This window comes from Neopsephotus bourkii, unplaced genomic scaffold (assembly GCF_033783945.1).
Source record: "Neopsephotus bourkii isolate Nb327-2 ecotype Australia unplaced genomic scaffold, CSIRO-AGI_Nbou_v1 NB_846, whole genome shotgun sequence".
NCBI classification, from domain to species: Eukaryota; Metazoa; Chordata; class Aves; order Psittaciformes; family Psittacidae; genus Neopsephotus; species Neopsephotus bourkii.
The window spans coordinates 1,916,308-2,060,486 of record NW_026901342.1 but is presented as its reverse complement, the minus strand read 5'-3'; positions in this window follow the sequence as shown (position 1 = coordinate 2,060,486).

Sequence of the window (144,179 nt, the reverse complement as noted above, 5' to 3'; positions counted from 1 at the left end):
CTTCTTTCCCTAATGAACATGCCCAGTCTGTGGCACAGAGGGAAATCTCAGCTGGTTTCATCGAGAGGGGTTTAGAGGGCTTCTAGGTGGTCCCTTTGAGGAAGAGGTAGCCTGTGTGTCAGCTCCCTGTGGTCAGCCTGTGCCTGTGCCCTTCTTCTGCTACATGTACATGAAAACATATGGAGTCTGATTAAGATGCACCATCCACAATAAGGCAGCAAGTATTTATTTTTGCTTTTCAGTCTTCTAATTGTAAAACAAACAACAAGAAGATTAAATCTTGCAGGTATTTGGAAGGTGTGAGAGAAAGGGGACTCTACCCCTTGAGCCAAGCAGGAGCACAGGTGATTTGTGCCTTACATACTATGCCAGTGCATCTTCAAATATGGGAACACATAGTCTTTCCTGGTTAATGACAGAGACTAAACCCAGGAATATCACAGAGCTCGTTGCTTTTTAGTGGAGCTGAAGCAGCTTCCTACAGGGACTGAAGTGTGCTAATCCTCATGATGTTTTCTGTGCCAGCACGAAAACAATTTCACCAGCAGCCCCAATGACTTTTGTCTTGCCCTGAAAGTAGACTCAGTGGTTACTATAGATTTTGAAAAGTGATGCAGACAAAGAGTTCATCATAAATGTCAGATACTGGGGCACCATGCCAGCAATTGGCAATTTGCTATTGCAAAGGTGCATACAGGTGCCTTCACATTGTGGAAGCTGATATTCTGTGGGATAAAGAGGGTGCTACTTATGCTGGGAGGTATGTGCCAGAGCTTCAAGTTAAGTATACTCTTCTAGTGTGGCGGAGTGTTGTGCATTAGCTGCCCTCAGGATTTGTGAGGCCATTGAAGAGGCTTCCCTTAGAATTGTAATGATCCCATATCCTCTGCAGTGTATGAGTGTGTATGCCAACTCTGGGAATGGATGTCCTGCACAGGATGTCCTGTGACACACACACACACACACACACACGAAATGCTCTGGACATTGTGGATGCTCATCAGGGTAAATCAGCTGGATAAATCAGCTCACAGACATTCACAACAAATGTATTTATTGGTGGATTTGATGTGACAACTGTCCACATAAGATTACCATGGCCAGCTTCCAGGAACTGATGAATGCTTATTCTTGAGCTATTGTAAAGACCTGGAAGTGGGAGCCTGACTAAAATAATTGCCTGTCAAAAATGTTTCACTTACAGAAATACAGCATCAGCCACATGTTAGGAGAAAACAGGAATCCTCAGTGCCCTGCTCTCCACAGGGAGTACCCAATTTGAGAGGAGTCAAAACAGCTTCTTCAAGGTGCAAGGAGGGGGTCAACAAGTATGGAAGGGAAGTGATCTAGTTGATACATCTGGATTTCCAAGATGTTTCTTAAAAAACTCTTTCATCAAAGACAAAGAAATTAAGCATGCATAGAAAATTAAATGAAATACAAAATTCAAAACGAAAGACAGGAGTAATGGTAATTTCTTGGTGCAGTCACTAGTCAAATTCTGCATAGATTTGTGCTGGAACTTACGCTGTTTAAGATACTCAAATTTTATCACCTTGAGAAGAGGATAAGCAAGGCGATGCCAAATTTGCAGATGATACAGAGCTATCCAAGGCACTAAGAGTAAGAACTACCATGGTTACTTCTTTTTTTTTACCTTAAGAGGCCAAATGACTGGACAATAAATTGGTAGATGAAATTCAGTGTAGATAACTGTAAAATGATGCACATCAGGAAAACCAATCTTAGCTTCACACAAAAAGATATGAGCTCTGTACTCACCCTTACCACTTAGGAGCAAGACCTTCATGTTATGATATATAGGTCTGTAAAAAATACCAGGTTAATGTTCTATAGTGGTTGAAAGAGCAAAACAAATGTTAGAGATTATCAAGAAGAGAATAGAGAACAAAGCTGAAAATATCATACTGCAGTATAATTACTTGATTTGCCCATGCCTTGAATACTGTGTTCATTCTGCTGTCCTTGTCAGCAAAAGAACAATATAAGGTCCGTAGAAGACTAACAAGGACAATCAAGAGCAGTAAGAGCTTCAGCTAGAGAAATAACTGAGTTGACTGGGGCTCTTCATTCTGGAAAAGTGGCATTTTAGGGGCATATAGTATATGTACTTAGCAATATAAAGAAAGTAGGCAGGAACCAATTGCTTACTGCCTCTTCAAGTACGAGAACTAAGAACAAACAAGCAAGATCTGCATTCAAACATGGCACAAGGAGACGGCTCTTTATGCAAGTAGGTAGCACACGTGGAATTCCTTGCTATTGTGGCTGTGGAAGAATGTACATGAGTTTAAAAAGAAACCCAGCGAACACTGCATAGGTAGGCAAACACCAGACAAATCCTACACAACACCACGACAAACTACAAAAAACCTCAGAAAATAACCTGTAGTGATCTGAGCAGCCACAGCTAGAAGAAGAGGTATCCTGTGCATGGTGTGAACAATATAGCCCCTCTTTTGTTCTTACCTTTGCTTAGGTCTCACAGAGAACCATCTGTGGCCACCATTCCATCTTTAATGAGTGCCCTGTTGTTGATTATTCTGCCCTATAGGAGAGAAGAAAGTGGTACTAATAATGCGTGCTCAGCTCAGGTGCCTGAGGCTTCATCTGACACAATCCATAACACAGGGCTCCTGAGCTGATTAGGTACTTAGCACTGCAGTGTAAGCAGTATTATCTCTATGTTTTGGCCTTCTCAAAACATTTTCTAGTCCATCTTCTCTGCCTATACAAGTGCAGGTTTGAATATTGGTTCATTAACAGGTTAAAGATAGCACCACTGAAAAGTCAACCTGTGCCCATACAAGTGCTGTGAGGTAAGGTGGTTATTGTTTGCTCTCAGCAAAAAGGAAGACTGAAGTGCTTCAGGAAAGCGATAACGCTTGTATTTTCATGCAGTCACTATATTTTTTTCCTAGACTGCTTCTTCTGTTCTTTCTTTTAAGCTCTTTGCTAGTGGATAGATCCCTAATGACGCATGAATTAGGCATGAACTTCCTTCTGTGATCTTCATATTCTGTTGATTGTTTTGGATACTTCACCTCTGCTTTCTGTATGCTAGATTTAATTGACATTGGACTAGAGCCAGAGAGGCATTGGTTCGGTGTAGCAGATGATGGCAACCCTGCGTATGTTTCTGCTAGAGTTGGGCACCATGTTGTATCCAACAAAGCTTTTCTTAGTAAAGATAAGGTATATCTCATCTCACTTTTAATGCATTAAATCTTGGCACTAAGCCCAGAGGAAGTTTGGGGTGTCATCTATATCTATTATCACTCCATGAGTGTAATAAAAGAACATCTGTGGAGCAGCACAGCAAGGGGTGATTCACTTTATCCTAAAGAGATCTAGCACCTTTCCCTACTCCAGCAAGCTGAATTAATGTATGTGAAAAATCTTTGTTAAGAAACTTGTAAAGATGATGCTAGTTCACTTTTCTCTCTTCCAAGAACATATTTGTCTCCATGGTTTGTTCAGTGTAATCTGAATATGTCTGTTGTGTGCAAATACTCCTGTCTGAGTCTCAGTCTTCAGTGTATTTAGAGGTGTCAGACTTTCCATCTGATTTTCAGGTTGGGCAGTTCTTGTGTGTAGCAGAAATGACAACTGGGACAAAGAAAGAGGAGAATTAAGAAACCAGGGGAATATATGCTCTATTTATGACATATATATATAAAAATAAAGCTCTTACATTTTTTAACCACAAGCAAATCTCACTTCAATTATTTTCAAAGCACTGAAGTATCTTGTCTTTTACAGTGTATAAGTGAAAACTCCTCAGAGTCCAGATGTAAAAATATCTGATTATTGCTCTGTTTTGCTAGTGAAAGCTTTTAGACCATATTTATGAATACTACTTTTACCATTCAACAGCTGAGGTTTTTCTCACAAACATACTAAATGATTCTCTGGTAAATCTACTATAACTTTTCACAATGAGCATCAAAGCTTACAAATGTTGATCAAACAAAAGCAGTTACGTTTGCGTGCCTCAGTTGTTTTTGAATCATGGTCACCAGGATCTCTTAAAAGTAAAAAAATTTTGCTTAGTTAATATAGGTGACCCAACTTGAAGGATAAAATCTGGTATATTCGTCAGGTTCAGATGATTACCAAAATGTGTACACAATGTACACATGCAAATATTCAGGTCTTGAATGCCTGATGCTGTTGTATATAAAACTAACTTAAGGGATTTTTTTAGTGCTGGATCAGTTTGAACATGTCTTGTTTCACGATCCCATAGAACCTGTGTGCTGAGCCGTAGCTATTCCTAGCTCATATGTACCTTATATTACAAAGTTAATTCTGAAAGATTTCAGCTGGAATTAATTTCATAAATGTAGGTAATTTGAGTAATAAATACACCAATGTGTCTATTCTCCCAATACAAATCTTGTAATATAGACAATCTAATTTCAGAGTTCTTCCAGTACAAATATGGTAATATACACAATCTGATTACTGCTGCTGAGCTGTAAATATTGCATTTAAAGCTGAACACATTTTACTTGCTATGGAAGCATAGACACCTAATTTAGTTAACAGCTGTATTTATATGACTAGTCTCTGACTGAATGTTCCTCTTAATATTTTCTATTATTCTGTCTTCCACACCTAATTGTCAACTCAGACCCTTTTTATTTCCTTTTTTCCTTGATTTTGAGATTTAATGAGAAGTTGTCTTTAGGTATACTTTTTCTGAATATAGTACTGGGTGATCTGAAACATGTTTCCTGCAGCAGTCTGGAGATCAGGTACACATCTACTTTTATTTATTCATTAAAAAAAAAACCCTACAAACTCTTTCCGTTCCATTGTGATCTTTTAAAAACTTTATTAATAAATACTTCTGAGCAGGTTTTCTTCCTACTTTTTTTTGTGTTTGTGTTTCTTCATTACCCAATAGGGTGTTCCTGCATGCTGCTCTACATATATCTTTATTTTCTGGTGATGGCCAAATCCCTAGCTAAAGCAGTTTAGTAATTGCTGTGCTTGCTTGACTCTGTTATCACAGAGTTTATATACTACTAGTGAGGTTTTCTATATAAACAAACTGTGAAGATATTTTAATCTCTTCCATCCACCATATTTTTCATTGTTTAGCCTGTGACAATTCAAAAAATCCAAGGTAAAAGAAGGCAGTCTTACTCCTGCTGTGATCCTTAAATCAGTTTGAATATTTGTTAACAAAACATTCTTCGTTTGTAATATGTGGTAATGATATGAATATACTTCCTGGGGAGATTTCACTTCTACTGAGTGCATTTATCTCCTTTTTCCTTGTGCATTGTCTGTGTAGCGAATCAAATATCTTTAATACATATTAATAAATATTTTACTATATATTTAAATTAGCAGGGAGGATATTTTGCCATTGACCTACTATGAGATTATATTAAATGGATGGTAGTGATTTACAATAAAGGACTATTTTTCATAAATTTCTGTGTTCGGTTGTGCATGTAGCAATACTCTTGGCAGAAAAACAGCACATAACCTTTCAGCTGATATACAATGTTACAAAAGCTATATTATAAAGAACAAGCATGCATCAGTCACTTTTTAGAAACTGGTCAGATAATTCAAAGCAGTGTACAAGAGATGAATTTTGTGGATAAAAGAGCTTCAAATTAAAACAAATTTCATGTAATGTTGGGCTGGTTCATATTGAACTATTAAGATGAAGTGGATTATAAACACGCGTTAGCTGCAGTTTCTTGGGTAATATATAGTTTAGTTAAGCTAGGTCTTGCTATAGGGGATTGTGGGTAATAAATACCTTTCCAGTTCTCTTCTGGATAGTTCCAATATATCTGTGTCTATACAAATAACTGCTGGCAGCTTTGTGTATTTAGCATTTAAGGGTATTTATTCTTACGAAGTGGAATATAAATAAAAGGCAGTCAAAATGAAATGTCAACAAACATTTTCCCAAGTACTACTCCAGGGCATGATATTGAAGAAAACCCCATGTACTTTACTGTATGGCAAACTCTCATGTCTAGTGTCTCACTTCTTTCTCTCCCACTGCTTCTTGACTTCTGAAATTCTTGCTTGACATTGACATAGGATTAAAGGAAGGCTTCTCCAAAAACCCTCAGGCGTTATCGTATCTATGTGTTCCTTGATTCTTGCCATGACTTCAAAGAAAGTGATTCTGGCTTTTTAAAGTAGAGTTTTTCTCACTTTGTCTGAATTTTATTTTTCTATAACATTCCATTAACAGCTTCCTGTGGTGTGACAATGTGTAATGGCACATAGGACAGTGAAACACAAGTCTGTATAGAACAGACACCAGAGTGTTGTGCTATGAGAAGATGCCATTGCCAGTATGACTAGTTAGGATGAGGTCCTGCCTCACATAAGAGCTCAATTGTGATATGCAGTTGACTTGGTTTGATATAGGTTTGGCTGTATTTTCAGCCTTTCTGCATGTCACTTTATGTATATCTCTGCCAAATGCCAGGCTCTCTTCAACTACTCTTGTCTTACATACCTTTGTCTCTGACCTGCATCCCCTGCTGAATCCATCCTGTAACTCTTACTGCTAATTCTTCCCATGCTTGCACTTTGCTTGATTGGTTTACTGGTGTGGTTGTAGACATGTGGCTGAGATGCCTAAACTCCTTAGCTGGCTATTTGCCATGTGTTTTCCACTGGCTATAATGAAAACTGAATGTCATTGATTCCTCGTGCACAATGATTAGGGAGCAATAGCTACTGAACAGTTTAGCTACCATGCTAAACCTTGCCAGGGGTTTGAACACTCTCTGAAGCAAAAGGAAGGATCTCTAAACATAGGATCAACAAACTACACTTTGCTATCAACTATTCAGTGAAATCAGTCCTCTTAGGAGTTCCTCTGGAAAACTTTAGACCTGGTGAATTCTGTTCTATAATTGGAGGTATACTGTTCAGGCTGGGAATAGGGTCGTGGGAACAGCTATATGAATCTTATAATAAGAGCAGGTTGACCCCCTGTGAAATAAAGGCTACTCATCGTGAGTAGAGCACGTAAGTTAACAAAGAAGTACACAGATTGATGGAGAAATCCCCTGTGCATGAGGGACCCCACTTCCCAGAGTCTCTAAGCCGATTTCCCTTCCCTATTGGCAGTTCATATGGTAAGTAAAGCATTCAAGCACTGCCCTAGCCTCACATGTTAAGCAATTGCATATATATTTATTCAGAGAAGAAAAGCTTAGAACCTAAAATACAGTCTGTGTCTGTGTTTGTAACAGATGAACTAGAACTAATCTTTAGGAAACAGGTTGTTCTGACCTCTTTGCTTTTCAAAGCAGAAAGTTGTGGAGATTTGTTTATATGCAGAAGGGAAAAATGTCTAGGATTTGATCTTTAAAAATACATCTACATAGAGGTATATGCAGTAATGCATTTGTGTCCTGGGTTCAGCAGTAGCAGTCATTTTTCTCCTCCTTAGTAGCTGGTGCAGTGCTGTGGTTTTGACTTTCAGCCTGGGAACAGCGCTGATAACACCGATGTTTTTAGGTGCTGCTCAGTAATGTTTACTCTTGACCAAGGACTTTCTGACCAAGGACTTTTCTGCCAGGGAGGAGGGGAAGTCAGGAGGAAGCAGACACAGGACACCTGACCCAAACTGACCAAAGAAGTATTCCATACCACAGCACATCATGCCCAGTATATAAACTGGGGCAGTTACCCGGAAGTTACCCACTGCTCAGTCGGGCTGGGTATCGGTCGGCGGGTGGTGAGTGGTTGTATTCTCTTCCCTTGTTATTTCCTTTATCATTATTATTATTGGTGGTAGCAGTAGTGGTTTGTGTTATACCTTAGTTACTGGACTGTTCTTATCTCAACCTGTGGGAGTTACATTCTTTCGATTCTCCTCCCCATCCCTCCTGGAGCGGGGTGGAGGAAGAGGGAGGAGTGAGTGGGCGGCTGCATGGCTGACTGAGCTTAAACCACAACAATTTGTTATTCCATTTGAAGACTTTTGGTATTGATACAGAAATGTCTTGTTTCTCATAGAAAGAGAGGATTTTCTACCTATGAAAAAGAACAGATACTTAGACCAGAGCAGGGCAGCTAAAACATGTCACTCACAGAAACTTGTTTCCTTGGAAATATTGCAACTATTTCTTTAATTAACTACTTCAGAAATCAGTTCCGTTGGAAAATAAAAATGTGATATAATGAGTAATGTAGCTAGAGAATGGAAAAAAAGTAAAGAAATTCCCTGCCTTAGATTATCCATTCATTAATTTCTATTTCCAGATATCGTAAGGACAACATAAAATTAAATTTGTTACTTGGATGAAATATTTCTTATTCCAACTGTTGTATTTGTAAACAATGTAAAAACAATCACAGTAGGTATTTATAAAATTGTAATACTACCATTAGGTCACCTTTCTAGGGCTACCTAAAATAAGAAAATCATGTGTTGCTTTTTCTTATTTTACTTCTACCTGCCAAGGTCATAGGGTGCAATTCAATCCACCAAAGGCAATGGAAAAGCTCCTGTACATATATACCCTTTGATAAATTTTATTTTGTTAAATCTACGGCAGATTTATCTTTGCAATTAAAACTGAAAAAAAACCCCTGTAAATTTAAGACTCGCATTTGTAAAAAAGAGAATATTAATTGTTGTTATATAACGAAAATGCTGAATTATAAACACTTTCAATCATGGTGGATGTAAACACACAGGCAGAATTGATGTTTCAAGTGTCTTTCTCCTACTGTGAAACTGCTTTAATAACTTTTAAAATGACATTAATTTTAATATATTTGAATAAGTTCAGTCAACTTGTAAGTATGATGAAGAGATAACAATCAAGCTTCTTAATTTTGAGTATTAATATTGAAAATGGCATGAAGACTATAAGAGTGTAATCAGTTAAAATGTCACTTTGGGGAGAATTTATTGACTGGTCATAACACTGAAAAATTGATGCATTTTGCTCAAAGTAAAAAATAGTATTTGAATCTCAGACACAAATTACCCTTTTCAACAGCACATTGGACTTCCATCCCAAATCTTTGACTTCATTTGGTGAAGAAATGAGCCATCAGGGAAGGCAATAAATACCTTGTAAGAAATTATCATATTTGGCAGTGATAATTCAATAAACTTGAAAGAAGAAGGAGAAATGGAAGTTGAAAGTTGACATACCATGTAAATACATCCCCTAACATTTTAAGATTGGATACTAAGTTAGCTGCTTTCAATGAGTTTGCTGCTCTTAATGTTTTTGTGACACAAAGATTTTTCTGCCTCAAAGGGATGTGAGGGGAAAAGACAAAATCAACAACTCCATTCCTTAATGACATTATATAGCTAAAGACTACTGTGATGCTATTGTATCACTGGTTTTCTAAGGATGCAATGTTACTCGAGGCGCATAAGGACATATCTCTTTGTTTATGTGGGCCTTTGTGAAACTTTACACAACTCCTTTTATGAATATATCTCTGTGTAAGAATACATGTTTCCCTTTATAGTCTTCAGAGCTCATGTTTATAGACTTCAAATTTGTTATTCTGGAATTATTTTCCTTATAAATATTAACATGAGATCATAGTCCATTAATTATGTAACAAAGCATACCCACCAAACCACGCCAAACCTGATGTTTATATTCCTAGTGGATAGGCAGTCTAAAGAGTGCTAAAGCACTGTAAATACATTTTTATTCTGGATCAGTATATTTGCTAGGGTACATTCTTCCCGAATTTCATCAGAGAAACACAGTGCTGCAGGAGTGCTCTTGGTCAAGCCTAAGAGCTTATGTAATAAAACTGATTAGTGGATATTTGCAGGTGAAACACTTTTGTGTCTGAATATGCTGTATTCCCCCTTCTGCCAGCAATTATAGGATGCTTCACATGGGATGCCAGGTTTTATGCAGTGTTCTTTATTTGTTGCAAATTAGGGCAATGTTCTGAAGCATTGAGGCTCCTGAATCTATTTACTAAATGCCAGGTGACTGCAGTTATCATTTTACAGGTGAAAACAAGAACTATCCAATTGTGCTTTGGGCATATACATCCACAGAAGTTCACATTACACCAGCAGTAGTGCTGCTATTTATACAGGTGGTAATAACACTACAGAAAATACCACCCACCTGGGAATAAAAGACTGTAGTAAAAGTTCTCATCTGTCTGCATATCAAAATACCCGAAGGCTGAATTCACAAAAAGAGAGTGAAAAGGATATTGTTTATATTATCAGTGGAGAAAATACCCGTTTTCTTTTATGCATGAAAAATTGCCTATTAGGTTTTCTTCAGCTGTGCAAAGGAAAATCACTGCATTATGAATATTTGGCTATGACAAAAGTTACTGAATGGGTATAGACTTAAATGCATGAGGAGAAGATTTTAGAAGATCAAGGGAAAAACTTACTTATGTTTATAAGGACATCTTCTCCAAGGTTGTTCTTAACCTGTCATGAATTCATACTCTGGCCTGTAATAGAGTTATAGCACATTTTAGCACATAGCTACAAGTGGATTACTGTACTGTTAAAGGACATACTAAAGACCTGTGTAGACAATATATGACCTTGCCGACAGTAAAAGCATCTATCTTGTTACGTGGAGTCCTGCCAAGACACCTAACCAATTAGTCCCTGCTCCCAAACATCTCCATGTGCAGTGTTTCCCAAGGGGTTGAGGAGGCTGAATGAGCTGTAGGTGTGCAGGCTGTAGTAGCTTGAATGAGTTGCCATACAATCCCCACTCTATGCTATTGAGACCCAGGGGAAGCATTGATTTCTGTAGAGCACTCCTGCAAGCTCTAGGAAACAGGGTGAGTGCAAGCAGGAGCCCTCAGAGACCTCTCCACTTTCTACAGGGTAAACGTACCCATATCAATAGGGCATTCCCATTGTATTCCCATAATCAGAGGTTGTTTAGCTGGCTGAAGTTGCGAAATGGTGTAGTGATAATAATCTGATCATACCTTTTCACATTGAGTTCTATGGAACAGAGAGACAAGGCCATCTGTTAGGGCTGAAAAAAGTAATCAAGCTTACAGGCAAGTAAGCCATATACATTCAGGTATATAAGTCTATTTTGGTGAATGCTGGAATTTAAAGAATCTCTTCAGGATTGGCTAGTAGAACTGATCTTTTAGGAAATTCTTAATTTCCTCAAAAATTATTGCATTAACTATTTGTTGGTATAATTGTATGACTTAATAAGACTTTCTAGACAGTTCACTTCAGTTCACCTCAGTTCACCACTGGATGAACTATTCTATGATAGTATTTGCAGTAAGTTAGTGTTGTCATCACCATTTCAACTCACACAACTCTCTTGTCAGTCCTCAAGAGCCTTCAAGAGTGAATTTCACAATAACATCTCCATAATTGCAAAAGCTGAGGGGGATCAAGGAGACTAATCCATCAAAGTATGTAGGGTACATTTCTCCTAATAACTATTATGTTTTCTAAGTGGGCTATTATGGATTTTATACCTTCACTGATAAAATTTATTTTCTCATAATTGGTTTGGAATTAAGATGGTAATAAGACTTTAAATGGCAAATGTGTTACATTCATACTAAATACACATCATTGTTTTGGCCTGGAGCCCAAGAGCTAAGTTTTCTCTTTAGCATTAATACTTTTCAGACTTCTAAAGCATTTTCCAAAAAGCTTAAGATGCCTGTTCTCTCTCTATATGTTTTGAGTTCTATAGCTTTTTGATGCACATTCCTATGTGTTCCAGTGACTCTAAGTAGCTTAATTCTGAAAGTGTGATTCACTGAAATATGCACAGATGGCTAAAGCAGAGGCTTGGTCAGGCTGTTTGTCACTAAAACCAGCTGTGTTTTGTCTTGACTATTGAAATCACCGGATCAAAACCTTGCTTATAGAAAATTAAGGGTACTAGAAAGCCTGCCTGACTAGATTGTTATAGGCATGTGAGTGTAGTTGATTTCTGAATATAAATGCAATTCTGAGCACCTAATTTATGTTCCCATTGTTGTCAGCCAACTTCAGACCTTCAGCCCCTGCTAACTTTTCACATTTGTCACACTCTGTGTGACTTACACAGGTGTCTGTGGAAACCTTAGGAGGAAGAAGGTCTGACTGAAGTAAAAGGTATATTCCTCAAGGTAAGTGTTAAGAGACAGAAGTCAATTCTTGGCATTTTAAGTTGGATTAAATTTGAACTTTTAATTTATTTAGGGCCAAGTGCTTGTTTAATGTTTACAATTTAGAAATGGCTAGTTCATGGTAGGGTTGATAAAGCATTTTAGCTTATCTCATTTAGAAATGGGATGAGCCAGTTGTAGCTGGGAGAGGAATCGAACATGGAAAAGGAACATGTGTGGAAGGATCTTGGAGACAGGATAAAAAGCAGTATGTGGCACTGTTCCTGATGTCTTTTCAGGACAACTGTCTGGAGGATATGCTAAGAGGAACAGTTTACATGCCAGTCCTGCACTTAACCAAATGTGAGCTATGTTCCCAGGTGTCTCTGCTCCTCTGCAGTATCAGGAGACTTGGCTTGCCTGTGGCAGATGTAGGCAATCTGAACAAGTATCAGTGTAAGCACAGTGAAGGCTTGTTGCAGGACAAACTAGTGATTAACACCTCCCTTGTTGAAGGTAGTGATGGAGTTTGTGATGATCTTCATAACATCTCAGCCTTGGTTGAGGCCGTGACAAGCCATGATGTTCAAGCTGTGATGTTCAAGGCATAATGTTCAAGTCATAATTGAGACGATTCAAATGCTTGACATTGTAAAAGCTTGTATGAATCAAGGAGAAACTGCTGTACACCATCCATCACAGAACTTACCTTGTGAATATGGCAGTGATTTGCAGTAGGTTTCCTTGAGTCAACACAGTTTATGCTAAATACCCTGGTTCCTGTGACAATGCATATCTGTGAGCTGGACCAGGTTTCAGCAACAGATTTTGATTGTCAGCATATGGTTCCTTAATGAGTTTCTTGTAAAAAGACCTTGCTGAATGCCTTTTTTCATACTTAAGTTCTGATTAGATTACATGCTCAGGACAGAATTAGCACTTGCTTCCGTCACTGACATGGTTTTATGTGTTTTATATTTCTCCTCCCCAGTTTGCTTTTGCAGAGAACCATACTTACTTCAGTCTGTTTTATCCCCAATACTTAATCCTAGTGTGTACTGGAAGGGCATCATCACAAAATACACAAATGAGCGAGTTGCATTTGGAGCAGTGTTGGTGTTTGCATCATTTCAAGTGTACCTTCTGTACACTGAACTGCATTAAATAAGTATAATATTTACAGCATGTTGTACATTGCATGATAGAGGCAGAGATCACGATATTTCTTTTCTATCAAGGACAAGATCCCAGGAAGTGATTTCATTAGTCCTTTATGGACCAGTCAAAAAATTCAAGAATAACTTGTATAGCTTATGTTGCTTGGTCCAAATTGTGATAAAGCAAGAAAGTAACACTGATGGAAGTCAAGAAGGGGAAGTTCAAGAGAAATCAGGGAAATCGCTATCTCTCCTTTTTCCTGGTTCTCAGAGTGTGATGATTTTCCTTATCTAAAAGTCTGTGACAGGTTTTTAGGCACTCAGTGTTCATGCAGATACAGACCTTCTATGAACTGGTAATATAGGAACACATGGCACTGGCCTAATAGCATTCAGGAATTGAGACACTTCAGAACAGTGAAAATGAGTCATTTGAGATGACCATGATCCATTGTAAAACTAATTGTGGGAGTGGCTGTCAGATCAGGCAGCCCTGACTGTGCTGCAATTAGCTGTACTTGTAATTGATATTACAAGTTTGAAGTCTGTTGTGATTCATGGTTGCTGAAGTTCACAGCAGTGGTGGCTTTTCCATTTTAAGGAAAAGACCAAGAATTGCTTTAAAATACTCATGACTGTGATTAACAGAACGGAGAGGTGACTGAAAACCTACTATTTTAGTAGACTGGTTGAGATTGGGTATTAAAAAGGCAGGGGCCTTAGCATGTTGAACCTATAAGTTACTTAGTATATTCTTGGTTGGCTGAGTGTTGTGTTTTGGCCTCTGAGAATATCCCTGACAGTTTTAACCAGGTTGCATAGTGCCCTGTGGGTTCCTGCTATAGCAAAAGAGATGTGCATCATAGGCTCTTTTGTATTGTTTAGAAATATGTCTCTTTTGACAGAGATTAAAATACTGACACTTCATTTTAGCTTCTGCAGTACACAGGGTGTTAGTGATATCTTAGGCTCTCAGACTTTAAACCCCGCTGGTTGCAACTGATACTTCTTTAAGTCCACATATACTGGTGCAGTCACTATAGAAGACAGCCAAAAATCTGTGCTGTGCTCTCCATGAAGGGCACGTATAGCACCAAAGCACAGCAGAGCCAGAACGCGTAAGAGGACCATGGCCCTTTTACTGTGCCGTAACACTCTGATTAAGCCTTCTGAGGCAGCCCTTCAACTCCTGAACTGCTTGTACATACTGAGAGATGTGTAGGGGGATGGCTGTTATTCAGGGTTGTATGATTATCCCAGAAACACGGGTCCTTGTACCCAATTTTTCACCCTCTTGTCAACAGCAGGAGAGACAATCTCACCACTGAGCACAGAACATTTCACTTTTACTCCCTCCTTGTTATGTCTGAAGAACCCTGCACACAGGGCTGTTCTTGGGGTGGCAAAATCAATGCTGCTAATGCTCTTAAGAAACTTTAAGATGAGATGGCTACCTCAAACAAGCTAGTTTAAAGGCAACTTGATTGTCATAAAGGTTATGTCTGCACAATTTCAAGTGGCTGAAGTGTAGATGTATCTTTTCAGGTATGCCCATTCTCAGCTAAAGCAACACTGGAATGTAATACTTGCTATATTATAATACAACTACAGTGTGTAGAGCTATACTGGCACCGAAACAGCATAAAAAAAAGATTAGAATACTTTTAGTTTTATGTCTGAATAACAGCATCAGCCTGAAATCCTGCTGTGGAGTTTACATTAGGGGCAGAGGTATATAAAAGGGACTTTGAATATTCTTCTGCTTTATGCTCTGTAACTTCTTGCATTCTGGCAGATCTTACTGAATGACTCTTAAATTGTCCAGTGATATTTGCTTTTGTATAACTAGCAGCTTTCCATTAAATACTCCCTGGAGAAAGCAGCATACAAAAAGCAGCTTTTCCTAACCCCTCTTGGTTTCTTCTACCTCCAGGCCTCCCTGCTTCACCTTCAGTTTCTCTCCCACCTGGAAAAAGATTCTTATGTTTCTTTCTAATGATTACTAACTTTGCAGTTAAAAACTATTGGCTTCCTGCAATGCCCAGAGGATCGTACTGTAAAAAAGGGTGGTAGCTCAAGTAGCCTAAGGGTGAACAGATCCATTTCCCTCATTTGGTATTGCCTCCTACTCGTGAGCCGATCCATTTCCCTCATTTGGTATTGCCTCCTACTCATTCAATTTTGCTCTCTTTCAATGAGAAGAAAGAATATAGTAGACCCCTCTGGACTTCTGAAGTTTCCTTTAGCAAAGTAACTTCTCAGTAAGAGAGAGATCAAAAAATATCTTTGGTACTGAAGTGCAGACTGGGGAAAAAAAGGTCTTAAGACTGTATGACTGATGGTTTCACAAAGCCTAAAGTGCCCAGCTCCAGGAAAAGAGTTCACAGGACCACTCATCATCAAAACTTGTGTCAAGAGCTGGAATCCACGGCAGGCACCAAACCTACCTGAGAGATCCCATCGCTAGTGAACTGTTTTGTGAGGCTTTCAACCTCATGGTTTGGGTGCCTTTGAGAGACTTGGACTCAGGTGTTAGCCCTCTACTTTAGGATTAGTTGCTCTTGGACAACTGCTTTCTTTTGAATTGTGTGTCCAGACACTGTGGGGTCTGTCAGGTCAGGGTCTTGCAGCCAGTGCCTGTCCCACTGCCCCAGCCAGGAGCAGGGCATCTGAGGGACACTGGGACACATCCAGTCCTAGCTGTTGGACACATACCTGGGGACAGAGATGGGCTGAGACTGGCTTAAGACATGGGCCTGCAGGTGGACCAAGCTTGGTGGGGTCCATGGCCAGGCATGGAGACTGGCCCTGTGTGGTGTTGCTGGGGCATGGACTGATGGCCCTGTGGGACTGAAATGGGGTCCTGAGTCCTGGGCAGGATGGGGGTACCCACGGGAGGGGTGGGAAGGGTCAGGCAGGGTTGATGGTGCCCTGGGGCCATAGTGGTATGCTAATTTACACCCATCTTTTGCACTGTAGCCAGCCAATAAGAGCATTCATTGAAGGAGGAGGAAGGATGATCCAGAAGTGTCTCCATTCACCTCTCCCATACTACCAGAAAGTGTCCGTGTGTTTCAGCACTTATACCCTTTTTGTCCTCCATGTTGCAAAATCCTCTAAGGTGGCAAACTCTTCATATGTACTGCAGAGGGAACCACTCTATCCAAGACAGGCTCGTGAAGCCTATAGTAATGTCAAATTTAGGAGACCATTTGTCAGTATGGGGCCCTGCAACTTACGTACTGCCATTTCAGCACCAGTTACTGTAAATGTGTGCATGTATCACTGTCCTTTCTTGGAAAAGATGGAATTTACGTTGTTATACTTTATTACTTTAGAGTAAATTGCATTGTTAAGTTTACATTTTATTGAATTTCTGTTTTCATGTTCATAAATGTCTGTTTTAGTGTGAATACGAGTGTGTTAAGGTATGGATGACATTGAAAATCATCATCTCTCCAGTATGATAAAGGAAGAGGATGTAAATTAGAGTTTGCTCAAAATCATTGCTCAAAACCTCCTTATAGAGAACTATATGAACCAGCAATATCATAAAAACTCCCCTACTTTCTAGTTTGAAGGAACTGTGAAAGAAATACTGATTTAACTGCTCATGAGCTTTGGAACAAGCCTAGCACTGAAAATAATAGAAGCTCTCAAACCACTGAAACTTTTAAGTTCACTCTGACCCTTCATTATGAATGTAAACTAAAGGAGGACTTCAAATGGCAGAACACGTAATTAATTTAATTAAAAACTCTTCAATTGCATGTGAAAATGAAAAACATATATTGTGTAAGTAAAATGCATATTTATGTACATGCACCAAGTGATTTATCATCTTTTTAGAGGTGCAGAGTGAAAGCATGAGGGGCAAAGGACACAACACAGAAAAGGAAAATTTCTGGTTAGGTATTAGGATAATTTTTTACTGGTACATTGGTAAGACATTGTAACAGATTTCTCAGAGACTTGTAATATCTCTGTACAGGGAGATATTTTGGACTGTGATGAACAATTCCCTGAATCCTCTCAATTGGCTCAGGTTTGAGCACAGTTTGGAGCAGTTGATACTCAGAGGACAATTTTAATGAGTGAATAAGATTCAGGGTACTGTAAATGCAAACAAGTGAAAATCAGGGTTAGTGGAAGAAATTCTCTAGTAAGCTTCGGACCTTGGATTTTATTGCACAGTGTACATTATTTGAATGAAAAACAAAGACTGATGTTACTACAATAATTCCAATTTAAATTAACCCAGTAGAATGTAATAGATTACTATCAAAAAACATACTCTAGGGCCTGAATATATTATTTTTATACAGGCTATAAAGCATTAGAAAACTGAGAAACTACATATTCTGCAAACAAAACCCCCTGAGACCAGTATCTCTGTGTGAATTGTTTCATACTGTTATCATTTCTGGGAAAGGTGATTTACTGGGCAGAATTAAAAGGACAAAAGATAACATTAAAAAATGTTTACTACAGTGCTGGGCTTTATTTCTCACACTTGAGATGCTGAGTGAATGAGAACTGAAGATGTGCACTAGTGGAAGTGCAGCAGGCACATTACAACATCAGGCCTTTGGTGATGACGGGTTATATGCTTTCATAAACCTCCAGCTGTGTATCATTAGGATCTTTAACAGGTATCTTTAATCATTCCACTTGATGAAACAAGGTGGTGTCCTCTTCAGCTTGTCCTTGAACTTGCCCAATTCTGCAAGCATGTCTGATTTGGATGTCGCAAAAGTGAAAGGAACACAGAGAGTGCGAGAAGGAAAAATGTATCAGTAAATTTCCTGGCTCATTTGAAATGCTGCTGCCCTCCTCCCTCAGATTAAGTTTTAAAGTTATTGACATTACCTAATGTCTGGAAAGGTTGATGCCTATGTTATTGTGGTTTGAGGTATGAGGGTACTGAGACACTGGCACAGGTTGCCAGAGAAGCTGTGGCTGCCCCATACCTGGCAGTGTCAAGGCCAGGTTGGACAGTGCTTTGAGCAGCCTGGTCTAGGGGAAGGTGTCCTTGCCTGTGGCAGGGGGTTTGGAACTAGGCAATCTTTAAGGTTTAACCCAAACCGTTCCATGATTCTATGATGATTATTAATATATTTGGTAATCATGCCACAGAGAAGTGCATGAGAGCAAAAAAAAAATCCATTCAAGGATAGAAAAAATTAATTTAAAACATTATAACGAAGACTTTTGTGTTAAATTTTGTATAGCCTCAAACAATGCAGACTTGTCCAATATAATTATGTTGCTGTTGCTACAGTATTTATGTTTTTATGTTTTTTATATTTATGTGGTTCTCTTCCCCACTACTACTGAAGGTAAACAATAAAATATTTTCTTCCCTTGGCTGAGTCCTACACAAACATAAAAGTGGTTTACCATGCTCTCTGAAGATGAGTGGAAAGTCTGAGGAAGAGCGATGCTCTGTCAGGGCTGGCAGGGAGGCAGATGGCTGAAGTGGTGGATGTACTCTCTCAGGAAGGAAATTCTGGAAAAGAAAATGGGCCTGGAGAAGGCATTTCACTTCCACAGAGGATTCCTTTTCCTGGAAATGTCTTGCCCTTTCCAAGCCCTGCTATGAGGTCCCTCTCTGCAAAAGATAGCTAACAAGTTGGTATTTTCGCCAAAGTATGGATTTATTTATATACTTTTTTAATATCAGTACTAGTGTGCTACATATGAATCTATCTGAAATTAACTGGCAACTATTGTAATCTGTGAAAAAAAAAGCAGAATTTTGAAATATAAGAAATCAGAACAGAAAAAAGCAAAATACTTGATGCAATAATAAGTATTTACATTTGGGATTAATGAGAGCGGACAAAAAAAATTACAGGAGAGACAGACCATGGAATAATCAGAGAAGGAAAACAGAGAGGAAATAACAAAACTCCGGTAATTATTTTTTAAGCAGTTTTAAGTGATGTGAGATGTACAGAAGCTGTGTGATAAGAGGATACAGTAAGAACTGAAGAATTTCCATGAAAATAGCAGTAGTATTTTGGATTTCGAGCCCCAACCTTTGTGTCCTTTAACACAGCTGACTGAACAGCCCATGATATACCAGAAGTATGTTGGAGGCATGTCAGCCTTGCAGAGTTTGTAACTTCAGTTGAGAGAAACAATATGGTTGCATTTATACTTTAATTATCAGGGGAAAATCACATCAAGTCCAGGGAATTATGTAAATTTGCACTAGCAGAGAAGTTAGTCCTTAATATTCTGGGATAATCACACTTCAATGCAAATTTATAAATATTTTTAGCAGTCTGTATTTTAGCTGCATTATTGCATATAGTAAATTAAATAAACTAGTAATGTAATTCAAAGCCTATTATAAGGGCTTGTATACTGTTAACTGGGTCTGAAAGTAAGAGGCAGCTGTTATGCAAATGTCACATCCTTGAATTGATTACACATTTTAGATGATGAGTCTGACCCATCTTTACATAAGTGCCTATTAGTAATCAGAAAGGTTTACAATATGAGCATGCTTACCAGTCACCTGATTTATTCTAAAACACTGCAGTATATCTCTAAATAGATGTCCCAGGCATGTGTACATGAAGGTATAAGGGCAAGGATAATTGCTGGATTCTTTCAGTATTACGCTTCACTTGAATGCAATGATAATGCACCCTTAGTACTGATTTGTTCAACATTGACCTTTTTAGTATGTAAATAAATCATCTCCCTGCACACTGCAATCAACAGGATATAGGTTGATTGATTCAGAAGAAACTGCCTTGAAAACTTCAGGTAAATACTTTCATGAAGAAGTCTACATGGTCAAATAGGGTTAGGGTTAGGGTTAGGGTTTGTCTCTGTCTACTCTGCCGGAGGCAGTCCTGAAGAGCCCTGTACCGCTGAGACCTCGGATGAAGATAGGTCAATGGAGCGGTCTGCCTTAGTCGATGAGGAATGGGTTAAAGACCAGTTGAGCAATCGGGACATCCATAAATCCATGGGTCCAGATGGGATGCACCCGTGGGTGCTGAGGGAACTGGCTGAGGTCATTGCTAGACCGCTCTCCATCATCTTTACTAAGTCTTGGGAAACGGGAGAGGTGCCTGAGGACTGGAGGAAAGCAAATGTCACTCCTGTCTTCAAAAAGGGCAAGAAGGAGGACCCGGGTAACTATAGACCGGTTAGCCTCACCTCCATTCCTGGGAAAGTGATGGAACACCTTATCCTTGGTGCCATCTTAAGGCATATCAAGGATAAGAGGGTTATGAGGGGCAGTCAACATGGCTTCACCAAGGGGAAGTCATGCTTGACCAATCTCGTAGCCTTTTATGAGGAAATAACACGGTGGATGGATGATGGCAGAGCAGTGGATGTGGTCTACCTTGACTTCAGCAAAGCGTTTGACACGGTCTCCCACAGCATCCTTGCGGCTAAATTGAGGAAGTGTGGTCTGGATGATCGGGTAGTGAGGTGGACTGTGAACTGGCTGAAGGAGAGAAGCCAGAGAGTTGTAGTCTATGGGGCGGAGTCTAGTTGGAGGCCTGTATCTAGTGGAGTGCCTCAAGGGTCGGTACTGGGACCAGTATTATTTAATATATTCATCAACGATTTAGATGAGGGAATTGAGTGTACTATCAGCAAGTTTGCTGATGACACTAAGCTGGGAGGAGTGGCTGACACGCCAGAAGGCTGTGCTGCCATCCAGAGAGACCTGGACAGGCTGGAGGGTTGGGCGGGGAATAACTTGATGAAATATAACAAGGGAAAGTGTAGAGTCCTGCATCTGGGCAGGAACAACCCCAGGTTCCAGTATAGATTGGGGAACGACCTGTTAGAGAGCAGTGTAGGGGAGAGGGACCTGGGGGTCCTGGTGGACGACAGGGTGACCACGAGCCGACACTGTGCCCTTGTGGCCAAGAAGGCCAATGGCATCCTGGGTTGTATTAGAAGGGGGGTGGTTAGTAGGTCGAGAGAGGTTCTCCTTCCCCTCTACTCAGCCCTGGTGAGACCTCATCTGGAATATTGTGTCCAGTTCTGGGCCCCTCAGTTTAAGAAGGACAGGGACCTGCTGGAGAGAGTCCAGCGCAGGGCAACTAAGATGATTAAGGGAGTGGAGCATCTCTCTTATGAGGAAAGACTGAGGGAGCTGGGTCTCTATAGTTTGGAGAAGAGGAGATTGAGGGGTGACCTTATTAGTGCATATAAATATATAAAGGGGGAGTGTCACGAGGATGGAGCCAGGCTCTTCTCAGTGGCAAACAATGAAAGGACAAGGGGAAATGGGTACAAATTGGAACACAAGAGGTTCCACTTAAACCTGAGAAGAAACTTCTTCTCAGTGAGGGTGACGGAACACTGGAACAGGCTGCCCAGGGAGGTTGTGGAATCTCCTTCTTTGGAGACATTCAAGACCCGCCTGGACACGTTCCTGTGTAACCTTATCTAGGTGTTCCTGCTCCGGCAGGGGGATTGGACTAGATGATCTTTTGAGGTCCCTTCCAATCTCTAACATACTGTGATACTGTGATACTGTGATACTGTGAAATACAATGTGTGTTCATGGAGTACAGCCTCAGTACTGTAGTCTCTGACTGCAGAGAATGTCTGTAGTAAAATGGCAATTTGCTCTTTCTGTGATTGTTCAGAACACTTTTATTTGAAAAGAAAAGCAGTAAAGGCAGATGACTAATAGTACAAACTAGTAGATGATAAATAAATGCATCTATGTTGTACACATTTATAGATTGACATTGTCAGAATTGATGACGTGTGATCCTTTCAGAAACAAAAGTTTTCCATGATGAAAGACAGAAATAAGCCAAACATAGGAATTCTTTTCCATAATTCACTGCAAAAAAATGTCCCGTAGCATGCAGATTCCTGCAGTCATGAAGCCCTTATTTCTTCCTGTGAAGGAAGTCTTAAAACTTTTATAAATGTGGTTTGCATATCAAGGAGCCAGGTTCAACTTCTGCAGGCTTGTTAGTGTGGGGAAAATATCACTGACATTTTGGTGGGGTCTGAGTTTTCTTTCCTCTATGAATTCCTGCCTCTGAGTGTTTGGCAACAGCTGAGGTCAGTGGGCTCTACTGCTGGAGAATATCTCTGATACTCTTTTATACTTGTGAAGGTAAAATACTATGTGCTGAGAGCAGGTCTTACCTGTGTTTTAGGGGAATAAGAAGAAAATGTAACAGAAACCTACAATTTCTTGGTATTTGCTGATCACAAAGAAGAAAAACATTGGCCAGCAAAAGCATATCAGATTTTAAAATAGCTATTGCTCCAAACTGTGGAGGTAACTGCTCCAACATAGCAGGTGTTAATGCTGCTGGTGTCAATCAGTTCTCCTGTTGGAGCCTGTGTTTCTGTCAGAAGCATCACTGACACAAAGGTCAGTCCTCTCTGCTGGCAAAGTGGAGCCATTTGCTAGACATGCCAGTAAAAAAAATGGCATTCGTTCTTCCTGGTAAAGTGAAGGAAAATCACTGTGACACTGAGGAAACACTAAGTTCTCCATCAGTTAAGACATTTTGGTGTTGGTCTCTGACCCTGCACATAATGGGGCCTGCATTTCTGGCAGCTGTGATACATTGGAGGTGATATGCGCACCACCTTTTGCTGCTGACACTTTATGCTACTGTTGCATAACTTTATGCCTCTTGTCTGTTTTGTCAGGAATAAAACCGGAAAGGTTGAATTTCATCATGTGGTACTAAAAAAAATGAAGAACTATTCATAAAAGTGCAGCCACAAATGGAATTGACTGCAAAAGCTTTTAAAATATTTTATTTTAGTTTGTTAATACTTGTATGGTGAGTACTTCTCTGAAATTAGAAAGATGATATATAGTATGCTGCCTTGCATTTAATTAGAACATTTTATAACACACTTGTGTGAATAGCTTTGGACAAAATGTGGTTGAGTTGTTCTTAATTTGGTCACTGGAGGACTGCCATTTTTTTTCACTTGCAACAATAGAAAGAGTGAAAAAAAAAAGAAAAGATTACAAAAGCTGCTGGCTCAGAATCTCAGCTATCGCTAAACAGCCCACAGAACAGCTTGGGAATGACAGTGAGTAGGCATATAAATATAGACTTTTCACTCCAGTGGATGTGCACGCCAGGATGGTCTCCATATTTTCCGATATCTATTTTCTTGTAGCAGTTACTAGATGTTTAAGTTCAACAAAATACGGGAAAAAATGAAGAAGACAAGAAATTGAAGTTCAACTAAAAGCAATCACCTTTGGGTTTTTTTCTTTAAAGTGTGGGCAAATGGGCTGTAAAACTTCTATGCCTATCTATGATAATGGTTACCTGTATGAGATCAGCTGCATATTTTGTATAACTTAAAAAGCAACACTGTTCTAGGCTGGAAGCAGCAAAACAAAAATATCCAGAAAACCAGCATTGTATGGGATGTGAGACAAAGCCTTCTTACTATAGACAGGTACATGGTGAAGTCAGAAAAAAATTATCCTACATGTGTTGTCTAAAAGGGATAGCAAAGCAATACAATAAAATTTCCTAAAAAATAATTCTCTAAGTTAGTTGTGTTGGAATGCATTAAATTAGGATTTATAACGAAAGATTCACCTACCTCCTGCAATAGAATTCTTCTATGCAGAATGAACAATCCTTTCCCTGGATGGACCAGTTCTGCTTTTTCAGTATCAAATGACAGCATGCTCATCTAAGGACAGACCTTGGCAACTTTCGTAACCATGAAGGACAGCACAGCTTTGGGAGATGGTATGTTACAGTGCTAATCTTGGCAATATAGCCAATAAAGTGCTGGGTTTCAGCATTTTATATCATTATTGTGCTCCATGAGAGCTGCAGATGTGTTCCTTTAATTTTTTTAATAGCTCAGTTAATCCCCTGTCTGATCTTACATACACAGAAGCAGCAAAGTGACTGAAAAAGAAATTGCATAATGCTGCAGTCTTTGCTAGAGATAAGCACTCTAATTCTCCTTTCTGTTACACTGACTTGATGCCAGTGTTACTTCACTAACTGTGGTATTCACTCTACCCTCAGTACATAACTGGTTTGCCAGAGTATGGAAGCAAGTCCAAAGAAGGATGTTTGCAGGAACTTTGTGCATTTGCTGTATTACTCATATATTAGTGTATGGTCCACTTCAGATATGTCCCGTCCCCCCCCCAGGAACTAGATACACTGGAAATGCTTCTGCTGAGCAGCAAACAGCACATTTACCATGGCACACAGGTAGTGCTGTCACCTCAAGTAACTGCAGGCAAATAATTAGTATAACTTTCTAAAACAGTGTTTCTTTTACTGGGAATTCTACTTCAAAGGCTTTATTCATCAGAAAGCTTTCCTTAATGAACAAAGTTGACATTACATTGAGGTATTACCTGGAAGAATGTGCTGAGCTTGCAAGGCACAAGTGACTTGAAGTTCCTATAAAGCTCTGATTAGAAGTCTTTGCAAAAATTCAGTTCTCTGCGTCTTCTTAAAGTTAGAGCCTGGGCTTTGCAATGAAAACCGAAAACAGACTGTAACCCTTTTCCCTCCTGTTTTGAAAAAATACTTGGTGGACCATTAAACAAAATATTTCATTCCTTTACCTTTGAGAAACTGGCTGGTTTTAAGAAGCCAAGATTAGAATATATGGCATATCTAAGCATCTTTATGATACCTTGTGGGTTTTGTGGGTTTTATGGGTTTTAGTGTCATTCCAAGATTGCCAGAAAAAAAATAACTACAAGAGTGATCTTTTAAAAATAAATACAAGAGTGATCTTTTAAAAAGTAGAAGAAAAATATTCCTCAGACATACATAAATGTTCTAGAGATGTCTGACTTCACTGAGGGAACAGTTTTTCTTGGAGCAAGTCACAATAAGTTCTGCCATTAATTAACCTTCCTGCTGGCACACTGCTGGGCTGCCAGCAACATGATCTTCATCCTTTTGTCTCATACTCACCAAGCATAAAACAAAACTTTTCCCAAATTTTACAAGCAAAGAGAAAAAATTGGATGAGACTTCACTGTTTGTGGATACCTTAACATGAAGAAGGTACAATATGAAAAATATTGTAATCTTTGCTTAGATATCTTCTGGCCATTGAATACACAGAATGCTGCCCACAGCAAGAGAAGTCACTTCAAATGTTAATGTTCCTTATTGAATAAACAACTAGAAGACTGCTAATGGCTTTTGAGAAAGCATGTGAACAGCCAGTGTTCGAAGATAAAGGAAGGACAGTCCCAGGTCCTGGAAAAAACAACCCATTAATCAGTGACAGTAAATGGGAGGTTTAAATGAAGACGAATTTGGCAGACTCAGATGCTAATATGTTCAGACTCCACAAGGCACCCTGTCTAATAGAGCAGCACAAATAAAAAGGTATTAAAATCCCTGTATTCAGGCATGCATGTCAGCACTATAATATAATTTTAACTGATGACCGTATTATTGGCCATGTTAGATTACAACAAATGTTCATCTAGTTCAGTGCTTGGCTCCTGGAGGTGACTAGACCCTAGATGGTTGGCCAAAATGCTCCTCGTCCCCCTTCTGGTTTTGGCCTTAAAGGTATGTTGATAACTGCCTGGTAAAAAATCTAGAATAAAATGTCAGTAAGAAATATAAAAAAGTGCGTCTGATATAAAATGAAAATGCTTCTTTTTTGGTGGAACCAGAATTTTTAAAAATGGTGGCAGTCAAGTGAAGTTCCTGACAACTGGAAAAAGGAAAATATAACCCCCATTTTCAAGAAGTAGAATATGGATGACCCAGGGAATTACAGACCAGTCAGTCTCACCCCTGTGCCTGGCAAAATCTTGGAGCAGATTATCCTGGAAGGTATGCTAAGGCACATGAAAAACAAGGTGCTTGGTGACAGCCAGCATGGCTTCACTAAGGGGAAATCCTGCCTGACCAACTTGGTGGCCTTTTATGATGGGGCTACAGAACTGATGGACAGGGGTAGAGCAGTTGATGTCATCTACCTAGACTTGTGCAAAGCGTTAGACAGTGTCCCAAACGACATCCTTGTCTCTAAATTGGAGAGACATCAATTTGATGAATGGACCACTCAGTGGATAAAGAAGTGGCTTGATGGCCACATGCAAAGTATTGTGGTCAATGGCTCAGTGTCCAGCTGGAGACCAGTAACGAGTGGTGTCCCTCAGGGGTAGGTGTTGCGCCCGGTCTTGTTCAACATTTTTGTCGGTGACATGGACAGTGGGATTGAGTGCACCCTCAGCAAGTTTGCCGATGACACCAAGCTGTGTGGTTCGGTTGATACGCTGGAGGGAAGGAATGCCATCCAGAGGGACCTTGACACGCTTGTGAGGTGGGCTGATGCCAACCTCATGAAGTTTAACCATGCCAAGTGCAAGGTCCCACACCTGGGTCGGAGCAATCCCAGGCACAGCTACAGGCTGGGCAGAGAAGAGATTCAGAGCAGCCCTGCGGAGAAGGACTTTGGGATGTTGGTTGATGTGAAAATGAACATTTTTTTAAATTCTTGAAAATACAATTAAATTAGGCCAGTACGTATGGCAACATGCAGATTTTTAATGACATCAGTGAGTGAATCAGAAGTGCCATATTCTGAAATTTGGAACTAGCAAGCCATTTTGTGTGGCAACTGAGGCATGGACTCCAGTTGTGGTGCAACTGAAATCATTTGTTGAACAAGCTCACAGGCTTTTTATAGATGCCTTCCTAGCGGTTAGTAATTGTTAGTATTGGTTAGTTTCTTTTCAGTACTTTTTGCAACATCATATGCTTTTCCCAGCCAATGACATTACTGACCACGCACCTTTTCAACCAATAACATGATTGTCCATGCACCTTTGTTTGAACAACTTATTTATACCCAGGTGTATAAACACATTTTTCCGTTATCACTTGCTGCTACACTATTACTTTCCATTTTCCTTGAACACACATTCTTTTGTCCCCTCAGTTCACATTGGAGACTTTCATTAGCTCCTGGGAAAGTCCTGGGTACAACATCATATCTTTGTCTTCAATAACTTCTTTCTTTCATTATCTACAGTTCTCGGAGATTATCTCAGTGTTCTAACTTTGATTCCTCTTGACTGCCATGGTTTGCAGCTGATGAGGGTCAGCATGTTCGTGCTGTCATTCAGGTCTGCTCACGCAGCTTCTTGTGCAACATTCCCCCCAGTTTTGCACACATGGGTTTTGGCTGTACCATAAAATCCTGAAAACTGGCCTCTTGTTTGACATCAACTTAAGGATTGCCTTGGAAGCCTTGTCCTCTTTTGATTCTTATTGTGTTCTCCTTTGGACTTGTGTAGACTTCATCGACATCTTCAGATCACCCTGAGCCTTGTCATGCATCGCTCTCTTTATATGCCATAACACAAAACAGTGTTCTGAGTTTCCAAGGTGGGTTGACACAGACTTTTTAAACTTTCAGTTCTGAAGGATCATGAGTCTTTGTTTCAAAGCATGTTTCTTCTTAGGTATGTGAACAGTGAACTGAAGACAAACTTAATATATAATTTTCTCTTATAAGATAAACATATCCTATTTCTGACTCTGCTGGAACTGCTGGTACCTGTATTTAGCTGTTTTGTTGGCATTGAGGCCAAAATTAAAACAAAACGAAACAACAAAAACTCTGCTTGTTTCCTGTTGAGCAGAAAGAAGCAACATAATTTGAATTTTCCATCACCAGAGCAAATAGCAAAATTGACAGTGCTATAGTGTCTCGAAGCCTTGAAGCATTAGCCAAGAATAGCTGTATTTGTGTTAACATCTCGTAGTGAATAAACATGTTTTTACACTGAGTTTTGCAGTTAAGCCTGGCTACTAGTGGTCTAGACTAGAAGTCAAGAGCTCTGGATTTCATTGTCTTATTCTGCATCTTTGGGTTTCTCCAGGGTAAATCACTTTCTTTGTGTGCTTTGGCTTCCAGTCTGTAAAATGACCTTTGTGAAATGCTATGAAGTCAGTGGTTTCCCAGTCCAATGCAGTGCTGCGTGCTCTTGAACATCAGTTGCTGGATTCCTGTAAATGGGATTTGAGGGACGAAAACATCAACAGCTGGTGAATACCACACAGAACTCTTCCCATCCTGCTGTGGCATTCTATGGAAGCCAGTTGTTACAAGTTTATATCAAGTCTTTTTTTTTGGTGTTTGCTCCTGTCAACACTTACAAATCAAGACTTGCAGTACCAACATTTTCATGTTAAAAAAAAAAAAAGAAAAAAAAAAGAAGTAAGTATTTGCTCACAGATTTTCTCTTTAAGTAAATGTCAGACAAGTCAACATGTCAGACATGTCTCTGAGGTATTCCCAATTGCACTGGGCCAGACAAGCTTATTTAAATCTGAGAACTGAAAACTTGACTGTGGAGGGCCTTTTTAATATTTGCTGTAGCTGGTGCTCAACAGGAAGTGCTGAAGGTTGTCTTGACATGAACTTGGTTGTGCTGGTGTATTTTTAGACCATAATACTCGTGTTGGGTAATGTTAGAAGAGAGACTGTTCAGAGGTATGACATCAAGTTAGGATGTGGGAGGGCTGGATGCAGTTTTGAATTTTTCACTACTTTGCTGGTTATTTTGGTTACATCATCTTATCACTTACACCTCAGCTTATGAAATGAAACTTGTGCTCCTGATTTGCTTGTGGCGGTGAGATCCAGAGGTTAAAAATAAAGAGACCAGGTCTGTATATTATTGTTACTTTATAAACACTAAGGAGTAATAATGAAAGATATTTCAAGTACATTCTTTCCCCTGTACTATCCAAAAATAAGACTTGGCTTTGAAATCAGAAAAAAAAATCCTGCTCACTTCGAAAACAGAGACTTTTGTTTTCATTGATTTGTGAAGCTTGAACTCTGGGCTACCCCTGAGGCTGCAATTACAGCCTTAAAACGTGGCTGTCCCATGCTTAAAAAGTTAAAATCTCATAAGTATTGTCAATAATTGGTAGAATAATATGGTAGACATCTCTCATACGGAAGTCACGTACCTTTTTCTTTTGCAACAGTAGATGAATGTGCCTCCAAATACAAGCTGAGGGGGAAATTGTTGACCTTATTTCACTAAGGGGTACTCTTCCTCTTGGAATCAGGACGACCCTTCAGCTTCTTTGAAGAAATGAACTCAGAGGGGATTATAGATAGGGCAAGGAAGGATGTAGCCTGAACTGAGAGATCTTATTCCCAAATGAAGAAGCACTGAGGAAGCAAGAGTAATTCTGGGAGGATATATGGAGGATGTATTGTACAGAATTTTATGATAAGCAAGGTTTTGATCATTAGCAATGCTCCCTATGGACTCAGCTCTTCCTAGATTTACCACAGATAGATGGTAGCTTAAATCTGATTGCTTAGTTTTCCAGTTTAAAGCTGCTTATTCTGGACAGAAAGTAAAGCCGTGACAGTGCCTGAACTAGAAACAAAATTGGCATTCATCCTGACAGTAAGTAAAGGCATCTGCAATCCGTAAAGGTAGCTGTGCCAACACTGGCATCTGTCTCGTTTCTGGTCTTGCAGCTCTGCTGTTGAGAGCAGTGCATATTACAGCCGTGATCTCTGACACAAAAATTGCTTCATTCCCTGGAATGTGCTTTTGTGGTGCCAGTTTTTACAATAATGTAGGCTACTGGAGTTGGACGGGACATAAAATGAACAACTACTATGGATTCCTCAGGAAACCCTATGGAAATGTATGTGGCTTGTGGGCTTTGTTAGCTGTGCCACATCAGAGGCACTATTACGTTTTCAGCTATACCTGTGTATATCTGCAGATGTATCACAGCACCCCTTCTAACAACTTCTGTTGTTATTCAGCTGTAGCAAGGTGGAAGGTGTGAACAGTTCTGTTTCCTAATTCTGTATATTTTTATTTTCAACTTAAATGCAGAAAAGCAATACTAAAAAATGAAACATCTGAGTCTACTATAACTAAAGTTGAAGTCAAATTTTTAAACAGTATGATTTTTGTCCTTGACACTTCACTTCTAATCATCATCCTTTTTCAGTTCATAAGGCTCTTGCACTGTGATGTTTGACACAATAGCCAAGCCCAATATGATTTTAAAAGCTCTGGACTGAGATTGATATGTTTTGAACTAATGTATACAACCAACCTGGTATCCTGGTATCCTGGTGGGTACAGCCAACCTTGTATCCCGCCTGTCAGTGGCTGCATGCACTCTATAGAGACGTAAGTCCTGGGGACAGACAAGAACTCTCCTATGAATGAATATTGTCCATCATCCATGTGACAGCTTGAGCACCTTCAGAGACTTGAGATGGCTAAAGATCTTCTTTGCCCTTGCAGCAAAATCAGAGTCTCTATAGGATGATTAATTTGTGTCTTCTCACATATAGTCAGACCATATCACCAAAAGGGTAGTAAAAAACTGTGGAGGTGGTTGCAAGAGGTGACTGCAAGGCAACTGCAACCTAAGCATGACTTAATGCTTAAGGTCCTTCCAAGATTTGTTCCTTTACCTGCCCTCCAATCAACAATATAGTAGGAACCATTCCATCAATTTAGAAATGGGAATGGTCAGGTAATTCAGTATCTGCCCAGCCTTGAATCCTTGCTTCAGTACAATAAAGTTCTGCTACCTTGCTACAACCAAAGATTGTTGCATGAGAGATTAAGACAAACAGTAAGAGGGAATTTTTGAGGAGGGTGATTCATCTTCTTACGTGTTAGGTTTGTCTTTCAATGAAGCCTGCTGCAGAAGTAAACAGATATTTTCAAGGCTTTCTGTTTAAATTAACTAGATATTACAAAAATAACTACTGGACATCTTTTTCTCTATGATTTTGGTATTGTAAGTAATTTCATGGTACACTGTAAGCTATTGTATTCAGTAATCAATTTTGTCAGCTAAAAACCATACATTTTTAATTTCTTCAGAGAAAAAACAATTGTATCTATTTAATCCAGAGCTGCTTTAGAAATCAAACCACCCCTGATTTTTTTTTTTATAATGCAATAATAAATCTCCATGTTGTGCTACTGCTTTGCAGAGAACAGTTTTTCTTGAGAATCTTTAATATTACCTACACATATTTGGTATCTGAAATAAAAGTTTTTCCAGGGAAATAAGGAAAACAAATGCTGCAAATTTAGTTCTGTAATTTTTTCATAAACTTTGGGTACTATAAATATTTGCAAGGTCTCAGCAAGTAAAAAAAAAAAACAAAAACACAAAGAGATTCTCTTCTGTTAAAGGCTAGTGAAATGCCTTTTTTTTTGTATACTGTACAGAATATGCCTCTTTGTCTATCTGATGTCCTTCTGACAAGCTCCTTGATGCCAGCCCTCTAGCTACACAGTCTTCCCACTAAGATTTGCCTGTTACATTTATACAATGCAAGAATTACTTTTAAGAAATCTGCTAGACAACCAGCATGGGTATAGGGTATTCTAGATTCAGCTTTGTACCTTTGCCGAGGGTGAGAACATTGTCTAAGCCACAAGAGTATATAGTGGTTACTGATCTCATCATCATTCAGTTTTCATTAGCAGTAGCAGTGTAGAGTGGAAGAAGTATAACCTGAATTTTTTTTTTCTCAGAGAGCTAGCACTAATATATAAGTACAAGTACCCTAAATCATTGTTTAGATAATAAATCCTTCTGTGCTCTGAAAGGGTACTAAACGATCCTTCCAGATTATCTGCCTATATTCTGTTGTCTCTGGTTGTGCTTACAAACCCCTTAAAGACATTCTTGTGTGCACAGTACCCTGCACAGTAAGAGTCAGGCTCAACTGCCATACAAATAGTGATGTAGACTAAAAATATATTGGGGTCTGACATAAAATAGTTCCTGTAGTCTGAGATAAAAAAGACATTGGATATATGGTAGATGAACAGAGGGATTAAACATGCAAACTGGCTGCTTCAGGATCTTTGCTTCAAAGCATTCAAATTTCATGATAGTCCAAGTCAGATGTAGCTTGGTCTTGACTGAGATCTTTTCCTTTTTGAAATTGTCTTGGTAGTCTACATAAAACTCCTAAGCACACTTAATGTCATAAAAGAGATGACATTTGCTGACTATATCAGGAGTAGTTATAAAAGACTGGGCATTGCCAGATTTGGCTGACGCTTGAATGTGACCTCTGAGGACAGCTCATCTTCCAGCCTGTGTGGCAGAAACATGAGCTCACCTGGCAGTAGATCTGAACGTAAGTAAATACTGACTCAGACTCAGTGCTTACTTCACTGAAGGCATGCCATAAGGTACATTGGCAAGGCAGTACAAAATGTCTTGAGTGCATGTAGTCATTCTGCTCACAATTAGGATAATACTGTGGGCAGCGGCTGACAATGCTAAACCACTCAGAGCTTACAAACATATAAAGCAAGGTTAGAACACTCGACTAACAATTGTAAAAGAGTGCTAAAAATACTCCATACAGAAAGCTGTGTTCACCTTTGAACATTCTTTCTTCAAAGGAGAAAATGATAGTGTTATCTTGTATATGTTTTAAATCTGTTTTAATAACTCTAAAGTTCTTTACACATTCTCTTCATGTTTTCTCTATAAAACAGTTACTGAAAGCATAAAACCCTCCTGATGGAGATATTGCAATAATTCACCTTCAGTTTTGTTGAGCATCTTGTTCTTGGGTAGTGAGGCAGATAAAAAGAGAGGAAATTTCAGACCTATATTTTCCATAGTTTTCAATTTTAGCAAATATATTTCTCCTTTTTTACATTACATTATATTAGTTAACAACAAAAAAAAAAAATCCTGGGAAAACACTGTGAGTTTTTAGAGCATATCTGCATTTAATTTGAGATAATTAGAGATTAAATTTTTTGATGGTACCAGGTTGTTTTATGTGGGGTTAGGTAAGACCACTTATTATTGTAGCTTTTGTAATGAGTCTTTATTTCAAAGTCAATTTTCTTCAACTGCTCTTTCCAGATGCAGTGGTGCTATGTGGAGGTACAAGTGGAGCCCAATGTAATTCCATGGGCTGTTGTGTGTTCCCTGTGGTGTGAAGTGCTGGACATCCTGAGAAATGCTCATCTGATAGCACTCTGTTGTCAGCCCTCTGCACCCATCCTGAATGAACACCTTAATTTTTTGCCCTGGCCAGCAGTGATATCTTTCTCCTGTCTTAGCTGCTCTGCAAACAACCAGGAATCCTCTTCATTTTGATGTCAGATCTCATTGTAACAGTAAATGATGATGTCCAGTTGCAGTTCAACCTTGTCCTTGCTGCAGTGACTTGGGACTTAGCACCTGTTTCTGCCCCTTGCCATTGGTGAAGCCATGAGGAAAAGAGCTGTTACTCGTGGAATTGTATAATACCAAAAAGTCTGTCTTTCTGAAAATGGGAAGGATCAGCCTGGTTGAATGATCATGGTCAATGGAAGAAATAATTATTTTTTTTTTAATTCACTGAACTTCAATGACGCTGCTGTGAAATTTTCCTCAACCACATCAAACATGTATAATTGAAAGCAAAGGAAAGACTAGCACTTAATGCAAACTCTATGAAGAATCTATGAAGGACTTGGAACACTGTACATCAGTACATAGAATCATAGAATCATAGAATCATAGAATGGTTAGGGTTGGAAAGGACCTTAAGATCATCAAGTTCCAATCCCCCTGCCATGGGCAGGGACACCTTGCTCTAAACCATATCACCCAAGGCCTCGTCCAACCTGGCCTTGAACACTGCCAGGGATGGAGCATTCATAACCTCCTTGGGCAACCTATTCCAGTGCCTCACCACCCTAACAGGAAAGAATTTCCTCCTTAAATCCAATCTAAACTTCCCTCGTCATGGATATTTTTGAAAAGGAAACCTTTTACTTGTTTCAGTTAGTAATTCATTTTCTGTGTCTCTTCTTCAATGGGACAGCTGGCACGGTAAGGTGAAACTCAAAGTCAGTAAATATGGCAGACTGGCTTCTTTTTATATCTCTAAGATTCGTCTGCATTTCTTCACTAAGTCATGTGCTTCAGGACCATTTGTTCTTGAAGTGAACTTTGCAGTATCGGTGTTTTTTCCAAACATTACATATTATAGCAGCTTTTGACTGTTGTGATTTAGAGTTCTTTTTCTGGAGAGAATTTCAAAGCTATAAAACCTGAATAAAGAACTCTTAACATCTTAATAAGAAGATATTCATCGCACTCTTAAACAAGTTTCATAGGAGTCCTTTAGAAAAAGATGTGTGCCTTAGATAACTGAAAAACACCCAACCCAACGCAACAACCCAACCCTTTCCCCCTGCCCCCCCCCCCCCAAAAAAAACCACTTAAGGAAGAACCACTGCATTTCTTTTACAAAGAAGTTTCAAGATGAGCACTTAATAAAAACTAAATTGCTTCCAAACATTGGCCTCTCCAGGAGACTGCACCCAAAAAAATATCCTTTTTGTCTCCGATTTGTTATTGTGTATGAACCTACAATAGTTTTAAAACACAACGGGGTCAGGGAGCCGATAGATGCAGTTATTTTATCTTGGTTACTGGGACACCGATCTATGTACTTGGCTATCCCTGTTTCAGATTGTCTCTGGAAATACAAGCTCAACTGTGATTCCTTAAGGAACATGGCCAAGCAAGACTCTAAAAATGTTCCCTTGTCTCTTTGACTTTGTATCACATTCAGATTTTAAGAGAGTACTTTCTTTTAGGGACCAGGGGCACAGGACGTCACATTCCCCTTCCCATATCCTTGAGACAGGACCTAGCATATGTCACCACTTCCTCTGTGTATCTCTTTTTCTACCTTTGCCCTTGTCAGCATGATGGGAATGGAAGTAAAGTCTTTTCCTGCTCCTGTCTCATCTTCCTGCAACTTCCTCTGCTCATCACAATCTCACAACATTTGTGTGCCATGACAGAGCAGAGTGACCACCTGTGTGCTTTCCAGACTGTTTATATCCATAGGCCCTGCTTAGAGCTTGTAAATGTAATAGGTGAGTGGAGGAGAAGCCAGACCAGTCTAGGCTGCTTGACATTGGGGTTTTTGCATGTATTATGAGCATGGCAATCCTGTGGAAGTAAAGAAACCTGTAATGGTGTCTGCAGCAAGATGGAGAAAGACAGTAAAGCCATCAAAATGCAAAGACATGGGACAGGAAGCGGTTCAGGTCCCTTCCAAACCTAACCATTCTGTTATTTTATGATTCTATGTCAGGACTGACTCCTGTGTTACAGGAGTCAGGTGTGGGGGAGGAAAAGTGTGGCTCAGGTTAATGCTGTCTCTCAGAAGTCCTATTTCCAGAGTTGTGACCTGCTGAAATGGTGGGGTCATAGAAAAGGACGATCTTTATTAGCAGTCCACTGAGTTACCACACATATGGATTTTTGTATGAAAAATATTGTATAGCCACATAGCGCAGGACTGCTTCAGTGACCTTTTTTTCCTGCAGCTGCCCTGGCCATGATGCTGTAATTGTGTGTCTTTCAGATGAGGCCTGACTCATCTTCAGCAAGCTCAGAGCATGGGCAGAATAGCACAAGATGGTTTGTACCACAGTGTGCCACGGTGCCCACACTCATACCCCCTTTAGTTGCTTTGTGGTAACAGCCTGTGAAACCTGCTGTCAGAAGACCTATTTTGAGATGATTGTGTTTATTTCACATTTTGAATGGAAGGATGGAGGTGGCTTTTGAGTCCTGAAGCTCATGATCGTATTTCAACAGCCTGGTGATGTTCGTTAATTTCAAAGTTTTCCATATTTAAGGGAGCTTTTCCCAATACAGTTAGATGCAGTATTGGAAATCTGCTGAGAATTAGTTCAATCTACAATAAAGGAAGAGGGTGAAGGTCATAGAGTAGACACTTGTACAAAGAAAATAACAAAATTAGATTCATGCTAATTTTGAGCATTCAGGTTTAGCTTTTCAGCTGATTGATTTACAGCACTACATAGAACTTTTTTTTTTTCAAGAACAATAAATGTCATAAACCAGAGATCTATAATAAATGTGTAAGCCATTCAGAAGGAGGCTTGCCCATGTAAAAGATTGCTAAACTGCTCCTTTACATATATGAACCAGTTGCGCAATAGTCTGTCAAAAATATTTTCTTTTCCTCTGTTTTACTCAAATCAGCCCATTTAGGAAAAAAACCCCAAAATTCTAGAAAGACACCACATGTCAAAATCAAAGAATTTGTCCAGACAGAGAAAGAAAGAGCAATAATTTAAGAAAAAATGCTTTTTAGGCAATGAAAGCTTTGATTTTGTGAAGCACATGTAAAGGAAGTTTGGGTTTGAGGTGGGATTTTGGGTTTTTCTTTTTTTTTCAGAAGTTGAGTATAAAAAATATGTAAGAAAGATTTTGAAGAAAAAATAGTATTTCTATAGTTACAGCTAGAGTTAATATCACAATATATCATCATGCCACTGTCATTAAAATAGCATTCTAGATCTTTTCCTGGCTCAGATCCTAGCAATTATAATGATACAAGATGCAATAGACAGACAATGTGCCAAAATTCTATTTGGGTTTAAAAGAAGGAAGAATTATATCCTTTGGTAAATGCCAGTGATTGTAGTCTTGTGAAGAGACAGAAATCAGCTAGCTTCTGACGTAGCTGAGACAATCTGAACACTGAGAAAATATTTAAAGGCAAATTAAAGAACCACATCCAGGTCTAAGCCATTCAGATCTAAGCAAAGCCTTGCTATCCTGGGCTTACAGAGGAGGAAAGCTTTCCAACATTATTAAGTATAACATTTTGTAGGACAAGGAAATTTGGAGAAAACTCTACATACTTCTGCACTCATTCTGGATGGTTTTACACTTCTGAAAAGTAGTGAAGAAATAAGACATGAACCAAATAAGTAGTAAGAGTATTTTAAGTGAGAACACACTGATGTTTTTCCCAGGACTATATAAGATGCACATTTTATACACTCATGATCATCTTGAAATAAAGGTAACCTGCAACAAAAATGTTTTTTATGTAAAATGCAACAACCCCCCTAAAATTAGACATTTTTTTCAATTTTAACAAGCCCTAAAGACCAATTTAGCAGCAAAAAGGTCAATCAAAACCTAGCCAGGGTATAACACAACTATCCATTTGCTGGTTTAGTTGGATCAGTTTAGGAACACCCAGCAACCAGAATCAAGCTATTGTTCTCACAATGTAGTTTCCTCATGAGAGGGTATCTTTTGAGATAAGTACCTGACAGGTAAATTACCTAGTATATCACCATAAATCTTCCCTGGTTTTTTAATGCTCTAACCATCAATTATGAAGTGATGAATGCTTGCATAAGGCACAGTACAGTCACTTTATTTTCCAGGACTAAATTTAAGTCTCTTGGCTTGTAATATTTCACAAAGTTTGACACTTTCTTTTTTATGAGTAGGTTAATAATCATACAATAATCTTTTATTATAAAGGTATGGTAATATATTGTTTTACCATGAAAATTACAAGTAGCTATAGCAACTTGTTATTGACAGTCATAAAATGATACTGGCCACATGTTGATTGATTAATTTCAGATTAAATCAGATTTATGTCATTTAGGTTAGATGAAAAAAGAACAGATGCAGATTCAGTTTAATTTGAAAAGTGTTTTTATTGTTATTTGTATCATAGTGATTAAATTAATGGTTTTAAGGCAGTGATGAGAAAATTGTTTGTTTCATCGTAATGCTTAAGTGCTAATACTTTCTTGAGACTATTGCAGCTCTTCTCTAAAATCTTGTCCAAATGCATGAAATGTTAGCATCCATGAATCTGATGTTTTCTTATCAGAAAAAGCATAAATAAACCAAAGAACTTCCTCACGAATATTGTGGCCCACTGTAGAGACCAGAAGGTCCCCAGGGAGACATCACTGGGAGGAAAAAAAGTCATTTCAGGAAGTTCATGCTATAGGAGACATGGTTAAGAAAAAAGAAATCTGAAGTCTCACTTGAAATTACATGGTGCCTTCTTCACTCAAACTAGTTTCCCCTAAAGCAGACACCCCTCTCCTTAGAGATGATTTGCCATAGACAACGTGTCAAGGATATTTTTGTCTTTAATCTTGTTGTCCAATGAGATTGTTTTTCTAATAACTAATTTTCACCGCAGGAAATCTCATCTTGTTGGATTCTCCAAACTATTAAAATGATTTGATAAAAGCAAGAGGCCACACACACACACACACACAAATAAAAACTCTGCTCTCTGGGAGATTTTTGTGCTTCTTAAAATAACCGTTTGCTTTATTTGCGCCTCTACACAGAGCCCTGTTTTGCTTAATTGTCATTTGCTTTGCCCTCAGATTATGGAAATAAAATGGCTCTACCCCATCTGTTGTCAGTTGCTGTTTCTGGATCTTTGGGTGCACCAGTATAACAAGAGTGTATATCTATCTCACTTGGTGCAGACTGAGAATTTTAATGTTATATCAGTGCCTTTAAAAATGGTAGTACATGGAATTGTTTATATTCTAGTCTTAAGTGTTTTGCCTCTGTAAAACAGTAGCTGCCTCATGATACATTTGTATGGATATAGGCATGGGTACTATCATGTAATTAGCAAGAAGATCATGGATATTCTGAAAAGCAGGATGTTATATAAATAGCTTGATAGCTGCAGAAGACTTCACTACCTCAGTTGCTCAATCAGTCCCTTTTACAGCAATTGCACAACAGAAATATAATCTGTGAGCCCTAACCTGTAATCATTTCATCTGTTCCTACTGAGAGGACAGACTTTGAGAAAACCCTGTGATGGGACCTAACCGGGGAATGGTGATACATAATCATGAAGTAAGTTTTTACTCAACAGTAAGATGTTCTTGAAATCCCATAGGAAGGGAAGGGGTATGTTACCGCTGTTAAAAGTGAAGAACTCCCTGAAAATCTATTACATAGAAATTTATTATTACACACAGTAAATATGTGCTTTATGTTTAACAGTTATACAATTGTGCCCAAGAGTACTAGAATGCTTATGCAATGCTTCCAAAGGTTTATAGAAGAATTCCAAGCAAGAAAATGAAAAAAATCAAATGTCTGCTATCTGCAGATCTGAAATTCATATAAGGCAGAATACCATGCTTCAAAAAAAAATCAATGAATTACCTATTCCTTTGTATACAGTCTCGTATTTGAGTAAAGATGTATTGTAGAGAATACTAGGAAGATCCCTATCTGATATAAATCACTACAACTCCACTGATTTTCGGCATATGTATGTTTTTGTGAGCTGAAGTACCAGACCAACCTTTTCTTCTGCTCCTGTTGTGAAGAGCTGTAGAGCCATGCTATTATTTTTGTTTGAATTGTCTGTGCTGAAGCTTCCTAGTTTACCCCCAGGCAAGTCAGTATCTAGTAGCAAAAGACTGAGTCACTCTTTTTGTTATTTCCATAGGAACTGAAGCCACCAGGTTCTGATTTGGCCAGAATAGTAAGCTAAGTAACAACAAAATGTAACTAAAAACCTGTGCAAGTTGGCACATTCAATTTATATTTCAAGAGGAATATAGTGTTGCTTTTGATAGTGCAATCAAAAGTGTGTGCTTAACTTAGAAATTAATCGGACCCGAGAATTTGGCAGAGTTTATATACATGCTCATGTGCCTTGCTAAATCAGAAACCTCACCCTTATATTACAGTTTGTCAAGTGTTGTGATACCTGACAGCAGCTTTTTTGTGCACAAATCACATAAAACCACATCGAGATTTATGTAACTGTATTTATTACTCATAGGCATTTATTGAATAGATTATATAGCAGTATGAAGTCTAGGTTGGAGTTTCCTTTGGATATATATTTGTCACAACTGTCACGGCAGCTATTTTGAGTAGTGGAAAATTTTGTCATTGAAATAATGCATAGCTGAAGACTAACCATTTTACATTTGAATGATACAGATTTTATATACATATATATATATATGTATGCCTTTGCCTTCCTTATCTCTCTTCTGCTGTTGTGGTGCTCATGCTAATCACCAATACACCGCGGTAAGGATTCAGCTGAGTGGCAAGCAAGATGATGCAGACTCAATCTGTAATCAAACCCACACTACCCACTGCTGTTTTATTCTTAAGTGTTATTTCCTACTTCATTTTCATGCATAATGTAGCTAGAAGACTAGAATGTTTTATTTACTTTTAATACAAGATGACAGTTCAGTAAAAGTTTAAAATTATCTGCACAAAAGAGTACTTGGAATTACTGAACTTCAGCAGAAATTGAGGGACTTGATATGCTTTCACCAAATAAGTCCTATGTTCCTTTTGGTGAAAATAATGAATCACAAATGTACCGGAATTAATTTAGCTATTCTAGAAAGTCTGCTTCTTCCTTATCTGGGAATACATTCTGCCATCCTTTTCACTCTGTCCTGAGTTCAGCAGTAGCAGTCATTTTTCCTCTTTCTTAGTTGCTGGTGCAGTGCTGTGTTTTTGACTTTTTGGCCTGGGAACAGCACTGATAACACCGATGTTTTTAGTTACTGCTCAAATCTTTAATCTGACCAAGGACTTTCTGAGTTTCATGCTCTGCCAGGGACGTGGGGAAGCTGGGAGGAAGCAGACACAGGGCACCTGACCCAAACTAGCCAAAGAGGTATTCCATACCAGAACACATCATGCACAGGATGTAAAACTGGGGGCAGTTACCCGGAAGGGTTAGATCACTGCTGGGTTCAGGCTGGATATTACCAATCAGAGGGTGGTATTGTGTTCTTTTCCCTTGTTATTTCCTTTATCATTATTATTATTGGTGGTAGCAGTAGTGGTTTGTGTTATACGTTAGTTACTAAACTGTTCTTATCTCAACCCATGGGAGTTACATCCCTTCAATTCTCCTTCCCATCCCTCCGGGAGTGCGGGGAAGAAAAAGGCAAGGGGAGTAGACTGCATGTTTTTGAATTACAGTCTGGGTTTAAACCACAACACACTTTAAATAATTTTCTCCAAGACAAAAATTAACAAACTGGGTCATGTGAGCTGATACATTTTGATATGGGACCTGAAGCAGACCTAAGGCCCTTCAGGTGGTGATAACAGGCTTTTTAAAAACATATTTGTGTACTAGGCAATATAATTTAGCTATTTCTGACGGTTTCTGACTATGATGAGGAAAGATATCTCAATGACTGAGAATGAAGTCAGTACTCAGGAGATGGGCAGTTAGTCACTTTTCCTGACATGGACTTCAGTGCAGTTATTCAGGTGCAACATCAACACAGGCATCTGTTGCCAGTTCTTGTACCCTGACCTCTACAGGAGAGCCCAGGTCACCTGTAGGTTCTGTGTCATCATTGCCTGCCTGGTGGACTTGTTCTGGGCATGGCCAGTAGCTGCAGCACATACCTCCATGAGGTATCCTAAATCTCTCCCTCAGTGTGATTTGAGTAAGTCACTTAGGCTTCAGTTACTTAAAGTCTTACATGCAGGTCGTTTCTTAATGAGACATGCAAAAGCCTCTAGATGCCTAACTCCATGGTACTCCATGCTGAGAAATGCTTCAGCAATATTAAATAAACCTTTAGGCACCCTAAATACCTAAATGTCTCTTTAAAAATGTCATTGCTCTGTGTATGGGTATTTATAAGATGCTAGGAAGCAGGGTCAGCATTGTGGACCCAAGCTAGCATCAGTACAAGGCTTAAGGTGATCTTGCACACCAGCTTAGGTTAATGGACATTAGTGTGTCCCCAGAGTGCATCACAGTGCAGTGGGAACATGTTTTTGTCATAGATTACTGGTTGTCAGAGAGTCTTTTTCTTAGAGTTGTAAGAGTTAAAATACCTTAAGAAATAGAGAGCAACAGGAACAACCATTTTCAAATAGCTTTTTAAAATGCTTAGATTCTACTTCATCTCAATTAAGGCAGTTCCAGTTAGGGCCTCAGTTACTTTTGAAATTGTGATTATAAAGGGTATTTTTTCTTCCACATGCAGAAGAGAGAGCAGTCTATGCTCATTATTCTGTCTTTGCAAGAAGCAGCTGAGAGATTATTTTCAAATGTTTTGCAATATTTAAAGTAACTTGTATTGAAAAATGCGGTGCTTTTCTTCCTTCATATACAGAGCAGTGTGTTTTGCCTTTATGATTTTTATCGTGGTTGCTCTAGATTCCTGAGACAGAAGTGAAAGGAATGATTCATGTTTTCTCCCTTTAATTTAGGTAACATGATATTTGGCCTTAATTATTCTCTTAAATATGTTTAAAAAAGATATGATGAGGATTTGATAAAACTTCATATTATGATAGGCTGAAGGAATGAAACAAAGCCAGAATTACGTAGATCATGACCTTTCCTTGTATGATATCTCCTTGTATAAAAATAAGTCTCATGAGGCTGTGATTTAGATGCCAAGCCAAAGGATGGTAACTGTAATTAGAGGCTTAAAATGGCAAGATGAAATATCTTTACATTAAGTTTAAATTGAAGCCCTAAAGAAAATCAGGCAAACGTTTGATAATTTTTCTACCCTATTTGTACCGTACCCAACTAACTTATTTCTTGTTACTAGTCGGTTCTGCAGCATCCTATATTATGGAAATATCCTCATTAGGAATATTCTCAGTGGAATAATTGGGGCATTATGACTTTATATTATACCAGGCAAATGACTGCTGTGCGTTTCTAACATTAGTTTTGAATGTACAGGGACAATACAAAAAAAGCACTATAAGACTTATTTTTATGGTAGGTTTGAAAATCTGGAAGAAATACGTAAGTTTATTTGCTGCAAGAGGAGTTGGAGGGAGAGCAGAACAGAGAATAAAATTTCATTAATCCTACGCTGATACAGATTGTTTTAATTTAGTACTGTTTTTATGTCATTGTACACTTTACAATACAGGGTAGTTTTTTGGTAGCTACTCAATTATTGTGTGATTTGTAATGAAAATGCTGACACAGCTCTAACAGTTCAAACTCAGTTAAACTTAAATGTATGAACAGCATTATTCCAACAATATGGATAGTTATTTCAGGAATAAGGTTAGACATTTGCCTTTGGGCAAAGAATGACTAATACCTGTAAGCTACCAGCAGAAAAAAAAGAAATAGAGGCAAAAATTGTTTTTTTTTACCATGACTGGAGAAAGCTAAAATCCTGTAATCTCAATAACAGCCCTCTGAAAGGATACTGCAAACACAATTTAAGATATTAAAAATTCTGTAACTTGTACAGGGTTTTGGGGATACATTACGAAATACAAAGAAAAAAGGGAAAAGTCTTCTAAATAACTAAAAAAGTTTTCAAAGGAGGGATAAAGAATCACCTTCCACCTCCCAAAGAGAAGGTGGGTGCATTTTCAAAGCAATGCACTCAGACCTAACTAAGCAATTCCCACTGACTTTAAAGAGAGGTCACATGGCTATATTTCTTTGCAAGCTTTGAAAATCTGCCCCCAATATGCTGTAGGAAGTATCTGAAAACCTGTAGCAAAGAATCTGATTTAATTGTTCCCTCACATGCACCAGGGAAAGAATTTAGATACCTAACCATCATACGTTTTTAAAATTAAAGTTTTCAAAGTGAGTATATTCTGTAACCAGGCCCACCCAGAAAATGACACGCAGTTTTTCTAGTTCCCAGTCATTCTCTGCCCCTTTATTTCAGTCACCCTGGAATTTACATCTCCCATTCCCAGCTTCCAGGCTGCCTTCTGAGCAATGCAGCACATGCGCAGAGAAGATGGGATCATGTACTCTTCTTGCATTCTGCCTAGCCACATATCTGGCATATAGAGGCCAGGCATAACTGATGCACATTCTTTTAGTCCTTCCGGATTTCCACGTTCTTGCTTCTTCCTATTCATCACCACCATCTGTCTTCCAGCTTTGTTTTAAAATCATGTATTTCCCCATCGCTTCCTATCTGGAGTGAAGATTAGAAAAGTAAAATAGAATTTTACATTATATACAAAATTGTCTCACTTATGCACTGGCTGTCAATACGAAAAAAAGAAAAACCTTTTAAGGAGAAATCACCATCAGGAGCCTGAGACCAAAAGGGACTCATTAACACGTTGTCTCCTTTCTTTTGACAAGTACACAATACCTTTAGTACCAATCAAGTACTAGCAGTGTAAGACCTATTATTTTAAATCCCCTGTTGAAAAATAATTTTCTTATGCAAAATTATTCTGCTTCTTTTTTTGAGACCATCATTCTCATGATTATAATTCTCCAAGTCAACGTCTGTTATTTATATCCACACTTTACTCCTGCTGAAAGGCTGAAGCTTAGACATCTATTCAGTGGTTTCTGGAGACAGAAAGTGAACTGAAAGAACAAAGTCAGGGGGTTTAGTAGAGGTTTCTTTTAAAGTAAAACTGACTTATTGTAGTCACTGCATATCATTTTCCTGGTAAGTAGGCAGGGCTTTTTGATCAAAAGTAAAGGCAACTGAATTTTTATGAGTGTCATTTTATTTATTTTAATGAGTGCAGATATATATAAACCTTAATTTTGGGATATTTTGCTTGAGACTTTATTGGGCTGGACTTTTCATTTCACTGTTTGACAGGCAGGATATAGTCCAGGATGGGTAATTCAACATATCCAGCCTTGTTGACTGACTGGAGCTCTGGTCTAACTCGACATCTGGCTGTAAGGAAAATTTGTGCCTAAGTGGGTTCAAGCCCATCATGTTGTACCACATGTATGTTCCTATTCTTCCCATTCTCGCTTTCCTCTTTCTTTTGTTACCAGATGTGAACTGACAGATAAGTACAGGATGAAGTTGCACAACATCAGCTTGTATTTCATACCATGAAACGTTCTCTGTTGCCCACCTGCCCCCAGAATGTGTTCTTGTTCACATGTCTAGAAGGTGCTATAAAATGCTAGCTGGTGAATACAGACTATGTTAAGTACCTGATATTATATTCTGCCCTCCTGCTAGTTGTTGTGACTTCAATACATTTTAGGGGAAAAACAGAAACAAAAACCCACAACAAGAAACAAAACAGAAATTTGTAGATAAAGGAAAAAGGGCAAATAATAAATTGGTCATTAAAGGCCTTATTAATTCCTCTTATTTTTTTATATAACTCCAGTAATGCAAAGCTGAAGATCAAATTCATATTAGGCAAGTGGGATAGTAGAATAACCTTTATTCTTGTGCAGCAAAGAAGAAAAATGGTCTGCTGTCTAATGTTGACTCTGAGTCAAGTCTGGATCAGACATGCGCACAGTGCTATATTTCTGAATGCAGCTCAAATCTAAATACTTAGGTCCCCTTTCTGGAAAATACAACACAGACCTCAGAACCAACACAGCCTGGAAAGAAGCAGGGTGGGGGGGAAGGTGTTTTAATATTTGGGTTTATTTCTTACTATCTTACTCTGATGTGGTTAGTAATAAAGCTAATTTTTCCAAAGGGAATTTGTTTCATCCATAATAGTAATTGGTGACTGATCTCCCCCTGTCCTTATCTTGACCCATGAGCCTTTCATTGTATTTTCTCTCCCCTCTCCAACTGAGGGGTGTGATAGAGTGGCTTGGTGGGCACATGGTGTCCAGCCAGGGCAAACCACCACACCCTGAAATAGCACTGTATCACTGAAAAAACCTAAAAGCCCTTGGGTTTTATTTATATCTTTCTTAATTGCTTTTAAACTGGCTACATCTAATTTCCACAAAGAAAATCTAAGTGAAATAGCCAGTCACAATCACTGAATACAGTAGAGAACACTGTGCAGTATATCTTTAAAGGATATTAAATTGAAAATATAAAAATAAGGCAAACTTTAGACATAGCCGTGGAAAGGCTTTACCACTGAGCTGTTACAGTGAAAGCTGAATTACAGCCTCTAATGTAACTCTCTGCCACTGCTCCCTCTATTTCTGAGTATTTAATCTTCTTGGTGGCAATGTTCTGTGTCTGATTCCCACCCAAGGGCAATTAAAAAAGTTAGAACTAAAATAGTCTTCTTTTTTTTTTTTTTTTTTTTGCTGAATATAATAAGATAGCTAAACCCAAAGTTTTCCCATTATAAAAAGAAAAGAAATATAATCTCTATCTTCAGCAGCCTTACAGGCAAAATAGCCATATGCTGTAAACTCAATATAGTACAGGAAATATAAAAGTCCTTTCCATTCTTCTGAAGGAAATTAATTTTAATCTGTCCCAGTCCTGATTGTACTTTTACCTGTGTCTTCAGGACAGTCTTATAAGTTCCTTTTCTTGGTATAAGGCTATTCTAGGATTAGATCACAGTCTTTATATGGGGGATCCCTTGTTCTCAGAAGTAATTTTTAAGCACTCCAATAGGTCTGCTATATGTGATTAAAGCTCATCAACACAAATGAGGGCTGAGCAATTTTTCTTCTAATTGTTATGTAAGCTTTAATCCTTTTTTAGCTAATATTCATACAGCTTTTTCAGAGGTTCTTCCATTTATGTGAGATATTTGGATTTTAAATGGCTTATGCAAGAGGTCACAGGATATTTGGAAGAGATGCTGGTTTTGCTAATCACTGATTAGCTTCAAATAAATTAGAATTAAAAATCTTAGATATTTGTTGGCACAGAACTGTAATATGACTAAGAGACCACACAGCCTCCCCAGAATACTCTTCAGATTGGTGCACTTGGTTTTATCCGCTCTGAAGAAAAGAAATAGCTTTCTACCAAGTTCATTGGTCTTCAGAAGTCAATGCTACACAGCTTTAAAGCACTCATATTAGGTTCATTTTACAATAAACTTTGAGACATTCTTTATCTTAATTTACATTCTTTTCAATAGGCATTCCAAGTTCTCAACTTCAAAATAATTATCTGTAGGAAGGGATTTTCCTTTCTTGTTTTCCTTGCTTGTTTTTTTGGTTTGTTTTTTCTTTTTCTTTAGTGGTGGTGGTGGGGTGGTGGTTTCCTTTTAATAGTTACCTGTCTTCAAGATCACAGTCTAATTTGTATTCTCCTGCTTTCTTTTCAAAACAGTTTTGTGGAATCTTATCAAATATCTTGTTCAAATCAATTATACTTCAGTCCACTTGTATTATCTCCATAAATCTTGGTTTTATATCCCTGAAAGAGATTCATGTGAAGTGACCAGCTTTAGTTTTGACAAGTGCACACGGTACTAGCCAAAGTACTTCAACTACCTATCTGCTTTCTTAATCAACCCATCCTGTTGTTGAAACTAAATTTTTCAGTTTCAGTTTTCCTGACTCATTCTATATCTTCAGTGGGAAAAAAGTAGATTCAATATATTCACTTTAAACCCAAAACATTGACTATGTTATACATCGAATGAGCATCCACAAATCCTATGTACTAATTAAAGATGTGTTGCATTATATGCATTTGTGTCTAAAGGTTATTACTATTATCAGTGACTTCACAAATCGACAGTTTATTTTTTAATAACCACATCACAAATTACTTTGTAACTCTTATTTAGCTCACTGTAGCACAGTGATGCCAAAGTCAGGGGTTTGGGTATTTAGAACACGGAACTCCATTTGGGAGGCCAGGTCTACTGGAGGCTGGTGGAGCTGTTCGGTAGGAGGCTTGCCAAGCTGGTCAAGAAAGCTTTAAACTGTATGTGTTGGGGGAGGGGAGCATCACCCCATCCCAACACACCCATTCAGTTGCTAGCACCTATAATAAATGCTCGGAGAGATGTAAAGATATTTCAGCTGCTCCAGCCAATGAGCTGCCGCCATTTGGATGTTGGCTCAGATGCCTCTATACAAACGCCTGTAGTATGGGGAACAAACGAAAGGAATTAGAGATGTGTGCACGTGTATGGGGATATGATATAATAGGCATCACAGAAACATGGTGGGATGGCTTCTATGACTGGAGTGTTGGAATGGAAGGTTACAGGCTGTTTAGAAAAGACAGGCCTGGCAGATGGGGAGGGGGAGTTGCCCTTTATGTTAGGAATAGGCTGGAGAGTATGGAACTCTGTCTGGGGAGAGGGGATCAGTCAACAGAGAGTTTGTGGGTCAGGGTTAAAGGGAGAACAGCAATGGGAGACATTACTGTGGGGATCTGTTACAGCCTGCCTGACCAAGAGCACTCTGTGGATGAAGCGCTTTATAGGCAGATAGGAACAGTCTCATGCTTGCAGGCTCTTGTCCTCATGGGTGACTTCAACCACCCTGACATCTGTTGGAGCGACGGTATAGCCGGGCACAAGCAATCCAGGAGGTTCCTCGATTGTGTGGAAGACAACTTCCTTCTGCAAGTAATAGAGGAGCTGAAAAGGGGAGGTGCCATGCTTGACCTCATGCTCACCAACAGGAAAGGCTGATTGGAAATCTGATGCTTCAGGGCAGCCTTGGACAGTGAGAAGAGCGTGCAGCAAGCTCACTGCCCTGGACTTCAGGAGAGCAGACATTGGCCTCTTCAGGAACCTGCTTAGTAAGGTTCCATGGGATATAGCCCTAGAGGGCAGGGGGGCCCAAGACTGATGGTTGATATTCAAGGATCACCTGCTACAAGCTCAGGAGTGTTGCATCCCAGCTAGAAGGAAGTGCAGCAGGAGGGCCAGGAGACCTCCTTGGATGGGTAAGGAGCTGCTGAGGAAAATTCAAATGAAAAAAGAGGCTTATAAAAGGTGGAAGCAAGGACAGGTGGCCTGGGAAGAATACAGGGATGTTTTCCAGGAAGCTAGAGACCAGGTTGGAAAGCTAAGACCAAGTTAGAATTAAACTTAGCTAGGGATGTTAAGGATAACAGAAAGGGATTCTATAATGACATTGCAAATACAAGACAGACTAGGGACAATGTGGGCCCTCTCTGGAAGCTATCAGGAGAACTGGCTACCCTGGATTTGGAGAAGGCTGAGGTTCTTAATGACTTCTTTGCCTCAGTCTTCATTGGCAAATGCTCTGACCACACCACCCAAGTCTTGGAAGGCAGATGAGACTGTGAGAATGAAGACCTTAGGCCCACTGTAGGAGAACATCTTAAAAATCTGAACGTGCACAAGTCCATGTGTCCTGATGAAATCCATCTACGGGTCCTGAAGGAGATGAAGAAGCTGCTAAGCCGCTGTCCATCATATTTGAAAAATCATGGCAGTCAGGAGAAGTTCCCGATGACTGGAAAAAGGGAAATATAACCAGCATTTTCAAGAAGGGAAAAATGGATGATCCAGGAAATTACAGACCAGTCAGTCTCACCTCTGTGAAGAGGCAAATCAGCTGGAGATGGGGCATGGTAACAGAATGCCAGCTTCTCAGCTCAACTCAGTCTGACAACAAGTCCCTGGGGGAATGAAGGAGTCTGTCACTAGTAATGATATACAGGTATTGGCAGAAGATGTAGCTTTAAGATGCCTCCTACCTTCCTAGTGACAGCAGGCCTGTTGCTGAAAGCATTGAGAATTTTACACATCAGCTATTAAGCAAAATTCAGATGGTAAATTAGAAAATCCAGCAATCAGATTAATTTGATTCAAACTTAGAAGATTCTGCATAGTTCCCGATGCACAGCTGTTGGGAAAATGTTTTGTTTGTTTTGTTTTTTATTTAAAATATTGTTAGGGCTGATGAAAGTTTTGGTTTCTGATTCTGATGTGTCATCACAGATAAATGCAAAGGAAGGATACATAAATCATATGCTACAATAAGCATGTCTCTATGATAGACATCACATGTCAGTACAAAGATTGGGAGATAGACAAATCAGCTGTCAACCATGCTAATTGCAGTGCTCTCTGAAAAAATGTCTCTACCTCCATCACCAAAAATAGGACAATGTCATTTGTAGCTAAATAAATGGTATAATTAAGTGTTTGTAGGTAACCCATTTTAATTGATTTTGGCATCAGTCCAGAAAAGACTTAAGGGTGTCTTACAGCTTATGCTTAGAAGACCATAAGGCCAGAAGTTATTTTTGGTCTTTCCTAAATCAGTAGATACTTCTTCCTCAAGCAAGGTTGAACATGGCTCATTTAGTTAACAAAAAATAATTTTAATAATCACAATTAGATACCTATCCTGCAGTAAGAAAAATAACAAACCCAGAGGTTAGCACAATCCCATCTAATTAAATAAAATCTTTTTATCCATATTTGTCCAAAAGTGGCATTTAATAACTATACTCTTCATGCTGCAGGAAAGTGGTTATTATAATAAGAAAAATTCACTTAAATAAAAAAAAATATTAGTAAAAAGCATTGGTTGGAGCATTTCAGTATTTGTTTATTCATAAAACTCATTTTTAGCAACTTCAAATTCCACATAGAAAACTGTCTATGATAATTCTGCAAAATGTCTCCCACTGGTCTTCACTGATTGGATAGGCTATGATCCCAAGTCCATTAAACTCAGGAGGGATGCTAGCCATGACCTTGTAGTACAACTGCAAGCCACTGGTGTGATTTCACTCCCAATTAGTGGTGAATCTTTCATTAACTTCAAGGTCTAGTATCTAGCCTTTCATGATTACCAGGTGCACAGGACTCGATCACAAAGACAAATTGTGAGAACCAGTAGTGTTTTAAACACTGCCATGAATAAATGCCTGATTTTAGATAAGAGTACATGGAGATTTTGTGCTGTGGAGAAGATGACAAAGAAAAAGTAAGCACAATCAGACTGAGGGAGGATAAGAACTACTAATATCCAGAGTGACAGAACAGAAGCTGTTTTGTAAATTAATTTATTTTCTGCCTCAGACAGGAGATTTCTTAAGTCATCTGATTTCAGAGAAGGTACAGCAAGGGACAAAATGGTAACCAAAGTATCAGAGTGAATATGAAATGTCAAAGAAAAAATAATAGATACAGATAAATATGTGAGCACTGTAACTGCCTAGGGCAAATGCACAACTGTCTGTTAAGTTATTGCAATTCATGGATTGCCTTTTATAATTCTATAGAAAAATATTTTACTTTCTTATAAAGCACTCAATAAAACAAAATATTATTTCTAGACTGTGAAAAGCCAGTTGCTAAAATACTAGTAGATGTTCAGTTTAGTCAGAAGAACTAAAGCAGTTCATCTTCCTTCTGCCTGATCTCTACCCAGTAGTTTTTCTTCTTCAGCCAGCTGGGTGAAATCTTGCCGTTCAGTTGCTTCTGCTCCTAAACCTCCTTTCCAACAGTCTGTCCCAGAGGAATCACCTTCTTTTGATGGCACTTTCAATAAGCTTCCTAACAGGATTGTGAACAGCTGTACTAGAACAAAGGGGAATTGCCTGATTCAGTTTCTGCACTACCACACCACAAATGCAAGGGAAGTTTTCACAGACTGTCCAACTATGTCATAGCACATGCAGATGGTTGACTGAGGGAGTATGCCAGTTTCTTAGGGCTTCAATTCCTCTCCATTCATCCCTGCAATACCTCCAAGCAGGCAGGAGATAAACGCTTCCCTATAGGACCATAGAATGGTTAGGCCTTGGAAGGACCTTAAGATCATCTAGTTCAATCCCCCTGCCATGGGCAGGTGCTCTTCACACTAGACCATGTCATCCAGGGCTCTGTTCAACCTTGTCTTGAACACTGCCAGGGATGGAGCATTTACCACTTCTTTGGGCAACCCATTCCAGTGCCTCACCACCCTCACAGTAAAGAACTTTTTCCTTATCCTTATACCTAACCAGAACTATAGTTGCAAGGCTTTAGTTGTGCAATGCTGAGAGATTCCATCATCCTTATCTTGCTGAAACCCTATATAGTGCTGTGGACCTGAAGATAATACTGCCATTGGGAGAGAGTAAATCAGCTTTCCAGTGCAAACATTTGCCATTTAATGGAAGCTTACTCATCTTTTCACGTTTAGCTTCAGGACTGAATCCAGTGATGAAAAAGTAGGCTTCCCATGTAAGTACTGCTATGCAGCATGATCTGTCTTGGCTTCTATTTCTGTCTAAAGCAGACTATTATTTCCACAAAACATTATGTCAGCTACTGTTATGATTTTTTGGCACATTCACAGGACTTCCTATGAATGATATGGTATTGGTAATGTTATTTATGCAAGCTGCCCACCTAAACTCAAAATACGTTGGCACCCATTCCCATACTGAAGCTCCCAATCAATATGCAAACAGGCTGAGTGCCATCTGAAAACAGAGACATGAATGTAGGCAGCCAACATATCCTTTTTTTGTGATTGTATGTGTGCTTAGGGCAGGACTGCCAACAGACAGTGTAGCAGCTTACTGCCTAGACTCAGACAGATACCCCTTTTCTTTTTTAGTTTAAATAGCTTCTGCTTTTTTTCTTTTTTTCATAAGCTTTTCATTCTTATGTCTCTTTTAGAGTACTGATGTATTGAAAACTACCTTGTATTTGTTATTATAAAGCACAGATCTTATGTTTTTCCTTGAAGAAAATATCCAAGACAGAATTTGGCTAGTAAATATTTTTTTGCCTCATGGACAATAATTTCAAATGTAAAAAGTTCCAAATAATTTTTAAACAATCCTGAAAAAAGTTTTAGTATGTCCTGCTATGTGTGATTTGACAGAGGAAATACTGCATTCATTCTGATTTTGGGTCACTGGCTAAAAGAGACATGCAGGCCTCATTACAGATAGATACAGAATTGCTTACCCCATACAGGCTAAACCTTATTCTGGCCTCTTCTGAGCAGGAAATGATTACAAAGGATTAGGTCTTGACAGAGTAGTCTGACCTCCTTCTCACAGGGTATTAGAGTAACTCTTTGTACCAACATAAAATTCTCAAATGCATTTTGAGCCTCTCTGATTTCTAGAACAACATGACTTTGTGTGTAATGTGTTCCTCAGTTTAGCTGCCCTTTTCTCTCTTCTTTTTTCTTTTCTTTTGCATTATCCTCTTCCTTGTGCATTAGGAAATAAAGTTGTTTTTAAATTGAAAAATAAATAAAACTGAAAGTTATCTCAGTCTTTTAAAACTATTGCAACAGCTTTTTTGCACCCAGTCATTCTTATAACTCTTTGAATTTTACGTGCTTCTTTACTATGCACTCCTTACACTTTATCCCAGACAGGAATAATAGAAAAGCTGCATTTTTGTTACATATAAAATAATTATCGTGTTCCTAATAATAGTGATTGTTCTATTCCTTATGCATGCTTAGCATAGTGTTTACTTTGTATCTGGAATGGCATAGTAAACAGAGGCTTCCCTTTCATTGACTGCAATGAGTTAAAAGATCATTCATGTTAATGTAAAATCCTGTAAACTGTACGACTGTTCAGTTCTTCTAGCCCTCATCCCTCACACTTGTATTTATTGTTACTAAAATGTATTTGCCCATTTTTATAACATGTATTTCTCTGACTATATGTTACCCATGACTACTTTTCCTAGCAGCTTTAGAGCATCTTAGAAGTCAAAAGAAACTGTGGTGAGTCTCTTTTATACATAGGAACATGCTTTATCTATAGGTAAATGTTCAAAGTGTTAGACAAGGTAAGAGACACAGTGCTTCTTCTCAAAACAATCGTAAATACAGTCTATCATCTCAAAGGCATTCTTCTATACAGGTTTTAATTCTTGCTTCACCCAGTTTCTTAGAGCTTGGGCACATGACAAAACCATATGGTATTACAATTGACTGTATCTAAAGTCTGTTTGCCACTTTTATTCTTAAAATTCAGGTCTTTTGCAGGATGTTATTTGTTACTGATTAAAAAAGGTTTTCTTTAACCTGTTCTTCCTTCATAAATTTGTAATTGAGGAAAAGTAAGTCTGTTGCCGTGAGGTAAATTCTTCTCCTTTTTATGCAGATGTGAATGTAGAAAAACTCCTGATGAAAGTTTTATAAAAGAAACTAAAATATCAATTTCCTTTTTCTTGATAAAAAACTATTAGCTTTTGATTCAGAGTGAATTTTTTTTATATCGACATTACCAGGAAGTAAAATATCAAATTAAATAATTGTGTTTTGGAAATACACTTTAAGCTTTTTACTAACAGTCATGTCTTTGATGAATGTAACAACCTTTTCTGGACTTCTCAGGCCTCTGTGGACCTGAAGTTCCAAGAATGGTTTGGGAAGCCCAGGGAGGCTTTAGGCTTGGCAAAGGATATAGAATAAAGGGTATTTCCGTGTTACATTTTGCAATGAAACAACATTTCAATGATCACTACTGTTAAACATGCACAATGTAGCTGGAGGGAGAGAGGGCATGTGGAAGGGCCAAACCTGCTTTTGTCCTGGTTAGGTTGTCTTGAGTTATCACTTAGGGCTGATATTCCCACACCCCAAATTCAGTAAGTAATTTTACATAGTGGAGGAAAAACAGTTCCTCCTACATATACTAGCAGTCACACTTTAACTAGTAGGTCCCTCTGTTTTTTCAAATAGCATCTTAACTGCCAGCATTGCAAATCATCATTGCAAAGCGTTTCCTGCTCTCTGCAGCTCCCCTAGCTGCAAGAACTGAGCAGCAGAGGGAAACAAATGCTCCCATCTCTTTGCGGTATGCCAACCCCTTCCTTTTCCACTGCCATACCCAGCCTCAACCAGGCTGCAGTAAATATCCTTGTGCTAATGCTGTCTCTGTTTATGTGACATCCAGAACTGATATCTTCAGGGAATGGTATTATGAAGTGGAAATAGCTTGCAGCTTGGGCCTCAGCTGGTGAAACTAAATGCTGAAGTGCTGTGAAGGGTGACTTGTTCCCAGTCAGCCAGCTATTTCGTTTCTCTGACAGGCGAGCAAATCTTGTTGCAGTAGCTTAAGATACTATCATCCCCATCTGTCATCTTGCCTATTCCGCTGGAGGTTACCACCTTCATAATAGTGTTTGCTATTTGCAAAGAATCATCCCTTCTAATTTATAGCCTGGCATTTTGCTCAAACTCATTTTCAGTGGAAAATTAAGCTAAAATACTGGACTTCTTACCAGGAGGTCAGGAGTTCGAGAAGCTACAGCCTTCTCTAAAGCAAGGACCCTCTGACTCAGCCATGCCAACTTTAGATCGAAGGCATCTCAAAATCTGATTTGCAATTTATGTGTATTTTCAAATATTTTTTCTAGCAGAATCAAAATTAAACCATTTTTATTATTGAAAAATTATCCCACATAGTTTTGTTCATCCTAACCTGAAAGGTAGAATCAATAATTCTAAAGAGTTTCCAAACTGTTTGAAATATCCTCTTTTTAAAAAAAACCCTGTATTTCACTGCTTATGGCTTTGCCATGCTTGGAAATGTTTAGACTTAAGTCCTGCACAATCTAAGCCTGAATTTTCTTGAAAAATTCTTTTAATGAGATTTGTTTTATTTTCCTGAACTATGAGACAGAAGAAATTAATATTTCTTTTAAAACATTACAGAAAAAATTCAGTCAGCACAAGAATCCTGTTAGGACACTCCTTTTAGAGCAGGGAAAGAAATGCAACAAGAAGGGGCTGTTTGTAACGCTAGCATGTCTTCTTCTGTGCTCAGGAAGCTTACACGGATCTCTGTGGATTTGCTTGAGTCTAACAGCCAAATCCCCTGATGTCATACTTCCTGGAGATCACTGTAGGTTCACATCTACTGCTGATTGTTCACAAAAAACTGCCTCTTTGGAAATTAGCTGGGCTGTCCGCAATGCCTCATAGCCCTTATCTTGGAATAATTTCTGGATGCAGACCATACGTGTTGAGTGGTTTGTTTAACTGCTTTTTGAGCCCCTGTAAACTTTTGGCCCTTGCTATCTTCCATGGCAATGGAAGCCATACTTGAACAATGTTCTGTCAGAAGAATGGATTTTTCTTTTCTTTGAGCCTTACATCTACTAATTTCTTAGGATGACTCTCAGTTTGTGTATTACAAGAAGCATTGTCATTCTCCTTTTGTGTTCTCCAAGGTACTCATGATAGCCTATGCATCTGTCATAGTTTGCTGCAATTGTTTTTCAAGGCTGAAGAATCCTACTCTATGCAATCTCTCTCCATATAGTTGTCTTGCCCTGTAACTCTCCTCTTGACTTTTCTTGTTGTATAATATTCTTTCTGAGATGGGATATGGAAAGGGAAATAAACAAACCATTCAAGATGAAGGTACATCACTAGCTCACAATGTCATATTCGTGTTTTCTGTTCTTCAGTCTTCTCTTGCTGATTTTTCCAACTTTGACAATGTTGTTCTGGGTTGGTTTTCTTTTTTTTTTTTTTTCATTGTTTTATACTGACCTGATATTTTGAACTGTTAAAGTTAGTCTAAAATTTCTCTGAGGGGCAGCAGCTAATTTAGAGGCCGACAGTTATGTATAGTTAGAATTACTCTTCCACACATGCAATGTTTTGTTGTTATAAATAAATAACACCCTCATTGTATTGCTCAGCTACCCAACACCCTAACAACCTTTAATAATTCTGTTGAGTTGTATTTTGGTTTTACTGTATTGAATAATTCAGTACCAACAGCAAAACTTTCGCGTTTGCTATCTCTCTTACAAAATCGTTACAGATACAGGCTGTGCAAGAGAGGCAGTTCCCAGAGTGAATAATTTACACTGAAAAAAAAAGGATCTGTGCAGTGAATGAGGCAGGAGTTTGTCAAGAAGAAAATGAAATTCTCAGGTGTCATGCTATATATATGTTTACGGAAGAACTTTGGCTTGACTTTGCCTGACACAATGTTTTTCTTTTAAGGTAGCAGATGTGCAAAAACATTAATCCTGTGTAAACTGGATTGCTTATAGTACATATCTGTAATTTTACATAAGAACAGAAACGCTTTGTGTTTTACAGATTACTGGCTAAAATCTCCTTGCAAACTAATGGTGGCAAGATTTCTCTATTTCTGTTAGCCTGCTTTCTCACTGACTTTTGGAGCTCTGAGCTGCATTAGTATTTGCAGGAAAACTGTAGCTGCTTGGAGACCTTAAGCTGGGTTTCCCCCTCCCCCACACATGAAGAAAACAGTCTGGTGGAAAAAAAAAAGGAGATAACTTTTTCAAAGCAATCTGATTACTACTATACTCCGTGCTGGAAAGGTCAAGGGAGTGTTTGTGAATTCTTGTTCTACCTGCTTGAAATAAAGAAGCTCATGAAGTAGCTAACTTTCTAAGCACGGCATATAATGATTACAAACATTCAGAATCCATTTAAAGATTTGCATTTCATCTTCTGTATTGTATTTATTAATGGAGATGAATAGTATTTAGATCATAGGAAATTTTTCAGCCTGTGGCTGTTTCACTTGGGGCTCCATAGCTTTCTTTCTAGCACTTCAATGTATCTGAATACGAATCTACCCTTAAAATCAGAATTCCAGGACCACCTACTTTATCCCTACATCCATTCTTTAAAGATTAAGTATTTTCTAGCATTGCCAGAGGAAGGCAAAGGCAGCATACTGTGTGACATACTTTTCTTTTGCTTAACATAGCATGCCACTGGCAAAGCTCAAATACTTGATACAATATTTAAAGAGTGAGTTAGGTCCAAAAGCTGTCTTTAACTGAGGAAATAAGTTTCTCTGGGTCAACAGCAACACACTACTTCAGGCAGAGGCATGAACACAGGCACTACTAGCACATATGTGGTCATACACACTGTTTGCCATCACACTTCTGGCACAGTTTTGGCCTATGCCAACTGGCACACTCCAGCCAATGTCTGGGCATGCCTGGGGCATAGCAGAGGGGAAGGAATACTCTCTCCACGGTTCACCTGGATGGGGAAAAAGCAGGCATACATCTGGACACATGCTGCACAGCATCAGAACGGTGCTCATTTCTTCTGGATAGTGAAACATCTCAGACATCACTCTCCACTGCTTCGGTCTCAGCTGGAGATCATGATGCCTCTTATGTGCCTATGAACATCTGCAAATAGCCTTTTGGTTTTTCTACTCACCCTACTGGGAGGTCAACATCTTTAAGAAAAAAATCTCTTGAAACACATCACATGACTTTTAATGTAAGATCTTCTGCATTGTTAGTCTGCTAGAGCTTTTCATATGCGTACTAATGCAAATATCATGCTTCTGTATGCTGTAAGACAACTGTTGTAGTATAATTGTAGAAATAGTAAAGAAGTGCCATCTGTGATGCTGACAATCTGAACTTACAGTGTTTATTCAGCTATGAAGAGTTTATTTTGCAAATACACATCTGAGTGTTTTTAGAATAAGCCATGTACAAAGTGAGTGTTTCATTTTGCCAGAGTTATGTTGCATATCTAATGCCTTCCCCTTCAATTTCCTGCTTCACTCTTTCTTAAAGACCCAGAACAGGACATTTTGACTTCCCAGCAGAGGCCATTTCTCTTCTTAAAAGACTTCCCAGGGATGTTGACTCCTTTAGAAGTTCCTTCTGTCTCGGGGTTCTCTGACTCATTTGTGCTTTCCAGGCAAGAATGTATCAAGGAGTTCCCACCTCATTTCTTTGCTATTTCTCTTCTACATGCTGGATCAGATGTGCATCTGCAAAGGAATTTGGTGGTGTACTGTAGTACCAGTGAGGTTTACTACTCATATCAAAACCATGAAAATTTTGCAACAACCGTTGACATTGGAAACTAATTCTGGAAATCCAAACAGGTTTGTGTTTCTTTGATGTTTTCCTGGCAAAACGTCTCCTCTCAAAAGGTAGATCTCCGGTAAACTGGGGCAACAACATATTCTGGAATACAATTTGGTGTTAAACATTTACAAATAAGGTTTTTTTCACTGATCAATTTTTAAGACTTGTGAGGGGAGGTTTGTGATTTGTTTTTTTGTTTTTTTTTTTTTTGTGTTGTAGTTTGTCTGTGGCCTCCCTACAAGTCAGAGGAAAGAGAAAACCAGTTCCATACCGAGTGTTCAATTGCTTGATGAGTTTGGCCTACGGCCTAAAAATAATGGTTGTGGGTGTCTATTATTAGATGTCTAAATAAAGAAGTTACAACGCTACTGAGCAACTTTTACTGTTTTACTGGGTTTATGGTTCCTTACTCAAGAGACAGAATTACTTTTTAGGGGAATAAATATATGTTTAGTTCGTTAACATTCTGAACCTTGGTATGAAGAGGTTTTCCTTTGGTATTTCATAGGAATGATGAAGTGAACAAAAAATTAGAGTATATGAAAAAGGACATCAAGGTTTAAAATTTATACTAAGGTTTAATTTTTTTCTGCATATATCAGATTGCAGCATTATGAACCCAGCAATAATTCTTTCCAGGAATTAAGTAGTTTTCAGAGAAGGTTTTTGTGCAAGATTTGTTTTCTCAGTAAACTGAGTTTCATTGTTCCTCTGTCTTGCTGTTTCTAACTTTGTAAGTGCAAGGCTGTGCGGATGTGAAATGGTAGCGTTATGTAATTCCCCAAAATGGTTGCTTCAGAAACACCTTTCTTCTGACTCCTTTGTTATTTACTCTGGCCACCTTTTGTAGTATTAATTTCCAGTAGGTTTGTCCCTGTCAGATCCGCAAACACAGGACAGTTCTTTCCTTAAACCTAAACTATTCATTTTTTAACTAACTGTCCTAGGCTGTGTCACCCTTGCTTCCATTTATTAACTAATTATATGCTAATTAGAAGTAGCTTACTTTTGATCTTTTATTCTTTTTGGAAACTGCATATTCTCATAAATTCTAATTTACTTCTCTCCAAATATATTGCATAAATTCTGGGGAATATGATGCAGGATCCTTCAGAAAGCAAGTAAACAAAATAAATCAGCCAAGATAAAAATATGTGGATGCAAAAAGAAAATTAAGCATTAGAACTTGGGAGAAATGTAAGATCTTTGGTAGCAAAGATGCAAGCACTTTCATGTACTTTGCATCAAAATTTTAGCTGCACAGGTACTGGCTATTTTTTCCTTAACCCATCTTTATGGGTTTTAACCCTTTGGTAGGTTCACAAATGCTGCAGTTTCTGCTTTTTCTATTCACAGCAGAAAAAATATAGTTTAATAATTTTTATGACTCACTGCCTGTTAGTTATAAGGAAAACCCTGATCTTTCCTTTCATGTGCTGAAGAAGTCTGGGGCATTGCCCTTTCTTTTGCCTAGGGTTAGGGAAATTAATCTTAATTAAGAGTTTAATCATTAAGAGTTTAATACTGGTACTGTATCGATTTATTTTGTGTATAAAACAAAACAAAGTAAAACAATAACCTATTTTGTTTTCTTTTATCTTTTAAAGGTACAATACACCACAATCTTTTTTGTTCTAAATGGCATTCGAATCTCAAAACACAATTCCTAAAGCCCAATCAAAGAAAGGAGGAAGTGGACTGAGCTTGTGGCTTTGTATTGCCTGCCTGCTGGCTAAAAGAACTATCTGAATTCAGATTTTGAAACAACAGGAGCTCACATCTTTCAGTAGAGTTTCTCCTCAGTGTAAAAGAAGAACCCACAGAGAATCAGGACTTTCTGTGTCAAAACACAGTACTTACTTGGAACTGACAGCAAAAGCTCTAACTTGTCCCAGCTGAGTAGAAATTTTGATATTAAGTGAGAGGAAATCTACTGAGAGGCAAATGGAAATGGGAAAGATAATATCCCTGTAGTTCAGAGGAACACCCTGAAAATATTAACTTCAGATTAAGTAGCCAGATGTGTCAGTTCTTGATGGACAAAAAACATAGAACAACAGTTCAAAATTGCTGGAAGTCTTCGAAAAGCCAGAGGAGAGGGAAGGTGATGCTGGCTTACTGGCAGATATGATCACAGATGGTTCTAACCTCTGAAGACTTAGGCATGTTTGTTTCTTTGCAGATTTTATCAAACAAGTGAATCACTGCCAAACTTGCTAAATGGAGCTGAAGGGAATGTCCAGAAAACTTGAGTTCCACCTGCATTCTACTTTAGAAAGTAGATAACATTTGAACTGCAAAAACTGCAACCCCAGCTACCAAATCTAGAGATGGTAGAAGATTTCATTTGAAAAAACAAGTAAAATTGACTTTGGACATACATATAATACACTTGTTTCCTTTCCAGCATAGCATTTTGTTAGAACAATGGGGACTGACAGCCACAGTTGCTAGATTTATTTCATCTTGGAAGCAAAATCAAGGTTCAGACAAACAATTAGAAATAAACAAATAGTGTTTATATATTAATTTTATAGTCAACAAAGCTTTCTTAAAGCTAAAATCTGTTCAGATTATTAGCATATTCTTGAGGAATTGACTAAGATACTTACTCCTGTGCAATATTCTCAAATAAAAATTCAGCTTGTCTTAGGTGAAATGTATGGTAGAGATCTTTGTTAATTTTCACTGTAGAGGCTGGTCATCAAAAGCTAGTCATTAATCTGGTATGAACATGGAGTTCATATGAATCCGTTGTTTCAAAAATTGTAAATTTATACTGATGAGAAAAATGTAATTCTACAAGTTAAATATTGGCATCTCACCTGCTGAGAACCCAGGATTAATCCTTGCTATTTCTTTTCTTGTAATTTGAATGAGAAGGTAAGAGTTTTTCGCTTCTCAGATTTTGTTCAAGGAACAAAAAATATGGAAAGAAACTTGAATTCCTTTTGGTTTTTGTTTTTGGTTTTTTTTTTCAGTATGAAAACTGAAGACTAGACATCTTCACAAATCAATTAAGTTCTCCCTTTAAAATTGCATTTCTTTTCAGGTAGCACTTAATAATATTGCTTGGACAAGACAAAATGAAGTACAACATTACAAAGCACAAATAATGCAGTCTGTTTTAACTTTTTAAATGGGAATTATGAGGACATTAATCCTCTGTCATATAACAGCTGAGTCATATGGAGGGTAGGATCACTAATTGTAAAAGTACATGCTTACGCTCACTTAAACGGTATACACTGAGCCCCACATAATTCAGCTCACAAAATAGGATACTGTTGTATAATGAAGTACAGAGAGAAAATAATGAAGGTACTTAAAGATGATGCTAGAAATTAACATTAGTTTGTCATGCTGTTTTTGCTTTATTTAGTGCTTCAAGGGACAAAGGAATTGTCTTGTCTTGGTTATATTGCCTAGGGAATCTGGACAAACTAAAAATCACTTAGGTATCAACAGGGAAGCATAATGGGAAAACATAGACATCTAAATTAACATGAGAGAATGAAAAGATTTTGACCTAACCCAGTTAGCTTCTTGAGGACCTAAGCTTTTTCTCAGAAAGCTCCCTCTGTGCCTGAAGTTCACCTGCTTTACAAACTGAGGTGATAGCCTAAGGATGTTTTCTTCATTTTACTTTAGTCACCATAGCCAACACAGATTGACAGGCATTTCAAGAAAAAAAACTTATTGCATCTTTAAAATAGGTAAAGGGTGGCTGTTTCTACCCTTACAAAGGAAACCAAGGTTGCCAAACTGGCTAAGAGACCCTTTTCTAAGTGCTTGTTCTTTCCCATATGATTGCTACTGCTAAACCCAGGACAACCATGTAGAGTTCCCACATCTGATGCCCTATAACCATGAGAGGCCTGGGTCAGCAGGCAAGCTTGAATTGTGTTTGGCACTATCAGGCAGCAACTAATGTGGCACCACATCCAAAATGGTGCTCATGCCTTTTCCACAACAGCCTTGATGGAACCCACAATAGCCTTGGTGGCAATTCCCAATGCCATTACTAAAGAAAGCATCCCGCACCCAGGCAGCAGGAAGAGATTCAAAGGAATGACTCCCATTTTTTTTAAACATCCTTAATGTTAGCTTTATACCCAGGGGTCACTCCAACTTGCTTGTTGAACCTACACTGTCCTGCAGCCCCAAGGCTTGGGCAGACACAGATGAAATGAGAAACATTGACTTTATGTCATGCAGATTGACTATCCAGCCAAGGATGCTGTGATTTGAGTCTTTGTTTCTGTGGTTAAATGTGTCATTTGCATTGAAACATTACTGATTAAAAACATAAGTCATTCAGTGAAATGCCTGTCTGGAAGCAGAAAATGTGGGTATGAATCCCATATGGTCAAGGGGCTAAGACCCATCCTGGCTGAGTGCTTTAACCAACATAAAGTAAATGGACAGCCCTCCTCTCATCATATCTAGAAGGATCACGAGGCTTTGCTTTGTACCAGTTATGCAAGTGAGATGTCTGTGTGAATGAATTCCTGTTTACAAGTCTACTTGAATATAGGAATGTAAGATGCATGTATAGGCAACTAAAGGCATACGTCTAAATGAAAGAATGCATTGTAAATACACTTTCCTCTCTGGCATTATTTACCAACTGACCTACTGTTTTTCAGGCCGCTGTCAGTCCCAGGCGGCCTCAGGGCCCAGTATTTCTCCATTTCTTCCAAAATGATCTGAGGCACCTAAATCAATTTTGTTTGTTTGTTTGTTTGTTTTAAATCTGCTTTCTTTCCTTGTGTTTCATTAATTTATAATGTTTTCTTCACTTCTTTCAGGTGTTTTCTCCTGTAAAAGATTTGAGGTAGAGAATTAATGTCAGGGAATATATCAAGAAGGCATTAATGTTAATCTGATACTACAGCGGTATTTTCAACATAAGTTCTGTAACAACAGTACTGTATAATGCAAGACAAGAGACTGGAATAACTGTGAAATTGGCTGACACTTTAAGGGTCACATTAGGTGTAAAGAAAATTGCCAGGGTCTTATGCAAAACAGTGATACTGGACACAATTAGATATAGGAAAATGGAAGATAGCATTTCTTATGAAACTGATAAGAATTTGTGACCTGCATAATATAAAAACCTCTTTAATAAGAAGTATATGAACACTGCACATATTAGCCTTTAATGGAAAATGCAGTTTTTGGCACTTATTCATCTGATTATAAGTTCTTGTTGAGCTCACAAGGTCAACATCCAAAAGAATTAATGCACCCCTGTCATGATTCAGGAAAAAATTGAGTAAGCAATGTCGAGATGACTTTACATTTCTGTTTGGTATAGGTGCGATTAAATCTACCTCTTGTATGTGATATGACTCCAGGTCAGGAAGCATCTTAATAGGTCAGAGTGGGTGCAGAGGAGACTGCAGTTAGAAGCCTGGAAATGTACTGCATAATAAATGCTTGAGAAGTTGCAAAGAGAAAGTTAATGGGGCACTTCACCAAAACTCATGAATGTTGTCATGGAGAAGTGAAATGCAAATCTGCGTTTGAGTCCAGAAGACAAGTATAACTAGATCCAGTGGCTGGAGCAAATGAGCTTCAGGTTCTCGACTCTGTTGGGAGTTCACCATAGGAAAGATTTTGCAAAGCACTGTGGTGAATTCTCTACCCTTTGGGTATATCCCCTCTCCTTTGGTTTAGGTGGTGGTGTTGTTTTTTTGTTTTGTTTCTTGAAGAGAAGCTCTATTTTAAACAGGAATTAATTTAGGAAGTTTTCTGACATCAGCCACATCTCAAACTGCACTTCTCAAGCTGGAGTTTAGAAAATATTTTGGGTGCAGAGGTGAGTGGGTACCTGGCAAGCCTGTGGAAACCAAAAGGGAAATATGAGAAGGAGGAGGTATCTGCAACTGGTAAGAATCCACTGGTGGAGAAGTGGCTTTTAACCAGGAAGGTTTAAATTCCTTAGCCTTCTACCTCCTTCCCTACGTCAAGAGCCGCATGCCAGGCAGATGCTTCTGGGGATGTGCAGAGGAGGTGGTCTGCAAAGGGTGCCAGACAGTGTGATCACACTGACGTCTTCTGGCCTTGTAACTTATGTACTGGTCCCTCTTCCCTGGCTCATGCAGTATTTTAATTTTTATTCATATACTAGTTATTAAATTTATTAGTAAAAATGCAACACTCAAGAAACAAGTGGAAGTTATTTCTGAGAGCTGAATTTTGTAACTTTTGAAACCACTAAGCGATACATTTAATGATCACTTTAAAGGGTCATTTTACAATCATATTGATTTCTGATTGTAAAGCAGGAACTGATGCAATAACCTACTTCCTCCCTCCCCCTCATTAATTTATCCTCAAGTTATATTGCAACAATGAGCAATTTCTCAACTCCCCCCTCCCAGATCTCACAAATCATAACAGATTTTTTCAAACTGGGAAGCAACACCAAAAGATTAAATCAGTATTTGAGGCATGTCATTATGTAACTTCAATGTCTGAAACATTCAGTGCTTAGAATCTACCCCTGACCTCTGTGCAAGCTTCTCACTACTGAGTATTTTACAATAAGGTTACTTTTTGAGATTCAGTAATGATGGAAAGCCTAATTTATGTCTTGAAGTCTTAAAAATGTTGACTCATTTTTGTTCTAATTCATTATATCTCAGTTATGTAGTCACATTTCCCTGGCAGTTTTGGGCCAATAATTTTTTCTCCTGTGTGATAATAAAATATTAGGTTTTAATAAAATAAAACGTATTAACACTGTGCAATGATAGAGAAGCCAAAAGAATAATTGACTGTGAAAGTGGGTCCAAAGTAGGTCATACAGTCAAAACCAAAATCTACTTCTGTTGTGCTAACATATTTATAGAAGTGACACTAGCATTAAGGATATTTAAAAAATGACGAAAGCAAGAAAATTTCAAGCTGAATGAATTGACTTGCAGAAGTGCTGAGCACCCACAAATCAGTGTGAAGTCAGTAGGAGCTGCAAGCACTTAACATTGCTGAAAATAAAGGTAAATGTTATTGTTTACTTTTAGATTATGCCGATGGCTCTGTATAATGCTAGGATTTCAACAATGAGAGCTTGTGATTTCTGGTTGCCCAGTGCTGTATGAAATCCCCAAGCCTGACAAAGAATTCTTGCTAATAACTTCAGCTAAATATGAGTCTGTGTGATACTTGCTGAGACTGCTGTGAAGGTCTTCTTCCATGCACACACCCCAGAGCTCTACAGAAATCTCAGCAGCCCATTCCTGGGGTTTCAGTGGTCTTTGGGCAAAGCAAAGGTTATGGGCACCTTGGACCGAATGAAATTCCCCCGAGAGGGTTTCCCAGTGTTGAAGGCTCATGGGGGATAGGCAAATATTTAATAAAATCACTGAATATCCCTGGCATAAACCTCCTGCTGACTGTGACTGTTCTGATAGAGAAAAGAGAGTAAAAAAGAATGCAAATAGTGTTCCTTAGTCTTTTCCTTCTGGACCCCATTCCTCTGAGATTCTGTCTTGCTAAAACATTATAATATTGCTGGTATCATGTCTTCACTTGGAAAAATTGGAACCTGTGAATCTAAGGCAATTCAGCTGGAAAGAAAATATTTATTTCTTTCTCAAGAGTGAAAAATGTTTGATATCATTTCAGTGATGTCTGAAAGAACAGGCAATAAAATAAAAGCTGGGGAAGAGGACTCCTCTGTGTATGCAATAACCTCAAGTTCAGAGATTAAGATCTTCCAGGTCTTACATATTGAAGCTTCAAATAATGTGTTAGATGTGTGGAAAACCTTGAATGCTTTTAAGCCATGCTGAAAACAATTCAACCTGGTCATAATTTTTTTATTTTTTTTTTCTTCTAGACAGCTGTGAGACAGGAATCTGCTTTTCCATTCTCACACCTTCCCACTGTAAGAATAAAATAAGATGAGCATTGTTAACTGTGCCTTGTCAAATGCTATTTAACGTTTGCATATAAGTTATATAAAAGCTAACTGCTGGGTTGTCTGGAACTAAAAGGTGAAACATCACAGAAAAGGTTGAACTCTTTCAAAAATATTTTTTATTTGAATGGGGGATTAATTAGAATTGTCTTTCTCAAGCAGTTTAGCTTTTGCTAACTGGAATAGAAAAGACTCCAGAAAACTCATTTTTTGCTCTCACTCTTGGAACTCAGTAATCAACCATTATTGTCTTGGAGAAACACATGTATTTCCTAATTAGCACATTCAAGGATTGCCATAAACCAGTAAGAAACACAGGATTACATTTAGCTGAACCTTGATACAACTTGACAAATAGGTGGAAATTTACAGTGTGTGTTCACAGTATTAGGTGGACTGCTTTATAACCCTTTGGTATTGCTTCACTGGAAACAGCTAAATAGAACAGATAAGCACATTTTAAAAAGTACAAAGCAGTCACCTAAATGACAGTATATTATTACTTTTCCTCTATACAGAAGACTTTGGAACTCCTTTATTAACTACAGAAAAAGACAGAGCTTTATGTCCTTATTGCAGGAGAGTAGGAGCATCTGAAATTGTTAGGGTGCCTTCTGTACTAAAAGATGACTTCAGCAGAGACTTTAAATGCTCATCGCCTCTCAGTTTCAAGCCATTAGTATGCATCTCCCCCTGGGGAATATGGACTTATTACTCACACATGAAATGAGATGCTGCTGAGGTTAGCAGCCCTCATAGCTCTTTGCAGCTTAGTGTCAAGATGAGCAAGCGACACCAACATGTGTTTGCAGCCTAGATTAAGAGTGTGCTTGAAGAGGGCTCTGCAAGTCAAGGTGACAACTGTCTTGGGTGGCAGACTCCTGCTCCCTGGCTGTCAATTCTACTGTACCTACAATGGCTCCTTTCCTGTATTAAGTTTTCAGTAAGTCTGACAGGACAGGACGATATGGTGGAAAGCCAAACACAGCAAAATGGAAACTCCTTGTTCAGCCTGAATCTGGGATATGACGTTAGATTTGAGAGGGTGGTTGGCAGATTCAAATGGTTTTGTTTTATATTGCAGGGTCACTATGGAGTTGTCGGTTTAGTTTGGAGGAGACTCTTAAAAACATTTTTATAGGAGATAGGCCTCATGTTTACAGAAAGCTTAAAACGAAACTGGGTTAGGCTGTCATCTGATGGTAATTAAGTAGCTCAGCTGAAATTCAGGCTCTTGGGATGCTAAAGAAAAATGACAGAAACGATTTAATTGATAATTTAGTGGAGTGACTTTCAAAAGTATATTTGGACATAGCAAGTAAAAGCTGGATTTGCTGTGCTGTTCCAAATGCTGTATTGCTATACTTCACTGCTCTTACTACCAGTTCATACCAGAATTAAGACTAAGTATTTCTGTCCATATCATAAGTATACCTTCACTTTGAATGGGAGAAACAGCCTGTGCAGCCTAGGCATGCACATCCACAGGACCTTGCACCAGGCCAAGGGCATGAGCACATAAAGTTTTAGGGCTGTTTCAGGGAAGCACAGTAACATATCTCAGTTTGGTACACCCAAAAAAAGACATTGGATCTCTTGTAATGTATTTTGGAGCCTAGAGTTTTCCATCCACCAGGAATCTGTTTCTCTGGTGCATATACCATTGGGGGTTTTGTTGACTTTTTATTGTGTTTTTTTGGTGTTTGCTTTTCTTTTTGCTTGTTTTGATTTTTAACATGCTTTTACTTAATATAGGAAGGATCACAGCACACCATTTTGTAAATCAATAACACAAGACCAAAAAACTGTGCTCAGACAGAAGCCACAGTGAAACCATGAGGACTGCCACCTGCCTGAGTAAGAAATGCCATTCACAGCTGCTGAAATGAGCTTTACTTTCCTGCCACTTTAATAATAACAAAAAAAGGGAGACTTAAAGGGAGGATTTTTAGATCCCCTTTGTGGCCATGCACTGTTCAAGCTTCCAGCTTCTGAACTATGGCCAAATGTGTCCCCCAGAGCCTGCACACTGCACTTTCCCAGAGCCACTTCTTTCTCCATAACATGCCTTAGCACAGTCCAAAAAGCACAGTTGCCTTTCCTTTACTCACTCTATATAAGGCAGGTTCTTACAGTGCTGAGCTGAAATATGTGGAGCCTTATTTGTAATCATTTCTTTTACTTTTATTTCCTAGGAAATTGTTTATTCAGTGTTGTGGCCAACTATATTGTAATGTATTTGAGAAATATTTTAAGCTATAAACCCCAGAATAACTAAAAGAAGCATTTTCTTATTTTCTCTGTCTGATTTATCTTCCCAAGACATCAGTTACAGGACAACTATATCTTTGTTATCATCAGTAAACCAGCATTAAATCAATATAATTCCTGAAGACTGCAATGAACTTTGTATCAAGTGAAGGCTGAATTACTGAAGAGTAAAATAATAAATGCAACAATTACTTCATTTACTTCATAGCATATGATCTAACAACTGGTTTCACTTGTATTTCCTTCCAGTCTTGGAAAATAATTTAAAATCATGTTGAGAATGCTGTGTTTAATGTTTATCAAAAAAAAGCACAGTCTGAAATTCATATTCACATAAGATCATTGGAGGCTTTATATTTTTCAATAGAAAATTATATCATGTCATTTCTGTGGATGTCTAATTTGAAATCATACAAGCCACAAGAACTGTGGGTAAGTGAAGTGACTGTATGATAGCTCAGAGTGGAGATGACGTAGTGAAAGAAAAAGGAATCATATAAATAATAGATGAAATCGCTTCTTTTTCTAGTAAATAAGTGCAAGACAAGAGCGATACAATATGTGCCCCACAAGGCCACTGTAACTATGGCAACAATGATACATGTGCTGTCTTCACTGCAGATTAGCCATATAAATATATAACTGATAGACCCATACACCCTGTATACTTGTACCATAGTGACTTTCCAGCTGTCTTTTTATTGCTATGAGTGGTCTTTGTGTTTCATCCATTTATTTTTAGAATATTTGCAATGCCTCCAAAAGGAAAAAAAATGTTTTTATGCATCCAGTCACAGTTCCTTCTCACTTAGTAAGTCAGAAGGAACTGACTTTCATGAGAGAGGGAGAATATGGATGTGTATGTGTAGGTGTGAGCACATGGGTGGTGGGCATAGCCATCAGCCCCTGTGTCCTTTAATCTCTCTACTTCAAGATTTTAATATTTGAGACTCACATCTTTTGGAAAGAAGTGTTTTAGGCAATATTCTGGTTTGATGTATGTGTTGCACATCACTCAGTCTGCAACCTAGAAAGGGAGGATTACTCTCTATGTTCTCTAACTGCCGTGAATTAAGTCTTGGCTACAATTGGTGAAAATTATATGAGATTTCTCAGGACATGTAGTTTCCAGCTGCCTTAGAACAGACTGACCTCTTCATACTGCAGAGGGATAAAGCTCTTTAAATCCTCCATGTGATTGCCAAGAACCACAGGGGAGTGAGGCTGAGAAGAATTCATACCATGTGTTAAGTCTCTGCACCTCCTAATCAAAACTTCTCTTTTATGAGTCTATTTATTTTCCTTGGTTTATGAAGATACTTGCTTGTTTTAGCTATTTAACAGTGCAGTTCTTTCTCCATCCTGCTAATAGTGCTATTGCTGACAAACTGTAAATTGTGTCCAATTTATAAACGCCAATAATTTCAGGCTTTTCTTTGAAATATGGATAAATAGCTGGTGATTTTTGAAGGTCAAGGCAAATTCAGGATTTCTTGACTTAATTACAGGGGTGAATTTTCAAATGGCCTGTTTCATCACCCTGTGACACACTGTGCCACACTCCATCACTTTCATTGCAGGGAATTATTTATTCTCCTTCTCTGGTCTACCTGTACTGCACAAAATATTGCCCCTTTTGTGTTTCACAGAGTATTGGAAAAGTGCATATTACATATATTCAGTCTGTCACCTGAATTGTGAAGGAAAAAAAAAGAGACAATTCCATTCTTTTGAAAATTTATATTTCAGACAGTCCTGTCACTGTCTGAAAACACTGCTGAAAACAGAAATGTATCTACCTGAAGAATGGAAAATAAGCACAAAGTTAAAGTGGCATAGATCTGTAGGGTTTGTGTTTCAGACTATCTATGATTTCTAAACCTGTAGCCATCTAGAATAGCTTAGGGTCATCTGGTCCATCTGAAGGAGAATTGTTTTGTGATAAACTTTGTTAAAGTCCTTTCCCAGTGGAATCCCAGATAATAATCTGCTGCCTCACTACTATCCTCTGTTGCTGTATTTTCTGACTTGGATGACTGCATTCTTGTGAAGTGGTTTCTTAGATGATGCACTAAGTTTGCCCACTGCTGTTACTTGTTGGCAAAGCACCTTTACATAGCAGGTGAAGAGATCCACAGGTACTGCTGAATCCAACAGATGGAGTGACAGGGGTTTATATTAATATAACTACTAATCCAGTCGAGTCTCCAGTTAGATGTTCTGTTTGTTGATACTGTCATCCCATGTGGATGGCAGTATTTAGTCATAAAATACTCACATAAATAATTCAATTGAATTAGGCATGGCTCGCACTGTAGCTACATAGATTCCACTGCAGCCTTTTTCACATGCAGTAAAGATCATCCCAAGACTGAGAGTACCTGAAGTCTCATCTTCCCACAAATATGCATTTAATGTAACAAGCCTGGCTTTAGTGCTCAAAAAACGAAGGAATTCTTTCAGCACTTGAAATTTTACAAGCCATTTCTTGCTAGAATGCATAAAACAAGTCCATGACCCAGAACTGAATATTACCATTTAATTGGCTATTTTTCCTCTAGCATTTGCTGTTCCACATTTTTTCTTTTTCTGTATTTTTTGCCCCTTTTTGGAAGCCCCAGGTGCTGAAATGGGGCTCTGTGTGGGAGAGGTTTGAGATAAGAAGTTTTCTCATGCGACTGATCAGCACAATTTCCTGAGCCTGTGTCACAAGGCAGCAGTAGCCTAGCAATTACCGACATTTTCCACTGCCTCGCTCTGGACTGACAAATGCATGCAGTTGCTTCTCTACTCACCTCATAATTAGAGCAACTTTGTCTTTTCTCTGGATGTCTGTAATGACAGTGGGGTGTTTATTGATCAGCAAAATCAACACATGTTTTACTACTGTGAACTGTTTTACAGAAAATACCATAAGATAAAATAAACTAAAACTTACACAAGACATGGAAAAAACTATGCCTGTTATGAGAGCCTCTGCTATAAAATCTGTATTTTTAAACAGCTGTCTCATGTTTCTCAGTTATTCTTTGTGTATAGAGTAAAAAATTCACTGGCTCGTGCTAAGGGTAGTTACCAGAAAATGCTCCATTTTAGCAGTGACATTTTACGTATTGTATAACATAATGTGATCCTTCTGATACAAAACAGAGAGCAGGAGAGAAAACAAAATTAAAAATACCAGAGACATTTATAGAAAGATTGTTTGAACAGGAAAATCTGAAGTCAGAGCAAATGCCCAGTGCTGCTTCTTGTCTCAATATTCAGTTCTGTATTCATTTCTCCATCTATTTCCATGAGAAGGAAAAAAGCATCCTGCAAGGGAAGACCTATTGCATGGAGGCAAACTGAATTTCTGTATGCCTCAACCACTGGACAATTATAGATTCTCACAGAAGACAGCAATATCACATTCTGCTTAGAAAACCACTTTGGAGATATGATGAGAGGATGGAAGTTGATATGACACAGCTTTATTTCTGCTCAAGCACTCTCTATGAAAACCTAGTATACACCGAAAGAAATGATAAATACAGAATGTCTTCCTTAATGTCAGATTGTGATTAAATCATAAGAGACCTTGGCAATCTATTTAATACTGCTGAGTCCATAGTCATTAAAAGCAGTATGTAGCAGTTTGGGTGCCATACAATAGAAAGCCAAATATTTTGTTGTTTTGACATGTTTGCAGATAGCTAATGTCTCAGAGAGACAGTTTTAGGCACGCATCTTAAACCTTTGTGTCTTTAAACAATATTAGGAAAACATTTTCAAGGACAAACATATTCATACCATGTTTATCATTGCACTGGAAAATTTGTTGTGGATGTAAGTTTCTGTACACTATATTGAAACCTTAAAGTTTCCCAAGATTGTAATTTAGGGGAGGAATAGGATGGTAAAAAATATCCTGAAGTGGCAAAAGCTTCTATAGGAATTTTAATGTTAAGCCTATAATTATTTTTGTTTTAAACAAATTAAGAAGGGAAAATCAATCTGTCTTGTAGTCATAAAAAAACAGCGTTTTTAGATTTTTTTTTGTTGCAGTTGAAAAAACAGGTTTGCTAGTTCAATGAAATGGTAGTAAGGATTATAAACTAATCCTTTTTGATGGAAATGAGAAATATCAAACAGCATAGTCATTTCATTTTAACAGTTAGACATAACAGTTGCCAAATGCATACTGTTGAGAAACTAAGGAGAAAAGGGGCGCTCAGCTTGTCAGTTTTCTGAACACAAGTCAACGGCAGGCAGCTATGGCCCCAGTGGAGTAGCTCCTCGGAGCTCTTAATGAAGTGGTAAATTAATTTTACTTTGGAGTCCTCAACTTTAAAGACCACATGAATGTCCCTGATCATTTTTACTACCTCTGCATCCATCAGTGTTGCAGAGAAATATTTCTATTTGCAGCAAAATATTTATGCAGAAAGACTAATGTTAATATGAACTCCATTTCAAATACCACCACCTGTAAGCCAGTAATGCACAGGAGGAAGCCTCCTGCAGAACAGAGTGGCTTAGGGGAACAGAATTAGGACAAAGACAAGATCACAGTATAAATATGGTACTTGCATCATAACTTCTGGCATACTAAAATAAGATTGCCCCATCACATGTTTTAATCTGAAGGCAACCAGATTGCTCTAACTGAAAAAAAGGTCAAAAGTCATACGACATAGCTCATGTAGTATTAAAGCTCCAGATTCAATAGGAAGCTTGGCAATGCGATCACACTTCTGAGGTCAGTTTAATTTTTACGGCTTCATTTTGTACCAACTAAGCGAGTGGTAAATTTTTATGGCAGAATGAGGTCTTGTATGCACCCTGGGACCTGGGACTAAAATCTCATTACTTAATGAGGTATTTGGTAGATATAAAAGAATTTTCTTTAGAGATCTGTAGGTAAAATGATTTAAGCTGCTTATATGGTCAAGGTTTTAATGCCAACTTGCCAATCAATAACACTTCTGCTCCTACCCAGTTTGTACAAGTTGAACCAGAGTTCACTTCACTTGATTGCGTTACTAGAACTGGAAATTCCTCTTGAGAACAGCACCTCAGTGCTGTAGTAACCGAACAGGACACTGGGTGCCACTTCCATTTATTTTGAACAATGAAAAAAATAACACAATGTCAAAAATAAGGAATAAAATATATGCCTGAAAGCAAAGACTGAGAAATCATATCTGCTGCCATTTGTTCTGTTTCCATTGGCTGGTAAACTGAATATACTGCCTGAATATTGTTTCAAGGAGTTGACCATGTCCTGTTGTTGTTTTAATGGTGTGAATGGCATTCTGCTTTTCCTTTATTGTATGCTCAAATGGAAGAAATATTGGCACAGACCAGTCATGGATTGGGGGTGATTTTGCTGTGGGCACCATACATGCACACACTTGAGAGATGCATGTAGAGATACAGATCACTGGAAACTGCAGGGTCCTTTTCTCCTACACGTAGTTTTGTATGCACCAATGCCTCTTTTCTAGGGTTTCCTTGAAAGCTGTATCTGAGTGCACAGGTCAGTTAAGACACTCAAACGTATCAGTCCTGTTATATTTACCTGTGTCTTTTTCACCACTGCAGAAGTATTTAGCAGAACTGCAGTTAGAAGCATCTTTCTGAGTGGTATCCAGATCACTCAGTTGAAAAAAAACAAGAAGTCTAAGCTCCTTCTCATTTGGAGGGAGTGGAAACCTTATCCCAAATTTGATATATCATGTTTTGTGCCATAAATTGTTTATGTGTGTAAAAAGAAAAAAGAGTCATCTTTACATTAAAATTATTTTTACCAAATGAACCTCTTCTTCCGTTCCCTCCCCTTTGCTTTCCAGATATTCATCCTGCAGTAAATGCCTGCACAACTAACAGAAACAAAATTTAGACTCATTATCTTCTGAGGTGGAACTAAATCACTGTAGCAGCACTGATCTAAAGGAGCACCATGGGGCAAGCAGCAGTGAATCAGCAGACCTTTTGCTGCAGCAAATTTTTCTTTGTAAGCATAATACTGTTTTCATGATGAGTGTGTAAGAATTTGTTCAGACACCACACTGCAAGACACTTAAATTCTCAAATCCACATTAGGAAACTCAAGCCAGGTACAATGTATACATTAGCCTTCCCAAAATGGTTCCATGTTTAGGTGCTAAAGGGCAATGGCAAGTCTGCATAAGGCTAGTTTGTGGAATTTAATACTGCTGTTACTTACGTTGAACCTAGTTGCTTGAGTAATTTAAATGACATTGATGGCAAACAGTAAAAAAAAAATCCATTAAATTCTAAGAAAAGTAGAAACATACTTTCTCTCTAGCTATGTGATCTCTTTTTGGCATGACACCAAGGTGTAATCTCTATTCTTCCAGGGATATGTTTCTGACCATTGTGGGCAAAGTTTGAAATTATGGTCTTTTTATCGATTACCGTACCGCACATACAAAAAGCTGGATTTAAATCAACATGCTGCCATTGAAATCACAAAGTTGTATTGATGAATACCCTTTGAGGAGATTGCTCAATAGTGGAAGGACATAAACAGTTCCAGTCTGCAGATACTTACAGAAATTCTGGCATATGGGACATGCAGCTAATTTATCAGCATTAGGAATAATTCCATTGGCTAATAACACACAAAAGAAACATTATACTTTTATTATGGCCATAAATATATGTTAATTTTTTATGCTACTTCTTAGCACAAAAGTGATGGGATGGTGGGGCCCTCTGCTACAGAAGAGGGAACATTTTTATTTGATTCAGTGGAGAAGACCAACAAGTGTATGGGCCTGCTCTTTGAAGAAAATGATGTTAAATTTTAGCCGTACATTTTAAACTGTAGCTGATCTGAATTCAGTGGATGTAAGCTATCCCAACTAAAGACACTCTCTTGAATTTTCTGGATAATAAGAGCACCTAGACACTTCCAAGAACAATCTCTCAATCAAATTTTGATCCCAAAGACAGGAACAAAATATTTTACATGACCTTCATTATTTTTCTCTTTTCTGAGCATTGTTATTTAATGTTTAAAGGCAGCATTCAGCATGAAGGTTTACACAGAGATCAAAGAGCTCCTCGTAAAACTCCAGGGACCTGTGGTCTCATTGGTGAAATAAAAAAAAGAAGAGAGAAAACAGTGTAACATAAGCAAGAGTTTGGAGCAATGCAGAAGACTTTGAATTAGACAAGGGTTTTTCATGCTATAACATGTCCCTTTTTTTTTCGGCTGTATAAACAGAGAATGGTGTTTGGAGGACTGTTGAACATAAGGTAGAGATGGCATTACACTGTCCACTGTAAACTGATTCTACATCACTGTCTTTAATTTCATGGGATGTGATAACCAACATTCAGAATATATGGTAATTTATGGCACCAGTACTAATTTTGTCAAGATCATGAAGTCGGATTAATTTAACAGAGAGTGTATGACTGCTTTAGAACTGTAAATAACATATAGCAGCCAGGCTACAAGTTTTTCTGATTGTTTAGTGTTTTCCTAGCTGCTATATATTCTAAAACTGGTTTTCTGAAGATTTTACTCTGGAAACTAAAGGTTTTCTTTACAAAATTATTATTAACAAGTTCTTCTTGTCTAAATAAAATTAGAAATTAGGTTCCACTCAAAATATTTTTTATTTTTGTTTAATATTATCTGTGCACCACTTTACCTATAATATTCTGCTGATATTCTTAGGAAGGAATTTTAATTGCTTCAGATTATATTTTAAATTGCTTTGTTTAAGCCCACTGAAGTGACTTGTGGACAATATAAAAAGTCTTTCCCAAACAGAATCATAGAATTATAGAATCATAGAATTATAGAATCATAGAATAGTTAGGGTTGGAAAGGACCTTAAGATCATCAAGTTCCAACCCCCCTGCCATAGGCAGGGACACCTCGCTCTAAACCATATCACCCAAGGCCTCGTCCAATCTGGCCTTGAACACTGCCAGGGATAGAGCATTCACAACCTCCTTGGGCAACCTATTCCAGTGCTTCACCACCCTAACAGGAAAGAATTTCCTCCTTATATCCAATCTAAACTTCCCCTGCTTAAGTTTTAACCCATTACCCCTTGTCCTGTCACTACAGCCCCTAATGAAGAGTCCATCCCCAGCACCCCTATAGGCCCCCTTCAGATACTGGAAGACTGCTATGAGGTCTCCACGCAGCCTTCTCTTCTCCAGGCTGAACAGCCCCAACTTTCTCAGCCGATCTTGATATGGGAGGTGCTCCAGTCCCCTGATCATCCTTGTGGTCCTCCTCTGGACTTGTTCCAACAGTTCCATGTCCTTTTTATGTTGAGGACACCAGAACTGCACAAAATACTCCAAGTGAGGTCTCACAAGAGCAGAGTAGAGGAGCAGGATCACCTCCTTCGACCTGCTGGTCACGTTTCTTTTGATGCAGCCCAGGATACGGTTGGCTTTCTGGGCTGCAAGCGCACACTGCTGGCTCATGTTCATTTTCTCATCGGCTAGCACCCCCACATCAAGGGTATTGCCACTGAAGCAGTTAGGAATTAGTCAGTCCTGGTGTTTTCATCAGCAGTCTTGAGCTTTCCCAAATTCAGATCAAAATCTGACACTCTAAAACAGGCTTTGAGGGTATTAGAGAAACCTAAGTGGACAGTACCCTGGCTGTACTTTGGAGGCCTGGGCCTCAAGCGCCCTCAGTAAATTTAACAGGGATGGTGCCATTTCCATGATTATAATTTGTTTTAAAAATTATTTTAGAATGGTATTAATCCCAACTGAGAAAACATTCTTGTGATAAATTATGCTAAAATTTGATTGTGTTCATGTGTGACAGTATGCAATAGCCAGTTTTAAATGGGCTTAAATGTTTTCAAAGGTACAGAATGGCTGCAGTTAATAGCATACCTTAACTGATTTCAAACTCTGAGCACAAAGACCAAATCAAGTAGTCAGTGTTTACATAAACATGACAAAATTCACCCTACATATATACAGAATTGTAGAGACTGCATATATGACTTGCGCGTAGGGAGGATGTGTTTAATGAGGGCTTGGCTGGTGTGACTAGGAGCCTTTATCACTCCCATGGATGTTAAACTGGAGAATTCTGTATTTCTTTTGTACAGGTATAAGATTTTGGACAGCATTTCTCATGCATGTGAATCCAGGCCTCCATCTTTAATGATTTTGAATGCAATCTGGAGGCCCTGGCCCTCACGAAGGAGGAAGCCTCTGGGGACAAACTGCACTGTCCAAGGAAGAGTCACAGAAGAGACTTAATATAGCTGCATATGTGTGATAGGGCTCATGGAGGACTGTGCTGTAGAGAGCTCCTGACAGAGGTCCTAGGGTGAGAGGAGGGTTGTTAAGAGGGGCCTGAGCTGGGCTCTCCACAACTTGGGGATCCCCTTTGACTGCTGCAGCTTGGCAAAACATGAAATCACTGCTGAATCACTCTGCAGTTAGAGGTAGCCATAAGGATTTAGTCCAGTTGTGAGCAGGAGGCAGAATTTCCTTCCAGGAGATGTGTAAAGTGCAAGCTGTCTGAATTGTGGTTGCTTTGGAAACTGTCCTTTGAGTCTCTTTACTCTTGTAAGTGTAATTTCTCAACCATAACACTACACTAATAATATTTCAGGGTTTAATATCCCTTTTTAAAGCCAAAAGAGAAAGAGGGAAGCAGAAGTATAACTGATTGCACATTCAAATTAGTGAACACACATTTACCTGAATAGATAATATTGTATGAACATTAATAAGCACTACACTAACCTTTATTTGAAGGCCTAATTCAAATAATTGCAAATGCTCATATTTGATGGTATGGGTGTCTAACCAGATTTTTAAAAATGTCTTCCGTTTTAACTTACGGTTAAGATCCATGTAAAATCCACTCACAAGCCTTGAAAAACAGTCACAGTGGAACAGCAGAAACATGAGATATATTAAGGGACACTTCCAAATCCTATTTAAGCAAAATCTCTGTTCATAAAATAAGTTATTAAAAAGGGCATAAATGCTTAGATGTTATTAATCATATCATAATCAACGTTAATTCATAGCTTCTTTTTTATTCTTGTAAGAATAAAAAAGCAATCTCTGTCTGTATGTCTTGTACCTTTTCTTGAAATAACTATTGTAAGCAAAATGAGGCTGGTGAGTTGCCCTTTTTCCCACACGGAAGGGAACAGCAGTAGCACCAAAATAACAAAGCAATAATCATCAAAAGCTGCGTGAGATTTCTCCTTTTTTTTTTTTTTGTACAGCTGTTAGAGAGGATAGAGTTTTTGTTGGAAGAAAAGCAGGGAAATATTCCAGAGAGGATAAATATCCATGAGAACATCTGTCCCTGCAGAGAATGAAGGCAGAAGGACTCTGAAGACTCTGGACATATACTGTTGGTAGAATTGGTTCATTGGTATTTAGGAGGGATGATTTCTGGGTTTGTAAGGAACAGGGAATCTTGGACAAAAAGAAAGCTCATATTGCAGGAGCAGAAGCTCTGACTTTTGTTGCCAGATTGGGTGGGTGACAGTTTAGTCGAGAGACAGAAAGGCTTTCAAGTATCTAGTAAAGAAGAAATGGCACAATCACCAAAACGGTGTCTGATGTTTAATAGATACAAGCACTAAGGGCCATGTAATATATAGCTGCATCTGTAGCTATTTTATTGCTGATGCTAAGAGTGTATATAATAATCAAGATGCTGTGGAGACATCCAGGAACTGATGAAATATGGTGGTAATCAACTTGAGTGATATGTATTTTTCTGAGTGGGGTTTATGGATGGTGATTACAGCTTATTCTATAAAGATAAGATCACAGGAAAAGCAGTAACTGATTCAAACTCACAGACAATTCGGAGTTACAGGGGCCATATTCTTGTGTACTACAGCTCTGACTAATAAAAACTAAAGATGAGGGAGCTGTGTGGGCAGCTGCTACAGATTATCAAATTTAAAGGCAGGTTAACACAGGCCAAACTAGTTATAGAATCGTAGGATCATAGAATAGTTAGGGTTGGAAAGGACCTTAAGATCATCTTGTTCCAACTCCCCTGCCATGGACAGGGACACCTCACACTAAACCATGTCACCCAAGGCTCTGTCTAACCTGTCCTTGAACACTGCCAGGGGTGGAGCATTCACAGCTTCCTTGGGCAAGGAAGTTCTCGAACATCTGTATCTAACACTTAAGACAAGAAACATTTGTTCTTGTGGATGGCTCTTTTGGTGTGCTCCTCATCATGATGGATTTCCAGGCTAGTCCTAAGTACCATGAGGATATCCAATTGAGGAGCAGCTCCCCAGCTCTCACATGCTTACTGCCTCCTTACAGTATGATGCACTGTGTCTGATGAGGATGTCCAAAACAGAGGAAATCCCAGTAGGAGACGTTAATTTAATGCAGTGATGGCGGAATCACGGATAGCATGTTTAATAGAGAGACAGTTTAGCATGGTGAAGATTTATGACTGTTTTGACATGTTTTATCTGAATATTCATGGGCTGATATCCTGAACAGCATATTTGGCCACTGTAAATAATATACACAAGCTGTTCTTTGTATTGGCCATGCAATGCTGATAAATCACATTTCTAGAGATTTCTCTTCCTTTCTCTCTTTTTCATTTCCACAGATGTGGTAGTGTAGAGGTGATTTGAACAAGTGGCCTTTTTTTCACTCAGGCACTTCAAACTGTGTTTAACAATAAAAGTATAGGGAAAGGCTGCTTTAGGTTTTTATGGCACACTGCAGTGTGCTGGAAAACAGTCATTTCAAGGGCAGGTAAACATAAAGAAATAAAGTGATTCTGCTGATGCTTTACTTCTGGTGACAGAAGTTTGTCTTTCCTGGGGTGCACAGACCAAATATTTGGATTATTTTTTTTTTTTTTCCAGGTTTGAAATCTCAGGCAATTTTAAGCACAGATTTGACTCTGACATTTATTTATTTGCTTAGCTAAGTAAAATGTGGCATAGGGTCTCTAGACTTCAGAAGACTATTGCAGCACTACTGCAATACAGGGGATTCAGTTAAGGTATCTAATGACTGCTTAGAAAGATACTAAATATTTTCATTGTTTACAAAACAATTGCCTTTTTTCATAGATATACTATACATCTATATAATCCTATCAGATCTTCATATTACTAGGTATATAACATTTTCCTTCAATATTTGTATCCTATAAATGAGCTTGACAACAGCTTTCCCTGTCTTGACCTCAGCACTGTGTCCCATCCTGGAGCTTTCAGCAAGTTCAAGAGAACCTGAATGCTAATAAAAACTTTGCAGCTGGCTTTGTAGCTATGAACATGCGGAAAAGTCTGCAGTGGCACATGGCAGTGTTTCAAAGCACAAGTTTTTGTTAGCCAAGCAGAATATAGCATCGTCATCTTTATACCAGGGCAGAAAAGTAAACATGTCTGCATACATCTGGAAAGCGTTCCCTGCCTCTTTAGCCTTAGTATTTGAGAGTCTGCATCTGTCGAAGTTCTTATGCCAAGACCCTACTGCTGCTGTTTTAGATGTGCTGGGTAGGATTAATTTAATCTAACTATAGTATCTCAAAACAAAGCATTAATGTCTCAATTTCATCTGATAGAGTCAATTTTATTCCTAGTATCTGTTGTATTTTGAATTTAGGATGAGAATAATAATGATAACGCACTGATGGTTTAGGTGATGTTGAGCAGTGCTCATGCTAACAGTGCTCATGCTGAACCCAGGACACTAAGATAAGGACTTTTCAGCTTCTCATGCTACCCCTGCCAGTGAATACACTGGAGGTGCACAGGAAGCTGGAAGGGAACACAGCCAGGACAGAAAACCCCAACTGAACAAAGGGGTATCCCATACCATATTATGTTATGTTCGGCATATAAACTGAGGGGAAAGCTGGCTGGGAGACCGCTGCTTGGAAACTGACTGAGCATCGGTGGTGAGCAAATTTTGAAGCAGGCTTTGGTGCCAAAATCTCTGAGCTCTGCACTGGGCACCATTACACAGTGTAGACTGGACCTGCATTCCCAGCAGCTATACTTTATTCTCTTGTACCTTCAGTCCTAATAAATCATAACACAAAAGTCAATGGATATACTGAATCAGATATGATCTCCAAACAGTAACTTCACAGTTCCTCATGTGGCATGCTGCCACTGATTTCTCTGGAGTTATTCTTGACTTACAATGATGAAAATAGAACCTGCCTGCAGATGAGTTGGGGTGTAAATGAGGCTGATGCAGCTGATTGTGTTTTTACCTCTCTTGCATATACTGATTGATGTTTTATGTCAAACTTTTTCTACCAAACCAAAATGTATGCATGGCTTATTAAGCAACAGTGTAGGAGTCTATTTACCCTGTTACTGCTTCCTTATATTGGTCACATATTAGGCAATAACATGTCTTCCTCTGCAATACGAGCATCTTTTGGATTCCCAAATATATCAGGTTACACTGTGGGCTCTTTGCTAAATAAGTCTTGTTATTCTGTGTCTGTGGACTATTTGGGGAGGTTAATATGCTTTTGGCTTAATTGTAATACCTTGTGAAAGGTATTTTTATGTCACCAGTTTAAAGTTTGCCTTTGGTCTAGGCACCAAAGAAAATTTTGGTGCAAACTGAGAACCAAGAACTTGTATCTTTTGGGAAAATAGATGCCTCGATTTATTTCTTTTGTCCCTGAAATTGGTATTTCCAAAAGAAGGAAAACTTAAAAAAAAAAAATTATTCAGAACCATCAAAATGTTGATTTCAGTCCTTTCTGCTCCCCTAATATCTTAAATGGAATTTTTTCATTTAACATTACTGTAGTAAAATCAAAGCTGAAATATTTTTTTTTTTAAATAATGTAAACCCAAACTTTTATATTATCAGAAGAAAGCAAGAAAGTAACTTCAATTTACTTTGTTTAAAATTTAAGCAAAACTGGCCCAAATGGAGGAAATAATTTTAATAAGACTGTATTTTTTGATGGAAAAACAATTTTATTTTTCCCCTGTTAATTTGTATGCTTTTCCACTAAATTTTTAATACTGTGCTTTAGTATTTTTCTTAGAAAATAAGAGCCATTCTTCTACAGCTGGACCTCTTTTTGTTTTTAATGGACTGTTCGCCATTCAGTCTAGACAGTTTAAAGTTCTGATTTTGTGGCTTTTCTTGCAATCTTTGCTGCAAAGCAACATTTTAACTTCTGAAAAACATACTTCAGAGCAAGATACATGAAATGGAAATGAAAAGCATGTGTGCCTCTGTTTATGAAATGACTATTTTTGTTCATATAATGCAATTCTGAGTGCTATCTCATTAGAACAGAGGAAATTGTGTAGTTGATGTCACTGGAACGTGGAGGAAAAAAACAGGTGACAGCTTCCTATTTATCCACTGTGACAGACTTATGGCAAAGCAAACATTTAAAGCACCACCAAAAGAGCAATCTTCCTTGTAGGGTTAAAATCAAAATATGTCACTTTTCCTTCCTCCTGATGACTGAAGAGCCCCAAGTGAGTTTTCTGAAATAAGATAGCAGGAAGATGAGTCAAGTTGATGACTCTCTCTAGCTTTTACATTTCTTTGTTATGCAATATCCTTAATAATCACAAAGTGGTATAGAAGTAAAAACAAACAAACAAACAAACAAACAAAAAACAGAAACAAAAAAGAAATAACAATTCTTTATTTTTTATTTTGAAGTTTTAATATTAATTCTCAAGGCTACCATGTTGTGATGTGAAACAAACATGAAAACTCAGCAATATGTTGCACACTTGGCTAGTAGAAGGCAAGATGTGTCTTGACCTGAAACAAGCTATATGAATTAGAACTACCCTGTCACTGAATGTCACAAGAGACATTATATAATTGACCTTTTCCTTTAATTTTGCAAGCAATCAGTGAACTATTTAGGCAGGAAAGAAGTTCAACTATCTCTAGAATTCTTAGAGAGTTAATTCTTAGAGTTGCAAGGGATTTCCTTGTCATTTGATGGAAGGCTGGTTTTGGAATAGATCTGATATTACGCAATTAAGTAGATGAAAAAAACTCATCAGGTTCTTTTTTTTCCTGTTTAGTTAAAGCTTAGACAGCTTTGAATGAAGAAGGTTGTTGTGTTGCCTTTGAAGCGAACTGCATACTCACATGACATATAGTTCTACAGGACTCTGAAAATGAAACGGAAAAAAAATTGCTTATTTTTTCCTGAAGAGATTTATAGTTGATTTATCTCCCTGGCAGGCTGCAGGAACAGTGGAAGCAACACACTCCAGAGGGGAGCAGGGTAAGGAGTGTACACAAGGAGGTTAGAGAATATCAGTTTCTACAGTGTGGCTCAGTATGTCCCCAGCAAGCAAAATTGAGAGAAAGGTATGCAGCACAGTGGCAAACATGTACCTCTGCACTGCATAGGAGGTGTGGAAGACCACCCACTTTGGGCTGATTTGTAGCTACCAGGTAGTGTACACTGCTGGAAGAGACTCACCCATCCCTATAATCTTACTCAGTGTGAAACCCAGATTAGTGGTCAAGTAATGTTTCCATGATGATACAACAGGGTGCTTTTTATCTCACCTGAAGAAATTTATTTGCCTTATATGAAATATCAGATGGGCAGTTTGAGCATTGTTCTGGAATAAGAGGTCTTTTTAGCTGTTCAGTGGTATTTTAGCCTAAATGCTAGAAGCAAAGAATGGTTTGGGTTGGAAGGGACCTTCAAAGGTCATCTAGTTCCAACCCCACTGCTATGAGGAAGGACGTCTTCAACTAGGTCAGGTTTCTCAGAGACCTGTCCAGCCTTAACTTGAATGTTTTTAGAGATGAGGCATCCGCAACTTTTATATTATTTTCTTAATTTTATAAAATTTCTACTCACAGATGCACCTCTGTTACATTACTGAGCTAGCCTTTTCTTTTTTCTAATAAAAAGGTTCTGAAATACAGTGGGATTACAAGAGAAAAGGTAGGAAAGCAGAATACCTAGACTTTAAATTTCTCTAAATTTCTCTCCGAAAATGCTAGAATTTCTCTCCAGCATCTTAAATGTGTGACATTTTCTTTGATTTAGTTAAAGTAAAAAATTCAGCCCCTCTATTACAGCTGTTGCATTTGTTGGTAATACATGAACAGCATAATTCTCTTCCCTAGCTCTGTGACTTTGCAGTGCTGACAATACTAACAGGCTTTCTGTCTGTCAGTAAAGTCAGGAAATGTGACAATGACTCAGAGGAAGAAGGAATGTTGAGGGGGAAGTATAGGGGTTTTTTTAAAGGTTGTTTCCAGTTGTATGCCCTGAAGAACACTGTGTTTATTTGGGTTATTTGTTCTTCATACTTCCTTTGGTCTGGAAGATAAACCTCAGAATTTTATTTTTAAACTGGAATGTATAGAAATTATACTTTTCTATATTATCATCTGTAGAAAGCAGAAAGTATAGAAAGTACAGAAATTTGGCCATAATGTACTTAGGAAATAAGAAGAGACTTCATCCCTTAATGTGACTGCCAAGTTATGAAGGGGATCAAAGTTAATCAGTGTAGCTGAGAAGCACTTGCTGAGCCTCTATAATAGTAGGGCATGGCACATCCATATCTAAGATTAACTGTCAGCAAAGATTTTGTCTCCTATGGAGAAAATGTGTTCTATACTGATTATGTATTTTGTATTGAATGGCTCTTACACTGGTGTGATGGAACTGCTTTGGGAAATTACAAATATTTCATCTTGCTTTTGTGCTGGAATTCATGCATTATTACTATTTTTCATTAATTCTGCTCTGTTTTGCCTTTTTTTTTTCTTTTTTTTTTTTGAGTTATAAGTATGTATGTAGATTACTAGAGCTGAGTGGTACTCAGATGTGGGAGTAACACAGAGGTAGACAGACTTGTGAAACCAAGGAGAAGGGTGAGTGAAAGCGTGGAAAGGACATGAGGCAGTAGGGGCTGAGGGTGGGTTGAATTGCAGAGCTAATAATCTTTATAATCTTGTTTTCCCAAGAGGCAAGATTATAAACAAAAAATGTTACATAAAAATACTACTTTCTGTCCTTTCTTAAAAGAACATTAAAGATATAAATTGCCTGGATACAGTCAAGCTTACACAGAAGGACAACAAGACAGGACTTATCAGTGTGGCAGATTTTAAACATACACTTTTGCCTGTGGGCAGCTCATCAAAGGGAAGCTATAAAATAGGTCTGGAAGTAAATAAACACCCCCTGTATTTCTATTCTGAGGAGCAGACTCAAAACTGGAGTGACAGGAAGAGGGTGTGCCTAAGGGCACTGTGGGGAATTGACAGCGCAGGCTGGTAGCAGTGCCCTGTTATATCTTCTACATGAATGCAGTGAGGGGTGGAATGGACAATATTTTGTAGTAAGAGGTGACACAGGCTTATGGGGGCAGGACATAAATCTGCATTAACAGCAGCATTGCAGAGGGATACCTGAACACAAAGGCTACCCCTAGGCTTTGCTAGAGAAAACTCACTGCCTATTTGCAGGGCCAGGACACTCTTGGGACAGCGAGCTCAGCTCTTCTGCAGAGGGGACAGTCTCATGTTGTATCAGGAATGATATATCTATTCAATAAATGACACTTATGAGATCTAGGGGAGGCCATCCAGCTGTTTTCAGCTGGTAAGGTTTGATTAGGGATCTGTGAAGAGTGTCAGACTGGGAGGTATTATGACAAAGAATGGCTGACTCCCAAAAAATAGTAATGAACAGGTGAAAAGCTATTGTTGAGCACAGTGATTATAACAATAAGGAGGCTTTAAATCTTTTTTTATTGTGATGACTCCTATATTTGCTGGCAAAACTCTGCACTACCTGTGGTGACAGCTCATGTCATGTTTGCTGTTGAAGTATCTGATAATGCTCTTCATCTGCTGGCTTGAAAGCCCTGGAATTAAAAATATCCTTCTGTTCTCAGAGGCAATCTACCTTTCATGCTTTATGAAAATGAAAGTAGATTGATTTTTGTAGAGTCAAGGTCTCATGTATTACTTACCAAGGGTGGATGCCTGCCATCTGTGCGGGGACAGAATCAGCCCTCTGAGGCTGGCAGAACAATCCTCGGCTAAACACTCTGTAATGGATGGTGGAAAGGCCCCAGAACATGTTAGACCAAGCACAGGAATGAACCTGTAGCACTCACTGGCTACATATATTGTGTGGGGTAGGTACAGGATGCTTCTTCCTTCTAGAAATTTTCCTAAGAAAATTGGTCAGATTTCTAGATTAAAAATGTTTAAAGTGAAATAATAAGGTACTGATTTTAAAACAGTTTATCTGTCTTTGTCTTCGTATTACCTTCTTTGTTGTTATCTTGATAATTTATATTCAGATTATATTTTTACTAGCTTTATATATTGACAAGATGTAAATTAAAGATACCTTCTGGAATAGGTCTGCCTATTGCTGTAGCTGGGCAGGAGATTCTTATAAAAAAGGATGGTAAAACAAAGGATTAGGATTTTGTTTAACTACATTGTCTCTACCACTCCAATTTACACTATTACTGTTAATACTTGTACTACTGTCTTTGGGACTAAGACCCTTTCAGTGGAAAAGAAGCAAACCCATCATTGCCCCTTATAAAACAATCTCATACCTTTTAAGGTTCTCCAGTTGCGAAAAAAATACTGAATTGAGTTCACTTCATGATTTCATATTTACTCTTTCAGACCATGTGAGGATTGCCAGTTTATGGAGGGATGGCAATAAAACTACAAAAGAGACACAGAAAGCTTCAGTGTTGGAGCTGCAATTCTGAAAACTAGGAATCATCAAACTAAAATATCTTCCAGATGTATTTCTGAATGAAGGAGTAAATACAGGTAAATATGGAGACTTCTAAACCAAGCTATGACAACGATGTAATCATTCAGCTACATTGGGAGATCTAAAATTTTCCTTGGTAGTATAAACAAAGACAAGAATAGCAGTATTTTCAGAGTAAAAGAAATCTTCAGCTATGTGTCACAGCTCCAGACTTAATGTAGATATGTGAAAGTGAGAACTCTAACAAAGACCTTGGTTTCTGTATGCTAATGCTGTACTGCTATTTCTTAATTTAGGGCAACATAATTTTGAAAATAGGTTGTGTAACTGAGTGGTGAATTTGACTGAGTAGCACTATGTGACTATGTAATGGGAATGGGATGGAAGAAGAAAAGACCATGAGAAGCTATTCAGTTAGCAGCATCTTTCAAACAGCAAATCAGTTATAAGCTACTGTTTTCCCTGGTCTCAGAAATAATGATCTTTCATATAATGAGTTATTACCTTATGAAAAGCAGCAAGGCCATTGCATCTGCATTTAAGAGCATCTGAAATTTGACAACTAGGAAGAGGAAAGGAGGGAAATGTTTTTAAGGAGAAAAACACACCTTTGTAACAATGTGTGGGTATTGGAAAAGGATATTAAATCATACTAAGGCAATTTTTCATTAATAACAAAATTGCTACTTTTTTTTTCTTATCGGGATTTCATCCACCAATGGAAATGAGAAACTAAAATGATATCCTGAGCCTGTTGAGTTACATGGAAACACTTCCAGTTGTTTAATGGGAGCCAATTTTTCCTCATTACTAATTTTATCATCAGAGTTGTATATTACAAGAGAGAATAAAGATTGTGGTGTAAATAATCCTAATCTGAACTGAAGCATGTAGGAAGTTGAAATGATGCTAGTTAGTGTGTACATGAAGAGGCAAGAAACATTAATTGATGATTGCTATAGTATTGCCTGCTAAGGTACATAGGTAGGAAATAATAGTACTGCAAGCAATTTCAAGCAAAATTAGGTTTTGGAGCTTTTTTGTATTGTTTTGGTGGGATAAACAGATAAATACAAAGAAAACTAAACCACCTTATTCTAGTGCTGCTTTATCAGCTCTGAGAGGGCTGTTTCTTGTGACACAAGGTGTTGAAAATCCATCATATTATTCAGGAGGTGGTAGCTTTTTTAGTAATTTCACTTGAATTTAGTGCACTAAATTTCTTCTACCAAATTTCTCATTGTGGGGACAGCTCTATATAAAGTCTGACTCTTGGGTTAACCACCAGCAAAAATGTTGTCATAGTTTTAAGTTCCAGAATGAGATAAGCAGCAGAAATCCTGGCCTGAATAAGATCGCTGATTTACTTTTCTAGGCCCAGATCATGGTGACTTTGGGTAATAATGACTGTGTCTAATATTTAAGTCGTTTTCTACATTAAACCAGTGAACTAACAGAGCAGAGAGTTGGTTTGGACTCCATACTCTGATCTGCCCTTGCCTTCTATGCAACTTTGAACTTTTTGGAGGTGTTTTCAAACCCAAAGGAAAATTGCTGCAACTCGGTACAGCCCCAATAGTTAAGACAATCAGTCTCTCTTTATACATTTTGTATCATGCTACACAGTTTAACGATAGTATACTCACTTTTTGGTCAATATTTAATGTAGAAGGAGGAAAAGTTTGAAGCCAACAGAAAGTCTAGATAAGATTGCACTGTGGATGTCAGCATTATTCAATCACCATAATCAGGCAGCCTTCACCTTTTCTCTTACCATGTCAGTTAACAGGAAGAATTATAGCTACATAACACTGTCTAAAAGGGAGATTTCAGAAGGAAGCTCTGTCAGGAACAGCCCACACTTCTTCCATTTGACCCAGACAGGAAATTCTTCTTTCTTTTGTAAATCCTGGGGAGAAATCCCACAGCTGTTTCATTCCCCAGTGGCTGGCCCAGGACTGTCCTGCTGTGAGTAGCCCTCTGCTTTGGTTTCAGCAATGCTGTGCCTGTGAACCATGATAATTTTACTGGGTGTTTATGTCCTGGCATTGAGATTGAAGACTCAATTCTTTCCCAGCCATTTCTCTTACTAATTTGCTGAGGAAAAACTGGCAACTCACAGGTGCTGTAATACTCAAGCTAAACTCCATGTAAAGTAATGTAAAGTAAGATATAAGTAACAGATCTTAGTAAGCAAACTAAAGGCCCCTGAAAAACATAACTTAGAGAAGTCATGTCCTTTTAAGACAGAAATCTGCAATGATTTTCCTCTGGGTCAGCACTCTTTGGCTTGAAATTTAGCAAAGCCGGTTCCACTGCTGTTCTGTTTAAACCTGTGAGGTTCCTTCAAAGAAGCCACAGTCAGTGGATAAAAACCTGAGGAAAAATAAGGGGAATCTCTTTTTTCTGTTGAACTAGACTGAGCTGTCTGATAAGTTATAAGGTACAAAGCAGTTGTTGTGTGACCCATTCTGAAATTAAATCTGTTGCAGTCTATCTTTTCCAATATCTCCTAAGGGCAGAGAATTTTTTTCCTTAGCATGCCTGGCATACAAGCAAGGGCACTCTTTCTTTTATACACTTTTTATTTGGAATTTTATTTCTTTCTCTCTTTCTATTGTTGTTTTTTTCTTCATTCTTTTCTTGATATGATTTTAAAAATGTGGATTACACTTTATGTTTGACACAGTGTGCCTGTACCATTTCCTGCCATTCTCATAATGCTTGTTGCTTTGTGTGCTGAAGTTACATGAAATAGTAAAGCTCCTTATATTTGATTCAGTAGCTGAACTCTTGTCACGATGCAGAATTTTTTCTCCTCTAGTCAGAGTGTTGTTAAGAGTCCCTTTGGATAAAGAAAAATGTCCAATTCCTTCTTTTAAAAATTTGCAGATGAAACATGACATTTGTAGGATGCCAAAGCCTGTCTCTGATGTGTGCCTCTGTCTTTCAGTCACAGAACACTTATCCCTGCTTCCTTTGCAGTTCATGTTTTCTCACTTACAAGGATGTGTTATATTTCTACCTTTACAGGAATTATTATGTAAGGCAGTATTACAAAACCACTTATTTTTTTTTTCCTTTTTTTTTCTTTTTTTTTTTTTTGTGGAAGTGATTAGGAGAAGAATGAAAAGTCTGAGCCAAAGTCAGTCTTAACTTCCACAAATTTTAAAACAAATCTGGGTTATGGTCCAAAAGCAGCCCTAACATATATAAATGCACTTTTCATTAACTTTTTCAGAGCATTATGCAATTTAGATACTACACTTATGTAGCTATCTATATTGAGAAGAGTATTTGAAATATTTTGTCAATATTTATGTACGAGAAATATTTTTAGGCATGACTCACAGCCCTCTTATATAACACTGTATTTAATGGCTACTTGAGCTAATTCTGTCTTCAGGTTTATTTGAAAGATCATATGATATTTCTGCATAAAATTACAGTCACTTAGACACCCTCCCTAGAGTCTTTAGCAGCTCTTTGACTTAGCCGATTGTTATGGGTCAAATTATAAATTTTGTTAACTTCCCTCTGTCATCTCTTAAGGGGAAGCCAGAAAAGCAGGCTATTAAAAATGACAGCTTGTTTCCTTCTAGTCACCTCTTCCTAGTTCCAAGTCAAAGCAAAAAAACCCTGCTATTTAAAGAGTCACAGAAAACACTCAGTAAATTTCAAAATTCATTTATTCTGAAAATTTAATTGGAAACATAAATAGGTCGGTTGTTTTGTTTATCTTTTCTTATATCAACAAAATCTTCCGAATGGTGATTATTCTGATTCTTTATCTATTGCTTCCTGACTACTGTTGAAAACAAGATCTGGTTTTACATGGATGACCCATGCATTCACTTTTAGCTTTTAGTGTTCATATTGTTACTCCCTAGAGAGAGTAAGTAGCCTTGCTGTTATTCTGGTTTTGAAATCAGACTTAGTTGTGAAAATTATTGCAATATTACTACCTGGGCAGAAGAATACAAATACGAATAGCACAAGAGGACAGACTATTAAGATGTATATAGCTGTTTTTAAATGAAGAAGAATAAGAAATACAACAAATATCTTTGTAGCATGATATATCACACAGGAGAAACTCAAATAAGGCTGCCGTGTATCTCAGTCATTGTAGTATAATGGAGATTTCAGTCCCCTCTTTCATAATGTAGTATCCTTTTATATAATTTGAAAATCAGATCATTTGCTTCAGGTACTGTTAGGTTTAGGCTAAACCTTATATGGTCTTTTTCTGGTTGTTATTTACTATTTGGCAATCATACGCTTTCAAGTGATTTATTTTCCTGCTTGAGTCAGTGATAAAAATTTGAAAGAATTCTATTGTTTGTCTTAAAATTGTAGTGGGTGAAATCACAGGGTGGTCAGGGTAAGCTGGCGTAAGTATGTGTTTGTTTGTGGCAAACTACTTTAGAATATTTGACCATGATGAAAGTATCAGTCACTACTCCAGATTCTCTTGAAAGGCAAGGAAGTCTTCTTTCCATCACTGCAGAAATGAGAAGTCAAGCCCAAGTAAAACGAATGGCTGCCAAGGACTCCAACAGGGGCCCATAAGTTAATTCACCCTTAAATCTCTGTGAGTGCCAGTCTAGTGTTTTAGCCATTCTTTATGCTCATGTCATTCTCATCATCCCCATCATATTAATGCTTTAGAATAATAAATAACTTACCAGTCAAAAAGCGGAATAACTTATTCACTCTCCATTATGAAGGTGAAAACGAAAAGATGATAACATTTTATTTTTCTCAAATTAAAGTATCTGAAAACTTCAAACAGGAAAAAGACTGTTCAGGATTCAATGAGCCATTCTCCTAAGGAAAGTATAATAACTGTTCTTTCAGGGAAAATAAACCACTATTGCCATCTTATTTGTAGTGCTTAAAGTTATTCTAGACGCAAAGCTCCATAATATTGAAAAACTCAATAAGAGGTTGAAAGTACATGTGTGAATTTAGAGAAATAAAAAAGTGCAAGGACTTCAAAAACTGCAATTGAAGATTTAGCCTTTAATCAAACCAGAAAATCAATATAAATATTATTATAGAGCATGATGAAATGCATCAAAATCAGTGCTAGAATTTGGCTTACAGTTAGGCTAAAGATGCATAAAGATTTAGAATTTATTGGCTGAAATATCCTTTTGCAATGTTATTTATTTATAAGAGAAAATGTGATACTCCAGAAATATTATTAGAAGAGTTAGTTGGAATTTGTCCAGCTTTGCACGTTGAAAAGTTAGCTGGCTTGGCTAAGCACATTATCTAGGTTCTTGTATTTTAGTAAAATAGTCACCTCCAAGGGACAATCATAGGATCATACAATCATAGAATAGTTAGGGTTGGAAAGGACCTTAAGATCATCTAGTTCCAACCCCCCACCATGGGCAGGGACACGCAACACTAACCCATGCCACCCAAGGCTCTGTCCAACCTGGCCTTGAACACTGCCAGGAATGGAGTATTCACAACTTCCTTGGCCAGCCCATTCCAGTGCCTTACCACCCTAACAGGACAGAATTTCTTCCTCATATAAAATCTAAACGTCCCCTGTTTAAGTTTTAACCTGTTACCCGTTGTCCTGTCACTACATTCCCTAATGAAGAGTCCTTCCCCAGCATCCCTATAGGCCCCCTTCAGATACTGGAAGGCTGCTATGAGGTCTCCATGCAGCCTTCTCTTCTTCAGGCTGAACAGCTCCAACTTTCTCAGCCTGTCTTCATACAGGAGGTGCTCCAGTCCCCTGATCATCCTCATGGACTTCCTCTGGACTTGTTCCAACAGTTCCATGTCCTTTTTATGTTGAGGACACCAGAACTGTGCACAATACTGCAAGTGAGGCCTCACGAGAGCAGAGCAGAGGAGCAGGATCACCTCCTTTGACCTGCTGGTCTCGCTCCTTTTGATGCAGCCCAGGATACGGTTGGCTTTCTGGGATGTGAGTGCACACTGAAGCCAGCCCATGTTCATTTTCCCATTGACCAACACCCCCAGGTCCTTCTCCACAGGGCTGCTCTGAATCTCTTCTCTGCCCAACCTGTAGCTGTGCCTTTGATTGCTTCGACCCAGGTGTAGGACCTTGCACTAGGCATGGTTAAACTTCCTGAGGTTGGCATCAGCCCACCTTAGAAACGTGTCAAGGTCCCTCTGGATGGCATTCCTTCCCTCCAGCGTATCAACTGGACCACACAGCTTGGTGTCATCAGGAAACTTGCTGAGGGCGCACTCAATCCCAGTGTTCATGTCAGCAACAAAGATGTTCAACAAGACTGGTCCGTGAGGGACACCACTTGTTACAGGTTAATGGTTTACATATAGTTCAGTTTTCTGTGTGAAAGTGTCTCTTTGTCTTTTCATTGACTATAGAGGGATCCCTGCTAAACCCAGGACACAGTACTTGCTGGACTAGATTCCCATGAAAGGGGTTTACTGGGGTTTTAGGAGAATATCACTGTCTGAACGGGGATTGCTGTTTGGACCAGGGATGTTCTGGTTTCCTAGATTTTTGCATGAGACGAGAAGTATTTTCTGACCCCAGAAAGTGTTAGTGTGAATAAATATCTAAGGAACATGGTCTTAAACATCACAGGCAACACAGGCTACAAGAAGAAAATTCCTGTAACTGTCATAAGGTGCATTTTGTGTTTTTAAGTAAAGGCCTTGATCTTTTGAGGTCCCTTCCAATCTCTAACATACTGTGATACTGTGATAAGATTTCGCATCAGATACCAACGTTAACTTTTTACCAAAATGAAGGGTTTCAAAATCACAGCAAGAAAGTGCACTGAAAGCATACCAGTTGAACCATTTTATCACTGTGATTATATAAAGCCCACTGATTTTAAAATCCGAGTATGACATTAATTTTTGTAAAAATATTGACTTTTTGAGACAAATTATTGGGCAACAGCATAGCTTCACAACCTAGGTAATATCTCTTATGTCAAAAGCTTAAAAGCTAGCAATCAATTTTATGTGACTTTTCACATACTGGAAGTCACTGCAGAAATTCTTCTGTTGAATCTCATTTGAATCAAAAGCAGAAAAAATTCAATAATGTATCCTGAGAAAGCTTTGATAATCTTTGACAGACACTCACATTTACTATGGTTATTTGATTTGTTACGGTCAGGAACATAAGAAAAAAGACATTTTCATCTTTTTCTTGACAGTAGCAAATACAATCCAGCTATTTGAAACACATCAGTTCGTTTAAGTTATTGCATCATTACCTGACAATGACTATTGACAATATCGTTGAAAATCATGGCAATATTGTAATCCTTGAAGAAAGGAATAAACAACTAGAAGATTGATTTTATTGTTCTTTACTGTGAGGGTGGTGAGGCACTGGAATGGGTTGTCCAAGGAAGTTGTGAATGCCCCATCCCTGGAGGTTTTCGAGGCTAGGTTGGACAGAGCCTTGGGTGACATGGTTTAGTGTGAAGTGTCCATGCCCATGGCAGGGGGGTTGGAACTTGATGATCTTAAGGTCCTTTCCAATCCTAACTAGTCTATGATTATATGATTGCTCTTAATATTGTTTATTTATTATTATTTACTTGGCTAAACTACATGGAATATAAACACCTAACCTAGTAGCAGTAAAAAAAAACCCTAAAAATTGAAAGATAAATCCTGACACACAAAAAATATAGTAAACAGCACAGGAAAAGAATATTTGCTATCTTGCTTTACTTAGTTTCCTATAGGTGGACTTAACAGAGTTTAAGAAGAAACCTAATACACCCTTCTAAATAACTCTATGTCATTTTACAAAATGAGTACACAAATTTCATCACAAAACAGGATGTTAGTAACTGTCCTTAGGTGACCTCTATTTCTGCTAATAGTTAAGATGCTATGCTACCAGATGCATGTTTGAAAATGTTTTAATGGTAATGTAATGATGCATAATATGGAACAGAATTGATCTAAATGTATGTGAAAATGAGCAGATACATGTATCAGTGTTATACACACCCAGTGTTATTCAAATGATCTTACAGACATGCATACATAGGTGTGCAAGCTTTTATTCCATTTTATGGCAAGGGAGTTAAGTGACTAGGGAAAATGTGCAATAATTACCCATCTTTAAAAGAAGGCTCTAGTTTATGTTTTTTTGGTTTTGTTGGTTTTTTTGTTGTTTGTTTTGTTTTGATTTTTTTGGAGTTTGGGGTTTTTTTATAATGTTTAATATCAAATAAGACTTAATAGAAAGAAATAGGAATTTTACTTAGGAGAGAACAGTGATTCATGGCATTATATATAGGTTGTTACAGAAAAGCATTGTATTTGGCAAAGGATTGGTAGAAGAAGCACTACAGGGGTGGTTTCTGTGAAAAGTTGCTAGAAGCCAATGCCAGCCAGCTCCAGGACCTGACCCAATGGCCAAGCTCATCCATGATGGTGGTAGTGGCTCTGGAATAACAGATTTAAGAAGGGAAAAAAAAACCCCAACCTGGCAACAGCAACTGTGGCCAGAAAGAGAAGTGAGAGTATGTGAGAGAAAGGGAGGTGTGTGGGGGTGTTTGAAGATTCAGTTTTTATTTCTCATTATTCTACTTTGGTTTGATTTGCAATAAATTATTTCCCCGAGTCGAGTATGTTTTGTCCATGATGGTAACTGGTGAGTAATCTCTCCCTAACTTTATCTTGACCTGTGAGCTTTTGGCTGTATTTTTTCTCCCCTATCCAGCTGAGGAGGGGAGTGCTAGAGCAGCTTTGATGGGCACCTGGGCAGGGTAAACCCACCACAAACATGCTTGAGCTAATTAAAATATTTCAGGCTCCATTAAATCCACCAATATTTTGCACAGGATCAGAGACATTTCCATGGTTGAAGGCAATCCAGAATGCTTATGGTGTGTAATCTTAAATCTGATCCAAATGTTCTCTTCACAAACTTACATACAGATCATTACTGAAATACTTTGCAAGCAAAAAAATTTCAGCTTTGAAAGGAAAGAGAATTAAAATTAAAATATAAAATTTTAACCTTTCCAGAGACATTTCTCAGAAATATACTAATTTTTGCTCCCAAAATATTTCAAATTATTCAAATTATTTCAAATTATAAAATTATTTCAAAATATTGAAAATTTGAAAAACATGCACAATTTAAAGAGGTAGGAGATGCTATGTTTAATTAAATCAGATTGGGTTTCATGTTAATTTTTGCAATCAGATTTTGGTAAAGGCTGACAAAACTGTCGGAAAATATAGACATTTCTACCAATAGGAAGTCACAAGCAAACCCAGTTTTTTTAGTGCACAAATGCAGTTTGGCAGGTAAGCCATCTGTGTTCTTATCAACCACTAATTATATGTTTACCTGACTCTGTGGTTTTGGGAAAAGTTAAAAGCTTCCTAACCAGGTAGTTTTCTGAAAGCAAAAGTGTTCCTGAGAACAGAGCATTTCTCATTTATGTATTATTAAAGGGAAATTTCAACTATTTAATTAAAAAATATTAACTGTAGTATAAAGTTACATTTTACAATGTAGAATTTCTATTACAGGGTAAATGTTTTGAAAGGAGAGTTTAAAACAAATGTTTTGAAAAAAATGGGTTTCTATGGTATAATTTTATATAATCAGTTTTTATAGAAATAATGCAAATATTCTTGATGAAGAATTATTCATTTTATATTTTGTCTCATCTAGCAGACACTCACTGACTGTCATCAATTACTAGTGGCACAGAATTCACAGATAACGACAAGTTGTCTCAAAACTGGAAACTCCACATTTTATGATGAGATATTTTAATGCATCTGTGTCTCCTTTTTCAGTTTTGTTTTCCTTCTTTTTTCAGTAGTCCTCTATGCATGTAACTACAAAAGTTATAATATCTGCTTCCTTATACCATATGAATGCTTCCTATGATTTACTGAAGAATATATCAGCAATGCTACCAGAAGTAGATGCTAACTGCTGAATTGATGAGTTAACTCCTTTTAATTGCCATAAATGTAAAATCTAACCCTCAGGAAAGAATATGCTGCCATAGTTCCCGGGTACAGAGGAACCCAAATTTGAAAGACTCAGATCTTAAATATGACACAGTTGACGTTGCTGCAGTTGGCCAAACATTTAACTAGACCACTGTTTCAGTAAAATAAAGTTTTCAGGGGATTTTTGCAGTTCCCTTTTTATGTTATATACTGTAGAAAATCAAGAACAGGCATCTGTCTTGTGCAAATCACATTAGTGTACTGTGCACACTAAATGGAAAATAGCAGCCTTTGGGATTTGTTCATTCATGCAGGTTTTACAACACGGATCATCTTCTGATTCAGTAGTAGTTTGGGTGTAAAATGAAAGGATATTTCAGTTCCCCAGTTTAAAGTATGGAGTCTAAAACTCCATGTTTTCTAATCTATTGGAAATCTGAGTTAATGTGAGTTGGTACTGCATCTGTCAAAACAAAGACAATTTTTACACAATACAGCTGCTATTCTTTGGCAGTTTTTTAAAATTGCAATGTAATTTTTCAAACTGTTGCTTTTACATGTGGTGAAATAATGAGAAAATTATTTACAGAGACAGCTATACAAAAAAAGTGAGACAAGAAAGATTATATTTTGCCACCAGAAAATTGTTAGAAATCAGTTTTTTATTATACTTGTTAGCCATCTATGAGAAAAGTAAACATTTTTTGGTAATAGAACTGTAAATTGGTTTGCTTTTTTTTACTGAGAGCTAATGAGACACTGAATATCACAGACAATCGCAGTAAATAGATATTCAAACTAGGCTATAGAAGAAAAATGGCAACACTGTGTAACTATAAATATTGGTCATTTATATGGTATATTTCAAGCAAAGGACAATCCAAGATACTTGCTGGAAAACTGCAATGTGCTGTAACGAGAATTTTAAAAAAGAATTGTCTGAAGCTAAATCTGGAGCAATACATTTCCTTTACTGAAAACGAACCATAATACCATTTGCTAATTTTTATCGTATACATGAATACTTGCAGAATTATTTGCTGATTTATATTCCCCCCCCTTGGACTAAAAAACTCCACCACTCTCCTACAGAGTTTTCCAATTGCTGCAGCTATAGATGCTCTTACTTTCTAATGTGTGTATGGAAGGAAGACAGGAAATAGGCTGCTAGTGGTTATAGGAATTAAAACATTACCCTCTATCCAATACGCTGCATAGGAACGTGTTCCCAATTAAAACATAGGTGCACATTCCACTTGTGAGAGATTGGTATGCATCTACCTAGCAGTTGATGTTAAAGAAAGGATAAGCATGTCTGGGGTTTTTAGGAATTTAAGAACCATGATAAGTTGATGATTACTTAGGTGAACAGAACTCCATCAATATTTTGTAGGTCACTTTCTGTCTATATTTCTCTTATCCTTTATTGCACAAGCTGATAATTCTAGCGTGAATGTTCAAATCCTTCAGAGTGACCTGATTCCCTTATGGCATTATGAGGAGAGATGTTCTCACAGTTTGTAGGTGTAAGTGGCTATCCCATGCTAGGGATGTTTCCGTACCATATCTCTCAAATGCCCTTCTTGGTTTGAGAGCTACCACCTCACCTTAGCTTGATGAGACTGTGTGCTCCAAGCCCAGAGAGCTGTCATGGCTGTCAACATCATTCTCAGTGCAACTTAACATCTTTCAGTTATTTTTACCTAAATGGAACATGTATTTAGAAATATTAGCACATTAATGACAAAACTAACCATACAGAGTTTCTAAGCTGTGTTTGTTTAAGGTTTGATTTGGCTTATTATTTTTTTGTTAGCCAATAACAAAGAAATCTTCACATTGTGCATGTTTTAGCTGTCCTTTTTAGTCACAGGGCATCTCAGACAGAAATCCACTCAAATCCTTGTGTTTTCCTCAGGACTGTTTCCCTGCCTGTGTGAACTAGAATATTCATGAACCACTACTTCTGCAATCAGAAGAAAAAATGTAGCCTAGTTATCAGTGGATATTTGTTGTCTGACACTCTTACTGATGCAAACCTCATTTGGGGTCAGTGTAAGAGTGCTGTCGCTGGTATCAGATTAGGGTTGAGACACAGCTCTTGTAGAATGGGAGTGCTGATAGTGTCTATCTTCCTGCCACTTATAGGATGCCCTGTATAAAATCTTTGGTCCACTTTGGCAAGAATTATGATGAAAACTAAGTAACAAATTCAAAGGTATGGGCTGAGAAGGAAAAGATAGAGACAAATGCCCATGGCGTGATCATACAATCCTCATTTTTTTTGGGAAATCTGTAGGGAAAAGAGACTGCAGATAAAAAGTGAAAGAATGTGTCTCTTCAGTGATAATCTTTTAGTAATGGATGTGATTGCAAGTAGAAATGGTGAAATATATAAGCAGAAGAAGCTCTGTCTAATGTATAACATTCTGTAAAGATGCCTGGAAAAGTTATCATTTATAGAGTTAATTTCATGAGTAGCCTTTACAAAAAACTGGGGTGTATTTCAGAAAGCTTAATCTCAAATGTTTATCAAAGAAAGGATACAGAACACAACCAGTTCTGTGACCCAGAGCATTGTGTCAGCTTGGGGTTTGAATTTTAATTTGTCTACCCAATCTTCCTTTTGCCCAGATTTCCAAGTAGGGAGATATTCTCTGTGTCTGTATGAGCTCTTCACCAGGTTCAGCAGGCTGAAGGGTATTTGTATCACTGCTGCCTCATTAGCATTGAGCACTTTAAAGGCTTATATTTAGGGCTATGTTAGGGAAAAGCCCCTGACAGTTAAGTTCAAATGGGTCTTAGTTACTGGCAACATCCAGAACCATGTTTTAGTGGAAGCTGCCGGGCAGTTGAGTCATGGTCCACCTACAACCAGGCCACCATTCTTTTCTGAGCTCCCCTTGATTTTTGTTTGTCTTTTGCATAGAAATTATGGGTATAGGAGTGGAAATTAAGGGTCAGTCTGACAGGGAGCTGCAAATAGAGCTGTGCATTAGCATAAGTGTAGCTGACAAGTTGCAGTTCCCCAGGGAACTGGTGAGAACAGCGTTACCACTGTGCTGTGGAGCAGTGCTCTCAGCTGCTTGAAGAGATCTTCTAAATGGTGCAAACTGACCTATCTAGCTGCATGGTAAGATTCTGGATTAATTCGTGTGGTTAGCAGAAGTGCGACTACTGTGTTGCTTCATACTTGAAGAATAATTGTGACTTTGCTTTCATGCTGTCTTTGAATATGTCAAGAATAACTTGACATATATGAGCAGTTTTAATGTGCTGCGAGAGCAGAAAATGTTTTCTGTCTTTGGCATGTCCTACACTTTTGAAGATAAGATATATATACATATCTGTATATGTGCCTCCACAGACATCTGTGTGTACCTGCAGCTGTCACTAGGTGACATTCATGAATTTAAGTATAACATAAATGTCATGAGGCCATGGTTATTTATCTACAACAAAATTATATAGTCTTATAAATTCAGTTATCTTCTATCGTTTTCTACTCCAGGTATCATTTGAAATTTCTTCTTCACCACTCTGAAAGAGTAAAAATTGTTCTTGCATGTGTGTCTGTAGTTCTCACTGCTTTAGGTTAGTGGTACCATGCATGGAAAGAGTGAGTCTGGGTTTACAGACTACATCAAAGTTACAATCAGATTCAGCATTATTTTTTTAATAAAAAATAAACACTCTGCCACAAGAGCTGAAACTTATTTTTGATTTCTTTGTCTTGTAAGGAATTTATAATCAGATTGTCTGCTTGCAGAAAGGAGGGATCTAAACATCTCCCACGTTGTGTGCAAGGCAGCTCTGGACCCTCTTCTGCTCCTGGACTGTCCAATATGATTACCGCAAACTGTTTCTCGAGCTTCCTCTGCTGACACTGTTTTGCATGAGGAAATACATAATGGCATATAATTATCTTAATGTCTTCATTAAAAAGATATTTTTCAAAGTAGAGACCAGAAAAAGTATAATCGTAGCTGGAACTGTTCAGGAATTATTGCATATACAGTAGTGACACCAGTAGTGAATATGATCTAGTACACACTGAATTTATCTGTAGGTTCCATTTGATTTGGTTTGTAAAGCGTGTGTGGCCTGACCCAAAGGTAACATGCTTAACTCCTGATGTTCACAATAAAACATGAAAAAAAAGGCAATAAGCAACCGTCTTCCCATATACTCTGTGTGTGTGTAAGGAAGTCGGGGTGGTAACACAAAGTCTATAATTGTTTCAAACCTTCGTATCATTCCTTTTTCTAGCTATAGTCCCTTCCTCTGTATTTGTTTTACCTTCACTGTGACAGAGTTATTGAGGACATAAAGTATATTGACCATCTGATAGACCACTACTTTATTGTGAGTTGTTTTCCTTCTTCACAAAAGGCTGTTAAAAACTTATATGATCTTTATTTTTTTTTATCTTTAAGAAGCTACGTGAAGAATTCATATTCTGAGCATAGGTGAGGCATAATTTGTCAGGGTAAATTATTTTATGAGATTTTATGAGATCATCAGCTGTAGCTGAAGAAAAGTCTGACCACTTTCTGGCTCATAAACCTTCCCACTGTGCCTCTGGTTTGAAAGAGTATCAGTAACTCTCATAAAAGACTTTTTTTCTTTTTTAATCCCTCTGCAAACATCAATTTGTTTAACTGTGTAGCTCATCATGACTACTCCACTATACTTTGAACACAGGCTAATAAAAAGGATGAAAATTCAAACCTTTGCAGTAGGCTTTTGAAGGTGATAAAGGTGAAGAAAGAAGCAAGTTTGGCACACTCAGACCCCTTACCCTGATTTAGCTGTGTGGTTTCCCAGGGTAAGAAGGATGAAGGTGGGCACAGTCAACCATTTGACCATCCGTGGCCATTTAGGTGAAGGACTGGCATCACTGGGTCAGATCTCATGGCAGAGGCTCAGGCTGTGCTGCTTTCCATAGAAATCAGATTGGTTTAAAAGGTGCTGCAAATTCTGTGGTGGAGACTGTGGTACCCCCTGCCAAAACCAGATTGAGGAGGAATTCCAGATGTGCTTTCCCTCCTTCTTATAGCACAGAGCCCACACATTCATTTTTAATTTTCAGTCTCAGCTCATGAAGGCAGTACAAATTTAGTTATTCAATAGCATTCAGACATACTCAATTGTTTAGTCAGAAAATGTTTAACTGCTTTTTTCCCACTGATGACAAACAGTCACCTTTCTTTTTTAAACTCTTATGATGCACAGAGAAGTGACTGCACAAGAGGGAACACTGTCAAGAACCTAAAGCAGGGTACAAATTTCTAAAATACAAATCACGGATGGTGGGTAGCAGCAGCAGAGCATGGTAAAGAGTGCATTGATTTGGCTTGTAATTGAAATTTTGCAACAAAACATTGCATTGTTAGCATGACTATGAAGTTTTCAGAAGGAAAGAAAAATGTTTAAGGCTTGTATTTTGGGTTATGAAAGGCAAAAATCGGGTCTCCTTGGTCGGAACTGCAGTTTTGATGTAGGAAAGAATTCCAGCACCTTGTGCATGCAATACTGAAATGTCATAAAAGTATTCACTGCAGAAAAGTAGGATGTCTTACTGCCTCCATCTTGCTGCCAAATGGCATTGTTTATGTACTGATTCTCTGCTCAAGGACACGCTTCAGTGGCATGCCTTTTGGCTAATCAGGGCTTGAAAATCCAACTTTCTAATCTGTACCTTTAATCTATAACTGCCAGTCAGGGTGAAAACTGATGCTCCTCTGAATATTTCTCTGTGCCTCACAATGAGACCTATGCATTAACCTTCAAAGATTTCCACAGTAATGGATCAGAGTGCTTTAAACACTTATGAATGATCTCTTCTAACTTCATTAATGACTCCACTAATTACACAGTTAATCATGTAATCTTGAAAGCTGAAAAAATAGATAACAAACCATGGCTCCCCTTTTCATAATTTCATTGCTCTTTTTAATTTCACTCTAAAGGCACAGTAGGATTAAAAAAAAGATCAACATTATGCAAGTACATTTTGACCTTTGTAGAGGAAAACAATTGCTGTTACAGCAAGGAAAAAAAAAAAGATATATGTGTTTCAAGATTTAAGGCCATCATGCTGAGATTTATGTCTGTTCAAAAGCTCTTGCATGGGTTTATTTCCAGGTATTACATCAAAAATCAGGGCAAAGCCACCATCATCTCAGGAGAGATATAGCACAGATGAAGAGTTGACATTGAATAAATTTTAGTACAGAATAGGTCAAACAAGGAACCACAGTCCTGGTACAGAGGGAGTATTGAGCAGACAAGATGCTCTTTCTTCTCAAACTGCTCCTCGAGTGCTTTCCTATCTACTAGACCTTTGATATCTAAGGAATAGACATAAAAACTCAAGCAGCCTGTTTCCTGGCCTGCCACTCCAGAACCTCCCTGACATTTGTGGTACACCTGGGTGTGCATCTGAAGATACATATCAACATCAGGATAAAATTAGCCTACCATAAAAGCTGTAGTTCAATCCCACATTATTCTATACATAAATTAAAAAATAATTTGATTGTTTCTTGCTTTTTTATTGTTTAGGTGTTAGTAGAGCTGCACGTGCCCTGATGCTTTAAGAACAAATAAGGGACGTTTGTGGACTTGCTACTACCTTGAGGTAAGCTGGAGATGTGCTTTTAAACAAGACACGATATTTCACTGATGGAAATGGGGGTTGTGGGGTGTGGGTGTGTGTGGGGGTGGTGGGGTGTTTGGGGGGGTGTTGTGGTGGGGGTTTTTTTGTGGTGGTTTGGTTTGTGTGTTTGGGTGTTTGGGGGTGTGGGGGTGGGGGTGTGTTGGGAAAGGGCCTTCAACTGTCAATTCCTTAACAAGCTGCCAAAGGTGTCTCAACTTTAATTGATACTGTCTTCTTCCTTCCTTTTATTATAGCAGTTGTAATGAAGCCCTGTTTTTCTGTGGCTGGCCCAGTGTTTGATGTTTTGTCGAAATCTAAGCACAGCATGCCAAACCAGATTACTCCTAGTAAAGATCCTAAGTGTGTAGGCAATTTCTAACTAGAAAAACAAAAATCAGAAGTCATGAAGAGAAACATTTGTACCTTGATCTTACAATAACGGGTATTGTGCAAGCAAAAAAGCCTGTTAGTCACACTTTTCAGGCCAGAACTGCGTTGGAAAGACTCATGAAAACAAAGAGGAGGAAAAGATCCCATCCATGAATTCACATTAATAGCCCAGTCTTTAGCACCTATGCTGTAAAACACTGGGCACACTGTCTTTCCTCATGCCTATGTGAGGAGCACATGGAGCCTACATGTTCTCTTGTTGCCATTCCAGTGCCCAAAGATTAGTTACATTGCTGCCAATAACATGATCCTTTCTTTTCTCAAAGGAGTCATCATAGACATGCCAAATGCTTCTATCTTCTGGACCGCTCAAGACATTCATCATGCAATAAGTAACAATGGTCCTTTGGGCAGGGGGACTGTCTTGCATTTTCTGACAGTCTTGGAGCCATGACTGCTTCCCTGGGGAACCTCACTTTCTCAGTGAAGAGCCTTTTCCCAATGTCCAATCTGAACTTACCCTTATGCAGCTTCATTCCTACGGTCGGTCACCAGAGAGGAGATAAGCACACCTTTCTCTGCTGCCTCCCTTGATGAAGTTGTAGACTATGATGAGGTCATCCCTCAGCCTTTGCTTCTCCAGGCTGAACAAACCAAGTGACCTCAGTCACGCTTCACAAGTTTTGCCTTCAAGGCCCTTTACTGGTCACCCTCCTCTGGACACACAATAATAGTTTGATGTCCTTATATTGAGATGCCTAAAAAGATGCACAATACTCAAGGTGGGAACATGCCAGTTAGTATAGAGTGGGAAAATCATCAAGCTCAACCAGCTGGCTGTGCTGTGCTTGATGCATCCAAAAATATAGATGACCATTTTGGCAGCCGGGTCACACTGTCGACTCATATTTAACTTGCCATCAGCAAAAAACCCCAGATCTTTTACTCCAGGGCTGTTGGCCAGCTCATCATCTTCCAGTCTATATATATTAACCAGGATTACCCCATCTTATGTGCAGAATCCAGCACTTGATCCTGTTAAATTTCATATTTTCATATTTTCTTTGTTTGTTTGTTTTTTTGGTATTAACAAGATACATTAAAATTGGGCCAGTTACAGGAAAGATTTTAATTTTAATGAAACCTGATTTTATTTTAGAAGGATAGGATCTTCAAGACAGGAAATATAAATGTACATTCGGTTTATTGTGAGTTGAAATTACTTGTTCAGCTAACTCTCTAGGAATTCCTTGTTTGTGTAAATGTGCCTTACCTTGATCTTTTTTCTCAGTAGTCAGATACCCTACTACACCTGGCCCTGAAGAGACAAAAAGGGAACAGTAGATGAAATGAATGATAGCAGCTTTACAGGGTGGTCTGATTCCTTTTGGAAGTCCTGATGATACTTTCCCAACAGTCCTACTTATCCGGAAATGCTTCTGAAAATCTTATCGTCCTCATCAGTGTTTGTGGTGCATTTTATACACTTCTCATTGCTTCAGCTTTCTGATTTTCAATAGACCAACTGATATTTTTCTTATTTATAGAGTTTGTCTCAATGAAATTAGTTGTTACTTATATCTTCCAGGTATGATTTATGTATTTCCATCAGCTGTAGGTGAAAAATAGCTTTCGTATCGCCTCACAGATTTTGGAATAATTCACTCAAAAGGAAAAGAGGAAACTTGCACATTCCTTCTGCATCCAAAGCTTCTTTTCATTTTGGTTGCACTCTGCAGGAAGCACATGAATACTGCTGAGTAAAGATCTGAGGTGACAACCAGTTATTCTTGATAATTCCTATAGTTTAGAAAGCAATGTATATCTCTCAGAAATTTGAGCTATGCCTTTTAATACCTTAACATGCCTAAAAGAACACATCCATAACGAATTGTAAAATACATTTTAAAAAATAACCTATCAACGTTTATTAACACAAACAAGCTTATACATGAGGTCTATCTCTAGTTTCCAGCTCCTCAAATTGTATATTTAAAATACAACTAAAAATATTTTTACTTGATTCTGCGAGCAAGTAAAAACATCATATGTAAACTAGAGAGTAAAAACAAGGAAATTCAAGTCTACACTTTCAAGATTCTTTTAGAATTCTCAACAAGCAGTTAAAAAATTGTGAAATCAGAACAACTGAGAAAAAATTACCTTGATTTTACTATTAAGTGGTTGCTATATAACAGGTTTACTCATTTTCATGAAGCAAAGTCTGAGTCTTTCGTTGTATTGTCTTTTCAATGCAATCGTGGGAGTAAATCCCAGTGGGAACATTTGAGCTTTGAGAAAGGGACTGTCAAAATAGATACAAAGATATTTTCAGGGACAATTTAGAACAGTGAATACTTGAATCTTGCTCAATTTGAATCAAAAATAAACAAAGCAAGCAAAGCCTTCAGAGTTTATTAACACTATCAGTTAATCAGAAACATGTTTATACTAATTACTTTCTTAGAGTAGGCTTGTCTTGTATTATGTTTGATAAAATGAAACACATCTCTTTGGATGAAGAAAGGCTGATGTTACCTCCAAAGTAATAAATGATCCTGAAAGATAAGTTTAGTTTTCTGTGCCTCAGCCTTCCAGAACGATGGAAAGAGAATAGTTGCTAGCATATGTTGCCAGCTCTATCCATGGTGCATAGGTAACCTGCAAAAAGACCTTATGTATGCCCTTTGCTTTTCGGTTCCAAAAGAGGGGAAGTGATACCAAGCCATTTGTAAAGTACTCTGAAGCATGTGGATGAAGGTTATAATTATCATTAATGCTTCTACTCTTCAAGAAGTTCCACTGTGTCTTTATATGAGTAAAGAGTATTTAGATGAAGGAACAAACTGAACTATACTGCTATTTGAACACACTCCTTTAATATTTTTACATTAAAGGTGTTCTGTATTAATGATTAAATATGCAGTGTGTTGAGTTGTGAAGAATTTCCAAAAATGCAAAGCTATGGTTCTAAAATTGCTTTGCATCAGCTGAACTTGTTCTTAATTGAATATACAGGGTACCAGACATAAACAGATTTATGTAACATTTTAATAGGATGCTTTGTGCTGGGACAGAAGACTACACCAAGCTAAGAATATTGATGTGGATAAAATGAGATTGTCGCTCTTCCTGGCACAAATGTTATTTCTCTTGAGAACAAACTTCTATCAATATACTTTAATAGATATGACTTCTAGCAAATAATCACTTTATTGTCTAAATGCAATAGGGAGATATAAAAGACAAAATTCTCCTTTGTTTCGTAAGTTAAGTGAAGTAGAGCTACCGAACTGGTCTCACTTTATTTTAATCTTCAAAAATTATTTTGAAGGTCTGCATGTCAATTCTTAATTTTTATGCCGTTCATATTTCTTCAGACTTCAGCCATTCTTTCTTTTCTTTCACGTGCTTCTTTTCTTTCACGTGCTTCTTTTCTTAATATTCAGTATATTTAATTGGGGAAAATAGGACTTTAAATGCCAAGTCTAACCTCTCTTTAATATTGTTTTAATAGAAATTCCTTGGTAACTGTCGTTGCATTGTTTTCAAATTCTATGCAATAATGCTTGAGATTTATTTGTTCCTAGATTTTTAAATTTCTCTGCCTCTCCTTTTTGTCTCCTGCATATCCCATTCCAATTTTCTATTCTCCTTTATCTAGGCTGAGAAAGTTGGGGCTGTTCAGCCTGGAGAAGAGAAGGCTGTGTGGAGACCTCATAGCAGCTTTCCAGTATCTGAAGGGGGCCTATAGGGATGCTGGGGAGGGACTCTTCATTAGGGACTGTAGTGATAGGACAAGGGGTAATAGGTTAAAACTTAATCAGGGTAAATTTAGATTGGATATAAGGAATAAATTCTTTCCTGTTAGGGTGGTGAGGCACTGGAATAGGTTGCCCATGGAGGTTGAGAATGCTCCATCCCTGTCAGTGTTCAAGGCCAGGTTGGATGAGGCCTTGGGTGATATGGTTTAGAGCGAGCTGTCCCTGCCCATGGCAAGGGGTTGGAACTTGATGATCCTAAGGTCCTTTCCAACCCTAACTATTCTATGATTCTATGATTCTATCTTTCACAAACTTTTTTACAGCAGTGCAGTAAGTCTGCTTCCAAAACCAAAGCAGATTGAGCTGTGATTCATTTATCTCAAAGCTGTCACCTATATCTCAACTATATCACCTATATCTTCAGTTGCCTGTAATGCTGTCCTGAGACTAGCCAAAATGCTGCTTTAATTTCCCCCAGTCATCCATAGTCCCTCAGGGGAATGAAAGGCATCCCAGATATGCAACTTTACCTGCCAGGAAAGGCCATGGGAAATAGTACAGCTATGGGCACCAAAGAGCTTTTTTGTTCATAGAAAGTGTGTTATGTGTGGTTACAGAGATCCTAGAACATATTTTGTTGCTGGGACTCAGCAGTCCCATCAAAGGAAGGTTTCAAAGGAGAGTAAGTGTGCTGATAGTTTAGGTATAGGGTACATAGGGGGTACCGCAACCTTAAGTGGCAACTTATTTGAATGAGTGCTTCTGCAAAAACTAAGAGAAGCATCAAAACCCACTTGAACCATTGAGTTACCTGGCTATTACAAAAGACATTTATACAACTGGGCAGCATTTGAATATTGACTTGGTACTTGAATATTCACTGTGTTAAAAACAGCAAAAGAAGCACTCTTCTTTCTAGTAACTGTAACAAATGCCATCTAGTGTCATGAGCAATCACAGTTTTTGGTGACATAATCTCAGAGACGCATGAACGTGTTTAAATGGAGGCTTCCTCAAGGTTCTTCACTTACAACCAGGATCCAAAAATGCAAGAATGAATTCTGCAGTTACTGATCAAACAAGGACATAACATGCTGAACTTATTGGATGCCATTTTGAATCAAGACAAACAAACAAAACTTCTCAGAGATATCACATTCCACTAACTGTCTCCGAAAAATTTGAGTGAAAAGCATTTCTGCCCATCAGAAACCTTGATATTTTTAGACAAATGTGGCATGCAGTTGAAAACATGTCTTTGCCTTATCTACCAGCAACACTTTATTTCTGAGACATAAACTCTCAGCTCAGGGGTTGTAATTATTGATTTATACATCAACCAGCAGTGCATCACTAAACGTGGTTGCAGTTCATCACTGATTATATAATGACGCTGATCAATCTCTTTGCAAAGTAAGTAGAAAAATTGTAATTGACAGTGCAGGTTAGGTAAAACAATATGTCAGCCCAGAAACACCTGGTAAGGGAGAATGTGGAACATGCACTGAAGTCAAAGTAAATCTTTGTGGAATAAGGAATATTCCATTTGCTTCCTGCCACCAGAAACCTTTCCTCTTGCTTTGCCTGTGACATTAAATATTGACACCTTCTGCTGAGAAACAGCAATACTGAAAGCCCTCTGTCTGGGACTGCTTGAAGAGACATTATTGATATAGACTGTTGGGCACATTTTCTTTGTGTAATTTATGCCTTTGGTTTTCTCATACACAATTTTTTGCACAGAAGGGAAAGGGTTGCAGAGCATTCTCAGCTGTCTGTAAAACTAGCTTTAGGTCTAAAGAGGCCTAAACCAGTTCTGTAAGGGTCATTTTGACCAAAGAATCAATTCAAGTTACAGAGATTACAGAAAACTTAAAGAGAAAAATCTTTGACAGAAAAGGTATGCAAAAATATGCAATTCTACAAACCAGTAATTATTTTGCCCTTGGGTTGATTTTTATCCACTTCCTTTCAGATAAATCTGGAAAAAAGGTTAGTCATATAGCAATATACCTATTTGACAGTTCCAGAAGAAAACACTAATAGTTTTCTTTTTTAAATCTAAATCTAAATCTGAGATGAAAAATACAGCCAGTTGCTCAAATTGTAGAATATTTTGTGATTTTTCTGGATTTTTTCTTGTGCTTCAGAATAACCTAAACTTGTTTGATCTTCTTTACAGTAGGAATCTAGCAGTACTAGCAGAGTACAGGAAGTATAGATCTAGCAGATCTAGAGTGAATGCTAATAGATTTTGTAGATTCCCCATGGCACTCTTCCAAAATGAGAAATACATGTTTAGGATACAAGCATGACATTAGGACGAAGGATTAGTATCCATCTGAACTCTGGCTGATTAGTACCAAGATTTTATACTCTATTAAACACAAGTATTTAAATATTAAGATACCAAAAATATTCCCCACTGATGTCTGGAGGTTTCAGACAAGTGGGCTTGACTCAAACCCATAGACACTACCTTAAAATATATGTTCAGAATTTTCACATTGTTTTATGTAAAGTCAATAAAAATGTTCTTTAGAAAAAAAAAAAAAAGTCGATGCATGTTTCAAACTCAACTTTGAAAAATCTATTGCTATCCAAACCAGAATTAATTTATTCAAAGTTTGAAACCTCTTGAAGTTCAGGGTTACTACAGATTTTTGTAAGATAAATGAACGTATATAAATATGGCAGAAGTTGCTCAGTTTATTGAACTACAGTACAAATTCAAATTAGAACTTTAACAATTTATTAAGACAAATACAGAAATTTAAAGAGTTTAAAGAGTTTTAAAGCCATATGCTCAAAATCATCAGGATGATACTGAAAGCCTCATCTGGACAGGATGCTACCTCTCCCAGTTAAACAGCAGCTATGTGTGTTAGAAATTCTTTTTGCGATTAGTTGGAGTAGCCAAACGACTGCCCTTGACCTTTAAAGAGTAAGAATAGGGACATTTTTTTAAAAACACCTCTTTTCAAAAGAAATAAGATATTACAAATAATGGACACATAAAATCAGCAGTAACTTTCGAAACTTGGTAATAATTTTTCATAGATATATTAGTGAGACTCTGTTCCATAATGGGCTCACCTAAACTGTGTCTGAAGAATCAATTAGCGCTGCCTCACTCAAAAAAAACTATAATGGAAGAAGTGTCAGAACTATAAAACCAATCGTTACATCCTTTTTCTCCCTCTCAGAGTGTTCACTGATGGGTGATCAGTTTATGTGAAATTTCTCTGAATCCAGAGACGATAGCAGATGTTTTTGTTCAGTGTGAGTGCTGATATAAAAATATCTACTATTATCTTCCCAAGCTGGCCACATTTCTGTCTTGAAAAATTATTTCTGCTTTGAGAAAAAGCAGTATTGAGGAAGGCAGTGTCTCCTCCCCCAAAGAGGACACCATTCCTCCCTTCCTTTTGTCGCCTTGCTGTCATGTATTTGCATCAGAAACATTCAGGTATCTTAATCTGATGTGAGAAATTGCACTGGGAATTGCACTGGAAAACAATACATGGCCTGGGAGAGAATATTAAGTATTATGATATTTCACTCCAGTCTCAGTGGTAGGTACTGTCTGGACTGTTTTACATCGATTTTCCAATTTATTTAAGAATAGGAGATACTTCCTTTTCTCAGATCTGTTTAAAGCTTTACTCTGTGTCATACACAGCATCTCCAAGACACAAACATTTTAATTTACTAAGAAAGGGTTACTTTATTTTGTCTAGCAATGCCAGTGCTGATAGCCATGTTCAAGAAGCTATCAGTTTTCCTTTGATATTATCTTTTTGTGTGCCAAACAACACATTAGTAAAAAGTACCTTTGGGCCACACTGTGCCATCAGCCTTCTGAAGCACTTTGAAAGTGCTTTGCAATCAACAGGGAGTTCTTTTTAATAGGCAATTGTACTGCCTCAGGATATTTGCTAAAAGCAGCACTATTTTCTTGGATGAGATAAGCAAGAGAAAAGAAATTGGCACATCGTTAGAAAATACAGTTCTTTCCATACAGTTTGCTCAAACTAAAGCAGTCCTGTCACTCTGGATGGAGTTTTGTTGGGTATGCGCAGACATATAATCGGGATAAGAGGAGGACCTTGGATGGCACTCCTCGTACCATATGAACAACTTCCAGATTTTTATTTTTTTTTGTTTTGTTTTTAATCAGGAAGTGAAGAGCTGGCAGCTGTTTGCTGTGGGCTATAATTCAGCAGAGCACTTTAGCATGTAGGCAAATGAGACATAAGCAGGTCCTCTAACCACTGATTTAGCAAAACCTGCCCCTTTCCCTCAGCAAAGGCATGGCTCTGGACTGCAGATGAGTGCAGGAAATGACTGGAAGGTAGGCTCTCCTTTTACAGCCTGGTAATGGAAGTGGAGAGAAAGGCAGGACAGAGAGAGATATAAGCCTCTTGCCAAGTTCCCACAAAGCTACATTGAATAGCAAGCTCGTCTTGATGCCAGGCAGCGACACAAACACTACACCACTTTCTCACACTCACTTTGTTTGACCTGAACAGGAGCTTAGTTATTCATATCCTTCAGTCTCCAGCCAAGCAAAATGGACGGTATTTGCCAAAGAGTTTTGTGTTGACCAGAATTTTCTCAGAGTTACTGAGGAGTGGATCAAGGTGACATTATATTTCCTTACCTTATGTGACACTGAAGATAAGAGAAAGCTTCTTAGAGCCTTCTGCACCGTGAGCAGATGAGACTTTCTCTTCAGCACAAAAAAAGTACCTGTGTTTTGCACACAGAGGAAGATATTAGTAGAACTTTCCTGCACTGTAAGAAAGACACAATGAAAAAAAGCTTTATTAAGTGCTCTGAAAGAATCAAAATATTCTTTAACAATAAATATGTAATTGGAACATCTGACTAGGGAATCTTGTGTGGTATGAAACAGTACAAAAGAAACCTTCATATAAAAATACTATATAGGATTTATAAAACATATGGCGAATAGAAGTTCTTAACACAGCTAGGAACACTGTGTATCAGTTCAAAAGAGCTTTGGAGCCTAGGTTTTGTATTTCAGAAGCTGAAAACACTAAGCCTCGGGACTTTACCCCAAAAGAGACTTCCCCCTGGTATTGCATCGCTAGGTGCCAAGTGTCAGTACAGTTCACAGTGCTGAGTTAGGCGTTTTTGTCCGCATGCACTAAATGAGAATGGCACATGAAGTTCGGCTGCAGAGCACTCCTCTGGAGACAGCTAAAATACACAAAGGGACAAAAAAGACAGTTTTAGGCCTGTAACTGTGCACGGGTGAGCAGCAGCTCTGCAGTTCAGTGCAAGCTTGTAACAATTTACTGCGGAAACCTCATCAGCCTCAGAAAACAAAACCTGCCGTTTAGTCTCTGCATCCTTTCAGTTGAAGATGGAAAGCCCTTCAGAACCAAGGGCCAGGAGAGCAAGGAAAGTGACTTCTTTTCCCTTCTCTTCATAGCTACAGGATGGATGCAATCCAGCTGATTGTATCTCTACACAATGAAACAGTCATTTTGCTGAGTATCTACCTACTGTGTAGTAGTTTTGTCCAGCTCTGCCCATGAGACAGGATCACTATCCAGTAACACCATGAAAACAGCATATGAAGTTTTGAGGCTGTTCATTCTATACAAATACATTTCTGAGAAATTTGCTTACTGGAGCTAGAATCCAACAGGATGTGATGTTCTATGAAAGCATTTTCGCATATCAATATTACTTGCAGACCAGATTAACATCCTTTTGAAGGGATTGTTTCTTTTATTATCTAAAATGTCTTCTAGACTCTGCATATTCAAGATTTCTGAAAATTCTTTTTATCATTCACTCTGTTTATATTTCTATGCCAATGAATTATTAGAATTATTTCAAATGGAAATGAAATATGACCCCTTATAGATGTGTTAATAATATAACCAGTAACCTGCATGACAAGCTTGAGGGATAAATGAGGATAGAGATTGTGAAGCATATTTTATGCCAGTTTCTGAATAGTATGTCTTCCTTTTAATTCTGATGTGTTCTTTGGTAATTTTGTAATGGATAGCAAACCCAGATTTGTCATGATGTTCAGATTAAAACTAAGACTCAATTATTTACTTGCTGGAAATTTGAGAAGCACAGTAAATAACAAGATGGACACTGCTTCACAAGTCTTAGCTATCAAAAGTAATCGATTTTTATAATAATAAAAAATAAAAATTGATGAACAATCAATTATATATTTTGAGCACTTACAATAATAAAGATCTCATGTATGTTAAATTACTTGTAAGAAACAAAAGTTCATTTGTCCTTGTAAAAAAAATTGCAAACAGTACATCTTGGAGTAAGGGCCAAAATTTTAATCTACATTCCACAGTTAAGCTTACTTATATGAATAATTAATGCCAGAACTAACAGGTAGTTACCTAAATATTATTCTCTATATGACTTTCATTCCAACATTTATTTTCTTTGGTCCTACAGTATGTATAAAGTTTCGAAAGCCCTAAAATGTTGTCAATATTGATTCTTTGTACATTAGTCCTACTTTTAAGAAAAAACGTAGTGCCAAATAACTACAAAAATGCCTTTAACTAGACTCTGAAGGAAGATTCCTTTCTACTACAAACCTAACAAATCATCATCAATAGCACCACATTGCTGTCCTGCCAGCAGAAGGAATACCACCAAAGAAGAACCTCGGTCAGCACTGCTCCCTCTGAGCCCTAGCTACGCATAACTCCAGCAGACATTTAAGTCAGAAACTGAAGAGTTTCTGGTCCAGAATCTGGGCCAGAAGTCACCAATTGCAAATGTCTGATGCCACCTCCAGCTGCCTTAGGTCTTACATTTTGTCTAGGCTAAAAAGATCTTGTAAACTAAGACAGTACCTCCCAGCAAGCTACAGATGTGATTTGGAGAAGAATAAAGCATTCTTCAAAAGAGTTGTGGGGATTTAGAGGTGAAAAATAAAGGCGTCAGATATTATGTTATGTCCTTAATTTTCTCCTGTGGGAAACTCTCTGCTATAAAAAAATCTTTTCTTGTCATTCTTGGTTACTATTTTAAACTGTCTTACAGAAATACAATCGCCCTTTCAAGTTTTCAGTTCTTTAGTTCTACCCTGCCAAAAAACTGTGCTATCAAAGAACCTTAACATTAGCTAACAATTTTGTTGGAAATTTAATCGGAGAAAACTAATTCGTAGGCAGTTCAGGATCATTGTTTATGATCAGGTTTATTGTGTTCCTCTCTACTGAAGTCCTTCACAGTCATTAACTGTCTGCATATAAAACCCTTCTGTGGGCACATGATTGCTTCTGCTTTGTGCATGGGAGAACAAAGCAGAAAAAGGCACTAGGAACAGGAGTAATTCCTCCTTGTTCTGCTACCTAAACTAATCAGGTGCACAGTTTAAGCTGGCCATCTAAAGTCTCTCGTATGAGTGGTAGAGTGGGTTAAACTGTCCTGTGTGGAGGCCTGGTTCTCTCCATTGACTCTGGGCAGTTTATGGGAGGGTATCCCAGGCTAAGATATAGACTAGATGATCTCAGGTGCACTGGGTACAAAATGAGTGCACAGTCCAGGAAACCACCTACCAGGCACTGGCTCAGTTTTCAGTGTTTTTGTGTTACCATACAGGATGCATTCTAGATGGTGTAGTTAGGAGGGTTTGGGGTTTTCAAGTAGCATAGATTTTAGGTGCATTAAAATAGTTGCCAAATCCTGCTTAGATTAGACAGCAAGAAATTATCCAGAACTGGATGTGTTGTCTTCAAGGATATCCAAACTATGAAATGCATGAATGTGGGATGGCAGAAAGGTGGGAATGCCTTCTTTCAGAACAGAAACTCATAACCAGGGTCTGTCTTAGTGACAGAGAAGGTGAAAAATTGCCCAAAGCAATAGGCAGCTAAGACGAAGCAGTGAAATTACCATGGCTCCTTTGCCAAGTGAGAGCCCTGGGAAGCCAGATTGGCCACTGTTTTTGGTGCTGTGGAAGGAGCTGTTATGTTTGGTGTGATGACACCAAGCTCTTGAGTAGGGTGACTCTACCCAAGGCAGGAGGATCCTCTCTGACCCTCCTGTCCTCTCAGAGCTGGGAGGAGAAGAAAAAGTTATCTGAGGTCTCTACCACTCTTCTGATTTTCCCTCAAGTCTCTATTGCCAGTGAGCCAAAGCTTTTTGTTTTATGCTTTCTAATCAGCTTTGCTTACCCTTTTCAGAAACCTTGAGCAGCTCTGTGATCAGTGAAAAATTTATGTCTCTGTATCTAGTCAGTGAGAAAAGGAGAGCCTTTTATTCACCACATGAACACAGAAAAATCTCCTCCTCTGAGAAGACAAAACTCCTACTTAGGGAAGGTTTTACTATCTTCCCTGGGAAAAAAAAAATCATGTATTAAGTTCTTATTCAGTGTAATTTGGCATATCTTTTGGATGGTCATTTTTCAGTTCATAACTCATGAAGAGCACTAGCTGTTAGGACTGGTAGCTGGTTAGATTGCAGCATTAGAACTTCATGAACAGGTCTTAAACGACAGGGTTTTGTTTTGTTCAGTGACTGGATGATTGAGGTTTTATGGTCAGGAGGAAAACTCCATTAAATTGATAGGGGACTTGACTCTCTCACGGGGAGGATTGAGTGGGCCTTGCAAAGAAAAAAAAAATAAAGGTAAAGGCGGGCAACAGAATGATGAACTTCTAAAGTACTTCCAACTTTCTCATTTGGAGTTCAAGATCCTCAGGACACTGAGAAGAATGTGCAGCAAGCTCACTGCCTTGGGCTTTCAGCAGAATTGGGCCTCTTCAGGAACCTGCTCAGTAAGGTTCCGTGGGATAAAGCCCTAGAAGGCAGGGGGGCCCAAGACTGCTGGTTGGTATTCAAGGATCACCTGTGTCAAGCTCAGGAGCATTGCCTCCCAACAAGAGGAAAATGGGGCATGAAGACCAGGAGGCCTCCTTGGATAGATAAGGAACTACTGAGAAAACTTTGAGACAAAAAAGAAGCTTAGAGAAGGTGGAAGCTAGGACAGGTAACCTGAGAAGAGTACAGGGATATGGTCTGGGTAAGCTTAGGAAAGCTAAGGCTGGTGCACCTCCCATATGAAAACAGGCTGAGAAAGTTGAGGCTGTTCAGCCTGGAGAAGAGAAGGCTGTGTGGAGACCTCATAGCAGCCTTCCAGTACCTGAAGGGGGCTTACAAGCATGCCAGGGAGGGACTCTTCATTAGGGACTATAGTGATAGGACAAGGGGCAATGAGTTCAAACTTAAACAGAGGAAATTTAGATTGGATATAAGGAAGAAGTTCTTTACTGTGAGGGTGGTGAGGCACTGGAATGGGTTGCCCAAGGAAGGTCTGAATGCTCCATCCCCGGCTGTGTTCAAGGCCAGATTGGACAGAGCCTTGGGTGACATGGTTTAGTGCGAGGTGTCCCTGCCTATGGCAGGGGGTGTTGGAACTTGATGATCTTAAGGTCCTTACCAACCCTAACTATTCTATGATCTATGATCTGAATTGCAGACTTTTGGAACTCACTCAATTCCAGGAGAATAAAAATAAATATTTCTGATGATGCTGCAGCTGCCTCCCACTCTTACCCTCCGCCTTGGGCACAGAAATTCAGAAATGCAGCAGAATTATCACAGTCATCATTCCCTTCCTTTGGCTGAAGGTAGAATAGATTGGCTGAAGCAGTAGTCTGAAATCTGCAGCTGTACACGCCTGTCTGCATCTGTAGTTGATTCTAGAGGAGATTTTTAACTTCTTACTAATTACAGGACAGTTACATAGAAAGTAGACATTATTTATTTTATTTTTTTTTTAAACCTAGATAGATAGATGTGATTTAAATGTGAAATGGCTCGGTTTGATTTCAAAGTCTGCTTTACTGAGGACTATGCTGTTCCTATGGATTGTGTCTCTTTATTCCAGCAGATATTCTGACTCCCTTCAAGATGCTATTGATTTCAGCACAGAGAGGTTTCACCTCCACTGTTTTAAATGCATTGTGTTCTTTAGAAGTCTGACATCAGTAGCTGCCCATTATTTGCTGCTTGTCCTGTCGTCCGTTGAATGGAGAGGATGGAAAACCTCTTGCTACCTGGAAGAAAGAGTATACCACACCACCATCTGCGGCTTTGCAAGTGCTCTGTTATGAAGTTGTTCCCTTCTCAAATGCAAAAGGTTTAACAAAAACTCAGATTGCATGCTCATATTGTTACTGGGTTTGGAAAATGTTAAAGATTTCAGAGTCTTGAAAATTAAAGTTGAGCATTTTTAACATTTAGTTTTCCATGGCAATAATGTGATTTGTGCTACATTATGTGCCATAGGATCATAGAATCATAGAATAGTTAGGGTTGGAAAGGACCTTAAGATCATCAAGTTCCAACCCCCCTGCCATGGGCAAGGACACCTTGCACTAAAACATATCATCCAAGGCCTTGCGATGTAGTAGGTATCTGTAAGTAAAAACCCCAAGTTTGTTGTTTCAAATCAATCAAACTGATCTTGTGACTGACACCAAACACACTTTATAACAGAAAAGAAACAGAAGTAAAAGTAACAGAAAGCAGATAAACAATATATACAGATACAAAATACAAATATGCTGCACTATCAGTCATCCATAGCAAAGTATTCACTTAAAAACTGAAAGGGCATAAAACATTTATCATTTGAAGACAGGACATGGAGGAGAAGTGTGGCAGGAAGAGAAACTTGAAGATCAGCACCATGGTTCAAATAAATATATCTTCTGCTACTAAGGTCACAAGGCAGTTGACTGTGAATTGGAATTTATTTGGAATTATTTGAAGAATTAACTATCAAAGTGATTTGTTTTATGGATTTAAGGATGCTGGGGAGGGACTCTTCATTACAGACTGTAGTGATAGGACAAGGGGTGATGGGTTCAAACTTAAACAGGGGAAGTTTAGATTGGGTATAAGGAGGAAGTTCTTTCCTGTGAGGGTGGTGAAGCACTGGAATATGTTGCCCACGGAAGTTGTGAATGCTCCATTCCTGGCTGTGCTCAAGGCCAGTTTGGACAGAGCCTTGGGTGACATGGTTTAGTATGAGGTGCCCCTGCCCATGGCGGGGGGGCTGGAACTTGATGGTCATAAGGTCCTTTCCAACCCTAACTATTTTGTGATTCTATGATTCTATGATTTCTGTTTCATATGTGTTACAATTACTAGGAAAATTGTATTATTTTAATATTGTTGGGTAAATTCAAATTCAAAGTTTCTCTGGAGTCACAGACAGGTAAAGTACTGCTGTTTGCAGGTAGCATTCATGTTGCCCTTAAAGGTCACAACTGGATATTTCTGTGGGAGCTTCTTTAAAGTATTATAGGTATGTTACATTACAATGGGTAAAATACATCAATCTTACTAAAGAAAGTTGCTTTTCTTTAATGAACTGCATTAATGTGCTTAATAATCTCTTGGATTTAGATAAACATTTTTCTGGGGACATACCTTCTATTCAACACTTTTTCCTAAAATGTCTAAAAGACTTTCTGGGGTTTTCCATTGCCAGGGAGGCACACCATTCACTCCACTAATGATCTCACACACAACTTATGGTACAGTGCAAAGTATGAAGCTCAGTCCCAGCTATGGAAAGTGCAGCCAAATAACTGTTTTCTTATTCAATTATCTTCATACCAGTTAGTCCAGTAGGGAGCTATAGGAAGGCTTCTCACTAATGGGTAAAATTACCTGTTCAATTCAGAATAATATTCTTCTCACTTAATGCCTTTCAGCACAGTCAGCAGCATGCATATGCATATTTTCCTTCTGTTGAACTGCAAAGTACATCTGGGATGACAGTGTAAATTCTGAAATGTGAATATATTGTAACAATTCTTTGGCACTCAATTGTGCTCCTTAGTTTTGCCCTGCATGCCAGAGTCTTGCTGGTTATCTCTAGTTATTAAAAGATGCTTTATCTCTCTTTTGGACTCTGTGCTGAAAGCTTTTAACCTACCATGAGTGTCTCATGTGGGGACACATTTGGAAGAAATGAGGACCATTTCTGAAGAAATACAAGTTTTCCTTATGTAATATTTGTCTCCGTTATTTTCATGGAGAGTTTTTTGTGCTTCTTTTAATGTTGATTACAAGGCAGAATAATGAAAATATAAGTATGATGAGCCATTTATAGTTTAAAAAAATGGAAAATACCATTTCTATTCAGCAGCCCTTTGAGTGCCTCTTTTGACACATTAACATTGTGTAAATATTGAAGCAGTCTAATGCAGCCCTTGCTGATCATCATTTTATTCCCATTTTTAACCTGAGGTGAGGTGAAAAAGCCTAAAACAACAAAATTTACATGTCATGCAGACATGTAAAACTTGTCAAAACATCATTGCAAATTACTGTCTTAGAAGAATAGACCAAAAGATTGTTGGTGAGTGTAATTCTGTACCAATGTACTTACTTCTTTAAGAGTTACTGACTACCTCAGAAAGTCAGAATCACAAATGTATTTGAATTGATGTGTTAGCTAACTAATCAAAGATGGATTTTGTCTTACTGAGAAGTCTTGTAAGGAAAGTTATAAAGCAACATTATAAATACGAAGAAACTATGGAAGGGAAAATGTAGAGGTTTTGGTAGAGGGCCAGGAAGCTATTACTTCACAGTGAAAGAAAAGAATTTTAAAGTTAATCCAGTGACAAAAATTACAACAGATAACATTAAAAATAATAGAATGTTTAATAAAAACTCAGAAATGGGAATAGAGGGGGACTGATATTGTTTAGAATTTATTAAATGCAATACAGAAAGAAATGTGGCTAAATACAGACAAAAATCCGTGTCAGAAGAAGAAAGGATAATAAGCATTGAAGGTATATTATGAATAATGAATGATAAAATTATTCAGAAATTATTAAAACAAGAACATATAGTCAGTAAATATTCCTGCTTTTTATTTTCAAAGTAACAGAGTTGTGTGATTTGTTTTCAGAGGAAGAATTCCTAATTTTCTAGTACCCAGGAGAGATGTGAGTCACATTTATCCAGAGATAGATATCTTAAATATCAGCCAGTTTTGATAAATTGAATCCAATCTGTTTGAGATAATCTTTGCTCTTTTAATATACTGTAGAAACTTAAACAGAAGCAGAATAATTTACTTAAATCTGAAAAGAGCAAGGATCTGAAGAGCTGTTGGCTGACCCAAGTGAAATTAAAGGGAGAAGGTTGAAGGTTGGTAGAAGATTTGGCTGACAACAAAATCAAAATGTAAGGGTACAGCAGACCTAAGTCCTTCAACAGAATTTTGTGAAAACTAAGTACTTTGAGGTTAGAAAATTTGTTAATATCAGCCACATAATAGATTTATGAAAGTTTGGAATTGCAATTAAAAAAATTAACACGCTAGAGCACTAATAAAATTAATCATAGAATCACAGAATCACAGAATAGTTAGGGTTGGAAAGGACCTTAACATCACCTACTTCCAACACCACCTGCCATGGGCAGGGACACCTCACACTAAACATGTCACCCAAGGCTCTGTCCAACCTGAGCTTGAACACTACCAGGGATGGAGCTTTCACAACTTTCTTGGGCAACCCATTCCAGCGACTCACCACCCTTACAATAAAGAACTTCCTCCTTATATTCAATCTAAACTTCCCCTCTTTAAGTTTTAACTCGTTACCCCTTGTCATGTCACTACAGTCCCTAATGAAGGGTCCCTCTCCAGCATCCTTATAAGCCCCCTTCAGATACTGGAAGGCTGCTATGAGGTCTCCACACAGCCTTCTCTTCTTCAGGCTGAACAGCCCCAACTTTCTCAGCCTATCTTCATATGGGAGGTGCTCCAGTCCCCTGATCATTATCGTGGCCCTCCTCTGAGCTTGTTCCAAGAGTTCCGTGTCCTTTTTATGTTGAGGACACCAGAACTGTACACAATACTCCAGGTGAGGTCTCACGAGAATAGAACAGAAGGGCAGGATCACCTCCTTCAACCTGCTGGTCATGCTCTTTTTGATGCAGCCCAGGATATGGTTGTCTTTCTGGGCTGCGAGTGCACACTACTGGCACGTGTTCATTTTCTCATGAAACAACACCACCAAGTCCTCCACATGGCTGCTCTGAATCTCTTCTCTGCCCAGCCTGTAGCTGTGTCTGGGATTGCTCTGACCCAGGTGTAGGACCTTGCACTTGGAATGGTTAAACTTCATAAGGCTGGCATCTGCCCACCTCACAAGCATGTCAAGGTCCCTCTGGATGGCATTCCTTCCCTTCAGCGTATCAACTGAACCACACAGCTTGATGTCATCGGCAAACTTGATGAGTGCGCACTCAATCCCACTGTCCATGTCATCAACAAAGATGTTCAACAAAACCGATCCCAACACTGATCCCTGAGGGACACCACTCGTTACTGGTCTCCAGATGGACATTGAGCCATTAACCACAACTCTTTGTGTGCGGCCATCCAGCCAGTTCTTTATCCACTGAGTGGTCTACCTACCTAATTGATGTCTCTCCAGACAAGGATGTCGTGCAGGACAGTGTCAAATGCTTTGCACAGATTGGTCAGGCAGCATTTCCCCTTAGTGAAGCCATGCTGGCTTCACCAGTCACCTTGTTGTTTATCCTGTGCCTTAGCATGGCTTCCAGGAGAATCTGCTCCAAGGTTTTGCCAAGCACAGAGGTGAGACTAACTGGTCTATAATTCCCTGCGTCATCCATTTTCCCCTTCTTGAAAATGGAAGTTATATTTTCCTTTTTCCAGTTGTCGGGAACTTCACCTGACTGCCATGATTTTTCAAATATATACAGTAGCTTGGCAACTTCATTCACCATTTAATGTTAAATGGGTAATGAGGTGACCAGTTGTGAGCTATTGCCAGTGGGTATTTTTTTTTTTAAATAGAGGTCCTAGGAGGATTAAGACCAGCCTGACACAGAGCATTTTTGTCAGCGAAGATGTCAGTGATAAACATTGCTCAAAATGTGACTGTAAATGATGCAAGGACTTCTGGAAGATCAGTGTGAGACCCATCACATAGAAGGATCTGTATTACATGGTAAGCCAGGCTTCATTCGAACAAAAAGTCTGTTTTTAAACACAGACCAATGTGAAAATCTCCATCTAAGAGAAGTGGGTACCTGTAGAACTTGGTATAGTACACTTGTAAGGAATTACCTGAAAATTATGTAAGAGTCCAAGGAGGAAACTGGCCCAGTTCCTGACAGACCATGTGCCAGAAGAGTTGATTGCAGCTCCAGCATAATACACAAGGGACTAATGATTAGAAGGAGGGAGATAATGCTTTTCTTTTGGAGACTGACACAGTCATAGAGTTATTAGGATTTCCCCATATAATTCTGATGTGCACATTTAAGAAATCCTTCGGGGGAAAAAGACTGAGAAGAAAATTTGTGGTTTGGATGAGGTAAAGAAAAAAGTTGGAACTGAAATTCACCATGGCAGATATAAGCTAAGAAATAACATAAACAATTGCTGAATTCAGAGCACCAAATTGTTGCTTGTACTGTTTGATTTATAGAACTTGACAAAAATTCCCTGTGAAATGCAGTGAGGTGGTTCTTAGCTTTGCAAACACGTTTTTTACAACATAAACCAGTCAGTGTTTATTCCCCAGACTAAGAATGGAGAAAGGCTAACATTTTTTGTTATTTATTTTTAACTGCAACATCGTTAAATAGAATTGAAAGAGATACAGTACTGATGTTAGGAATGCAGAAATCAGCACTTGTTGAAATTCAACACAAATATTCCTACTTCTAACCTGTCTCTAATTATTAGTGTGGTGCAGAATTAGCACGTTAAACAAGAACATAACATCACATAATACAACGTAATTGGGCAGTTCTTGCTTTACTAGAGTTTGTAGGGCAAAAAAAAAGAAGTCACATGGAGAACTACTTCTCCAATTCTATTAGGTTTTTAATCTAACACATGTGGATCTCTCCTCAGGAGTGCACCCTTTCAACAGAGAAAGTGATCTAGTCCTTATATTCCAGACATACAAGTCCAAAAATCATCCACTGTTGAAGCTGCTTTCTGTAGTGCCTACCTTATGTCCTTTTTTTAGGAGTTATATAATGCTTTGTTTCTAATGAAGGAGGGAAAAAAGGAACAAAGGGTTTTATATTTTATTACCGAACAGACTATTTTCTGAATTTACCCTTTCTTAAATTCTACAACACATCTCTAGTGTAGAAGTGCTTCTTTTTATCTGGGTGTTTATATAGGTGCATTTAACTAGATGGCCCAAACAGTGACTGTGTAATGAGCTATATAATTGATTTAGAATATGGACTTAATGACAGGCAGGTGGTTAAGGCAACCTATTATTACTGCAGAATTAGATTTCAGTAATGGGTTCTCTGTCCTGTTTTTTCCAAGAGAACAGTGGCTTGAGTAGCTGTTTGAGTAACTGTTATCACAGATGTTTTACATGTAGCTAGTGGAACTAGTCTCAGGATATGCCCAATGACAAATTTAATGTAAATAATGAACTGAAGCATTATGCCTCAGCATTTTGCAAAGTAATTAACCAAACTGAATAATTCAAAATAGGCCATTGCTAAATTTAAAATGTGGATGATAAGGAGCCTGTCAAAATCTCTTGCATTCACTATTGCATTACCAGATTGTAGTTTATGCTTTCTTCGAGAAATAAGGCTGCAGTTGCTGAAACATTCTTTAGTTTACTGAGGGCCTGATTCTATAATCATGCGAATAAGATAGTTTGCAGCAAGGAGAGTTCTCAAACTAAATTCCTTAAGTGCCTATCGTCTGCACCAGTGACTTTTTGCCTGCTTTCATTACTCTCTTTGCTTTACCTTGGTCTATTGCTTCCAAAACCTCTGCAGCCTATGTCGCCTGATATCCCAGCTTCCTACCTCTGTGCTCACCCACACAGGATTTTATGTAGAGAAGAGTGCTGAATATCAGATTACCTATAAAATTCAAAGTAGAAGATTCATTCCATGCTCTTCCATTTAAAAAGAAAAAAAGAAAAAAAAAAAAAAAACAAACCCAAAAAAACCCTGGACATATTATAAGATCCTAATTACTTTTATATGTATTGTGCCACCTATTTTCCAATAGCATATACTAATAAGCACATAAGTCTTTCTTTCTGTTTATTCCACTACAGATGAGCTGATTTGATTATGCAGACACATGTGCTTATCTCCTCTGATTTTCTAGGAAACCATATTAAAAGTGCTGGAAGGTAAAAGTGCTTCAGCTAGCAGCTAAAGGATTGAAATGACGTGATCAGTAAAAGAATTTACACCTTAAGAAAGACTGAATGTTTTCTTTTCAGACCTAATTGCAGCATGTTCCTATCATAGTGATTTGTACTAGAAGTTAATAATTAATGGAGTAATATAAAATTTGGAATAGTGGATAAAAGGCTGTAATAATACAACAGATGGCTTTAGTGTCTGGTATTAGCTCACAAAGGGTGAGAAACATCCAATTTTGAATACAGGTTCTCCAAGTATAAGACGGCAGTTTAGAGGATTCTTCTGCCACCTTTTTCACAAGTCAGGTAGAAGAGTTCTAGTAAGTAGGTACCTGATACACAGTGCTATTGTCCTACATCCAGCCTGCTGCATATGGTATTATATCGCTTGCAGCATCAGACATCTCATTAGCAGTCTGGTCTGACCATCACCATGGTAACAAGGAAAAAAAACATTTCTTTGGTAGTGCTGCCCAGCAGTGTTAAGTAACACACATCTTTGGTTCAGTGTGAGCGCTGTGGCAGCCAGCACAAATCCCTCATGGATCCTTCTTCTCTCTCTACAGCTCTGGGAGCAGCAGCAGGTATTCCCTGTGATTGAAAGCAAAGTTTCTGATAGCAACCCCTTTAAGGAACACAGATATCATCACTCAGATTTTTGTGGGCACCTCTATGTGATAACCACGACTTTAGTCTCTGCTTGCACTGTTGCTCTGTGCACCTGTTACAGAGCTTGCACTTCTCCAGCTCCAGCCCACTGAGATACTCTTAGGAGTCTTCAGTGAGTGGAAAGATGAGGCTTCTCTCCAGCATGCTGCCTCTTAGCAATGCTGTGTTGGATCAGAGAGCATCCTTAAGTCCTTGAGCAGCGTTTTCTCTTCTGCCCTTTTTAATGGTGACAAAGGACTGTGGCCAAAATCCATCCATTTTACTGAAAAGGTTTTAACCTCCTCCCCAGTTTTCCAGATCGAGTACAAGTATTTTTCTCCTCTACATCCAATTATCTGTGCTGCTTTGCAGAATATTTATCGTCATATTTTGGACCCACTAGCCTACTATTTCCAAACAGCATAAGAATTTACTGCAGCAATCCCACTTCAGAGGACTGGTGCATAGCTAACCCTGGAATAGTGTGTTTATCGTAACTTCCCAAAAACATAAGTAGTTTTTCAAATTACAGTTTTTAAGCTGCATACATTCAACAAAAACATTTCAAGCAATTGAGAAGTTTTACTAAAAATAACCCTTCCCTTATTTGCAACTGAAATCAAGCCATTGTTTACCAATACTCTACTGTCTTAATTATGTGCTGTCTTTAATAGGCTAGCTGCAAGTCTGCAATTAGATAATTAGATCTGAAAATTTCATCCCTCCCTCCAAACAAGTTAACATGCATACACAAAATGGAATTCCAACTTCTAAAGAGATTTCTACATGAAAAAATCTGCTGTTATGGACGTACTTTGTACTGGAATTTTATTTGAAATTCAGCAACATTGATAAGCTATTTTTTTATTAATACCTGTCACAAATAGTGAAATTTTGCCTTTAAATACCTGCTGCTCGCTTCCATCCTCCCCTCTGCAGATATATACACAATTATTAGCAATGGTCATAAAACCGGCACATTATTACTCTACTTGTCTACTTATAATAGCTGAATATGTTGTTTCAACACAGACACACATTTAGTTCAGACACAAAAAAGCTTGGGCAGGTATCTCTTCATTTACCTGTTTGTTATGACCCACCAGGGGATGGTAGGAGTTCCTCTGTTACTCTAATTCTGGTATCTTCGGCTCCCATAAATGTGAAATGTCTTTGGCTTCTTCAGATATTGGGAGCTATAATCCCTAACTTGTTGAAGAATTTGGTTGTAAATCTAAAAGTCAGAACACAAAAATCCTTAAATATCTATTATCCTAGAAAGAAAGACGCAAAATACTTTCATTTTTTCTATTATCTAGGCTGAATTTTCCTTTCTGCAGTTTATCCCCATTACTGCTTCTCCTGTACTATAAAGTTATCTCTTCACTGAAGACTTGTATGCCAATTAATATTATTACTGTTTTTTCTTGTTTGGGTTTTTGGCGTAGGTTTGGGTTTTTTTAGTTGGTTTCTTGGCTGATTGTTTGCTGGTGTTTTTTTTGGGGGGGGTGTTTTTTTGTTTGTTGTTGCTTTTTTCTCCCATGTGCATAAACAAGTGCAGGCTATTCAGTTTTTCCTCATAAGTCTAACTTGTGGGATATTCCCACTCCCTTCTACTGGTCACTGCTCCATAGCTCTGCAGTATTTCTAAGTGAAGTTATCTGTATCAGTGCCAGTCAATGAAAATAGCATTGAATAAGGTTTATCTCATGTGCAGGAATCATGAGATTCTTTCAATTCCTTACAGTCTTTCTTTGCTTCATGACATTTTCAGAGTAATTAAATATATCTTCTTTTCCATTTCACATGATTAATAATGTGTAATACTAAACCTAGGTTGGATAATATCTTTACTTCATATATGCTCTGTCCTTTGTGCTAATGATCATCACTAAATCCAGACTTCCTCCTGAATTTGACTTTCATAAATCAACTGGAAATTTTCCCCTGCTGGCACAAAAGAATGCCATAAGATGATGTCAGAAACTTCTGCTTTTTTCATTATAATGAATGCTTACTGCTACAATAAAATGCAATACAATTCACTGTTTGTAATACTTCTAACAGGATTAATATTTGTGCCATCTGTGATGTCAATTTTCTGACATTGCTGACTCATTAAAAAATCTATATATAACCATTATATTTCAGTGTGTGCCCAGAAAGCCTACATATATTGGAAGTCTGTGACAAAATGAATACAATCAAAGAGTACATCTTGTAAGAAACTTTAAGTGTCAGTACACACTGAAGAAAGTCACTGCATTTATTTTTGCCTCCAATGTGTCAACATTACTCTGTCCTCTGCTTTCCTTCAGATAAGGGATCTGAAATAAAACTGTAAAAGGTGACCTGAAAATAGATTTATATTAGTTCAAAATGTGGGTAACTATAAATTAGACATTCCAGTCATCCAGACTTACAAGGATTTTAATCTCATTTGCTTAAGCCTTCCTCTTGTCCAACTCACCATTATGGTTTTGCCTGTATCTTTACAATTCTGCTGTAAACTGCCAGATGCATGCCTTGCAAAGCTCTTAAAAGTCATCCAGACTCTTTAAAACACAATGACATTCAGCTGAGTGGAAACTCTATCACACCCTATGCTAAACAACTGATTTCTGGTGATGTCCACAAGACAAGAGAACATGCTGAAGAGAAGTACTGATGGCTTCCTGAGCTGGCACCCTCACTGTGCCTACTCCCATGCTCTCTTTGCGAATAGTCATCTGCCAGAAAACCCCCAAGACTTGCTCCAGCCCTCTGGATGAGGAGGGAGTGCACTGGGATATGTGGTTCCAGTTTGTATGAGTCTCAGAAACTTCACTTGTGATTAGTGTCATCAGAGGGTACTACTTGGGAGCAGCAGAGAAAGGATGGCTAGGATTTCCATGCCTACTGCATAGACCTTCAGTTGAGGCTTTGCTGAAATCTTAATTATAGGTTATCCTAGAGCATTTTTAGAGGTTTAATAGCACAAGTTTTAGCTAAATTAAGTTTATTTTTTCTTAGTTCTCTGTAAGCTGGGGAAATCTTTGAAAGCATCCTCCAGTATTTTATACTTACTGATTTGGACTATTTGTCCCTTAATTTAAAAATGTAACTCAGAAATGATTACTTGCAAGGTTCTGGCCCTGCTGAATGGAATTGCAAAACTCCCATTCATACCAGGCACGATTTTACCCTCAAGTGAAGGGAAGGGAGCTCAGTATTCTCATGTTTAAGCATCAATAAAAAATATTTTTATACTGAGACTTCAATTAATATTTGTCATGTCAAAGAGCTTGAATATGACTATGCTTTGAAGCTTATATATATATTTTAAAATATTATTTAAAATATATAATATACTATATTAGTATATTATTAATACTTGCAAACAAGGATTTATTAATTTATTGAAATTATCAAGTCAATGTAGGGAATTCTATACCTCTATACTAAACTGAATGATGCCCATGGCAGGGGGTTGGAACTCAGTGATCTTAAGGTCCTTTCCAACCCTAACTATTCTGTGATTCTATGATCACTGTATTTTGGTCAGGGTGCTAAGAAATAATGTATTCATTTTAAGCCTCTTCCTTAAAATTTCTGCTACATTGCCTACTGGAGGTTTGATATGTCATGTGCCATTTCATGTCTGTATGCAAAAAACAGAAAGGTCTGGGTCAGCCAAAAGGACCCCAGGGTGCTGCACTTTGGGACACTCAATTTCCAGATGTCTTGATGCTTGACAGAACATGCAATGTCTAGATCAGCACTTGTGCTTCTGTGCATTGGAAGATTAGGCTAATAGGAATGTGCCAGTACACTGACTGGAGATCTTTACAAAGCTAATGATATCAAATACTGCATATGTCTGAAATCTCAGTTGCTGTTAGCATTCACGTACCCTTTTCTGCCCCCACTCTGAGGAACAGCTCTGCTTTAGAGCTGTAATAATTGACTCCCCTGTGGTCTGAGCTCTTATGCTGTATTAAAGAAATGGGAATTTCAAGTTCAGGATGGAGAATGAAAATCTGAGCTGCTGCTTTTACACCATCTCTGCATGATTCATTGACAAGGAAGCAGTGAGCTTGTTCATACACAGATAAGTCCTGTTGCCTTGTATTAGTATAAGCTGAAATGATATCAGGGCCTGGTATCACAGTGGGACCTATTGAATGTGCAAGGTATCAGACTAAGACATACTTGATGTTGCTCATTTGCCTTATGCATCCTAAATCAGGTTATTTGGACAGGTCGTAATCTTATTAATGGTAACCACAGCATAAACATAGTTTTCAGACAAATGGGTAACTCAGCAAAATACATAGTCAGAGTGCTGTTAATAATAAATGCTAATCTGTGTGTTATAGATGCTGAATATCTTGTCTATATTAGCAACATTAAACTTTACAATAAAAAAGTAAATTTAATAGTGCAAAGCCATCCTTAACACTTACATTGCAAACTGCCCTGGTTTCAGCTGTAACAGTTTTTTTTCTCCTTCCTAGTAGCTGGTGCAGTGCTGTGTTTCAGCTTTAGTCTGAGAACGATGCTGATAACACACAGATGTTTTAGTTGTTGCTAAGTAATACTTAACCTGATGGAGGACATTTCAGTCTCTCATGCTCTGCTGATGAGGAGGGGGCCAAGAAGATGGAAGGAAGCAGAGACAGCACACCTGACCCAAACTAGCCAAAAGTATCCCAGACCACAGCACGTCATACCCAGTATATAAACTGGATGGAACTACACAGAAGGCCCAGATTGCTGCTTGGGTCAGACTCTGTATTGTTCGGCAGGTGCTGAGCAATTTTATTGTACATAGCTCGTTTTTATTATGTTCTTTTCCTTACTCTTTTTATTTTTATATTCTCTCCCCTTGTTACCTTACCATTAATAGTAGTATTAGTAGTAGTTTTATATTATACTTTGCTTATTGGACTGTTCTTGTCTCAACTCATGGGGTTTACATTCTTTCAGTTCTCCCTACCCTGCATGGCGGGGGAGGGGCGGGGGGGAATGGAGGAGTGAAGGAGTGGCTGCGTGGTTCTGAGTTACCAACTGCTCTTAAAGTGTGACACAGACACTTCCTGACTTTTACAGCATGTATTTTACAGTAGAATTTACAAAAGAATTGGCCCATAATTTTCATTTAAATAAATAAATAAATACACCCCACCATTATTGTTTTGTTTGTTTTGGTGTCTTAATCTTGTTTTGGTGCCTTAATCTTGTTTTGGTGCCTGCTGATACATTTTCTAGCTTTTGAATATAAATTAACTCTAGTTATTAATTAAAGCTGCTAGTTGTCTTGCTGTCCCAATCAAGATAAATAACAAATGCCAGTGTTCTTCACCTCTTGAAAGCACTTATATTTTCTCTAGATTAAACACAGTTATTGGTGTATCTAATCCAAGTCTGTTGCATGGAGCACAGCCTCTATCTCTCCTCATGACCTCCCTGTCCCCATGAAGTGCTTTCCAAATCTGAACACTGATCTTTACAAGCACCTCATATTGCAAGAGCCATGTACAATTCAGCTTCAGCCTCACAGGTGCCTGAGTTTGTCCCCAGCTGTAATGAATGGGAAAGTGGTTGAGGGTTGATCCCCACTCAGGACTGTGAGAGACATAACAAGGTATGGTTTTGACAGAGTGTATTCAACAAAGAATATATATTTATGTTCATTATGACTATTTGTCAGAAAGAGGCAAGAAAACATAAGGGTACAGCTGTTTTATGACCTTCATGCTTGGTCTCATCAGGGCACCTGGCCAATGCTCTCAGCATGGACAAGAATGAGATCAAGAAAAACTGCATGGCCATGCAGGTAAACAATTACAGATCTGGCATAAAGCAGGTTGCTTTATTAAGGCTGTAACGGCAGTACCCTCCTGTAGCTGAATCTGAAGGCTCACCTATGGATGGATGCACTGTGTAGGAATTATCCTAATTACATGAGACTCGCAGCATAGGCTGCAATGGGGCTTCCCAGCCTGAAGTGTGGGCCTGGATAATGAAGATTAGGTGGCAATTGGCAATGTATTTCTTCTTAATCACTGTTGTCTCTGTGAAGTAATGATTTGATGAATTGCTAATTTTCCTCTGTGCTGTACATATATGTATATATATTATATGATTCTTTGTTGTGCTTGGTTACTATATAGATATACACCTGATTCACATGAGTATGCTTGTTTGCTTTAGTGTGCTTATCAGCTTTAGCATGCTTGTCTGATAAACAGTGCATGTTATACAGCTAATGTGTGATCGTTTTTTTGAGTACCCTGACTGTTAGCAGAACACCTGCCATTTCTGTTGTGCACATGGAAATGCGTCAGGTAGGCTTTGCCAAGCACCCTTCAGGAGTGAGGGTAGTCACAGACTGGATGGGAAGTGGTGAAAAAGGAACCTGTGACAGTGTCTTCAATGGAATTCCACACAAGTGCTAAATGGTCAAAATATCTGCTCCCTGCCAGGTAACCCCAGCCATGACTAAATGCCAAGCCTCCCTGAAGGTTTGCCTTTAGGTACCGTTTCAAGAAAACTACTTTTCCATTGCAGTAATTCATATACATTTATCATTGCAAGACAGATTGTCCATAACTTAATCCAGTTTATAAAGAGGTGCATAAAATAGCCCTCTTGCAACCCACTTGCACAGTTCTGGTGGAAGGGCTCACCAGAGGAGCCCAGAGATGTGCTGGGAGGTATGCCCTCAGATTCTCCTTGAGGCCAGAGTGAGGAGGAGACAAGCAGCAGGTAATCAGGGTTGATTTTTTGCTATCTGTGCTAAGGAAAAGAACCTACCACAGCTTTTAAAGTGGTACTTCAAATATTTTCTCAGTATAACAAGCAAGTGCTGGAGAAGTCATGTTTCAGATGTGAATGCAGAACTTCAGCCTTTGCTTGAGAATGGAATGAATAAGGTTTTATTTAAGGTCTTACCTAAAGGCAAAGTCTATCTCTAATTGGTTGTATATATGGCCTAAAACATCAGGGTTTCCTTTCATTCAAAACCTGAGTGATTTTCCTCTTGAACCTTATACTTTGTTCTTTTCAGAAATGCAATACAGACTTCAACTTAATGCATTAAATATGAAAAGACTTACTGAAGGGGCCCAACATATAAATTATTCAAAAGGTAGTATGCTGGAAATCATCTATTTCAAAACATTTATTATTAATTTCACAGTTCAGATGAAGTTCCTATAGGGTAGTCATTTATTGAATATTTACTTCTGTTAAGTCCACCTAATATGTTTATCTGTACAATATCATGTATAACCAAATAGCAGCAAAATACCAGTTCCAATTACTGATTTTGATAATGAATAGCAAGTGCTTATTTTGCTAAAATACCAAACATAACCAAAGCATTTAGTTGAGACAATAAATATTGTGTCACTAAAGCAAAGAGTGATTTCAGAGTTAGAAGTAGCATTAAATTGGATACAGGAAAAAAAATCTTGGGCAAAATGTTATATATAGTAATTGAACTAAAAAAAATAAAAAGTGATAATTAAGGATGTGTCACCTTTAAAAGAAGAAAATTACTTTGCAGACAAAGATTTCATAATCTGAACCAAAACTACTACTGACTTACAGCAGCAGTAATGTCCATATGAAAGGTGAACTTAAAAGTTCTGTGCAAGATGCTGATGAGTTAGGTCCTACACTGAATCGATGGAAAATTACTCACACATTTCACACAAATATCATTTTCTGATAAAGCACAAACAAATAACAGTGAAGAGTTAACATAATGATGACTTTTTTTCACCCCTTTGAATCATTTTATGTTAGCCAATTGGGTGCTTAATTGAAAGAGATAGTAGATAATCCTCTTCCAAAAATAAACAAGTGTGATCAGACTGTATAGTGGTGCATGTAGACTGACTATGGATCTTCAACAACATACTAAATTACTCCTGGTTTCCCAGACTCAAAAAAGGAGACTTAATTTTTATTGCAGTGTTATGCAACAAATCATTATAATTAATGTTAACTATATTAGCACCAAGATGAAAGAAAAATTTATGGTTGTACAAACTTGCTAATTATTTAGCTGTTACCGCTGCTGGATCTATGTGAGGTGATCTGAATCCTTATTATAACTTCCCCACCTCCCCACTCATGCTGGTCATTCGATGCAATCACGCTGCCTAAGAGCCAGAATCGAAAGGGAAAATCCTAAAAGGAAAAGGAAACTGTTTTTTCCTTCAATGAGTTCCACGTCTTCCAGGGTGGACATCTGGGATTTTTTTTTACATTTCTTGTGGTCAAACTGTTCAATAGCCAAGCATTCCCCCCACAGGATTAAAAAATCACTTGAAGTTGTTCACATCTCATTAAACCTGAATTATATTCTCTGTTATCAGTTCTAAGCAAGGCTAAGTAAGCCTAACATTATAGGATAGAATTAAGTGTTCTCCAACGCTGGCTGTAGGTAGTGATTCAGCATCAGTGATGCTGGAGATCTTTGGGGAATTTCAAAATAACATTCCAGATAAAAACTTCATTATGATTCCACGATGACAGGAGGTTGATCTGAAACTTGTTGAGAGCCCAGAGTTATCTTGTCACTTACTAGCAGTCATTTCACAGTAAACAGGTCAGGATGAAGTCTGCTTTCAAGGGATCAAGGGATCTGGTAGAGAGAGAAATTCTTTACAGTGCTGGTGTTTCGCAAGGGAGGGAGACAGCTGAGAGACACAGAGCAGCGCATCCAAAATATTAGTATATTTCTGATCCAACATCATAGAAAAGCTGCTCATGAAATCAGTGTCACAACTATTTTAAGACTTTTTACTCCACAATCCTGCTGCAGTTCTGAGCATTACTGTGCTTCCTGATATTGCTTTAAAGTTTAATTTAACCCCTCCTGTATAGTCTGTACTGACCATGCCTTTCATTTTTTAAGTACTTTCATTATGCTGGAGAATGTAAGTATAACTAGATGTGGTATCCTGAACACTGCAGTGGACTAATGAGATAGTCAGGCCTAAAATAAAAGTTATTTTATAAACAATAAAAAAAGAAAAAACAAACCAAAACCAAAACCCAACAACAAACAACAATAAAAAAAAAAATTAACAATTTCCTTTTTGCTTTTCTACTTAATTAGCAGTAAAGTTTAGTCATGACAGGAAAAAAATCAAATGCCTAAATATTCATGCTGAAATAATAGACTTCAGTTTGATGAAATTTGCATTTGCAGGAATTAAAGATGCTTTATCCTGCTATCCCACATTACAAGTCCAGATAATTCTGATGAAACCTTCATGGATTTACAATACCCTCAATGAAACTGGGACCCTAACAGCTTACATTTCCACTCAGCACTCGTTGCCCACATGCATATTTCGTGAGCACCACTACTAGCTCATTGGCTACTTTGCCATTTACAATGAGCTAACCCACTGTATACTTCTAACCTAAAATACTTTTCAGTCTTCTCCTGAAGACTGATTAAAGACAAGGCTTGTGGCTCCATGAACAAGTGCCAAGTGACAAAAGAAGAGCTGTGTGCTCAGCTTGAAGATATTCCTCTAATGAAAGGATATACTTTAAATGTGTGACTGCCATCTAAACAGCAGCAGCATATCTTCAGATTGTTGTCCATGTCAGTAAAGGCACACCTTCAGTTTTCAGTACCTCACCTCCTTTAATCTTCTGGAAGAGAGTAATACTTGCAATGTAATCAGGGCCTAATCCAACAAAACAAGAGACATCAAGAGGTGCCTCTTTGTCTTAAGCGACAAATCTATTGCTTCCACTATTAGGGGAGTGCTGGACTGAACATCCCCACCCCATTAAAAGATTTAGCACTTCCCTCACATTGGGCTCTTTAGTTCTGAACATGTGCTGTTATAAGTGATAGAACACTGGGGTGACTCTAAAAATCAGTCCAGCTAAGATGATAATATATCCTTTCCATATTTACAGCTCCCTTTCTTGATTCAGCTAAAACTAACTTTAATGTTTGTGTGTAATGCAGGATGAAATGATGGAGACTTCGAAGCTGTAAAATGCAGGAAGCTGTAGAAAAGACAGAAGCTTGGTTTAAGAATCTTAAATGCCGTGGCTAGATGCTGTTATTCATGGTTAGGATTTGTTAATTGAGATGTCAGCAGGTCTGCTAAAGAAACTGTCCAGCTGTGAGATCCATCATTAGCAGATTGTTGAAACAAAAGCATGTTCAGGAGCCTCTGGCCAAGGAAGCATTCACCTGGCTCAGGCACCCAAATGAAATGCCAACAATGGGAGCAACTCTTTTATTGGAAATGCTTCCAGTGTTGTGCTTTCTTCATTTTCATGCTTTAGTGATCAATTTAAGTCCATGCTATTATTGCAACTTTCTGAAGGACAACTAATTTTCGGTAACTTAGATTTTGCAAAATTTTTACAAGTGTTTGCAGAAAATTATGTTTTTTAATTATCTTTCTTACTTTTCATGAACAAGATCTCAGTCAAATATGGAAGAAATCTGTACTTTCTCCTCTATTGTCTCTACAGGAATGGTTTCTGAAAGAACAAGAAATAAGTAAATTGGAAAGGATGATCCACGGATGTGTTTCAGAATTTAGCCCGTTTGGAACAAGAAAACTGAGGTGAGATTGTGGTTCCATAGACTTGCAGAAGTTGTGCTTGGCAATGAGCTGTCTGAGGTTGGCTAACAAAAATAAGCCATAAAGTGGGATGTGAGAGGAAGAGCAGATGCGGGATAGATGCTTACCTAGAAAAAAGAAGCAAATGCACTAGCCTCTTGTCCTCCCCAGTATGTTGAGAAAGCAGAATGTTGACATTATTTTCCATGATCAGTTCTTCTAGTAAGGTAATGAGGTTGAGGGGCAAGGTAACCTTATGTCTCTTGTAATAACTTACTGACCTTTACAATCATTGTAGCTGACTTTGCACTCATACATAAATGCATGACTGTCTCCTAACCATGTAAGTGCTTGTGTGGTTTTTGAGGGGAGACTTTCTGCAGGATTCCTTGGGGCTCTGCTTTTCTCTTCCTACACCAATGCTGGAAAAATTATCCCAATACCTTGGTGGAAGAGAAATCAAAGGGAACCTTTACAGTTGTGATAAGGACTTTGCAAAATCAAGGCAAGTCTGTGGAAAAGGAAGGAAGCCACAGAACAAAACTGAGTACAGTGCAGCTCTGAAGGGCTCTGCAGACACTCAGATTCAGTTGAAGGGAAAGGTGTCATTTAGGATGAGATCATACCTCTGATCCAAGGCAGACTTCTGCCTGCATGAAGGAATTTTCCAGCTGTCTTATGGGAGCTTAAAGGAGAGTAGAAAACCCCAAGCCAGATGTTTGAAGTGTGCGTGTTTAACTCAGAAGGTAACACATCCATGTCAGTGTTTCCCATTTGACAGTTTACAAGAGTCTTGAAAGCTTAACTAGTAAGGATGAAAAAAGGAGTCTCAGTCACAAAATAAAATTTAGATGGGGTTTAGGACAATTCTGGATTCAAAACTTGTTTTTGCCCCAGAATTGTTTGTAACTTGTGTCTGGTTTTTATAATGCGCCATTTGAGTTTCTAACTGCTTGCTCCAGAGGAGCATTAAGGAATTTTAAACTTTTCGAAAAGTATCAAATATGCTTGGTCCTGTAAAATTGTTAAAGGAATATGTATACTGGTGTTTGTGAAACATTTATACATGAGAAATCAGTTAGGTTTAATATTTTTCCCCCATTAATATTTGGTCAATCCAATCAGTTACTTTACATTATTTTTTCTTGGGTTAGGAGGTTTTGGGCTTCCTGTCTCTACTTCTGTATTGCAAGTAGAGAACTCCACTGGAATGTGGAATGACAGCAATCAGGGACCAATTGTTTCCTAACGTGTTTTTTTTTTCTTTTCAATGGAATCTCAGGTGATGTCAGTAAACCTGTCCCAAAAGGAGAAAGCATTTTTTTCAGTGTACCTCTTACTCATAGTAACTCTCTTTACCACTTCTTTCCTCTACCAAGAAACTTTGTGGAAAGAAAGTTAAGGAAATAAAAGATCATTATCATTTTTTAATTAAGATTATATGTAATTATGCTTAAAATCTTGCTTTTTCATTTTTGTATGCTGTATGCACACCACTTTGAAATAAAATAAAATATGTTGCGCCTATGCTTCTAGAAAAGGATTCCCTTCAAAACTGTCTGAAGCCAATTAGCTATGTCTCTTTGCCTGCAGCAAGAATATCAACACATACTGTAAACCTTCTCAGTTCTCCCATTTCCTTTGGCTGTTTAAATTGCTTTAAGGCAGTGAGTAGAAAACAGAAATATGTTATTGCATTCTGCATGCTTCTGTAATCATGATCGTTTTCTAAATGAAAAAGATTATGCTTTTCCACTTTCTTGCTTTGCCCCTTTCTCAACAAGTGCTTATTCTGTGAGAGACAACTGTATGCCAGTTAAAGCAGTCACACATTCTTCTACCTGAAAACACTTCTGTTTGTTAGCAAAAACTGACTGCAGCAGCCCTGCCTACCCAGCCTACAGCTCCTCCCATGGATGCCAAGTTGGGGTTCCTGGGTCCAGTCATTGTGGTGGCCCCTTCCAACAACTGGCTCTTCTTTGCTCTTTCTCTCATTTACAAAATAAAGGCAGCCAGAGGGCAATGAAGAGGAAACTATTCAGCTGTAGATAACCGCCTTCCAGATTTCTATACTTCAGTGGTGACCCACACCCAAAATAATAAATGTTGCCCTCCCAACTGGAGTAGCAAAACTAATGAGAAGTTCTAGGTTGGTTCTGGCGCTGGCTGGTCCTAGTTTTAATCTAGCCACCACGAAGCCAGGCTGTCAGGTGCTAGTCATGTATGTTGCTAATATTCACTACCTCACAGGTTCCTCACTGCCATGGCCTATAAAAATTTCTCCAAAAGTAAAATGGTGTGATTTAAAGGATTCTGGGATTCTTCCCAGAAGGCACTTTTGATTCTAGTCAACACCTACTGAAAACTGCATCAGTTTTATTTTTTTCTGCTCTAGCTAGTTCTCTAGCGCCAACCTATCAAGCATTCAGTTCTTAGTCATCCTCATATTCTTTCATGGTTTTCACATACCACGAAAGCATATGAGGAATGTATGCACATTCCACAGCAAGCAACATACATTTTGAACTGCACACTGTGAAAATAGTACTCTACAATAAAACCACAAGACATTTTGCATTATGGGAGCTGGAAAATAAAAATGAAACAAAGCAAAGACAAACAAAAAAACACCCCTACCCCCCCCCCCCCCAAACCCCCCAGGAGTTAAAATTATAACGATCTTAGAGTCATAGAAACTCGGGATTAGGTACCCAATATCATGGACCAGTCTAGTCTGCTTTTGAGGATACTAGCCCCAAGAGCTGTGTGGTGAGCACCTTTTGTTGCCAGCAGTCCAGTAGCTCACCTTGGAGAGCATGCATATGTCAGTGACGCTGAAGCAAGTAAGCTTAAGATACTGTCAGGTTAACATTCACCAGTACCCTTAGAAAACATTTGGGATATGGGATATGAGCACATTTATTCTCATGATGCTGTTGGAGGTTGGATACTGGTCACATAGAATTTAAATTATATCTATTCTTCTCACTTCTTGCCTCTAGTACATTTTGATTTTAGTTAATTGTTTCAGTCAATATTGTGATTGCTCCTCATGCTTCTATGAACGCAAGCAGTTTTGCCCTCTTCCCCTTCCTGAATAGCAATTACGTTTCAGGGCCTTTACTGCAGATTTAGAACATTCTTGCTTGTAATTGAATACTTCCAACCAAAGCCAAATACCAACAGTACCTCATGTATGGAGCCTCTATGAGGAAACCAATGTCAAAAAGAAAAATGTTCAATCTATGGCCCTGAAGAAAGATGGTTGTTAGGAATAGATGCCAAAGAAATTACTTTTATCACACAGAGTAGTCCTCTACAGGAGGCCTCTAACTGAAGTGGTATTTGGGGAAGAGGAAGAAAGTATGAATTCCAAGGCTCCTGTAGCATCAGTCACAGCCTGTTCTTGGCTCTATCCCTTCACTGGATTCCACCGCACTGGGAATGCTGCTGTGTGGCTGAGTGGCAAGGCAGAATGTGCATGCAAGGTCATGCGAGCATAAGCTTACTTGTCTTTGCACAAAGGCTGCCAGCTTCCATTTCATAAGCACTGAGAAAATAACTTGCTGTCAAACCCACTGTTTATCAGTGTGTCAAGACTATCTGTAGCCATCAGATTCTGAGTGTCTGGTAAAGATGAATTTAGTGTGGGAGGCTGTGAATGTTTAAAAGACAGTGTGATGACTGCAGAGACAGATCCTAGCACCCTTCTGGATTAGAGGACAGCCCAGATTTCACTCTTCAGACTTAATATCATGTCGAAGAAGTAGATTTACCAACATCAGTTTGTCCAATTATAGAATCAGGTGAGCTATAAATGTGCTTCAGGGCTGAATCAATGTCAGGACAATTGTGCCTGATGAAACTAATGAAAGATTGACTATGGTGGAATATTGATTAGGTGGAATATGAAATGTTTGTTCTTGACACTTATAAAACATTTTTCCTCTCATAAATTACAAAGTATGAACAGCATTGAGTTAGGTAAAAGAAAGACAAAGGGAAATTATGCATATTTTGTTGCTCTTTACAACTGCTAGGGTTTTTAATTATAGAAAACACTCATCAAGTATTAGCAATCAGATGTAGACAATATATGACACAAAAAAATACAATGAATAATCTGAAGCCTTTCCAGACTAATAATATCTATGAATCAAAGGGCAGCTGAATATTCCCCAGTATCTTCCTAGCTTTCAATTATTTAATCCAAGTACCTTCTTAAAATGAAAAAAATCTATTTTAGATGAAATAAGCTCATGTTTATTAACAGAAAAAGCAGAGCACAAAAACAACTGCTAGACATAAATTTCCATAACTGAAAACTGATTGTTCATAATTTCCCTTGCTGAAGTTAAAAAAAAAAAAGGACAACTTTTTTTACTTGCATCTTTTATTCCCTCAACATTTTTTTTTTAATTGCTATCCCCCAAAATTTAACACAGTTCTCTGGGGACAGCTGCCTGGTCTCAGCCCATGCTACTCTACTTTCAAGTATATAATTGGCCTCAGAAGAGCAATTAGCTGTATATACTGACTTTTTATCTATACATTTCTCTGAAAATTATGTAATTGATGCACTATACAAAGCGTGCAATTTCATGTCAAGTATCTGTAAGATGAGATACTGAGAAACCCCTCTTGCTTAAGAAAAAAACATTTCTGATGAATCTAAGTGAGGAAAATATACATATTTGAAAACCAAGAAATATCCAATTTTATGCATTATCACATTTAAACAAATAAACATAACAATTAGAGCACCAAGTAATTTTTAAGGGTGTATGTTCAATGTTTTACTGTAAGAAAAAGACTAGTCATTATTTTCAAATAATATAGCTCTAGTGATAGGGAAAGCATCTTGTAAAATATATCTATAGTCTCACATAGTCATCATAAAGCCTATTTCTCAAAAGTGTCTTATCTCAGAGAACGTAATTCATTTTAGTCCCAGTCTTTCACACAAAATTGACATGCCATCACTTTATCTTTGAAAATTCGGGGAATGTGGACATAAAGATGACAATGTGAAAAAAAATTATGTATGCCATAGCCTTTACATAATTTTCAGTTTGGAATATTAATAATAGCTGTAACATTTTAGGGTTTTGTTTGTGGTGTTTTTTTTTTTTTTTAATTGGGGTAAATATTCAGCTAACATAAATCAAATCACTTTGATAGTTAATTCTTCAAATAATTCCAAATAAGTTCCAATTCACAATCAATTGCCTTGTGACCTTAGTAGCAGAAGATATATTTATCTGAACCATGGTTCTGCAAGTTTCTCTTCCTGCCACACTTCTCCTCCATGTCCTGTCTTCAAATGATACATGTTTTATGCCCTTTCAGTTTTTAAGTGAATAGTTTGCTATGGATGACTGATAGTGAAGCATATTTGTATTTTGTATCTGTATATATTGTTTATCTGCTTTCTGTTACTTTTACTTCTGTTTCTTTTCTGTTATAAAGTGTGTTTGGTGTCAGTCACAAGATCAGTTTGATTGATTTGAAACAACAAACTTGGGGTTTTTACTTACAGATTCCTACTTGATCAATAGATATTTAACGTAGCACAAATCACATTATTGCCTTGGAAAACTAGATGTTAAAAATGCTCAAATTTAATTTTCAAGACTCTGAAATCTTTAACACTTTCCAAACCCAGTAACAATTTGAGCATGCAATTTGAGTTTTTGTTAAACCTTTTGCATTTGAGAAGGGAACAACTTCATAACAGAGCACTTGCAAAGCCGCAGATGGTGGTGTGGTATACTCTTTCTTCCAGGTAGCAAGAGGTTTTCCATCCTCTCCATTCAACGGACGACAGGACAAGCAGCAAATAATGGGCAGCTGCTGATGTCAGACTTCTAAAGAACACAATGCATTTAAAACAGTGGAGGTGAAACCTCTCTGTGCTGAAATCAATAGCATCTTGAAGGGAGTCAGAATATCTGCTGGAATAAAGAGACAAAATCCATTGGAACAGTGTAGTCCTCAGTAAAGCAAACCTTTGAAAGCAAACCAAGCCATTTAACATTTAAATCACATCTATCTATCTAGGTTTAAAAAAGAAAATAAAAAATAAATAATATCCACTTTCTATGTCACTGTCCTGTAATTAGTAAGAAGTTAAAAATCTCCTCTAGGATCAACTACAGATGCAGACAGGCATGTACAGCTGCAGATTTCAGACTACTGCTTCAGCCAATTTATTCTACCCTCAGCCAAAGAAAGGGAATGATGCTTGTGAGAATTCTGCTGCATTTCTGAATTTCTGTGCCCAAGGGGGAGGGTGAGAGTGGGAGTCAGCTGCAACGCCATCAGAAATATTTAATTTATTATTTTCTCTTGGAATTGAGAGTGAGTCCTAAAAGTCTGCAATTTAGATAATAGATCATAGAATAGTTAGGGTTGGAAAGGACCTTAAGATCATCAAGTTCCAACCCCCGGCCATGGGCAGGGACACCTTACACTAACCCATGTCACCCAAGGCTTTGTCCAACCTGGCTTTCAGAACTTCCTTGGGCAACCCATTCCAGTGCCTCACCACCCTTACAGGAAAGAATTTCCTCCTTATATCCAGTCTAAACTTCCCCTGTTTAAGTTTTAACCCATTGCCCCTTGTCCTGTCACTACACTCCCTAATGAAGCGTCCACCCCTAGCATCCCTATATGCCCCTTTCAGATACTGGAAGGCTGCTATGAGGTCTCCATGCAGCCTTCTCTTCTCCAGGCTGAACAGCCCCAACTTTATCAGCCTGTCTTCAGCACTGGAGGTGCTCCAGTCCCGTGATTATCCTCGTGGCCCTTCTCTGGACTTGTTCCAACAGTTCCATGTCCTTTTTATGTTGAGAACACCAGAACTATACACGGTACTCCAAGTGAGATCATTTAAGCTGGATTTCAGCCCTTGTAGTAAATTAAATTTAAACTGGATTTCAGCCATTGTAGTCCTCAGAGTTCCCTCATTTGAAATTGAAAGTGACACATTGAACCCATAACAAAATGCTATTACATTATGGGTGGAAAAAAGTTGCTTGGAAATCACTGATATAAGTATCTTTTAATATGCTATTTCCAACATCAATAATCTAATTTAAACTGACTGCAGCTATGTTTATTAACTGCATTTTAAAGAAATCACAGCTAATTCCTTGTTTTAAACTTTTCTTCACGTTATGCTAGTGACAAACCTGTGTTCTTATCTCTGACTGGATTTTAAATAGGTGGCAGGTTTTGTGGACCTCAATGTCTCTCCCATTATTCTTTTTCATTTGACACGCTCCTATTTTCACAAATGTTC